Here is a 144,179-nt window from a genome sequence, read left to right as displayed (position 1 = left end):
TGTACATGTTCCAAAGGAGAAATGAACCAAGTTGGATAGTAAATCTAAAAACTGTATCTTTATTGGGTATAAGGATGGTTTAGAGGGTTATAAGCTTTGGAACCCAACAACAAGGAAGGTTGTGTATAGCCGAGATGTGGTGTTCAGAGAGGTGAAAGATGTTATTAAACATGAAGTCCAATGAAAGGAACCTGAGAAGATAGAGTTTGAGCTAAGGGAGGAAGCATCAGACTCTACAGTACAGGAGGAATCAGAAGATGAAGAGCCACAAACTCCGGTTGTAAGAAGATCAGTTCGAGAAAAAAGGCAACCAAAAAGGTATAGTCCATCTGCTTTCTGTTCAAATTTTGCTTTATCTATTACTGGTGATGATTCTAGAACTGTGAAGGAAGCAGTAGATTCAGAGGATGGAAAACTCTAGAAAGAGGCCATGGTTAATGAAATGGAATCTTTGCACAAAAAAGAGGCTTGGGATTTGGTGGAGTTGCCGACTGGAAGGAAAACCATTGGTTGCAAATGGGTGTTCAAGAAGAAGACAAATGCAGAAGGAAAGGTGGATAAATACAAAGCTCAGTTGGTATCAAAAGGTTATTCCCAGGTGCCAGGAATTGATTTTGGTGATATTTTTTCTCTTGTTGCCAAGGTAACTTCTATTAGATTACTTTTATCTGTTGTTGCTGCTTTTGATTTTGAGGTAGAACAGATGGATATGAAGACAACATTTCTTCATAGGGATCTGGAAGAGGAGATCTACATGAAGCAACCTGAAGGCTTTGCGGTGAAGGGTAAGAAAGAACTGGTATGCAAGTTAAAGAAATCTCTGTATGGGTTAAAACAATCACCAAAGATGTGGTATTAGAGCTTTGATACATTTATATGGGGACTTGGCTTCACCAGAAGAAAAGCAGATCACTGTGTGTATTTTAAATTAATTGGTGACTGTGTTATTTATTTGGTCTTGTATGTGGATGATATGTTGCTGGCTGGAAATGACAAAGAAATTATCCAGGATTTGAAAACCCAATTGTCCTCCAAATTCGACATGAAAGATCATGGTGCTGCAAACTATATTTTGGGTATGGAAATTAAATAGATCAAGAAAAAAGGAAGCTTTGGTTAAACCAGAGGAAGTAGGTCGAGAAAATACTGCAGAGGTTTAATATGCAGGATAGTAAATTGGTGAAGGTTCCTATTCCTATAGGTGTAAAGATATCTATTGAACAGTGTCCCAAGTCACAAGAAGAGGAAGAGGATATGTCCCGTGTTCCATATGCAAGTGCAGTTAGTAGCCTGATGTATGCAATGGTCTATACTAGACTAGACATTGCACAAGCAGTGGGAGTATTGAGCAGGTTTATGTCAAAACCAAGGAAGGAGCACTAGACAGTAGTGAAACGGGTTTTCAGGTATTTGCGTGGCACTAGCAATTATGGTTTGTGCTACCAAGGAAGACCAGGATTGGATAGAGTATTGGGTATCTGTGGCTTTTGTTGATGCAGACTGGACTGGAGATTTGGATTAGAGAAGATCTACAAGTGGGTATGTGTTTAACCTATTTGGAGGTGCAGTCAGTTGGATGAGTAAGAAACAATCTATAGTGCCACTATCAACTACAGAGGCAGAATACATGGCAGCTACTCATGCAAGCAAGGAAGAAGTTTGGTTGCAGAGATTGTGTTCAAGTATGGGGTTAGTACAAGGAGCTATAAGGATAGACTGTGATAGCGAAAGTGCAATTCTCTTGGCAAAGAACCCTGCTTATGATTCAAAGACAAAGCACATTGATGTTCAATATCACTTTGTGAGGGATATGATAGAAGACAAAAAGGTGTTGCTGGTAAAGGTGGACACTTTGAAGAATATTGCAGATGCATTGACAAAATCTATGAGCTCTGAGAAGTTCTCTTGGTGTAGAGAAACAATGGGCATTTCAGGGTTGGAAAAGTGACTAAACTCTCTTGTGGCCCCCTGTGGAAAGAAAACAACAAGTGGGAAAATGTTGTGTTGTGTTATATTCTTTCCATGACTAGCCTATGTATTGAACTGGGGGGTTAGAGGGTGGGCAGAGCCCGCCCCTTCATTGTGCCGATTGCGCAGTGGGGGGGTCATAGGGGGGTGGCAATGCCCCCTTGTCTTGTGGGTTTGAGGGGGGTGGGTAGCCCCCCTCTACAGGGTCCGAGGCAAGACCTTGGAATTTTTTTTTTTTGGACCCTATATTAGGTTGGGTGAACCTACCTATGGTTTTTCTTCCATGGTTTTGGACACGATGGTTTTCGGTCCATGGTATTGGATGCTTCGACATGTATAAATATGTATTGTAACATTGAAAGGAACATAATGAAAAATCAAGTTGGTAGTCCCGGTTTTGTGATCCAGGGGGAAATCTTTGTGTATTTGTGTTTTATGTGTTATGCTCTTGCATTGTTTATTTTATGTGTCTTAGAATTCGTATGCAGGTAATTTCTGTACAGGGTTAAAACCTACAAGGCAGTGGTCCTTGTCGTGACCTTGACCTTTTCATTTGATACACCCCACTTCTATATGCATCTTCAGTTGGGGCACATTTTCTGGCTTCGAACTTTGCATTTCTAAGCATAGGCTTTGTAGTTGCACATGGATTTGATGAACTCCCAACCCCGGATCCTGTATTGAAGTTTCATGCAACCTCATTGTTGTCTCTAATGCTTCAGCTTTAGTTGAGATCTTTTGCTGTGATAGCGCTATCCTCAGATGTGGTGTCAAAGACAACAAAAAACATGCGCAATGTTGTGCATCCATCAGTGTCATGTCAGCCTCGCAGATTGTACTCTTCAATCTCTAATCCAGATCCCATGGGGTTTCACCAGGTAGCATCGCGATCTCCTTGAACCTGATGATTGACTGTGTTTCTGATTTTGGCTGGCTAAATTCTTTGTTCAATGCATCTTGGATTGCCACTATTCCCACATTCGGGTGATCATTCGAGTACTTTATATACCACGTCAACACGTGGTCCTGCAGTGCGCTAACCATAGTAGCCTTTTTGATGTTATCATCCATTACGCCTTGGGATTCACATACAACCTTTAGCATGAACCAAAACTGATCTGGTTCCTCATTTCCTATGCCTCTAAATACCATCAACTTGATCGCACTTGCCATTCCAACCCTCGGTGGTGGTGGAGGTGGGGTAGGTGAAGATGGGTTTGATGTAGGTGAAGTAGGTGATGGCATGGACGGCGGTGGTATCAGTGGAATGCATTGCTTTATCAATCGGACTGCACTTCTCGGAGAGAACCTTGCGAGATCCTCCTCGCTTTCTTGCGAAAGTGAAATCAGAGGACTGTTTTCTAATCCTTTTGTCCCTTTGTAGACTCTTCCACTCCTTGTTACCCTAAACATCAATGGATGCGCATAACTCATTTTTCACGTAACAACGTTTTAATCCAAGTATTCAGCAATTTTATGTACTTACCCTGCGGTCCTTGGAGAAAGAACCTTTTTGCTTCGCCGTAACTCAAAGTTGTGTCTATTACGAATTCGATGATAAATCCTCCTATTATTCAATCCAACCAATGATCTGCTACCTGTGCGATTTTATGTTCAGATGTTTCCAGCCTACATGCTAACTCTAGCATCCAAACAATGGGTTGATCTAGTCTGCACCTTCCCTGATTATCAGCTAGCCTCGCGATCCACTTGTACAATTCTATCGAGAAGGATGCGAAGAAGATCTCATGGATTTCTATGTATATGTAGTGATCCAACCACCTTTCCTCAAATATCCATGGATTTATGCTTTCCTGTACCATGAACTCGTGAAGCTTCTGATCCAACCAATCTTCAAGTTCTTTCTTCATAGGGTTCTAGTGTTCTAACATTAGACATCCCTTAGGTAGATCTCGGTCCTCAAAATAGAACCATTTGTTGGCTTGTTGGTGCCTGACCCAGGTTTAGAAGTGTTTTAGCCAAACAAATCCCACACTACCGGACCTTTAGACAACAATCCGTGGAGCACGAATTGAAGTCTCACCCAAGGTAGTATGGGAGGGTGTTGGAACCAGGTTTCCATACCCTAGGGATGTGTTGATGCGACCTGGAAGGATCGTGAACTATTTCGTGCACTTGTGCTACTCTGCACAGTTACCTATCCTTTGCGTAGATCTGCTCCAATTACTTCCCAAATATTATTATTTATATGAATTTATTACAGATCTGATCTTCTTCTTACAGTCTTTAAGCAAACATTTAACAATAAAACCCAGTGCGTGCATTCATAATTCTTAAAGACAGTGCATAAATTTAGAACATAAGAAACAAATAGATTCGTGATAAAGCACACAATGATTAAGAAATTCTTATCTTTATTTATCTTCTGTCAGTACAACCAGATCCGCCCTATGCACTTAGCTACAGGTGTCCACACACATAGCTGCGGACTCTACCAGGCCTCTACACACATAGCTGCAGAGCCTCTATCTATCTACTAACACCCTGGACTCAGAATTATAGACGTAGAGAGAATTTTGCCTTCATAAACCCATAACATTCAAAATCAAAACCAAAAAAAAACTTACTTCTAACTATAGAGCCTTGCTCTATTTATACATTTCCATGGTCCACGGACCATGGGTAGGCTAACTCACTTTGTATTTTCTTACATTATTTTCGAGCTGACAACTCTTTGACATGACTCATTACAATTCATGCTCCACGCACCTCACGGATCCTTTACCATACATTTATGCAAAATTGTAGGCTTTGAGCCCCAAAAACCATTATGTGGGGCCTCTGCTACCCAACAATGTTGAAATTGAAGTTTCCAAGACTTGCTATAGATTGGTATATAATTAAAAAATACTAACAAATTTTTCCATGGAAGGGTTTGAGAGTGGAATTCACCAAACCTTGAAATGTGGAGGCTACATTAGTAAGGCCAAAAGGCATGGCCAAAAATTCATAATGGCAATCATGAATTCTAAGTGTTGTTTTTAGAATGTCTTTTATAGTTATTCTAATTCGATAATATTCTAAATGAAGGTCCAACTTGGTGAAGTAAATTGCTCCACGTATTTCATCCAACAAATCGTCAATGAGAGGAATGGGAAACTTATTTTTAATTGTGACATTTTTTATCTCTCTACAATTCGGAAATATACGCCATGATTCATCCTTATTATGCACCGATACTACTAGAGAAGAGAAAGACTTTTTGATAGGTTGAATTATACATGGCTCTATGATCTAGGTGGATCTTCAAAAAGTACTAGTGGCATGGTAAAAGTTTCAAAACTCAGAGTGGAAGAATTTGGATAAACTTAGCATCGGATTGAAGTGTTCGTCATCTTGATTCCAACGATGTGAATGACACTCAAATATGAGTTCATTTGAAGGAGACAGAGCAAGTCAAAATTTTATATTTGACTTTTCCAGGTGACAAGAGGAGATGACATGGAAGAAAATATCAGAGGTTTCGCATATAGCAGAAGAAAGAGGTCGTAGCTTAAGGAAAATTGGCTATTATTGCGATTCGATCAAATCGCAATCACATTTTGCAAGGGTTAAGGAATCGACCCCAAGAGAAAGCCAAGCTATGATGCGAACACAATAAAAAAATCATTTCATGATTTGCAATATCCAAATTTCATTTTGCAAAGGGGAAGTAGTTGAATGTTGTATTAAACTTGGGTTTCCATCAATTGCGATTTGTGATATGGACACTCGGACTCGATATATTATATATTGTGGTTAGTAAGTTCGTCGGGTCCACAATTATCGTAGGGAAACTGTAGTATGGTATTTGAGTCTACTTGTCGATTGGAAACACCGATAAGGGAAACACTGATAGTAAAGGGACATTGGGTTAAACGCATAGTTAAAGAGTTTTTCCATATTTGAAAGAGTTGTTGTCATGTAGTATTCACAACTGAGATTCTCTGTATTATTAAATCAAACCCACCTGCTAACTTTGTTGTTTCTTTGGAACTTCCCAGGTATTGAAGGATTTTACCACTAGCATATATAAATAACTCTATGTGTTGGAGAAATGAAGAGAGACTCGATGATGGTCAAAACATTGCATGCAGCAGTAACCTAACCTGGCAGTAGGCCAGAACCTCACCATGAGTAGCAGAGAGGTTCCGAGAGGGTGCAAAAAGCCAGATTATCCGAATTAGGTGATCAGATATGCCTTTTCGCATGATTTTTCGCTAAGATTTTGGTAGCACTGTCTATTTCTGAAGCTAGCCTCTCCATTCTTTGTCCATATCCCAGCTTGGAGGTATAATGATTGTAAATTAATGTTGATTGTACTTTATCTCTTTTTTTATGCCACTTAATGAGTGAAGGCCTCCCCACTATTGAGCAGGACCTGGAGATGTAGTCCAAATTGGACGAACTCCATAATCAAATCTTTATGTCATGATTTCTTTCTTATCACGTTATTTTTGCATTTTTTTATGTGTTGTTAAGTTCCATGGTTTATAAGCTCAATTTCATGTGATTTTGATGCATCGATAAGTAAAATATCTTGGATCAAGTTTGGTATCAGAGTTTTTCTTTTTTGATCCAAATTGCATGAGTATATGCTAACTTGGAACAAGCTGCAAAAAGGAGAATGAACACTTAAGTCCTTTGATCTTGAAGCAGGACGTGCACAACAATGAAGAAACATGGTAAATGAAGAAGCTCGTTGGGAAGAGGAACAAAATTTCTGCAAGGTATTCTACAATATGGTAGAGAAAGTGGACAAGCTGTTTTTAAAGTATGAGAAGGCACTTGGGCATGAGAAGAAAGATGTCGATGACAATAGATTAGTACATCATGGAGATGTTGGAGAAGACCCCCTTTCCTCTCCATCTTCTAGTGACAGTTCCGCTTCTTCTTCTCATCATTATCGTAGACGTCATAGACATAGCTCTTAAGAAACCTTCTCTTAAACTAGATGTCAACTGTAATTTGCCTATGTATGTTGGAGAATGTAATGCATAAAATCTTAACAATTGGATTATGTAGATTGAGTTCTACTACAAGATTCAATAGATCAAAGAAGATGAGGCAAAGATACAGTTGACATCCCTTTGACTGAGTGGCACTGCTCTCATTTGGTGGGAGAGAAGATTGCAAGGTAGCAAAAATGTGGGTAACATTCTCTCCCCATGGTGAAATTTTGTCTCTGCATTGAAGAATCAGTTTTACCCTCTGGGATATAAACAAAAATCATTAATGGAATGACAACACCTAAGGCAAAGCAAGGGTTAAAATGTGCAAAAATTCACCAAAAAATTTAGGAAACAAGCATTGAATTTGAGCATTTCATTAGATTCACTAGAGATTGTAACTAAGTATATCAATTCCTTACATAGTTACATAAGAGATTCATTACTATTGTTCGAGCCTTGTACTATTGATGAGGCCAGTGTGAATTCCATGCTTCTTAAGAGCATGGGGACATATGAAGAAAATGACCACCCAAAAGGAGTCAAAACTGCCAAGAGAAAAGAGGCAATGCCCTCTTGTACACATTGTGAGAAAGAGGGACAAGACAAAGAAATTGCTAGAAATTGCACCCTGAGGTGAGGCCTAAGAAGAATGACAGAGAGGAGAGGTAGAAGACAACTACCACCATGCGAAAAGATCATGAGTATGAATCAAAGGAAGATGAGATGGTCACAGCTGTGGGATTTTCATGAGGTAGAACAATTGACCTAGGGTCAAATTTCGGTGATGAAAGGAAGATCACAGCTCCTGGGATCATAGCAGATGGACCCATCTATTTGGGTTCCAATTTGAGCAATGAAACGAAAGTCTTAATAGATATTGTATGAAAGATGAAAAGGACACTCAATGTGGCATGGCTCCAGTAACTTGAGGAGACGAACCAAAGAATTCAAGTAGAGAATGTTGAGTTAAGGAGACTCCTACAGGAAGAAGAAAAGGAGAAACAAACGTTGTGTCGTAGCAGCTAAAACTACCCTCCAAAATATTGGAATGCATCCAATTTCAGAGCCTCCTTTGAGAGCTTTACTTGATGACTACATGCACTCGGGTTCACTCCATGAGCTCGTGTGATTCTTGCCACCCACCTTGCTTGATCATTCCATCGAAAGCTTTTGCATGTTGATGTTAATGTCATGCTTGTGACCATGTTCTATTCATACTCAAGGTCTTCTTTTCATGTGTACATGTTGTGTGCAATTTGTAAACATCCATCATGCTTACACACAAAGTCACATACAATGTCGTGAAAGAGTCATCACGGTTGATCAATAATCAATCACAAGTGTCGCACTTGTCGCTTACATCGTAGCTCAGTCATGTAAAGCATGTGTGTATAGATGGTTTGAGTCGTCTCGTCATCTAGTGATGTAAGTGTGTGTTTGCAAGATCACATATGCATCTTTCACTAGTTCACACACTTAGTCACTTTGCTGAAGTATTAATGACTAGATTCCCCTCTGACAAGCAGACCATCACCCTGCCATCGACTCGATCGATTGTCACCCAGAACAATGGAGAAGCACCAAGCAAGCCATTTCAGGCCATGCTGACCGTAAGTAAATCAATCAACCTTCATGCTGGTCAAATAGATAGTTTGACCTGATATCCACCCCGGGACTGACTCCCCTAAAAAATTGTGCAGAGACTACAGACCTTGCCCGCTCCGCAGACTGAGAAAATTACACAGACAGGCCAGATAGACACTTATTTCTCATTCCTGTCTCCCTTAGAAATTTGGGTAGTTTTTCCAGCCAACCCTCTAATCAGTCGACTTACTTCTCACTCAGAAAACTATATAGTTTTCATGAGCAAGCCCTCTGATGCCCAGCAGTCTACTCAGCTCAGAAACCATGTAGAGGTGATCAATAGGGTAACCTCCTAGCATCAACACATTTTTTCCTGCTAGCAGCTCTTGGCAACTGACTTCCAATTCCCTCTAGGAATTGCATAGTTTTTTCTACCAAGATCTAGTAGCTAACTACCAGTTCCCTCTAGGAATTGTGGAGTTTTTGTTGCCCATCTCCCCGCAGCTGACTGCTAGTTCCCCTCAGGAATTGCATTGTTTTTGCTACTAGTGTCCCAACAGCCAACTACCAATTCCCTCCAAGAATTGCGTAGTTTTGGCTACTAAGCTCCCGCTGCCCACTCCTTCTAGAAATTATGCACATTTTTCCTGCGTAGTCTTCCTACAGCCCAGACTGTTCCTCTCAAAAACTGTGTAATTTTTCCTTTTGGTGATCCAGACCTAGCAAATAGTCACTGTCGGTCCAGATAGCCCATCTTCATCACCCAGTGACTGTTACGCAGTTTTCATCAGTAGTGCTCGAAGCCTCCATCCCAGCTCGCAATCTTGTCTCCTCTCTCGGTCACCTGCATTCGAAACAATCATGCATGATGGTAGACTAGGAGGTTTTTGTATTTGATGTCATCTTGTCATGAGTGATTGTAGATACAGGTAAACAAACAAACATGGCGCAGTGACTGATGGGATGAACAAAGAGAGTACATGCAGAAGGACATGTTCACCAACGAACGTACAAACGATGCATGCAAAGAGATGTGATTGCAAATGGATAGCCATGCAAAGATGTGTTTACGTACGGATAGATGCGATAACATGGAAGATGTATTCACATACATATGGACGAACAAACATGCACTTTTTCTCGAACAGATGAACATGTAAAGCTTACCAACATACAAGCAAGGAGCAATGTGTGAATGAAACATCAAGCGAACCAACAACCATCAAAGACTCCATGCACTTTGCCATGTGGGGGTGAAGTTGTGACACACCATGAGGACATCCATCACCCAGCAACATTGCAGCTCGACATGCACACCAACAATAGCACGAATGTACCATCACTATCATGTCAAGTCTTGTCATGAGTCATGCCGTCAACATCTCTATTGTGGGCCATACAGTCATCCAATGTAATGTAACGTGGAAGTCCAAGAGACCCACTTGTTGTATGAAGATTCATGTAAAGTTGAAAAGTCATGGAAGTCAAACAATCATGAGGGTAATCGAACAACCACAAGGGTCAGTTTCACCCTTGGATATAAATAACCCCTTATTTGTACATGCAAAGGACTTTTTCACCACAACTCGTCCCACATAGCCTTGAGAGTTTGTAATATTTTCTTTGAGGAGTAACTAGTGGCTCCAACGCCCTACCCACGGGGTTAGTGATGTATGGTGTAACGACATGTCTTGGAACTGTCACTTAATTTAGAATCCTACTAACAGGGAAGAACGTTTTCACACGTGTATTGTAACTGTTGTAAGACTAATCTTCAACACTTGTAATGCATGTTTCTTTAACCAGTGTTTAACACTTGAACTCATTCACTTGTTGTAATACATATATATTAATGAAAATGTGTTTTATGTGTTGTTAACATTGTCCTACCTGTGTTGGTTACCTCCCTGGACATTAGACAAACCTTTCACATAAAACTTGCTATAACAATCGTTGCACTTGTGTAGACTCATCCAGTGAGTGTTGTATGTGTTATATTCCCTTGTGTGTTGTGACTTCTGCATCTGTGTGGACTGTTCTTCTCGAAGTTTTGCACGACCTATTGTGTTGTGTGTTCCTAACAGAGTTGGGGGTTCCTCCCAATCAACTTGGGACTCACTCCCACCCTCTCCCTCTATAGTGAAAGAACCATTGACACAAGTAACACTAGCAATCACCAGGCATGCAAACCTCACTACTTGAGGACAAAGCAGACCATTGTCCTATTCTAACAAGCAAGAGTTGAGGTAAATGTTCAAGATAATGGAAACTAGGCCATCATATTGGATGGGACTCCCACACCAAACGATGTGAGGTATAGTTGGAACTTCATATTGGGGTGATCCTCTCAATTTTCGCGGGTCTAGCACCATCAACATTTTTAGCACTAGAAGGAGGGCAGCTAGTTGTATATGGCTGAACATCCTCTCATGCTCATTCATCAACCATCTGGTCAAGGTAGTAACTTGCACTCCATCTCACCTACACATGACTCTACAATGGGTTACTTCTGACCTCCCAGGACTGAACAAAAAATTCCATATCACCACCTTCACTCCATCTGTCCCATCACTCACCAATTCGCAAAGGCAGTTAGACTGATCCCAGGCATACAACATCTTCCATATGCATCAAGGAAGCCAAAATCCACTATTGTGTGGGTTGTTGTATCATAAGTGGAAGAAGTAGTTCTTTCCACACTTGAAGGTTTGACAGAAGCTATTAAAGATGAGAGGAACCTCTGGTCTTCAGACAAGGGGAACGAGACACCCTTGTGATCTTGGGATCAGACTCTGGTATAGAAGGCGAAGGGGAAGGAAGCAGAGGAGGCAGAGGTGGAGATGATTGAACAGACTCAGAGCTAGAACTATCAAACTCTGAAGGAGAGGAGGAGGACGAAGAAGAAGAAGCGATGGACCAGAATATGGAATGGGTGACTCAGGGACTGTTGGCTCTCTTGGGTGTTTCACACAAGATGCTGAAGTGAGTAGAGAGAATGAACATCAATTTCAACCATGATAGCACAGTGAAGGCAAAAGACCATTTGGACAAATTTTACTTATAGCTGCAGACCCTTAAGGTATAGCATGATGATGTAGCTTGTAGATTTTTTCCATGTACCTTGGACGGTCACGCAACTGCATGGTATCACAACCTTCCACCAAACTCCATATAGAACTGGGGTACATTAAAATGCATGTTCCTTAAAAGTTTTTTGATGACAAGACCCCAGCTATGTTACTGAAAGAATTGGGAATCCTAAAGGTGGAGGGGCAAGAAAAGATAAAAGATTTCAATCAGAGGTTTACATGCATATAGAATAAATTTCTAGCGGACACCAAACCTCATGACTCCATCACTGTTTATTACTACACATCTGCACTGTCGTCCTGAATTACACAGTTCATCTAGCGAGATGAGAAACCAACACTCTTAGAAAACTACGAAGAGGCTATTTTTTTTGAGAAAGTCTTGCGTGTGCTTGGAGTCATCAAGGAACTAGCAAAGGACTCCAAAGACATGAGCAGAAAGTCCCAAGTGATGGTGAGTAAGAGTAGAGACAAGGAAGCAAATGATATTGAAACCCTCACTCACCTATTTAAGAAATTGGCAGCAGAAACAACATAAGTGTCCAAGCTCAAATAATGGAAAACTAACACATCTTGAAGCTACCATCCACCCAGAGAGAGACAAGGAAGCAGTTCATCAGGTAGCAACTGGCTCACTCCAAAAACTACGCAGAGCTCTGTGTTCCACCTCGAACAGTGCATAGATGTTGATTTATGTTCATTCCACGAAGAGCATTACCCTGAGAACTCTTGTTTGGATTGGAAGTGAGTCGCAAACTCCATATACAGTCATACATTTGATCGATAAAATAGTATGCAAGAGTAGTTGGAAGACACTGATAATGATGAAGGGATTGCACCTGATGAAGCATCAAGTTCTGGGCATGTGGTGAACGCATATCAGTGCTCGCAAGCAATGTCGAAGATGAACATCAAGAAGCAGTCCCAAAAGCAAAATGACCGTTACAATCTTAGGAGTAAAGGGGCTCCCCCAACACTTGGGGAAGTAGAAGAAAAGATAATTTTGTTGAGGAAGCATGATCCATTGGTTGCCCCAAAGTGGAAAACACAAAACATGTCCGTGAAGACAATGGTGGACAAGAGTAAGTCCATTAGCAACAAATTGCAGAACATTTTTCCGGATAACATGAACATCAATTCTACCCCAGAAACCTCAGTGAGTTTGCCACCTCTGGACTATAACATTGTAGATGACATGAAGAAAACTTGCACAAACATCAGTTTTTTTTAGTTAGCAAAGATCCAAAGTCAAGGAGACATCCTATTGCGCACACTGGGATAAAGAATGTAGCCTCTACCAACAAGGGAGCCAGCACACCTCTCAGATCACTTTCCACTATGCTAAACACACTCTGGATGGAGGAAGCGAACTCAATTTTTCTTCCATTCCTACTCTCATTCGAAGTGTTGAACTGTAATGTCCACAACTAGTTGGTTGATTCTGTTGCGGCAGCCAACATCATGACGCTCTCCCTTTGCTAAAAATATCAATGCACAATGGAGAGAGACATCCACGCGAATCATCCAACTTGATCGAAGATCGATACCAGCCATTGGTGAACTTCAAGACATGACCATTTGACTGTATAATGATGGTCAAGTCTACCAATGCATCAAACTTGTCGTTATGGACATACCGAAAGCATACGGTCTACTACTCAATAGTGATTGGTCCAGCAAGCTGAACAGATATTTTACTACAAACTGGTCACACATGTGGCTTCCATACAAGGGCAAATGCAACCAAATCCAGGTGTTATCCGAGAGCTATATCAAGCAAAATTTTACTCCCCTTAACAACGAGAATGAACCGTTGGCCTTCGTAGAATTAATGTTTGGCAACTACCTCCTAGAAACAACATTGGGGTGTTATCCTGCACGACCAACTCCAAGCCCACAAGACACGTAGTTGGGACTCCTTCCTTCCCCAATGGATGGTAATGAAGCATGTATAGTACATTGTATAAGTAGTATTAGTAGTAATAGAAATAGTAGTAGAAATGGTACTATCACGTCAAACGGTCCATGTACAGACAAGTTATGGACCATGTACTTTGACGGATCAAAGACACAGGATGACTTAGGAGTTGGGTGTGTCTTGATCGACCCATACAATAGAAAAAATCTGGTTTCAAGTTGCTTGGAGTTTGAGTGCATGAGCAACACTACTGAGTATGAAGCACATGTGTTGGGCTTGTAGAAAGCCATCAACCTCGACGTGGTCATGCTCATAGTGGTAGCTGATTCAGAGATAATGTTACAGTAGGTACGTAACACCATTCAGTGTTTTTCATCACATCTCAAAAGTTACTAATAAGAGGTAAGGTGAGAAATCTCCAACTTCCAAGCATTTAACATCACTGTTGTACCACGTATGCGTAATGCAACTGCCAATTAGGGATAATTTTAAGGATGGAAGATTATCTTGAAGCTTAAAAATAGTGGTGAATCTCACTAGGCCCTAATATGCAAACTATAAAATGTTTATTATATATTTGTAAAATTATTCAGATTTATAATGAGTTTATACATTTCTCTATATAATCTTGGAGATTTTTAAGGTAAAGTAATTTTGTATTGTAAAATTTGGGCACATTATTTTTAGAAAAAAATTGAAATTGACAAAATCTTTTTTTGGAAAAATCATGGAAAATTACCTCACCTACGAATATTAGCCCCTAAAATTTTCCATGCTGTGAATTCTTTGGCAAACGCAGCTTCAAGAATTTCACCGATTAGGGATAGATTTACTATTGAAATTTTGTACAAACCATCTATCTATGAAAGCATAACTAATTTACGTGTGTTTAATGATGATCAAAAGATACTGCATTTCATGGCCAATGATGACATCTCCAAAGATGCAGTGATAGATGATGACGAGCATGATGGCTCTTTGCAAGAAGAAGTTGGTAACAGGAAAGGCCACCTTATCATAGAAGGTGTGGCAACATTGGAAAATATTTATGACTTGCAAGAATGTTGGGTCCCTATAATACTAGTGATTACCCCATTACTATTGTAATTATACCCCTTATTTATATTGTTGTGCCCCCATTACCCCCATATTGTTATTAATGTTCCCATAGAATCCCTCTATTGTTATTTTTGTGGCTTTATATTATTATTGTTAGGTCGGCTGGATTATATTGTGACTCCATAGACTCCTATATATAGAAAGGAGGTTTTGTCATTTGTATCATCCAAGAATTGTTCATTTATGTAATGTAAAGGAGGTTGCCCCCTCGAAGAGGCTGAATTCTAAGGCGTGGATCTCTCTTTTCTATCTTTTTGTGAGCTGGTTTCATAACATTTGGTATCAGAGCTTTGGATTCTAGGGTTTCACTGCTCCAAACAGGTCATCGTGGCATTTTCGCTATAACTTTTTTTCTGTGACGTTTCAGAAGTTGCAAAAAAAACCCATTTGAGAATAAATTGCACTGAACCTTGGGTCCGAATTTCAGAGCTTTTTGCGTGATATTTTCGGAGATATGATCTCAGGAAGTTGGTATGTTTGTAGACTCCTGAATTACACTCAAAACAGGTGACCTGGGGAAAATCGTCATAACTTTCTTTCTGAGCATCCTGAAATAGTGACACGTGGTACTTCATACAAGTTCGCTCTACTAAACTAGTCTATAATCAGGTCACTGCAGGAGATTGGGCATAACTCTTTCTTGGAGAATCCAATTTGGTTCAGACTAGTGGCATTGGAAAGTGGACATAGAAGGCTACTACAGGTCACAATTTCAGAACTGGATGATTCGAAATTACAGAGATACATCAGATTCAATATCAGGCTTCTACAAAGTAAAAAAAAGGTGTGTAGTTTTTATTTTTTATTTTTGCATAAGCTTGGTTTGAAGGAATTCAAAGGGCATAGTAAAGCATTATTATCGGTAACTGATGCCCCGAGGAAAGAAAATGCAAACACCTAGTAAGGAACCTGAAAGCTCTAGCATGACTCATGAAGAAGAGGAAGAAATGCAACATGATATATCAAAATTACAAGACCAAGTGCAACAACTGTCCCTTGCACAAAAGGGAACAAAATCTAAGATGGATGGTTTAAAGAAAGATGTAGAAGCTAAGATGGATGGTTTAAAGAAAGGTGTAGAAGCTAAGATGGACTGTTTAAAGAAAGGCGTAGAAGCTAAGATGATTGACGTGGAAGCTAAGATGGATGATTTGAAGATAGATTTGAAGACAAACATGGACGAATTGAAGATAAATATGAATAAGTTGCTACAAGAAATCGTCCCTAAGGGTGAAAGGGTACTAAAGGAAACTCATGATGAGAACAAAAGAAATGTTAATCATGATTCCATAGACGCTAATGTTGGATTGAAGAATCACCATATTCCAAAAATCGATATGAGGAAGTTTGATGGCAAGGATCTCGCCACATGGATATTACAGATGGAGCAGTTCTTCGATCTCAATAATGTGCAAAACACACAAAAGGTACGTATGGCAACTTTATATTTGGAACCAAATCAATTTGTATGGTATCAATGGCTTTGCTCTCGTAAACAATTTATCACTTGGGCAATTTTTACGGAAGAATTGATAGCACATTATGAGGATACAAAAAGCAACACTTTTTTTAGCCAATTGATAAGTCTCAAACAAAAGGGTTCAATAATGGATCACATTGAGGAGTTCCAAAAATTGAACATAAGGGTAAAAGATATTCCAGAGCAGCATAGGATTGATGTGTTCATAGGGTCTTTAAAGGATAATATCCAACATGATGTTCGACTTTGGGAACCTGATTCATTAGAGAAGGCATTCAGGTTAGCAAGAAAAATGGAAAGCAAAATTATGGCAACCAGGAAGCATACCACTCACAACTATAAAGACGGAAGTGCAGTTGCCCCTAGTCTTCCACAACCTATAAGGTTGACACCACAACAATTGGAAGAAAAAAGAGCAAAAGGGCTTTGTTATAGTTGTGATAGCAAATACACTAAAGGTCATAAGTGTGCTGAGAAGAAATTATTCTACATAGATTGTGAAGAGGAAGAAGAAAAGGAGCAAGAAAGGTCAAAAGAATAGGATATGTTCCAGGAACAAAGCCTAGATGAAGAACAAATAAATCCGACCATATCTTGTAATGCATTGGCGGGAATTACCACTCCTCAAACCATCAAGATAGAAGGACAAATCAAGAAGAAAAAGGTGATAGTGTTGATTGATTCAGGAAGCACCCACAATTTTATTCATTGTAGGGTAGCAAAAGAATTGAATTGCTTCCTATATCCAGCACCAGAGTGTCAAGTGATGATTGCAAATGGAGGAACAATAAATTGCTCTAGAAAGTGCCATAATATCAAGCTATCCATGGGAGAATATGTATTGACTAGCCCAATGCTTTTCATTCCAATGGGAGGTGCTGATGTTGTACTAGGAGTCCAATGGCTACAATCCTTGGGTACAATAGCTTTTAATTTTCAAGAACTTTTCATCAAATTTTCTGTGGAAGGAAAGGAAGTTGAATTAAGGGGTATTGCAGGGAAACCAGGAAAGATAATCAGCTCTAATGGTATGGCAAAGCTTCTAAAAAAGGAGAAAAGGGGTGTAATTGCACAATTATGTTCGCTAGATGTTTCCACATTAGAATCATCTATTTCTCCAGATCTCCAAAAAGTCCTGGACAATCATTCCAAGGTATTTGAGACTCCCAAAGGTCTCCCACCTATGCGTGATCATGATCATGCTATTCATCTGATTCCAGGAAGTGTTCCTCCAAACATCAGGCCGTACAGATATCCCTATGTCCAAAAAAGTGAAATTGAACGTATGGTTGCAGAAATGCTAGAGGCTGGTATAATTCAACCGAGTCAAAGTTCTTTCTCTGCTCTAGTAGTATTGGTGCACAAGAAGGATGGATCATGGCGCATGTGTCCGGATTATAGGGAGCTCAACAAGCTCACTATTAAAGATAAGTTCTCCATTCCTGTCATTGATGAATTACTGGATGAATTGCATGGATCAATTTACTTCACCAAGTTGGATCTTCGTTCAGGATATCATCAAATCAGAATGAAGATTGAAGACATTCCGAAAACGGCATTTAGAACTCATGAGGGTCATTATGAATTTTTGGTCATGCCTTTTGGCCTTACCAATGCACCTTCAACATTTCAAGGTTTGATGAATTCAATTTTCAAACCATTCCTTAGAAAATTTGTGTTAGTATTTTTTGATGATATACTTATCTACAGCAAGTCTTGGAAGGATCATGTTGAACATGTTGACAGGGTGCTACAACTATTGGAAGAGAAACAATTATATGCCAAAAGATCCAAATGTTTCTTTGGAGTCCAGGAGGTGGAATATTTGGGTCATATTGTATCTCATGAAGGAGTTAAGGTAGACCCTAGCAAAATTAAAGCCATTAAGGAATGGAAAATCCCCACATCCATAAAGCATTTGCGCGGATTTCTTGGGTTGACAGGGTATTATCGCAAGTTTGTTAAGAATTATGGGAGAATAGCAGCACCTCTAACAACATTATTGAAGAAAGATGCATTTTCATGGACTCCGGAAGCAACAAAGGCCTTTGAACATCTTAAAGAGGCAATGTGCCAAGCACCAGTCTTAGCTACACCGGACTTCACAAAAACCTTTATTGTGGAATGTGATGCTTCAGGAAATGGAATTGGTGCTGTTCTAATGCAAGATGAAAGACCCATTGCTTTTGAAAGTCGTCCAATCAAGGGAAAGTTTTTAAGAAAAGCTATTTATGAGAAGGAAATGTTGGCAATACTCCATGCACTTAAGAAATGGCGACCCTACCTAATGGGAAGACACTTCAAGGTAAAAACGGATCATGATAGCCTTAAATACTTTTTAGAACAAAGATTATCCTCTGAAGAGCAACAAAAGTGGGTCACAAAGATGTTGGGTTATGACTTTGAAATCATCTACAAAAAAGGGAAGCAAAATGTGGTGGCAGATGCACTCTCAAGGAAGGATGAGGATGTGGAAGCATTTTTGTGCGCTATTTCTATCATCCAACCAGATTGGATAAATGAAGCAAGGGAGGAATGGAAGAATGACGAAGAAGTGTGGGCACTTATTCGAAAGCTACAACAAGATTCCAGTACGTCTGATACATTTAGCTGGAAAAATGATTCGTTATGGTACAAAGATCGCTTATACCTCTGTAAGAATTCCCAGCTAAAACAAAAGATTCTTATGGAATTGCACACTTCTCCCTTAGGAGGGCACTCAGGATTTTTAAAAACTTACCACAGGGTTAAGAAGGAATTTTTTTGAGATGGCCTTAAATCAGATATTCAAAAGTTTGTGGCAGAATGTTTGGTTTGCCAACAAAATAAAGTTGAAACAATTAAGACACCGGGTCTATTACAACCTTTATCCATTCCAAGCCAACGTTGGGAGGAGGTATCAATGGATTTTATCACAGGTTTACCCAAGTCTGAGGGAAAGAGTGTCATCATGGTGGTAGTTGATAGACTTACCAAGTATGCACACTTTTGTGCATTATCACATCCATTTAAAGCCAGTACAGTTTCTACTGCATTTATGGAAACAATTCAAAAGCTACATGGAAACCCAAAGATTATTGTAAGTGACAGAGATCCCATTTTCACTGGAAATTTTTGGACAGAATTATTTTCTTGTCTTGGTACTCAGTTAGCTCATAGCTCATCTTATCATCCTCAATCTGATGGGCAAACTGTGATAGTAAACAAATGTTTGGAAGGATATCTTCGTTGCTTTGTATCTGATAAACAGACACAATGGGTCAAATGGTTGCCTCTGGCTGAATGGTGGTATAACACTTCCTTTCATACAGCAACAAAAATGACCCCATTTATGGCACTTTATGGGTATCAACCACCATCCATCACATCATATTTAAGAGAAAATTCTAAGGTTCAGGCAGTGGAAAATCACATCGAACATCAACAACAAGTCCTCCAACTCCTAAAGGATAACCTCGTGTTGGCACAGAATAGAATGAAACAACAGGCAGATCAACATCGCAGTGAAAGAAGTTTTGATGTAGGTGATTGGGTATTCCTACGGCTACAACCATATAAGCAAATGTCCCTCAAGCAAGCTAAGAAGGATAATAAATTATCACCAAAGTATTATGGTCCGTACAAGGTGTTGCAAAAGATTGGTACTATGGCATACAAATTGGAGCTTCCTGCAGCTTCTCGATTGCACCCAGTTTTCCATGTTTCATGCTTAAAGAAGGTTATAGGCGACAAGCTCCCAGTTCAAACAATATTGCCAGAACTTGATGAGGAAGGAAAAATTATATTGGAACCGGAAGCAGTTATAGAAACAAGAACTCGACAGCTACGAAATCGATCAATTTCAGAGTACCTTATCAAGTGGAAGAACTTATCCGCTGAAGATTCCACATGGGAGGATGAGAATTTTATGCAGAAGTATCCAGAACTACTCAAGCGTTGAGGACAACACTTTTTTGAAGGAGAGGGGCATGTTGGGTCCCTATAATACTAGTGATTACCCCATTACTATTGTAGTTATACCCCTTATTTATATTGTTGTGCCCCCATTACCCCCATATTGTTATTAATGTGCCCATAGAATCCCTCTATTGTTATTTTTGTGGCTTTATATTATTATTGTTAGGTCGGCTGTATTATATTGTGACTCCATAGACTCCTATATATAAAAAGGAGGTTTTGTCATTTGTATCATCCAAGAATTGTTCATTTATGTAATGTAAAGGAGGTTGCCCCCTCGAAGAGGCTGAATTCTAAGGCGTGGATCTCTCTTTTCTATCTTTTTGTGAGCTGGTTTCATAACAAAGAACATTTTCAAGGGCTGAGGAACAACAAGACCCAAAGTTCCACCATGATGCATGAACTGATCAACTTGGGAACAAATTAATATCCGAAATTTGTCAATCTCAGTACGTGTTGCACAAAGTAAGAGTGTCAAGCCTTTGACCGCTTGTTCAAATAGTACTAAGATGTGTTCGCATGGACGTATGATGATATGAAAACTTATGACACGTGGATCATCGAACACATCATTATGATCAAAGAAGGGGTCAATCCATATCAGTAAAAGCTGAGAAAAGTACATTCGTCACTTGAACCCCTCATACAGAATAAGCTCACTAAGCTGTTGGATGCACAAATCAAATACAAAGTTCATTATTCGACGTGGGTTTCAAACTTTTTTCCTGTATGCAAGAAATACGGGGAAATCCACTTGTGTGTTGATTTGTGGAACGTGAACCACTCCTCGGAGAAAGACAACTACCCCGTACTATCTATGGACCACATTCTAAAAACAATATCTAGGGCACAGATATTTTCCCTTCTCGACGGATTTTCAAGATTCAATTAGGTTTTGGTAGAAGAACCTCACAGGCTTAACACTACTTTCCGTAACAAGTGGGGTATGTTCTCTTAGAGATGAATGCCGTTTGGGATTGTAAATGCAGGCATAACCTTTCAGTGCGCCATGAACATCTCTTTTCGTAGGATCATCAGACAAAGCGTAGTGGTATACCTTGATGATGTGACCATGTTCTCAAGAAGATGCTATGACCACATACATCATCTGAAGAAAATTTTTGAGCAATGCCAGAGATACGGGATTTCCTTGAATCAAAAAAAGAGTGTATTCACAGTGTCTAAGGGTAACCTTCTTGGACACATTGTTTCCAAAAGCTGGATCAAGGTGGATTCGCATTGGGTTCAGACTATTACATAGATCCCTCGCCTAGCTAACAAGAAAGTTATTCAATCCTTCTTGGGCAAGATAAACTTCCTCCAGAAGTTCATCTCTGATTATGCACAAATAGTGAAGCCCATGCAAGACATGATCAAGAAAGATGCATTCTAAAACTTGGGCAAGAAGGAAAACTATACATTTACCTAAATCAAGAAGGCTATTGCAAAAACACCTACACTCTGCAACCCAGTTTTTAAGAAGGATTTCCTATTATACACCTTCGACTCTGATAATTCATTCGTTGCAGTACTCAGTCAGAAGGATGAGATGAATGATGAATGCCTAATCTCCTTCATGAGCGCAGGCATGCATGGACCAGAACTCAACTACCCTGCCATTGACAAGCAAGCATATGCAGTTTACAAGGTGGTGAAACACTTCAGGCCCTACTTGCCGAGGAACCACTGCATAGTCTTTGTCCCTCACCCAACAGTCCGCACATTGCTTGTACAACAAGAACTAGGTGAATGCTGTGTGAACTGGATGACAGGCTTACAAGAGTATGATCTTGAAATCAAGTCATTTCACATGATCAAAGGAAATGGGCTCTACAGACTTGCAGCTGAGCAAGTACACAAATCAGAGAGTGAAGAAGAGCTCGTCAGCTCGGAAAAGGAAATTGGGATGTATGATATAAGGATAGCAACACCCACTGAAGAAAAAACCTCTTGGTATGCATATGTGTGCCAGTACCTTGAGAATGGAGCTGTACCCTCTCACTTTTCCATTAGACAAAATATGGAATTTTGCCTCAAAGCCTTAGCATATCAGTCAGTGCAGGGAGTGCTTTCTAGGAAACACAGTAATGGAGTTTTTCTTAGGTGCCTAGAGGCACATAAGTTAGAGAAGGTACTACAATATATGCATGACAGACCCGCTGGGGGTCACTTTGTGAGAAACACCACTACACACAAAGGTATGTGATCCGGTTTCTACTGGCCCGCATTATTCAAGGATTCACATGCTTATGCCCGCAAGTGCCCGATCTATCAACAATGCATCGACAGAGTACAAAGGTAAATAGGCCCACTGCACTCTGTTGCAGTGACTGAAGCATTCCAACAATGGGGCCCAGACATCATTGGGGAGATTTTCGCACATTTGTGAAAACAACACCACTACATCCTAACAACAACTGACTATTTCACGCAGTGGATAGAAGCAATTCTATTCAGACAAGTGAACGACCAGGAGGTCATCAGCGTCCTCCAGCAGAACCTCATCTCACGCTTTGGCATCTGGTATCACTTGTTTTTGATAATGTAATGTACTTTTCGTCTTTGAAACTTTATGATTTTGTATTACAGAATAGTATTGTGCTGAAACACTCTTTTAACTATTACCCACAAGGAAACAATCTCACAGAATCCACAAATAAAAACCTCATCCGCATAATAAAAAATACCAGTTTCTTTGAGCAGCGCAAATAGTGTACATCCCTGACAAATGCATTATGGGCTAACCATGTAACACCCAAGTGCTCTCTGAATACCTCATTGTACTTCCTGGTCTATGGTAAAGAAGCCATCCTTCCACCCAATATCTACTTGCCTGCACTTCAGCTTTCCGAAGAACCGCAAGGTAGTCCTTGCCAGCTAGTTCAACGTAGGATGGATGCTCTACATAAGCTTTAGGAGAAAGGATGAAAGAAAAATAAAAATTCACACTCTACCAGAACCATATAAAAAGATGGTTCAATAATAAGTCTCTAGGGAAAGCTAACTTCAGTGTTGGTGACTTAGTTCTGAAATGGGATAAGTCCCATGAAGGCAAAGGCGAACATATGAAGTTCCAGTCCCTGTGGATTGGTCCGTACACAATCCAAGAGAAGCTTGACCCACACATGTACCATGTGCAATAACTTGACAGGAGGGTTGACAACCTTCTTGTCAACGGTTGAGATCTCAAGAATTATTTCTAGTAAGTTGGGCCGCGTGCCATGCCATGTACATAGTCTACTTTCTCTTTATTATTTTCATTTTGTTTTCCTTACTTACTATCTTTGTTTTTATTTGGTTTTCTTACAGGCTATTAGGGGAAGGACCTCAGTATTAATGGCTAGGGAATCCTAAACCCCATCAAAGTGGAGGAATTGCCTCATCATGCAGGACTTAGGTATGTCAGGAAGAAAGTTGGGGAATGATCGAAAATAGCCAGTGACACACCAATGACAGATGATGAGGGCACCTCATCACATTCTAGTGACAGCAAGGGATCCATGAACACTTATCAAAGGCACATTAGAGGACTTTCCAAGATGACCTGGAAAGATTGGAGGAGAAATAATCATTGTAGTCATTATAACGTGGGACATCAGGGAGCCACGTGTCATATGCTCCATGCTGAGAAGGCATCATTAAAGAAGCCAACAAGTGAAAATTCTCAACAAACGAATCCACCACATTCATGATAGTCTTACTTATTAAGTAAAAAATGGTTTTTTTAGATATAATAGCTTGTTATGGCCACAGTTTGTAAATCATGCATTGCAAGTAAATGTAAAAGTGATGATGTGTTTTCCATTTCTTCAAAATTCAACGATGATTTTTGTGGCCTTCCCTTATGAGTAGTTGAGGTATTGGTTTTTAATATGTAATCCTTTACCAAAGAGTGTGTTATATAAACTATTGGTAAGTGAGGGGTTGTTTGAGTCATGTATGCTTTGTATATGATTGTAAAGGATATACCAACTTTGCATGCAGGTGGTTGAAAGTGTGGTTTGGCGAGGACATAGGCAGTGTGTTGGATGTGTTAATACTTTTGGTGGAGTACATTCATGTGGGCTTCAAAGGAATGCATCTGAGTAAAGCTCAGTGGATGGAGAAGGAAAAATTGAGGGAGCAATTTCCTCACTTACCAATTGACTAAAAAGGATTTTGGCTGTCTAAAAGCTCTTAGTGTGGAGGATTGATCCAGGTGGATCTTCAAAATGTACCAGTGGCATATCAAAAGGCTCAAAACTCAGAGTGGTAGAATTTGGATAAAATTAGCATCAGATCAAAGTGTTCCTCATCCTAATTCCAATGGTACAAAGGACACTCAAATCCAAGTTCATATGAAGAAGATAGAGGAAGTAAACTTTTATGTTTGACCTGTCTAGGTGGGAGGATGAGATGACGTGGCATATACTCTCAGTGAATGGGGAAGCACTAAGTGGTAGGCTACCATTCGTCCCGCATATTGCAAATTGAAGAAGAAAGAGGGCACCACTTAAGGAAAATCGGCCATTATTCCGATGCGATCAAATCGCAATTGCATTTCACATGGGTTAAATAATCGGCCCCCGGAACAAGCCAAAATGCAATGTGATGACAATCGCAAAATCATGTTGTGATATGTGATATTGCAATTATATTTCGCAAGGGGAAGCAGTCGCATGTGGTATCAAACTTGGGTTTTCGTCGATTGTGATTTGCGATATGGACCCCTGGACTTGATATATTATATATTGTGGTTAATAAGTTCATCGGTTCCACGGTCATCGCAGGGTGATTGTTGTATAGGATTTATGTCTACCCACCGATTAGAAACGTCGATAGGGGAAACACCAATAGTAAAGGGCCACGGGTTAAATGCGTAGTTAAAGAGTTTTTCCATATTTGAAAGAGTTATTGCCATGTATTATTTAGGGCCAAAATTATTTGTATTATTAAATCAAACCTACCTGCTAACTTTGTCATTTCTTTGGAACTTCCAAGGTATTGAAGGATTTTACCACCAGCATATATAAAGGACTATCTGTGTCGGAGAAAGGTAGAGACTGGCCGATAGTCAAAACATCGCGTGCAACAGTAACCCAACTTGGCAGCAGGCCGAAACCTCACCATGAGTAGTAGGGAGGTTTCGAGAGGGTTCAAAAAGGCAGATGATTTGAATTAGGTGATCAGATATGCATTTTTGCGTGATTTTTCGCCAAGTTTTCCATGGTAATATCTGCTTTTGAAGTTAGGCTCTCCATTCGTTGTCCATCTTCCAGCTTGGAGGTATAATGATTGTAAATGATTTTTTCTTGTACTTTATCTCTTTTTTATGCCACTTAATGAATGAAGGCCTCCCCACCATTGAGCAAGGCCTGGAGATGTAGTCCAAATTGGATGAACTCCATAATCAAATCTTTGTGTCATGGTTTCTTTCTTATCATGTTATTTTTGCATTGTTTTTTGTTCTCTTAAGTTCCATCGTTTATAAGCTTTGTTTCATGTGATTCTGATGCATCTATAAGTAAAATATCTTGCATCACTCTAGAATTTCTACAATCATACATTCTATTTCATTTTTCTGGGCATAGCAATATCTGTATGCCTTTATGTTTTGAGGATCACCACCTGGAATCAAGTGAATAACATGATCACTATCATGAATGAGTGTGAGACATTTTGGAGTCTCAAATACCTTGGAATTATTGTCAAGGAATCTTTGGAGATATGGAGAAATAGATGAATTAGATGTTTGAACATATATAACAAGTTTAATTGTACAATTATCATTTTTTGTTCCTTCTTCAAAAGATTTTTCATGCCATTAGATCTGATTACATTCATAGTTTTCCTATGAAACCTCTTAATTCAAATTCCTTTCATTCCCAAAATAACTAAAGAAAAGTTCTTCAAAATTAAAAGCTATCATCCCCAAAGCTTGTAACCATTTGATTCAAAATACAACATCAGCACCACTGATTGGAATGGCATGCATATGACTATTCAATACATATTCTTCCATGCTTGGATTGATATTATGACAATTCCCTAATAAATTATAATTCCTACATTTGCAACCATCACTTGACACTCTAGAGCTCGATATAGAAAGTGATTCAAATCCTTCGCTATCTTATAATGAATAAAATTATGGGTAAGACCTAAATAAATCAACACTATTACCTTTTGCTTCTTGATATACTTTTCTATCTTGAGAGTTTGAGGAGTGGTAATTCTCTCCAATGCATTACAAGATATGATCAAATTCATTTATTCTTTTCCAACCCCTAGATTTTGTTCCTAGTGTATATCTTCTTCTTTTAATGTTTCTTGTTCCTTTTCTTCTTCCTCTTCACAATCTATGTAAAATAATTTCTTCTCAACACACTTATGACATTTAGGGTATTTTCTATCACAATTGTAACGAATCCCTTTTGCTCCTTTTCCCTTTAGATGTTGGGGTTTCAACCTTGTAGGCTATGGGAGGATAGGAGCGACAACACTTCCATATTTATAGTGGTGAGTGGTAGACCCCTTTGTTGCCATAATTTTTCTTTCAACTTTTCTTTCGACCTTGAATGCATTCTCTATTTATTTAAGCGAACCTTATGTTGGATTTTATCCTTTAAGGTCCCTTAGAAGAAATCAATTCGATTCTCTTCTAGAATACCAATTACCTTGATATTCACTCTTTAGAATTCCTTTGTGGGCTCCCCACCTAAGCCCTTTTGTTTGATATTTATGAATTGGCTAAAGAAGGTATTTTTTATTGTATCTTCATAATGTGCTATCAAATCCTCCATAAAAATTATCCAATTGAAAATTTATTTATGAGAAGAAAGCCATCAATACCACACCAACTAATTCGGTTCTAAATGTAAGGATGCAATGTGAACCTTTTGTGTGTGTTGCGCATCATGTAGATCAAATAATTTCTCCATCTATAGTATTTGTGTTACTAGATCCTTGTCATGAAACTTACTCATATTGATATTTAGAATATGGTTGGTATTCAACCAAAATTTGGATTTTGTAAAATCATGATTCATATTCATTTTTCTTTCATCATGATTTTTTTGGAGTACCTTCTCACCATTAGGAAACCTTTCTTGTAGAAAGTTTGTCAAACCTTCCATATCATCTTTTAAACATTTTATCTCACCTTTTAAACAACCCATGTCCCCTTTTATGACTACTTTTAAACCTTCCAGGTCTCCTTTTAAGCCAACCATCTCAACAATCATCATTATTTCCAGTTCACTTTTGGTGGTTCTTTGTGGGAGTGAAATTTGTTTCACTTCATCCCATAATTTTGATATATCATGTTTCCTTTCTCCCTCTTCTTCATGCATCATATTAGATACTTTTAGGGCTTAAAGTGTGTATAATTATTTTTTTATTTGGGAGGAATTTTAGAACCAATTAATGATATGTATACTTCACTATTCCCTTTGAGATACTTCAAACTTATTTTTCAAATAAAAGTTATGCAAATTTAAAAATACACACCTTTTAGAACTTGATTTTGAGCTTGTTGATAAGACTGATTTGGAAACTATTGTAATTATGTGATTGTGGTCTCCCAAGGTCTAAAATTGTGTCCTATGGTATCCCTATCTGTCTTCTTTCTGCTAAAATATGTAAGTAGGTATGATCTTCATGAATATGAAATGTACTATTGATTCTTGTATATTGTAAAAAGAAATAAAAATTGTCACTATTATTTTTGTAGCATGGGTTTCATGATTAAGGTCAATTTATTTATATGGAAATCACCCATTGAGTGATTTGAGGGTTTTTCATAGTGTCAAGGAGTATATTAAGACATTATTATATATGTAAGATCCCATTGGGCATCTTGTATTATGTCAAGAGAAATTATTTGAGTCATAAATTGTGTCAAATTCACCCTCCAAGACAAGTTGGATTACATAAGAGAACTTGGCCTACAAGCAGTGATAAGTCAGCCTCATGAATAGCTATTCGATGACCATGAAGAGGCCTATATATAAAGATATCAACCTCATCTGTAGAAGGAATCTAATCAACTCATGGAAAATAATAAAGAGACTAAGAACAAGAGTGAACGAGGACAATACAAGTAAGAGGAAATCGAATTTTAAGAACTATTTTTGGGCTAAATATTAACACATGTGCGAAAATAATTAGGGCATCATCTTCTTGCAAGAAAGACTAAATTCAACCATCACAGGGAGCTGAAGTTTTGGAGTAAAAACATCCAAAAAAGAAGCTGAGTTATGAAGTTATGAAAAGGAGACATAATTTACCATCTTCCACTCACATGTGCAAGATAGGGTTTTTGTAGTAGAAGATGAAGTTTTATTTAAAGAGTTACAGGTTTGAAATTGCATTCAAAGAAGCATTTGTAGTAGTTGTGAGGCAAGATTTACTTGAGTTGACTTTGGGAAAAACAAGTTCATCAAGAAGAGTTTTGAATTGGCCTTGGAGGGGTCTTTTTCAAGGGTCATATGTCTTATAATTCATCATCTAAATATTCTATAAGAAGAGAAGAATCCTTGTGGGTTTTCCTCTCAAGAGGAGAGGTTTTGACCCTGGCTAGCATCCTACATTTTGAGTCCTTTTGTCTTTTTGATCTTCATAGTTTGGTAATTTTTCTATGATAAGAACATAATAATAATCAAGTGAAAGAATAAGTTATTAACACATACATCAATTTAAGTAAAATAACATCATAATAAGTTATCAAATTAAGAGAAATCACCTAATCTAGCTGCCCTAGATTTCTTAATGTGTTATCAAAGAAAAGGTAACAACAACGATAAGAAGAGCCAACTTGAATATCATACATTTGAAGAAGAATACATAAGGTATGAGCAGAAGGAGATCATCAATGATAACTAGGAAGTATCAAGGAATACTATCCATCACAGGAGTAATATCATCTACACATCAAATTGAAGGAAGCAACTCTTGGAAGAAGAAGAAGACCTCAAATACTCTACATCCATTCAAAGAAGGATTATACACTTGAAGAATTCTTGGGAAGCTCACACATTCTACAATCATCTAACAAGGAAGTGATAAAGAGAATTTTATCATAAAAATAAAAATGATCTCCCTCTTAGAAGATCACATCTCAAACATCCTTGACAAATATCATCAAGCAATCATCAATTATCAAAGGACTAGTGGAAGTCAGCATTATCAAGAAGGCATCAAGTTGAAGATGTCATCATCAAAATAAGAATATTCCATTGAAAATTAAGTATTATATATATTTTATGTCTCAATCCACAATGACTTCTTTCTATAAGGAGAACAACAAACTGGTTGGGTCATCAAATTATCTTGCATGGAAGAAGAGAATTATTTTGATCCTCATAGAAAATGAGTTAGTTAACATGTCATGGGATCAATTAATAAACCATATCAATAGAAATATCAAGCCCTATAAAGTTGCATGAAATGATAAATAAGGTCTCAAAGGATCCTCATAGATTCAATAAATGATTCTCTTAGCCCTTATGTAGAACAATTTGAAGACAATGAAATAGATCCATCAAAAGCTGGTAAAATTGTTCTTTGTAAGCATTGTGGTAGAAATCATATCATCATGAACCAAAATATGCAAGATGACAGTATCAAAATATGAAGGGGTAGCCTCATAACTTATGAGGGTATCTTAAATAAGAAATCAACTACAAGAGCTAGGAGAAATAATGTATGATCAAGAGATCAACACCGTTTTTCTTAATGCACTCCTTGATGAATGGGGAAACTTTGTATTAAGAATTTATGGGAAGAAGGAAACTAGTCCATTCAGTAATTTGTGTTCATTATGAAATATTAAATAAACAATATTAAAGGTGAAGAACAATGTTGGGTCAAGTGAAAAAAATCAATCATTTTCAACTATGGTAAATAAAAGAGGGAAGTCTCAAAAGGAATTTCAAAAGAAGATAGACATGTAAAAGATTCAATTATATGGATGTAATGGATATGAGAAATTCAAGAGAAATTATCCTAAACTCAAGGGGGAAACAAGAGTAGAATGAAAGGAATGAAGCCCATGTCACCAAAGAAGTAGAAGAGCCTTAAAATAATAAGTCAAATAAGGAGGAAGTAAAACACCTCTATTATGACTGAATTAACATCATCATAGAGGCATGGAAGAATAGCTGAAGTAGAATTGCATATGGCTGAAGTAGTCATATCGCATGATATAAAGGATGTAAATCATGGCATGATCATTATAATCATAGAATGATAACCAAGGTAGAAATCTACATGCTTGGGAAAATTCATCCAGAAAAATAGAAGATAAAGTGATCATCATACATCATCATTAGAAAAGAAGAATTTGTAGAATAAGGATCATTAAGATCCTCCACTAGAATCTTTGTTAAAAGGTTCAAATCTACTTAGAAGAATCAAGTGTCTTGCAGATATTCTACATCCCACCTTGTGTGGGATCCAAAATTTGGAAGGATCATGGTATGATGACAAATATGTGATACATGTGAAGTTGATTGAAGTAATTTCATCTTCAAGAAAGGAAAGGGAGTTGTTAGAAGGAAGTCTAGACAGCCACATGAATGGAAAGGTATATATATATTTGATAGATAGATAAATTCATGTCAACATATGGTTGAATACTCTATCACATGAGCATGATAAAGAAAAATCTTCCTTTATAAATACATATGAAGGCATGTAAACAAAATGGCTTGAACTCTTCTACATATTGACAAGATGAAATCAACATAATATGACCTCGTGAAGAAAATGAGGAGAATGACAACTATGGTTCCTATGATGAAGGAACTATGTATGAAAGATACTACGGAAGTAACATGTGAAAAATGATGAAAGAAGAGTTTGTGAAAGATGTATCCATAGACATTTTACTTAAGATATGTAATCAACATCTGATAACTAGAAGGATTAGCTATGACATCTCCATGGATAAGGTATGAAGACCCTGATATGTATGCCAAAAAAAGGAGAACCTTGGTAATGAATGTATTGGATATGGATACATACATGTGTAGGATGTTGATGCTACAAGAAGTTAATGTCATGATGAAAGAAAATCATAAACAAGTAACCTTGATTTAATGTTTATTTTTATTTTATAAAAAGCATTTCGTTGGGTTGAAATATGGATACCATAAGAGGGTTGTAGAAGTCACCTACACCTAGTAATGATGAGATTGGATGGAAGATCCTAAAAGAAGCATGACTTCGAAGAGATATTTGTATGAACAATAACTAGATGTGGACTGGAAGATCACTTCTCGATGAAAAGAAGGATGACATGACTATTAGTTCGACGCCATGTTTCATTGAAGGGAAGTGATGCTAAAGATGGTCAATGTCATACCAAGAAGTTCTATAAGAAGAAGGCTCCCTGATGAAGAATTTTAAGTTCATGACATGATGAAAAAAGGAGGCCTACAATAGCTAATAGTACCGCGATCTCCACTGAAGAGTAGATAACTAATGTTGAAGACTAGTCCCTAATTAAGAGGGAGATTGGGAGAGTTCGTAAGGAACTTGGGTATATTCCTTTTATAGGAATGCATATATCCTACCTAGTTGAGAGGGACAAATATACACATCATTATTTTCTTCATTTTATGAAGAAATAATGGAGGATTGGGTAAACATATAGTTTCCAAGACTCTTTGAAGGTGAGGTAGGGCATCCAATAGGTAAGAGTAGCCAAAGAGGAAATTCTTTTAGGATGTGTTAATCCAAGATAGAAATGGTCCTAGAAGAACATGACTTGTGGACATCGAGATGGGGTATGTTCATTTAGATATTAAGGTGTCTATAAATCATTTGTCTCCTAAGCATTGTGCTTTGATCTTGTGGAGAGATATAGTTGTTAGTCAAGGACTTTATATGTGACAATGTTGGTTCATATGATACGATGCATAGATATAAGCTGACAAGATAAGGTTTGAATTTCTTACCAATCCAACTCTTCTTCTGAGAATTCTTTAGCATGAGAATGTCCAAGTATCATGTATGTATTACGAATACCTCCCCAGTTAAGAGGGAGTGTTGAAATAGGTAACTACCTTCGGTCTTCATAAATATGAAATGTACTCTTGATTCTTGTATACTGAAAAAAGAAATAAAAATTATCATTATTATTTTTCTTGCATGGGTTTCATGCTCAAGACCAATTTATTTGTGGGTCAAGCACCCATGGAGTGCTTTTAGGGCTTGCATAAAGTCAAGGAATCTATTGAGTCATTATTATATATGTAAGACTCCTTTGGGAATCTTGTATAATGTCAAGAGAGATTATTTGACTCATAAATTGTGTCAAAGTCACACTCCAAGATAAGTCTACCTCAATTAGAGAATTTTTCCTACAAGAAATGATAATTTAGCATCATGAACATGTATTTAGCCACCATGAAGGAGCCTATATATAAATAGATCAAACTCATTTGTAGATACATCCACTTAGCTCATGGAAAGAAAGAAAGAGACTAAGAACAAGAGTGAAGAAGGAGGAAAATACAAGGAAGAAGAGACCAAATTTTAAGGACTATTTTTGGGCTAAACATTCCCACATGTGTGAAAAGAATTAGGGTGCCATCTTGCTATAGGAAAGAACAAATTGAACCCTTCACAAGGAGGTAAAGTTTGGGAGTAAAATCATCAAGAAAAGAAGTCGAGTTACAAAGGAAGAAGAAGCACTTTCAGCGAGTTGAAAAGGAGACCTAATTTACCATCTTCCTCTCAGACATGCTAGCTAGGGTTTCTGTAGTAGAAGCTGAAGTTGTAGTCAAAGTGTTTTAGGTGAGAAAATTATAGTAAAAGAAGTAGTTGCAACAATTATGAAGCAAGATGGACTTGTGTTGACTTTGGGAAATGAAAGTTCATTAATAAGAGGTTTGACATGGCCTTGTAGGAGTCTTTGTCAATGGTCACAGTTCTTGGAATTTGTCATCTAAGCATTCCGTAAGGAGAAAATAATTCTTGTGGGCTTTCCTCTCAACAAGAGAGGTTTTGGTCCTATTTAACAGCCTACATTTTGTGGCCCTTTTTCTTTTTGATATTCATAGTTTGCTAGATGTTTGGTGATAAGAACATAATAATAATCAAGTGAAAGAAGAAGCTAATAACAAGTACATAAAGTTAAGTAAAATAAAATCACAAGAAATTATCAAAGTAAGAGAAATCACCTAATCTAGTTTCCCTATATTTATCAACACTTTCAAACACCTCTAGCTACACCGAGATGGGATTCTTCAAAATAAAGTTATGCTAATTCTCCCACAATGACCTGATTATGGACTAATTTAGTAAACTAAAATTGTAAAGGATGTCCCACGTATATATTTGATATTCAGAACTAAATGTCATACCTAAGAAGCTATAGCACATGCACTTTCACTCACTTTTTGCAAAATTCAAATCGAATGTTTGAAGAGAAAGTTATGAGGAATTTCCCCGTAATTCCTATTTGAGACTAAATTATAGAGCATGTAGAAGCCCTAACTTCCTTGGACCATATATCCAAAAATATAGTGAACCAAGGACTAAAATTGTAAGAAGATATTCAACAAGACGTTGCCTTCATGTGGTATCAATTTTATGGTTTGAAACTTCACAAAAAAAAATTATAGCGGAAATTCCATGATGACCTATTTGAAGTAGCAAAACCTGAGGATCAAGAGCTTTGATACCAAGGGTTAAGTATCCATATAAAAAATATCATAAAAACATAAGAAAATATACAACTAGATAATAAGCCACTTTGAAGGGGAAACCTACTGTTATATCACATAAATGAACAATTAATGGGTGCCTCAAATGGCAAGGCTTCTTTTCTCTATATAGGAGTCTAAAGGGTCAAAATATAATTAGCTCATATATAACAATAATAATGTAAGGGAACAATGATAAAAATAGTGGGTTTCTATGGGGCACAACAATAATAATATGGTTACTACACAAGTAGTATAGGGATATAAAATATTGAGTTTACATCAAGACCTTTTAATATATCCCCTTGATTATGTGGAATTATATAGGATAAAACTAACTTTATTTTGTTATCTTGGCCTTGGATATGATATTATATATAGAATTTTATATTTAGCTATGTTTCAACTTGTTCATGGAGTTATACCTATCTTTCTTAGGGATGAGAGTGAAAGATGTGGAGCTAAATATTTGAAGAATTTTTTGTAAGGTTCATAAGTCATCCACCACTCTCCATACATCTACCTCGACATCAACCTAGAAATTTTGGAAGAAATCAATAGTAAACCCATAAGTACAAGGTGACTTTCTCATATCCATTTCTAAAACTATTATGTTGACTTCCTCTAGGATAACTATTGTAACACCCTCCTCCCATATCCGCCCAATTAACCATGCCAACCAAGGTAAACATGAGATGAGAGGCTACTATGACCATATTCAACCTCCTACGTGACCTTAAGGTAGTGGAATCAATATTGGAGCATCACACACCATCGTCCAAGATCATTAACAAAACCTTCAGGAGACAAGTCGACCACTCAGACAACCTATCCATGGGTCCCGTTGTTGTTATGGATATCTTAGTCCATAGTCGCTCTCATGCTGTGGGCAAGGGAGCGACCAACAACCTAAAGTTTCTCTCACAGGCTTGCTTGCTAGTGACCAGAGACAAAACTTGCCAGTTCTATGCCAGCGACCCCAGGACTTAAGCCAATTTTTCAGGCCCAAAGCCAAGGCCACTACCTAGAATGGAGTGATAGCTTGAAATCATTAAAAATACAGGGAAACAATGATGCAAAAGAAATAAGCTGAATAGGACCATAATTACACCCCTAATAGCCATGACAAGTATTTCGTCAAAGATATCATAAACGTGTAACCTACAGGTGTAAACAATAGAATTAAGTGTAGGGATCTCATACTTATATGAGAATCACTTTGAACCACTTTTACCTTATTTCATTTGCTTCATTATCATCTATTAGGCCATAGATACACTATCCATTCATTTACAAGTAAAACATGTTGAAAGCCATACATAGTTGTTGTCATAAAATATACATATAACCAGCATAATAGGAATAGAAATACCATAAATATATCAACCATCAAGATCCACATATAAATCAATACATTTACGCATGAAAATCAAGGGAATGAATTTCTCATTAATGAATGCAATAAACTAACTAGAGATGGGACTATCACGTTCCACCCAACCATAGAATGGCTAAGCCAAATCTCTCTTCATCCATTCACCCCCATGCCATATTATAAGAATGAATGTGGGAATCAAACCAAAAGAACCAACCAAGGCATGTCGAGGCTAAACCACCTCACCCTCATCAATACAAACTAGGATTTATCGTAATCAATCTCGAATCACTAGGCCAATGCAATGAACACATCATAATAGGCTTCACCGTGATCTCCACCCAATCACTAGGCCAAACATGCATGGATGCCACTAGATTTCTCCACCTACAACATGAGGAATTTTTCCTATCTCCTAGTCTCATAGGCTTTACCGCAATCCATACCTAGATCACTAGGTGCTAGACCGAGACCCACTCTCCAGTCTTTAACTCATATCCCAAACCCAGGAGTACAATGCCCAATGGAGAGAAAACCACCTCTTAGATTTACTGTATGTCCTACCATTCACTGACAAGGGTGCTTAGGCCATCTGAGGCAACACAAAAATTTGGCTTTACCGCAACCCAAAGTTCATCTCAGGGGTTACTAAGGCATGTGTTCTATCAATTCGGAGGTCCACCTCACTCATCTTCGAATCCATCTGGAAATCCAGCTCAACTAAAACATGAAAATCCCATCACACCATGGCTATCCAGAAATAACAAGACTAGGCAGTAAAACACTATCACACCTAGCAAAACCCATGCCAGGATGGAAAATACTCACATCCAATACCATGCATGACAAATATAGTAAGGAAAATATGCATGAAAGTCGATACTTGCAATGAAGCCTGTTGTAGTTGCTTGATCATGCCTTTCCCTGCTTGATCTTTTATTTCTCTTGCCTTCTTTGCTTCTCTTGCTCCAATACCAAAATTCTCTAAGCTAAGTTTCAAAGAGTATGAGAGAGAGTGTGTATAATGAGAGAGCTCCAAAACTCAACTGAAAAAAGGTTAATACCAATTAATCCTCGGAATCATTTTTATGAATGAGGCCCCTATTTCCTTCATTTTTAATTATTTTCCTTCAATTTCCTGCTCACATGTAACCTGTGACCTTTCACCTCCCTTTTCTCCTAATTTCCATTATTTTTATAAATAATTATGCTAAAAAGGTCATTTTCCTTTCCAAAGCCTTAGACCTTTCATTTTCCAATTTCCTTTTCCATAAACAACCAAATTAACACCCCTTACGATGTCCTACCCAACATTCAGCTTGGAATAAGTGTCCCATAAACTATGGTTATTGTTTTTAAATTTTAGCACATGGAATTTTCAGTAGGGTTGTTACAGAAGCCTCCCCCTTGGGGGACACCGTCCTTGGTGTTCAATCAGACTTATAACTCAGAAACCTACTAGAAGAAGACATACTTCTTATAGATCTTTATAACACAACTCGTTGCAGTATTTACAATGAAATACTTTCTCAAAGAAAAACATCATGAAAACATGCTAACATACCGCATAGTGGAGCTTTATAACACAACTCATTATGGTATTTACAATGATCATCCTACTCAGTGCCAACCCATATGACATCATAACATCATGATAACATAATCACATGATAGAATAGTAACATGATAACATAATCATAATGACATAACACCCATACCGCAGAGTGGAGCTTTATAAAATAGCCCATGGTGGTATTTACATCCATATACATATGTACATATAGAAACATCTCCAAAAATATATACCAAAAACATATACCACATCATATATGTCAAAACATATACTAGACACCATATCTAAGCTTATACCAAAACACCATATCAAAGCATATACCAAAACACCATATCAAAACATATATCAAAACACCATATCAAGTCATATACCAAACCACCATATCGAAGTTTCTTTGGCTTAACTGACAAACAAGGAAGGATACATAGCTTGCATATAATCTTGCATCTCCTATGTAGCTTCATTGGGCCCAAAGTGCTTCCATTCTACTTTAAATTGTTTGATTTCTCAATTCCAGAGCATGAACACCTTTTTCTACAATATACAGTGAGGCTCCAACTATAATTCTCCATCTGGTTCCACCTGCAATATAGAAGAGTCAATCTCATGATAAACATCTTTAACATACTTCTTTATAAAAGATATATGGAAAACATCACAGACATCCACTATCGGAGGCAGTGCAAGTCGATAGGTTACTAGCTAAATCCTTTCTATGATACTAAAGGGTACACCAAATGATGATGCTAGCTTGGCACATGATCCAATCCGCAAGGATATCTTATTCAGTATGATGCACAAGTACAATTGTTCCCCAACCTGGGACTCCTTGAACAACATGTTTTTATCTACATAACTGTTCTGCCTATCCTGTTTTTCCTTTATATTCTTCTTGATCGCCTTCATTTCTTGTTCCATGTTCACCAACATATCGTGTACAATCAATACCCTGCTAGCCATATCACTCCAACTGGTGGGAGTGTTACAACTCCACCCTCAAAAGGACTCATCCTTAATGACTCCTAATAATCGTTGTTTTATGAAAATTTTGCCAAAGGGACATACTCTTCCGACTTCGTCTTTTGATGCATCACATACATACTCAACATGTGCTCTAATATCCTATTGTCCCTCTCTATATTTCCGTATGTCATCGGATGATAAGTTGTGCTAAAGGCCAACTCTATGCCCAACCCCATATATAACTCCTTCTAATACTTGGAAGTGAGATTTGCATCTCTTTCTAACACAATCTTCTTTGGAAAACCATGCAACCTATCCACATCTTTGATGAATACCTGTGCTACATTGATAGTTGAGAACGTTGACTTCATTGGAATGAAATGTGCAACCTTTGGAGAATTTATGAGTTTTTTTAGTGATTGTAAGTTGTTCCAGTCTGACAGCTTTTAATGCCGAGGCTGAGTCAATTAATACCCATAACTCTGGTTTGATTGAATTAGCTAAATTCGTATGTAGATTAAAAGTTTTTGGGATAAAGTACTGAGTTCATACTTGGTTTTCCTGATTTCGCTTTAAATAAGAGCAATGCTAGCTTTGATGAATATTTGATTATTATGCTGGCTTCTCAGAGAATGATTAATTTTGGCAAAGGTAGGAATAATTGATGAATCTCTGCATCTCTTCAAGAATGTGAGATCAGTCTTCTTTTTCATTAAGAGCAATCTGTGTCGTTCAAATCTACGAACTTCTTTCGTTATATCCCTTCTGTATTGGGTGATTATTTTGTCTTTGAGGTTTCTGCTAGTTTCATCATTATGTATATAATCTTCCGGATACATCGCATTAGGTTTCTTTTCTGATCGATGTTTTGAACCAGCAACGGTGGTTCATCTTGAGGATGTGAAATATTATTGAAAGACTGTTCTCATTTTTCCAAATAAATAGAGATGAGATTCTTAGCCGAGAGATATTAGAATTTTTTTTTTTTTTTAATTTATTCTATTATGTTTTTAATTATAATTTTTAATTTGTTTTGTTAAATTTTGCTAATTTAATTATATTTTGTGATGTTTAGGGATTTTAATTTCATTATCTGATTATTATTATCTTAATTAGGGTTACAGTTATCTTAATTTTATTAGGGGTGTATTAATTATGTTTGTATTAATTTTTAATAAATTCTATAATTATTTCAATTATATTTATTTTAATTAATTTTAATTATTTGTTTATTTTAATTATTTTCATTGTATTTATTTCAATTGTTTATTAATTTTAATTGTTATATTAGTTTTAATTAATTATTGATTTTTATTTTGTAATTAAATTTGTTTCAATATTCATTTTTAATTAATTAAAAGTCAATTATTTGTTAAGGTTTATTGCTTCTTTTTGCAGGTTGTGGAGCTATTTTCATTGTTTTTATTTTAATTAGTTATTGATTTTAATTGTTATAATTATTATAATGATTTTGATTAATTGAATATTAATTGTTATAATCATATTTATTACAATTTATTTAATATTTATTTATTTTTGATTTATCATTTTTGTTTAATGAATTATTACTATTGTTTTATTAGGGTTTTATGTTTTATTGTACTTGCTTTTATTTGGATTGTTTTAATTTTAATTATATTCGTTTATAATTAAATGTCTTAATTATTTGTTGAGGTTTATTGCCTATTTTCCTAGGTTGTAGAGTAATTATAGTTAAGATATCAATCAATGTTTATTTCTTATGATTTTTGTTAAATTTTATTTAATTAAGGAGGTGTGTTATTTAATTATAATGGATCTTTTATGAATGTTTTAGGTTAATTGGAGGATTATAGTTAGGTGTAGATTTAGATGATAGGGTTGGAATCCAGTTTTCGCTTATGGTCCATCCGTCGTCTCTATTGAGGTTATTAGGGTGTTTGCTAATTTCTATGGCTTCTCTGAATTTCCTTAAGAAGTAGTTATCACTTCTGGCTAAGATACGTGTATCTTCTATACAGATTTGGTGCTTAGTTTTATCAGAATGTTCAGCTAGAGCTGGGGATTTGAAATAGTTATAGAATTGATTAAAAATTAATACAAACATAATTAATATGACCTTAATAAAAATAAGATAACCATAACGCTAATTAAGATAATAATAATCAGATAATGAAATTAAAATCCCTAAAGATCACAAAATATAATTAAATTAGCAAAATGTAACAAAACAAATTAAAAATTATAATTAAAAACATAATAGAATAAATAAAAAAATTAAATTCTAATATCTGTTGGCTAAGCATCTCATCTCTATTTATTTGGAAAAATGAGAACAATCTTTCAATAATATTTCACATCCTGAAGATGAACCACCGCTACTGGTTCGGAACGTCGAACAGAAAAGAAATCTAATGCGATGTATCTGAAAGATTATATACATAATGTGCAACATTTGTTAACATGTCCACAATGACCATAATGGAATCATGTTATTTCACTGTCTTCGGCAAGCTTGTGATGAAATCCATGGAAATGACCTCCCATTTCCAATCCGGAATCATGATTAGCTATAGAATTCCACCTGGATGTTTACAATTTGCTTTAACTTGTTAACAGTCTAAACACCTAGCCACAAAATTTGCTACATCCTTCTTTAGATTCAAACAATAATAATATCTCTTCATGCAGTCAATGTCTTCTAATAACATGGGTGACCTAAGTAAGGTTTCACATGAAATCCCTCAAGATCACCTTCTTGATCTCACTATTATCCGACACATATATCCTATCTTTGAACCTAACCAATCCATCGACCATAAGACAATAATCCATACCCTATGCACCCGCACCTGTACCTGTACCCTTTTGTAACCTATGCACAATATCCATATACCTCACATCCTGCTGTCCTACTTGTAGTATCCTATCTTGTGAGTCTGTGCCATAGGAGCTCATAGCTGCCAAGTGATGTACGTGTACCTACCTACTAAGAGCATCTGCCACCCTATTCTCTTGACCTTTGATGTACCTGATCTTGAAATCAAACTCAACAATCATGGCCAACTATCTAGCTTACCTGGCATTCAGATTCAATTGGTCAAAGAAATACCTCAACCCAATATGATCACTCATAATTACGAACCTCCTTCCAAGAAGATAATGTCTTGACATTTTAAATGAATGTATGATCACTTCTAACTCAAGATCAGTGTCGCATAGTTCTTCTCGTGCTCGTTTAGTTTCTTTGACTCATAGCGTACCACTTGTCCATCCTGCATAAGGAATCCACCAAGTCCTCTCTTGCTAGCATTTGTGCATACTACAAACTCTTTGTCTAGATGTGAAATTTGTAGCACTGGTACATGTTTCAACACGACTTAAGCTTCTCAAAGCTAGCGTCACACTCCTTTGTCTACTCAAACTTCTTACCTTTTATTTTCAATGATGTGATGGGATAAGAAATCAGCGAGAAGTTCCTGGTGAAACTTTTATAATATCCTACCAGCCCATGAAAGATCTCACCCCATCCACACTCTTAGGAGCTACCCACTCCATGATGGCCATTATATTTTCTTGATCTACTGCACTGCCTTCCTTACAGACAACATGTCCCAAGTAGTGTACCTTAGTCTGAAAGAAGCTACACTTTTTGAGCTTAGGATACAACTGATGCTCCCTCAATAACCTCAACATTGTTGCTAAATGCTCAACATTCTCTTCCTCATTTTTAGAATATACCATTATATCATCAATGAACACAATCATAGACTTATATAAATATGGATGCAACACAGTATTCATCAAACACGTGAATTTAGCTGGAGCATTATTGAAGCCAAATGGAACAACAACTAACTCATAATGCCCATACCTAGTCCTAAACCAATCTTGTAAATGTCCTCTTCTTTTATGTGTACTCGATGGTATCCAGATCTCAAGTCAATCTTCAAGAACACTGATGGTCCCTTCAGCTAACCGAACAAGTCATCAATCTTCAGCAAAGGGTACCTGTTCTTGATAGTCAATTTTTTCAACTTTGTGTAGTCAATGCAAAATTTGAGAGTTCCATCTTTTTTCTTCACAAGCAGGACTGGTGCACCCCAAGGTGATACACTTGGCCTAATGTATCCCTTGTCCAACATTTCCTTTAACTGAAACTTTAACTCAACCAACTCAGATTTTCTCATGTTGTAAGGTGCTTTTGATGTTGGAGCTTCCATAGAAGATTTTGCCTCCCTATGAGGTAGAAACTCTGTAATGTCCTTAGGAAATACATCCTTGAACTTCTCCAAAATTGGCTACCTTCTCAACACATCTGCATCCTCAACCTCATTACCCTTATCACTAGAAATGTGTACTGAAAATAGATTCCACCCTTTCATGTGGCTATGCTTTGCTTGCATAGTTGTCACCATCCTAACTGATGTGGCTTTCTTCTTACCTTGTAATAATCTTGGTTCCCCAGTGTCATCAACACACTCGATAGATTTGTCATAGCAGTCTACCTTGGTTCTATGAAGATATAACTAGTCCATGCATAACAACATACCATATGAATTCAATGCTAATACATTCAGATGTGTTGTGGTAGGCATACCATTCAAATCAAATGCATAATATCTTACCCAATGATGAACTTGTTTCTTCGTACCTCTAGAAAATTTTACTAACCAAGACTCTACATGAAATTCCTTACTCAAACCACACTTATCCACCAAGTCAAGACTAACATAGATATAATTATATCTAGGGTCAATCAAAATAGAAATAACTTGATCACAAAGCTTACTGTCCATCTCAATGATATATGCCTAGTGTTTTGCCTGCGTGTTGTCCACTACAGCATAGATGCGTGGCACAATCTGACAAACATCCCCAATGGTTTGTGCCTTGTGTGCACTATATATATGAGCCCTACCACCCTGATTCTATGGAAAATCACTCTTAAGGTGCTACTTACTGAATGTCCAACACTCCAACTAACCAGTGCCCTCACTTTTATGCTGTTGCTACTGATGTGACCCATGTCCCTGTCTAACTCCATTATATCTCTTTTGTGGTGCCACATTCCCTTTCTCATCTGCATGCGAGACCCTTTTCCTCTTAGGGTGTCCTTTAACTTTACCTTTGTCCCTTCCTTTACATCCATGCTGAGATTCATTCTTACATTGTTATGAAACCAGCTCACAAAAAGATAGAAAAGATAGATCAACGCCTTAGAAATAAGCCTCTTCGAGGGGGCAACCTCCTTTACATTACACAAATGAACAATTATTCGATGATACAAATGACAAGACCTCCTTTCTATATATAGGAGTCTAAGGGGTCATAATATAATCAGAGCCGACATAACAATAATAATGTAAGGGCACAATAATAATAATAATAGTGGGCTTCTATGGGGAACAATAATAACAATATGGGGACTACATGGGCACAAAAATATAATAAGGGGGTTGTACTAATAACAATAAGGTGTTACACTAGTAGTATAGGGACCTAACATGCCCCTCTCCTTCAAAAAGTGTTGTCCTCAACACTTGAGTAGTTATCGATGCTTCTGTATAAATTCTTGTCCTCCCATGTGGAATCTTCAGTGGGTAAGTTATTCCACTTGATGAGATACTCTAAAATTGATCTATTTTGTAGCTGCCGATTTCTTGGTTCTGTGACTGCTTCAGGTTCCAATATGATTTTTCCTTCCTTGTCAAGTTCTCGCAATAACATTTGAACTGGGATCTTCTGCAACTTTTGAATGAGTTCCCACTCCTTTGGGCATATGTATATCTGTAAGGCCTGATGTTTGGAGGAACACTTCTTGAAATCAAATGAATATCATGATCATGATCACTAATAGGTGGGAGGCCTTTGGGAGTCTCAAATACCTTCAAATGATTGTCTATGACTTTTTGGAGATCTGGAGAAATAGATGATTTTTATGTGGGAACCTCTAGCAAACCTAATTGTGCAATTATGCCTCTTTGTTCTTTCTTTATAAGCTTTTTCATTTCATTAGAGATGATTATCTTTCCTAGTTTCCCTGTGATACCCCTTAATTCAACATCATTTCCTTCCGAATAAAATTTCATGAAATGTCCTTGAAAATATAAAGCTATTGTACCCAAGGATTGTAGCCATTGGACTCCTAGTACAACATCAACACCACCCATTGGAATGGAAAGCATTGGGCTATTCAAGACATATTCTCCCATGGATAGCTTGATATTATGGCACTTTCTAGAGCAATTTATGGTTCCTCCATTTGTAACCATTACTTGATACTCTGGTGTTGGATATAGGAAGCAATTCAATTCCTTGGATATCTTATAATGGATAGAATTATGGGTACTACCCGAATCAATCAACACTATTACCTCTTTCTTCTTGATATGTCCTTCTATCTTGATAGTTTGAGGGGTGGTAATTCTGGCCAATGCATTAGAAGATATTTTTGGATTCATTTCTTGATACTCGATGTAATCTTTCGCTTCTTGAACCTTTTTCTTCTTGATATGTCCTTATATCTTGAGAGTTTGAGGAATGGTAATTTATGCCAATGCATTACAAGATATGGTCAGATTCATTTCTTGATGCTTGATGTGATCTTTCACTTCTTGAATCTTTTTCCTCTTGATATGTCCTTCTATATTAAGAGTTTGAGGAGTGGCAATTTCTTCCAATGCATTGCAAGATATGGTCGGATTCATTTCTTGATGCTCAATGTGATCTTTCACTTCTTGAACATTTTTCTTCTTGATATGTCCTTCCATCTTGATCATTTTAGGAGGGTTGATTCCGGTCAATGCATTACAAGATATGGTCGGATTCATTTCTTCTTTCTCGATGTGATCTTCCACTTCTTGAACCTTTTTCTTCTTTATATGTCCCTCTATCTTGAGAGTTTGAGGAGTGGTAATTCTTGCCAATGCTTTACAAGATATGGTCGGATTCATTTCTTCTTTCTCTAGGGTTGGTTCCTGGTGTATATCCTCTTCTTTTGATGTTTCTTGATCCTTTTATTCATCCTCTTCACAATCAATGTAAAATAATTTCTTCTCAGCACACTTATGACCTTTAACGTATTTATTATCACAATTATAACAAAGCCCTTTTGCTCTTTTTTCTTCCAATTGTTGTGGTGTCACCCTTGTAGGTTGTGGAAAGCTAGGAGAAACAACACTTCCATCTTTAGATTTGTGATGGGTAGACTTCCTTGTTTCCATAATTTGCTTTCCACTTTCCTTGCCAACCTAAATGCCTTCTCCAATGAATCAGGTTCCCAAAGATGAACCTCATGTTGAAAGTTATCCTTTAAATTCCCTATGGAGACATTAATCATCTGTTTCTCTGGAATATCATTTTCCCTATGCTCTTCCATTGAACACTTTTGTTTGAGATTTATCAATTGGCTAAAGAAGGTGTCTCTCTTTGTATCCTCATAATGTGTTATCATTTCCTCCATGAAAATTGACCACATAACAAGTGGTTTACGATAACGGAGCCCTTTATACATAAAAATTGATCTAGTTCTAGATATGAATATGCAGTACATATCTTTTGTAATAGTTGCACCTCATGTAGATCAAAATATTGCTCCCTCTGTAATATCCAATTTATCGGATCATTGCCATCAAACTTCCTCATATCGCCTTTTCCTAATTTTAGGAGCTCGATCTTCAAATGACTACATGTCTGTAATTTCAAATCTCCAAGTGCTGAAACTGCGTCCTGAAGTAGCCCTCTAAGTGCTCTTTCTAACCCTACAAGTCTGATCAATATTGGATTCAGAAAGGAAGAGTTATGTCAAATATCCCACGATGACCTGATTATAGACTGGTTCAGTATATCTCACTTGGACAAAGTACCACGTGTCACTCTTTAAACCTTAGGACCTGAAACATATACACAAAAAACTAAAGTCCATCCTCTCTCTGTAACTTCTGACGAAATTTAAATTTGTTTCCCAGAGAGAAAGTTATGATGATTTCCGAAGGTCACCTGTTTAGAATGTAATTTGGGAGTCTGCAAAAACCATAACTGCCTGAGATCATATATCCGAATATATAATAAGACAAGATCTGAAATTTGGACCCGAGCTTCAGCGCGATGTTTTCTCAGATGGGTTTTCATTTTAGTGTTTGAAACGTCAACGAGCAATAGCTATAGTGAAAATTGCACGATGACCTGTTTTAGATGAAAATTTGGAGCTTGCACAAACTCTAACTTCCTCAGATCATATATCCAAAAATGTAGTGAGACAAGATCTGAAATTTGGATGCAAGGTTCAGAATGATTTCATCTCAAATGGGTTTTTGTTTTTGCTTCTAAAATGTCACAGAAACAAAGTTATAGCGAAAAGTCCACAATGACCTTTTTGGAGTAGCAAAACCCTAGAATCCAAAGCTATCATACCAAATGTTATGAAACCAGCTCACAAAATGTTAGAAAAGATAGATCAACGCCTTATAAATAAGCCTCTTCAAGAGGGAAACCTCCTTTACATTACATAAATGAACAATTCTTGGATGATACAAATGACAAAACCTCCTTTCTATATATAGGAGTCTAAGGGGTCATAATATAATCAGAGCCAAGATAACAATAATAATGTAAGGGAACAATAATAACAATAGTGGGCTTCTATGGAGCACAATAGTAACAATATGGGGACTACATGGGCACAACAATTTAATAAGGGGGTTGTACTAATAAAAATAATGGGTTACACTAATAGTATAGGGACCTAACCTACGCTTTGATTTTTGATATAAATGCTTTAGTTTCTCAATAACTTCCTCAAGTGATCGAGGCTCATCATACTCAATCCGATCTCTAAATACTAATGGAAAACCACTAACAAACCATTGAAATTTAGCCTTCTTATTTGTAAGATATGATGCATACCTCAATAGCTCTAGAAACTTGGTCATGTACTCTTCATCTCTCATTGATCCCATATTTAGCTCATAGAACTCTTTAGCCTTACTGTCGTAGTACATTTCTAACAAGCACTTCTTCCTGAAAAGCCTCTTGAACTCTCGTCAACCCAAGTCATCCATCCTGATGTCTTACACCCACTTAACATCTTCCCACCAAATGTTTGCTTTACCTTTCAAGATGAAGATCACTACCTTGGCCTCTATGTTATCTATGTAATTATGCGACTCAAAGAATTTGTTCTTCCCAAGCATCAAAGCATCTGCATCTTCCAACTTCTTCATATCTCCATCAAAAGTAGGTGGATCCACTTTCTTAAAATCATTTTGTAAGTATCCCCTATCATTCCTCATGTAAGGATGACAACGATGATGATCACGATGTCTATCAGTACCAGAACTAGAATAGTACCTATACTCATCGCCCATCCTATTCAGAGTGTCGACCAACCTTCTATGTCTCACTGTGTTAGATATATATGACCTGTGTCTACTAGGAGACCTACTTTCATATGCCCCATTAGTTCTATCCTCATGTCCATGGTTAATCCGAAGTGTTCCCTATCACTGCAAGTATGACAAGCTCTGAAGAAGTATAGCATTAACAACTTCTTTCTTCTCTTGTGCCTGTATGATATGATCATTATCCACCTTACAACTCCTTATCTCTTCCTTCAAACTTCTCAATGTCATCTCCAAATCCGAAGAGTTCCCAATGCCATGCTTCTCTTCAGATTCATAGGGAGAGTTTTTTTAGTCAACCATCTTTCTAGCCATTTCATCTCTTTCTTCTTGCAATGCGTAATATGACAGATAAACCAAATCACATTAAATCAACATACCTTAGTATATCGCAGGGAGGATACCTTGTCCGCAAGATCACCAAATCAACGTGATACATGTATAACATGGACATAATAGCATATATATATATATCTATATATATATATATATATATATATATATATATATATATATATATATATATATATATATATATATATATATATATATATATATATATATATATATATATATATATATATATATATATATATATAGATATATATGACAGGTAAGTTCATCAACACATAAAAATAATTCTAGCTAGGGTCCAATCATCAATGCAAGGCCATATCAACAATGCATGCTATGACCTCATGCATGACAACAACCATTGCTCCATTATACACATTGCCACATGTAACAAAAAACATGCATAATAAATTCCTAATCAACTACACATACACATAAATTCATGTAGTTGAACATTACCAATTAATTCTTGTAGTCAGCCTACAAGACCGATACATGTAATCAAATATTTAAGATTGTGACATAACATACAAGGATGTAAGTAGGAGACATAAATTCAACATGTAAGTGACATGTAACCATATGCAACCAATCACATACTCATGACAAATGCATTCCAGAATATCAATATCAAATTCTCCATATCAACCATAATCAATCATCGAGGCAATGCAAAAAGCACATGAAATGCAAGTGTAAGAGACACACATGCAACTGACATGCATGCATGACCAACACACACCGTCCATCAATCTAAGACTTGAACCATGCTCTAATACCGCTCTATAACATACTCCTCCCACATCTGCCCAAGTAACTATGCCAACTGGGGTAAACATGAGATGAGAGACTACTATGATAATATTCATCCTCTTGTGTTACTTAAGGAAGTGGAATCAATGGAACATTAGACACAGTCATCCAACATCATCAAAGAAACCTTTAGGAGACAAGTCAGCCACTCAGATAGCCTGTCCCTAGGTCTCATTGTTGTTATGGATATGTTAGGCCATAGTCTCTCTCATGCTATGGGCAAGGGAGCAACCAACAAGCTAAATTTTCTCTCACAGGCTTGGCTGCCATCGAGCATAGACCAAAATTACTAGTTCTATGCCAGCAACCTCGGGATTTAAGTCAGTTTTTCAGGCCCATAGCACAGACCACTTCTCACAATTGATTGATAGTTTGAAATCATAAAAAATATAGCGAAAGGATGATACAAAAGCAATAAGCTAAACAGGACCATCATTAGACCCCTATTAGCCATACCAAGCATTTCGTCAAACATTTCATCAACATGTAACCTACAGGTGTAAACAACAAAATTAAGTGTAGGGATATCATACTTATCTCAAAATTGTTATGAACCATTGTTCCCTCATGTCATTTGCTACATTATCATCTATTAGACCATAGATAGACTATCCACTCATTTACAAGTAAAAACATGTTGAGAGCCATACATAACTACTGTGATAAAATATACATATAACCATCATAATAGGAACAAAAATAAAATAAACATATCAGCCATCAATATCCACATATACATAAATACGTTTATAGATGAAAATCAAGGGAATAAATTTCTCATTAATGAATGAAATAAACCAACCGGAGATGGGACTACCACGTTCCACCCAACCATAGAAAGGCTAAGCCAAATCTCTCTTCAACCATTCACCCCCGTGCCATACTCCAAGCATCAATGTGGGACTCAAACCAAAAGAACCAACTACGGCATGCCAAGGCTAAACCACCTCACCCTCATTAATAGAAACTAGGATTAACTACAATCCATCATGAATCATTAGGCAAACACAATGAACACATAATAATAGGATTTATCATGATCTCCACCCGATCACTAGGCGAAACAAGCAAGGATTCCACTGGATTTCTCCACCTACACCATGAGGAATTTTTCTAGTTTCCTAGTGTCTCAGGGTTTACTGGAATCCAAACATGGATCACTATGCCGTAAAACGAGAGCCACTCTCCTAGCTTTACCACATATCCTAATCCTAGGATTACTAGTCCCAATAGAGAAAAAAGCACCTCTTGGACTTACCATATGTCCTTCCATTCATCAACAAGGATTCAGAGGCCATCCGAGGCAACAAAAAGTCTAGCTTTACCACAACCCACAATATGGCTCGAGGGTTACTAGGCCATGTGTTCTATCATTGTGGAGATCCACCACACTCAACTTCGAATCCATACATAAATCTATCTCAACAAAAACATGAGAACCCCATCACACCATGCCTATTTAGGAATGGAAAGGCTAGGTTCCAGGACACTATCACACCTCACAAAATTCATGCCATGATAGAAAATAACCACATGCAATACCATGCATGCAAAATCTAGCAGGAAAATACACGTGAAAGTCGATACCTGCAATAAAGCTTGTTTTATTTGCTTTATCCTACATTTCCCGCTTGATATTTTATTTCTCTTGCCTTCTTTTCCTTTCTAACTCCAATGCCGAAATTTCTCCAAGGAACACTAAGTTTCCAAGTGTATGAGAGAGAGAGAGAGAAAGAAGGAGCTCCAAAACTGAACTGAAAAAGGGTTACCAACTGATCCTCATAAGCCTTTTCATGAATGAGGCCTTTGTTTTCTTCATTTTCCATTATTTTCCTTCAATTTCCTTCTCGCATGTAACCCGTGACCTTTGACCTCCATATTCTCCTATATTTTATTATTTTCATAAATAATTGTGCCAAAAATGCCATTTTTCCTTTTAAAGCCTTAGCCTTAGCTTTTTCCATTTTCCTTTGCCATAAACAACCAAATGAACACCCCCTAGGATGTCCTCCCCAACATTTAGCTTGGAATAAGTGACCCATCAACTGTGGTTGTTGTTTTTTTCATTACATGGAATTTTCACGAGGGCTGTTACAACTATTATCAAGAGGCTTGCATTTTGTTTTAGAGTTACTAGATAAAAATTTTGTTTAATATGAAATTTATGGCCTATTTGATATGAATTGTTTTCTTTGAGAGGAGCTAGAGGTAATAATATTTGACTTTCTTTTTAACATCCATATTTTAATTTGTTTCTTTATTTTGGTGCACTACAAGGAAACAATTTTGTTTGGTGTCTCCAATAGATCATTGATTCATGGAAAAATTTTGGGTTTCTTCCTTCTTCCTTAAACCATATGATTCTATATTTTTTCCTCGACACTATTTCTCCTTGTTTCATCCTTATTTAGATATATTCCTTCAATTTTTTCTCTTTTTATACAAACTCAACTCTACTATCTTCATTTTTTATGGTAATTTAAATCCCTTCCACTTTCATTTTTATATCTTACTTGTCATTATAAAGATGTCAAAATACAATTTTGTCATATATCTTTAATATGGATTCAAAATGTTAAAGATTTTGCCAAAGTTGATACATGGAATATCCCTTCAGAGAATCTACCCCTTCACCAATTATTTTATTTTTTCATTTGAATTGAGGTTATCAAGCTATAACTTTTGAAATATGAATGGTTTTGATTTGGAAGGCCCCATATTGTCACAAATCAACCCTATCAGTGAGTGACCTTCTCCCATTCTTAGTAGGATTTTCACTAGTTCAATTGTAACCCTCATTTTCATAAGGGGTTTTAATATGAGGAATCGATCAAACCTTACTCCTATCTAATTTTTATCCCCTCTTCCACTCTCCTAGGTGTGACAACCATTGTTGGTTGCCATATCTACCAACATTAGCTTGGAATGGTGTTTCTAAAAATTGCATTGTCCTCATTTCATTTCCTTAGCTTTCAAATCGTGTTTTTGAAAAGAGAATCCTCTTAACCTCATTACCTTGTGACTCAATGTTTTTTCACTTCATGTGATTATCACAATTAAGTGCTCTCTAATAATCCAATGATTATAACATATTATTGCACCTATGTTCTATCTAATCCTATAAAATTTAGCTTTGATACGAATAATATTGTGTCCATAAGCATTAGTAATTATACCTCCCATTATCAATTACCTATCCCTAAATGTTCCAATTAAGGCTCAACTTTCTGTTAAGATGTTTTGTAAAACTATCATGATTTGATTCCACATAATGGAAACACTTTCCATGAAAAAATATCATAATCATTTTCGATATCCTAAGATAATTTTTTACATTATTTTCTTGTAGCATTTTTCTTCTTGAACCATAAAGATAATGTATTTTCCCTTCTCGGTCTTCTCTTAATCAACCTTTACTTACCTTTACGTTGACCCTCATGATGTTTTATAATGTGATGTTCCCAATTAAACTTTAGGTAGAGTGATAATGTGCTTGTCAGAGGGAATTAAGACTTGTCAAAGTACTAGTAGTTGGGAACCCTCTAAGACTTTTTGTTCCTTAGGACTTTCACCTCTTTCTCTTCCTTCTCTTGCTAACCTTTTTTGTGGTTTAAGGTTTCTCATTTTCATTCCCACACCCAATCAAACCACTAAATTCAATGATGAGGAGTGAATATTAGCTTATCCTTTTAAGATCTCTTTAGAAGGCATACATATGTTCTTTTGATACAATTGTTATTCATTGTTCTCCATATAATTAAAAGAGTGTAGGTATATCCATCTCTTTGTTGGTTATAATTGATTTTCCTCTAAATTAGACTTATATTCTTCCTCACACCCTTTTAAAGACCTATGTCACCTTCTAAATTTCCCTCTATTGGTTCCAAGTTTGACTCATTTTTTCTGAGTTTTGTCTCACTTTAGTTAGTTATGGAAGAATTTATTTCATTGGTTGTTGATGTTGCCACTCACTTTCTCTCTTAAATCTTATTCTTTGACTACAGACTTGAAACTACTAGTGACATTGAGATTATTGTTGGCTTCTTGAGTAGATTGAGGTTAGTTCTGGCATTTATATGGTGGCACCTAAATAGATGGGCCTTCTCACTAGATTTCATATAACACAAATGCATGTGGTTGTAGTCTAGTGTTTGTAATCATAGAAAATGTTGGAAGCATAAATTTCTAGAGAGGAACCAAAAAATATGTAAATATAATTTTTTCATAAGCAATGTATCTACCTATTCTAGTGATTTAGAAACATCGAAGAGTATTTCCTATTCCCACCAAAGTTCCTTTATCCTAGAATTCTTGGAGGAGAAGTTATAAATAAATACACATTAATATACCTTCCTTTTCGAGGTTAAATATCTTAGTCTAGAACATTTGATGTAATATAGTTGAATTGAAGTAAGGAACTCGATGAAAACCCTTTCTCTATGTTCAACACTCTAAAAAATGGCATTAAATAAACCCTCGGACCTTCCTTTTGTATCTAACTACCCTTTGGGTTTCTATATTGAGATAACCAACAGAAATTAATTCTTTACTCAAAGCTAAATTCCCATGAACTTCCCTATGACTATGTGATCTCATATATTATATGTACCCCTAAACCTTCCTTCATGTAATTTAAGTAAGGCTTTTTCAATCTGCTCAAATCTACAATATAATGTTTGTTTTTTATTGTTTTTCACCTATATTTTGTAAACCATCCCTTTCAAAAGAACCCTTAATCAAGTGCTTGTAAGTTTTAATTGACTCATGAGGTCTGTCTGTACCATTTCCTCTACCTTTACTTCTTGAGTTTCAACTATATTGCCAATTCCTTCCTCCACCACATATTTCTTACCTAGTGAAACAATCCCTCTTAAGATAGAGCATGGATTCACTTGTACTAATGGAAATGGATATTTTTAAATTAGAGGATTGAGAGAGACAATTAAAGAATAGGATCACTTTATACACCCACAAAACTTGAACAAGGTGAAAGTGCTCATTTCATTGATCAATTAGCACTTTCGTTTGATTTATGAATATTACAACCCTTTGCATCTTCTAAAAAGAGGCCTTTCTCATGAGTCTTTGTTATCCATTCTTCTTCGTTCTAGGTTTCCCTCTCCTTATCTTTAGGTACTGCCAGTCCAACAATTCTAGGTGTCATTCAACTAGACTATGTTTTACTACAGTGCTAAGTGTCATTCACCTTGACTACATTTTATGCTCTTTTCTCCTAGATTGTTTTCTTTATAGTTTGTACATATCGTTTAAGGATTTTGGATTTGTCTCTTTCCAAATCCCATAGATATTTGCAATGTTTGTTATTATTCCTTAATGAAGGGCCTGATGGAGGAGAGAAATGTCTTAACATTAGCCCCACTCACGTTGTTGGCATGATTTTGTCGAATCTAAGCAAATTGCAAAGACAAATGTGAAAATGTAGGTTTCTGATAGTTGCTTTCTGATACCGGTTTATTTAACAGTTTTGAATCCATTGCTAAATCACATTCTCTTTGCTCAATACATAAGATCATATGCACTGCATTGGTTTACTACATTTACAATAATGTTGTGTTTATTAATGTTACACATGATCTCTACAATTAAAAGGCCAAAATGGAAACTCCAATTCATGCTTTGTCTGGGACATGAATTTTTTTTATGTTTCACTTCAGCCAAACATGACATTGTGTACTTTCTCCAGTCAATTATTTTTTTATAAAACAGATATTGTAATGTATATTTTAATATTATTTTGGCGTTGGAGTATGTTGTAAAATTATTTTTTCTTAGTAATGGATTTATTAGGTGGTATGTAACAAAACATATTTCCACTTAAGAATTTGAGGGATATAGAAGAGTTAAAATATGTTCCCTTATAAATCACCAATATCTAATATGGTCTTTCTTCTAATGAGCCTAGATCCATCTTAACTCCAAATATACCAAGCACCGAGAGGGATCAAATATATTTTCATTGTAAAAGAGGTTTTCATATCAAGGGATTTGATTCCTCTTGGAACTTGGTATATTCAGAACTAAGATGGATCTGAAACATAGAACAACATAGTAAAAAGTAAATTACAGAGCATAAAGCATTCGAAAATAATACATAACTCTCACACACCAACTCAACAATCATCCACAAATCTCTCACCTGTCATTCCGCTAATTTCTCCATAAATATCTCACTAAAAATAACAACTTTAATTATTTCATATTTGACAAATGATCCATTATTCCATTATTTCCCCTCCATAATGATCATTTGGAAATATTCCAAGATCATATCTGAATTTGCAGAACTTTTCCTTCGACAGTGTTTTGGTGAATATATCAGTGACCTATTCATCTGTTCCGCAGTACTTGATCTTAATCACTCCTTCCTGAACTAGATCCTAAACAAAATGGTATTGAATATCAATATTCTTGGTCTTCTTATGGAAAACTTGAGTCTTGGTTATCTGAATAGAACTTTTATTATCAAACATCAACTGAGTGGGTTGCTCTTGTTGTTCATGTAGATCCTCTAGAATTCTTCTTAACCGAATTGCTTCACATGTTGATGTCGTTGTCACTTTATGCTCTGCTTCTGTTGTCAAGAGAGAAACTATCGGCTTCTTATTAGTACTCCAAGTAACTTTCACTGAACCCATATTCAATGAATACCCTGAAGCTGATTTCTTATCATCCATACATCCAGCCCATTTTGAATCTGCATAACCAATCAACTTGAAATATTTTGTAGAGTGTATACCAAACCATAACCAATTGTTCCACGCAGATATCTTAAATTCATCTTTGCTTCTTTCCAATCTATTTCCTTGGGTTCTTCCATAAATCTTGATACCATACTGACTGCAAAATAAATATTTGGTTGAGTTGTAGTTAAGTAGATCAAACTTCCAACCAATTGATGATACAAAGTAAGATCAACTAAATTGGAGTCATCATGTCCATATAACTTCAACCCAACTTCCAAAGGAGTTGTTGCTGTCTTGCAACTCAATATTTTGAACTTCTTCAAAATGTCCCAAGTATACTTGGCTTGTGACATGAAAATACCATCTTCCTTTTGCCAAAATTCAATACCCAAGAAATAATGCAACTCACCATGATCCATCATCTCAAACTCAACAATCATATGTGACTTAAACCTTTGAAATAGCTTTGTACTATTCCTTGTATAGATAAAATCATCAACATATAATACAACTATAAGAATATCATGTCATGATTGAAAGATATAAATATTGGGCTCATATAAAGTTATAACTAAGCCATGGTCCTTAAAATACTTATCAATTCTTGAATACCATGCCCTTAGCACTTACTAAAGACCATAAAAGGCCTTCTTCAACTTATAAACATAATCTTCCTTTCCTGGAACTTCAAGACCTTCAGGCTGCTCCACATAAATTTATTCATCCACATAACCATTTAGAAAAGTTGATTTAACATCCATTTGAAAAATTGGTCACTTGCAATGTGCAGCTAATGCAAGAAACATCCTCATTGTATCTAACTTTTCCACTGGGGAAAATGTCTCAGTATAATGAATTCCTTCTTTTTGTGCATAGCCCTTTGCAACTAAATGAGTCGTATACTTATCAATTATGCCATCTCATTTATACTTGGTTTTATAACCCACTTAGTGCTAACTACATCTTTTCCCTTTGGTAATTTGACCAAGTCACATGTACCATTTTTCACCAAGGTAATCATTTATGCTTCCATAGCTTCATTCCATTTTTTCTTTCTTGATGCTTCTACATAATCCTATTGTTCATCCATTTTCATTACCTATCCATAAGTGCAAAATTCATTAGAGAACTTTGAGATCTAGTAACCCTTCTTTCAAAATTTTTATCCAACATATTGCTATCTGAATGACTCCTTTCAAGCCAATTAGGATTCTTCTTAACTTCATCTTCTTTTACTAACTTGGAATTTGATTCATCACCAATGTTCACTGCATCTTTCTTCAATTCAAATTGTACCTGTTCTGGATGATGGATTCCCTTCTCATCAAACACAACATCTCTGCTTATTATCACCTTCTTTGCCTCGGGATCAAACAACATGCAACTTCTTGTTTTAGTACTATATCCAATAAAGATAGACTTCACTCTCTTATCATCTAATTTCTTTCCCTTTTCCTTAGGAACATGTGCATATGCAGTACAACCAAAAACTTTCATATGTGCAACACTTGGTTTGTATCCTGACCATGCTTCTTCTGGAGAAAAATTCAACACTTCCTTTGTAGGACATCAGTTAAGAGTGTATACTACTATGTGTACTGTAGTGACCATCTAAAAATTAGGAAGAACACTTCTTCAAATCTCCTTAATTAGCCTTCTTTCTGGAACATCTTCACGTAATGATCTCATTTGATTAACAAGATCTTGCATTTTTGTGATGTAATCATGAATGGATTCATTACTTTGCATATGGGCATTTTCAAATTTCCTGCTTAATGTTTTCATTTTAGCTACAACAATACCTTTATATGTGTTCTTTAAGATATCCCATGCTTCTTTAGATGATATTGCACCACCGATTCTTGGAAATATAGATTCTTCAAGAGCGCTGCCTATAAGTGAAAGTGCTTCATTGTCTTTCTTAAGAAGTTCCCTAAGAGATTTATTTTCAACATCACTTAATGCTTTGAATTCATTGGGAGAAGGCATAGTGTATCCATTCGTTACAAGTTCCCATAAATACTTAGTGATGAATATATGTTGCATGTGTTTTCTCCAATAAAAATAGTTTGTGCCAACAAGTTTAGGCAATATAATACCACTTGTCACCATGAGAAGAGTAAGAGAGAGTGATAGAGAGAAAATGCACAAAGGATCACAATGCATCCCACTTCAACCTAGAACAAGAACCAATTATCCAAAAATTTCAGACTCAACTACTATCTCAAAATATCAATTTTATTAATTGAAAAATACAAAAAAAATAAATAAATATTATATATATATATATATATAATAAATTATGTCATGTTTATGAATCCCCTCACTCACTCATAAATAAATAAATAAATAAATTATATATATGTATATAGTGAATAAATTATGTCATGCACACTTTAAGAAAGATTTACGCGCAACATAAAAACAAAACTTTGACACTTCAAGAAAGGCCACTCATCTTTTGTTTATATTTTACGTTAACTCTTTTAAAGTTCATAAAAAATCATGAAAAATAAAAAAATCATGTGGCTAATTTCACTTCACGTTGACCTTTCTCCTCATAAAAATTTCATGCATACAGGTGGGCTTCATAATGTCCCAAATCCTCGGCCACTTCACGTAGCATGCAAATTTTAACTACTCAGCCACTCCACGCAGCGTTCATGCACACAGTGCTAGCTTCTTCACACATGCACGCAGGTCCCTTAGCAGCGAGCTCTATCAACTCTTCCAACATCGCTTCACGTCCAACGTTACTTAACACAAGTTATTCCCACATGCATCAGACACGTGGGTTCTATTTTTTCATGTAGCTTCTTCACACACAACGATTCTTCAATGTAGTGGCATGCATCATTGAACAGTGTCAGCCATCTGCATTCATACGGTCTACAACAATTCTCCAACGTTCACACTATCAAAACGAAAATTCTTGATAGAAGCAATACCAATGAAAAGAAATGACAGTAATTTTTTTTACAGTATTGATAGTTTTTGCTTCTGTGTTCCAAATGCTTCTTTTAGATAACACATTAGCCCTCTCAAATTTTACAACTTTCCGATCTTTGGCTGTGAGCAGTGGCTCCGATACTAAATGAAAGATAGAACAATACACTAAAAAATAAATTACAGAACATAAAACGTTCAATAATAATGCACAGTTCTTTCCTACTAATTTAACAATCATTCACAAATCTCTCACTGGTCATTTCACTAATTTTTTCATAAATTTTTCACTGAAAACAACAATTTTAATTATCTAATATTTGACAAATAATCTATTATTTCATCATGATATAGGTTGGTATTATATAAATTTCACATCTCTATATATAAAAGTATTCTCATTTTTATAAGTTATATTAAAACACTGATTTAATCTTTGAGGAATGTCCATGAAATATTATTAGTAATAGCGATCGGAGAGAGTTTAGATATATCTTAAAGGTATAAAGTTATATATCTATATCTATCTATCTATCTATATATATATATATATATATATATATATATATTGAAATTAGTTATGACTTTTGGGAATGTGATATTGATAAGCCATGGTACTAGCCGATAGATTTGTAACAAAGCCTATTTACAATTTAATAATACCCATGGTAAAGTGGGGTGAATATCTATGGCTAAGAATCTTGTTATATTGTAACTTTAATATAAATTTATTGTAATAATTAAGTTTTTATGTGTTTATTAATTAACTTTAAATTACAAAATAATTATTTGATTTGTTGGTTGACCATTACTAGTTTAACATTGACCAATGCAACTTATAATATTTAACTTTGAAAAATAAACATTTATTTTTCAATATTATTAGAAAAACTATTTTTCAAACATTTGATTGAATCCTAACTTGAAGGTATTATTGTAAGCATTGCAAAATACAATGCCATATGTATAACTGCATATTTTATGCAATAATATATGGATATAATTCCAAAATTTGTGAATTATTTTAAGATATTTGTGAAGTGATTTTTAGTCCGAAAAAAATCTTTGAATATATCTCATATTCACTTAAATAACATATTTCTCATCAGTTACTTCCCACCATAATTAAAACACCTATTTAAATAAAATTGGTTAGAATTAATACATAAATAAATATAATTCAACATATTCATCCAAAATTCAAAAATGTTGATATACATATACACCGACACATATTCTCTATATTGGTTTGTAGAGCGCCTCTCTTGGTGCAATGACAATTTCTTCAATCAATCTCAAGCTTAAAAATAGTTATCTCCATTAACCTTATTTATGTTGGGTTTTCTCACTTTCATATAAAAATAATAATTAATATTATTAGATATAAATAAAATACATACATCTTAATAATAAATTATTGATCCAAAATTCAAAAATATTGATATACATATATACTTACTTACATTAGGTCTACATATCTCTTCTATATTGGTTTTAGAATTTGCAATAACAATTTTTATCAATCAATCTTATACTTAAAAATAATTATCTCTATTAATCAACTTTAAGTTTTCTCACTTTTATATAAAAATAATAATTAATACTATTAGATATAGACAAAGTACATAGATCTTAATAATATATTTAGTTAAAAAAAAACACGTCTTTTTTAAGATAACGTTTTCCAAATTTTATTTTTATAAATAGATTTTCATTAATATATATACTTAAACATGCATGATTTAATTTGTTGAAACAAACCTATGATCACTAGCAACACTAGCAGGATCAAGTAACCATTTAAAAAAACTATAACTAATTTAATGACCCGCCTACACCTACAGTCTGAATATATATAAGTAACTTGTCATCTTTATATTGAAAGTAAATACATCTTATACACTTAGTTAAAAAGAACCACATATTGTTAAGTGCAGACTTATTTCATTTAAAAAATACGTTATATATATATATATATATATATATATCACAGGTCATCTTTATATCAAAAATAGATTATAACAATCAATTTAACATTGAAATGTTTTATCCATCGGAAATATTTTAATTTTAATTATTTTCTTTAATTATATATATATAAAAGTTAGAGATCAATGGTAATAGCAAACTTAATATTGTAATATTTTAACCGTATTTTTTAATTATTTCTTATGTATAGATAGATAAATAGATATTTGTTATAAAATTATTTTATTAAAAAGATATGATAAAATATTCTATTTATATTTGATATTTTAATGAGTGTTTCAGGGGTTTTATGGAGACTAAATATATTTATGCACTTAGGAATACATTTTAAACAATGAAAAATAACAATCTCACTAAAAATTGCATTATCAAATTATGATGAAAATAATCAAAACATTGAATAGTTAGTATATGTGTTTTTTTTATTGTGTAGTCCATTTGTTCAACAATTTGACATTTTTCCAACTATATTTTCTTATCAAATTTTCCAAAAATTTGATAGATTGTTGTTGGACTCATAAGTTTGAGTCATGTCATATGAACCATTTGAATACCCTATGGGTTTTTCAACGTGTTGAATCCATATATGCATTTAAAAAGACATTTTAAATAATGAGAAATCTTGATCTTGCCAAAAATTGTATCACTAGATTTGAATGAAAAAAGCTAAAATGTTGAATAGTTTGTTTTTTTTCTATAATGCATTCTAACTCTTTAATGTTTTAGTAATTTTTCAAGTATACTTTCTAGCTGATTTTTGCAAAAATCTGGTAGGAATTTATTAGAATTGTAAGTTTGAGTTATGTAATGTGCACAATCTAAGCACCATAGGAATTTTTAGGGTCCTAAATCCATTTATGCATTTAAAAATGCAATTTAAGAAATGAAAATTCACAAATTGGCAAAAATTTATATCACTAGATTTTGGTGCAAAATGATGAAACATTGAATAGTTAGACTATGTCTCTTTTTTATTGCAATGTCTAACTCTCAAACATTTTTCCATTTTAGAGGTATATTTTATGGTTAATTGTGCCTAAAGTTAGGTATAGATTTGTTGGAATTATAAGTTTAATCTGTATATTTTGCAAATTCGCAAGGATATGGTCTAATGGTTAGGTGGGTTGGTTTGGTCCCTGATTAGGTGCGAAGGTTTGGTCCCCACAAGTCTCATGGTCCAATCTTGGGTAGGACTATGTATGCTTGAGAGTTGCTCTAGGTGTGATTTCTTCAGGTTAAAAAAAGAAAAAAACTATCTATTCCGCACAATCTAAGCACCCCATGCTTTTTTTTAGGGCATTGTCTCCATTTATGGATTAAGAAAATAACTTTGAATAAGGAAAAATCGTAGTCAAAGAAAAAACTATGTTGATGTATTTTGGTGAAAAATGCCACGTTGAATAGTTAAATTGTGAATTTATTTATAACACGGTATAACATTTTGACATTTTGACTCTCTTCTAAGTATATTTTTAAGTAGATTTTCTCTAAAGTATAATAGGATTTGTTGGAATTGTAAGTTTGAGTTGTGTAATATGCACAATGTAAGAGGCACATGGAAATTTTCAAGGTAGAATTCATTTATTCATTAAAAGAAAAAAAAACAATAAAAAAAATATATACCCTGAATTATATCACCATAATGTATCTTAAGATTCTAGTGAAAAAGTCAAAACATGAATAGTTAGAATGTGTCTTTCTTTATAGAATTGTCTAACTCTTTGAAATTTTGGTCATTTTCTAAGTATACTTTCCAATCATTTTTCCCAATATCTTGTAGGGATTTGTTGGAAGAATAATTGTGAGCTATGTAATTTGCACAATTTGAGTTCCCTAGGGGTTTTTGAGGGAGTTCAATCCATATATACATTCAAAAAACAATTATATCACATAACATTCTATCAAGTAATTCCAACTAGAAAATCTAAATCGTTGAATAGTTAGACTGCACATTTTTCTAAAGCATGGTCTAAATCTTCAGTCTTTTCGGCCTTTTGTAGTTATAAATTTTCTGACAACATTTCCCATGATCCACCTAGGATTTGTTGGAATCATAATTTTGAGTTTTATAATTTGCATAATGTGAGAGGTCTAAGGTTTTTTCATGGGGTTGAATCCATTTATGCATTTATTAACACATTTTAGATAATGAAAAAACCCCAATGTTGCCAAGAATTGTATTGTCAGATTCTAATAAAATTTCCAAAATGTTGAATAGTTATATCGTACCTTCTTTATAGCATAATTTATATTTTTTATATTTTGACGCTTTTATAGGAATATTTTCTAGTAAATGTTTCTTGAAATTCGGTAGGGACATTTTATAATCATAAGCTTGAGCTATGCACTCTACATAATCCAAATGCGCTAGAGGTTTTTTATGCTTTAAATTGATTTATTCATTTAAAATAATATTGTAAATGACCAAAAATCACAATATCACTAAAAATTGTGTCACCATAATTTCAACAAGAAAAGTCCAAAATGTTAAATAGTTACACTACACCACTTTTTATAGCATAATCTAACTCTTTAACATTTTTGGCTCTTTTCCAAGTACATTTTCTAGTCAAATTTGCCCAAAATTTAGTAGGTACCTTTTTGAATCATAAGCTTGAGCTATGAAATTTGCATAATACGAGTTCACCGAAGCTATCTAAGGTACTATATTCATTTATACATTGAAAAGGGAATTTTAAACAACAAAAAACCCACAATCTCTTTTAAAATTGTACAATTCAATTCCATTGACAAAAAAATGTTGAATAGTTAGGCAATACGTTATTTATTAACTCCAAAAGTACACACTCTCTAAAATTTGGTGAGTTCTCTTGATAAAATATCTCAGAATATATATTAATTGTAATTATTATATCATTAAGAAAAGAATAAATGGAGAGTGGAAATTTTATTATGGAAGTGAAAATAATTGTAAATTAGTAGAAATCGAATACATTAATAGAAAAAAATTATCTTTTAGATTCCCATTACTCATGTTAATTTTCATGGTTGTAAGGTTTGATGATGAAATATCTCTCGAATGTGATGGAGAAAAAAAAATGCAATAGGATTTAAGTATATCCAATCCCATTCTCCTCATAGAATTAAGTCCTCCATCTACTAAGAGCATGGCTATGAATATGTACCTAATGTATGAGAACAAGTTAAACAAGATTGATTATGTGAGGCTTCCTAACATTCTTTCCAAATCTACCCAAAACAACCTTTGGCCCAAGAGAGGGTGGCATAAGGATGTCTAGATTGAATTTAAGAAATAGAACATATTTCTTAATAAGGGTAATATTAAAAATAAAATTACGTCAAAATTTAAGGTGAAATTTTGAAGTAATAAGTAGTTAGAAAGAAAAATAAAAATTAACTTCGTATAAATAGATGATCAACAATGTAGAAATAAAAAATCCTCTCTCTAATGTGACTTGAGTAAAACAAAATAAACATTGCCAGAATAAAAACAAAAATTCTCATGATCTAGTGGAATTGGGCATTGGTCTTTCACCTTCATTACAGTAAAAGGGTTGAAGATAAAGAACACTTAGAGCAATATTGAATATTTTACATAATGTGGACATTGAAATATTTAATTTATGTCATGTATTGAAGTAATTGCATGAACCCTTCATATGGGGAAGTAGAAAGCACTCTCTCTCTCTCTCTCTCTCTCTCTCTCTCTCTCTCTCTCTCTATATATATATATATATATATATAGATATATATAACTTTTAATTACATTCTCTCTCTCTCTCTCTCTCTCTATATATATATATATATATATCTATATCTATATATATATATATATATATATATATATATATAACTATTTCACATAAGGTGGATATTTACAAAATTTAATTATATTCAATGATGAAGTATTTTTTTGTTTTTAATATATAATTTTCAAAGGAAACTTATCAAATTTGTGTTGATTATAAAAGGTATGCATCCCTCATACTAGGTTGTGAAAGAGTGAAATAAGACTTATATATTGATGTTGAATATTTTACCTTAGATATTGAAATATTTTATTTATGGTTCGCACACACAGTTCATGTTGAATAATTTACATAATGTGGATGTTCAAGTATTTTAATTATGGAAAGTTTTGAGGGAGTTGCATCTCTCCTCATTGTTGGAAATATAAAAAATCTATTCATACAATAAAATGATTTTTTTATACATAGAGTGGCAAATTTTATTTAAAAGTTTGTGGAAAATGCAGGAAGACGAGTTACATAAGAAGATGGTCCCTATATAAGAAAAGTGTTACAATAGCTTCAATTCTTGGATTACATTCCTTAAATACCCAAAACTATATCGATTCTTATAAAATAATAGTTTTAAATGTTGTGTAGGGTTATTTTATGTGGTTTTAGGTGCAGGGATTAGCTAATTTTAATTACTAATTTTTTTAATGTTACATTGAGGAGATTTACATTGGTGTAAAAATTTATATTTGACTACATTTTTATGGTTTGAATTATGTAATTGGAATAGCATAACTATGTAGAAAAATATGAGTTTCCTTAGTTAATTGTCACTACTTGTTTTATAGTAATTTGTTTGTTGTGAATTAGAGGATATTGGAAGAGTGATAAAAATAAGTGAATTTTGTGTTTTTGAATTACAATGTAAATTTGAAAATTAAAATAAGAAGTGGAAATCATTGCAAGTGCATTGAGAATATAATGGAATGGTGGAAAATCAACTTTAGATTAAATGTATAATTTAGAAGAGTATTATGTATTACATACACTATATCAAATACATAGAGATTTTTTCTATATATAAAAATGGAGAAGGCTCATTGTTAGCTAAAAATATCTATGATAATTCGTTGGGCAAGAACCCCTACATTATCTTACAACTCACAATAGTTATCTCTTTGGAAAATGTTGTGTTTGAAAATACGAACACTAACATGCCCCCTTAAAAGAAAAAGGAAGTAAATAAAAAGAAATATTGGGTCCTGAAAACAAGGTTTGATAAGGTATCCAAGTACAAACTTGCATTGACAGAGAAAAGGATAAAACCCATAGGAAATAATAGCTTAAAAAAAATTGAAAGATGGTAGTGTTCAAATAAACATGGAAGTTGTTGTCACCTATTGCAAAATTTGTCTTCAGCTCTCAAAAGAATGCAAAAGAGTATAGAAGTTTGCAGACATCTTTCAAGCCACATAAGGAATTAGAGCCAAAATTAGACCCTCTCCATTGGAAATTTCTCTGAACAAGATTTCCAATGATATGTGGAAGTCCAAAAATGGACTCTTGGATCAAAAGTTACGGTCTTCTTAAGTTTCAAGGATTGAAGCCTTGTGAAGGCATATTAGAATATCTAAGATCACACATTAGCAGTCGATAGATATTGGCGATCACATATCAGACGCTAAAGACATTGCAGTCAGGCATATTGACGATCGCACATCCGTGACCGCATATTGGTGATCCCACATCAGAGCATCATGGCATATCAGTGCATCACATATCAGAGGTTTGATATAGTGGAGATTGTAATATCAGAGGTCCAGAGTATAGGAAATAACATATTGTAGATCGATGGTCACATAATTGGGCAACCAATTCATCATAATAGCGAGCATCTGAGCTCAGAGGAGATCAGGGCATTGCAGTATCGCAACATCGAAACTTCTAAACAGATGACAACCTTTTAAAAGTTGTGGAATTAAAATGTGTGGATTGTGTTTAAAACTATTGGGGAGAACCGATAAAGGTTTACACAGGTTTTCATCACAAAACAAAAGGTGGATGGGCCCTTTCCTTTCTCCTCTAGTGAGACATGTGGTAGTATATAATTGGTTACGATAATGGTACAGTGGCATCTGATGTGGCAGTATGGAAGGACATATGGGAGGCAATTTTTGCATTTTGAAGGGGCTTATGCGCACATATCTGGGTGACGCGTGTCACCACTCGAGAGGTACCAAGTGGTATTGATGATGTCCTATCAAGGGTCACATATGGGAGAAGTGGGAATGTCGCAACTCCAAATTTATTTCTTCGACTGGAAAGTGTTGATAAGGGAGCTTAGATATTAGAGCTGGTACACGGCCACAAAGCATTTAAAGGACTAGGGGCACAAAGCACTTTACAAAGGAAGAATGGCCCCCGTAGGATTCTAAATTCCCTAGTACCTTAAGGCTAAGTGACAGGTCATGGTACCCAGTCTTATGGGATACACTTCTCAAGGGGATAAACAAAAGGGGCCAAGGAACATAAGAACTTGCTATTTTTGTAATGTATTTAAGAATAAAAGTCCCTATGAGTAGAGTTTCAATAGTATAATGTAGTGAAGTAAGAGATAGCTAGATAGGCAGTTGTAATATTAAATGAAAGCATAAAGGAGTTAGTAATTGAAAAAGGGAAAATCATGTGGAAGACTCTAAAACAAGAAACTAAGGACAATTGTGGCAGCAAAAAGGAATTTTACTACTTGACGAGCATGGCTTCAGTGAGTAAATGGAGATATGGGACTCAAGAAGCAGTAATGGCTCCACATGGATCTCCATTTAGTTAGGCATTTTAGGCGAAAGTGATAAGTGAATTGGCTGAGTAGCAAGATAGGCACATCATGGCAGAGATGTGGCCTGATCAAAGGTCATCAAAGTAATGGAAGTGAGATATTTTCTTCGTCCATCGTTCAGTTTTCCTTTTGTCTTTTTTTCTATAGTTTCTTGCATTTTAAAGAAGGAATCAAATCCTTTATAATGATTTGGGTAGCAGGCCTTCACACACTGAGATAGCTAGTCAATCAGACAACTAGTTTTTGGCTAAGATATTTTGTAAATATTGATTCAAATCTCCCCCTCTCCTTATAAATAGAGGGAAGAAACTATTAAAATAAGTTCCTGAATTTTTCACCCAAGAGGCTCGAATTCTATGGTTCCACATTAGTTCTATTTTCCTGTTCATGAGGGACTTAAGCTATAGATTGCTGAATGTAAATGGAATCATGATTTGGACTGCATCTTGAAGGTTAATGAAACTATTTTATTGATTTATATTAGAGCAATGCACAGTATGTTTTCCCCCTTTGTTTATCACTTCATGTATGTCTTTCCTCCTCTGAAATAGTGTAATGAGATGTTGGTATCACTATCGTTCATGGTTGTATATTTACTGCTCAGTAGTAGCGATACCTGTGTTAACTACAGATTTATATATGTACCTGTAATGTGAAAAAATTTACTTAATGTTATTTCGTGACAAATGTGTTCATGATGGATAGATATTGGGACCTTAATTAGCTCTCCACTCTTTCAACATTTTCATCTCCTCACCCTTCCATATCTCTGCTAGATATTGTTACCTAGGATTTTATGCTATGTCCAACCCTCTACATCAATTTCCCTCCTTCTCCCTCCTTTCCTTCCTTCCTTCCCTTCTATGTTAGCCACCAGAACCAAGACATTCCTCTTTGAGATTAGCCATATTTAACCCCTGAGTATTTAGATCTATGTATTTTCTTGATTTTACCTTAATGAAGTACTATTGAACCAAGCCCTCAATTATTTTTTCCAATTATGTGAGATATGAAGTGCAACATAAAGCCCTTAGAAAATCTTCAGAATCATTACTCTCTTAAGATGCCCTGGGAATTGGTCTCATATCAACCTAGAGTCTTTCTCTAGGGGGCTTATATCTCTCCTAAATCACTTGTGCGATAGGTGATAAAAAAATCTACAACTTCTTTCTGGCGCCCTTTCTAGGGAACGAATTTGAAATACTTTCCCAGGGTACGCCAATTTTTACATTACCTTTGTCAGGTGAGAAAGGGAAGTATGGGTTGAATATCTCTCACCTTGGGGACTCCACTGTTAGAATTTTATTCTAAACACTCTCGCGACTCCACTGTCTCTATCTCTATTTTGTCATTTTGGATTTCAAGCAACCTGATTCTCTCTTTGATGCTAAAGCAACTTAAAATTTTCCATACCTTTGAACTTGAGATCACTAACCTAAAGGGATTTCCAAAATGTCTGTTCCTGCATTCTTGGCCAATAGATTTTCCCCACTATATTTTTCTTATATTACTATTTATCCTGATAATGTCCCTCCATTTCATGAGTGGAATACCTATTTGCATATATTCAGTGGAAACACATATAGAAGGCCTGACGAGCACCTAAAGGATTTTCATGAATGCATGGAACAACATGGTATTGTTTTTGAAGATGAAAAAATAAAATTGTTCATGTATTCTTTAAAAGAAGATTTTAGAGTCTGGTACAAAATAATACCTCGTGGCAGGATATATTCTTTAAAGAGATTTCACATAACATTTAATCATTATTGCAAAATATTATATGCACCAGATGCTCTATTTGAATATTGTTGTGCACATTTTAATGTTGAAATATTTTTGAGTTCAATGATCCTACTGAAGATGTTTGTGGGGCTCAATTCCAAGAAAACATATACTAGCATCAAGAAGCATCACCCAACGATCAAGAAAGGAAATGAGGAGACATTATCAAACTACAAATAGACCCTGAGAGATCTCATTATGCCGAATTTGAAAATTTCCTTTCTTTTGATTCGTATAAATATGATGGGATGTTGAGCAATGTAGGGCTGCAACAGTCCGAGTCATGGGAATATGCACGAGAAGAGGAGGCTCACTAGGAGGGCAACAAATAGGATCCAGTTCACGGTTCATATCCTTCATATGGATAGAAAGTTAAAGAAGCTAGAATTGAAGTTGATATAGATTCTCTATTCTATGATTCAGACGATCCAAAGGAGTATGAGATGGTTGCATACTTTCAAAGGGATCTATTTACAAACAAGTGGGGAGAAGATTACCAACAACAACTCCTTCAAGAGGAGCCCAAAGTTGAAGAGATTAGAAATGTCAGTGGCTACCTTTTGCAGAAACTTTTCTTCCTAGAAACTATTCAAGAAAGAGAGACAACTATAAATATTTATCATCAGTTCAAAGATCCTCTAGCGTACTACATGGCATATTTCTTTGGCCTGCAATAGTATACATCAATTCCAAAGTATGTGTCAAATTTTTTGTCTGAATCTCTTATGGGGTGCATGCATAGATTTGCCACTGATTTTCAAAAACACATCCCAATTAGAAGGTTCATGGAGGATATTAAAAGATATGAGCATCAACTATCAAGTTTGGGGTGCATATAAAAAATTTTGTCCAAAAATTTCATGTGGCATATGCCTGTTTTAATTGTTGAATTTGTAGAGAATGATGGCATAAGCTCTAGTACTCTGAGGATGGGTTTTTATCATTGGAAGGCTTACATCACTTGGGTGAATTGATCCCTCTACATAAGTAGGAGTTGTAGATAAATAAGCTCACTAGTTCAGCATTTAATTTCCAGTTGTTAGATTTTATATTTCTGCATTTCAATTTTATGAGGAAAGGACTCCCAAAAAATAAAGTCCCATGGAGATTTTCTGGTTGTATAGGTTCATTATATTTTTGACTCCATTCCCAATGGTGAAGGCTACTAGTATCCAAGTTCTCAGTACCTTGCCAACAAGGCATTGTCCCCAGTTGGAGCCAATGTTCTCACCTACTGCAAAATTTGTTTTCAGCTATCAAATGAGTGCAAAAGAGAGGAGAATTTTGTAGTCATATTCCAAGCCATAGAAGGAATCAATGCCCAAATTGGACCCTCTCCATTGGAGAGTTCTATGAACGAGCTTTCCAATGATATGTGGAAGTCTGAAAATGGACTCCTGGATCAAAAGTTATGGTCCTCTAAAGTTTCAAGGATTGAAGGCTTATGAAGGCATATTAGAATATCAGAGAATGCACATCGGAGGTATAGAGATATCCAAGATCTCATATTGGAGGCCAGAAACACCGTAGTCAGGGATATCGATCATTTCATATCTGTGATGGCACATTAGATCATCATGGCATGTCATCACATCACATATCAGAGGTCTGATATAACGAAGATCGCAATATCAAAGGTGTTAGAGTCGGTTTGTTCAGCCCTCCATTAGAGATCAAAACCTCTTTTATTGCATTTCATCTTAGGTGTCTCATTCAGTCCTATCATCTTGCATTCCATTAGGAGCATCAATCTTCTGACGGAAGGGTCTTGTCTCCATACTTCCCTCATGTCATGTACCTATTGGTTCGTGTCTGATCATCAAAGTTCATCAAAGTCCATTTTACAGTCATTAGGGATGATCTTTGGTCAACCAAAAGTCATTTTAGTCATTAGATCTAGGGTTTCGTAAATGTTGTCTTCAAAGTGTCCTATAATGCCAGCAGGCACATGAGGATGTTCTCAATAAGTTTTCATTCCAAAATTTTCATTATTAATAATGCTTGAAAATGATTCTTCTTCAAAACTTTGTTTTGAAGAAGAAATCGTCAAATTGATGGTTTATAATAAATATGTAATTTTTAAAGTTTTTCAGTCATGAAGTATTTCAGGTGCAGCCTTGGTCATCCTTTGCTGAAATCCAATGCCAACCATCCCTGCAAAAAATTGACAAAATTTTCATCATTCAAGTCAAAAAAGTCAAAATGGAAACAAAAAAACAGAGTTTGTATTAAAGGTGAAAAGTGCCAAATTCAAAACATAAGAAAGTTGGTTGTTGCAAAACAAAAATCAAATCCATGACTATACAGGATATTTTCACCATTCAAATGTCATTTGCACATAAGAAGTTGTCAAAGACCCAAAGGAAAATCGTGGAGGAGCAAAAATTTATGTTTGAGGCAGGGACTGTGTATTGGAGTGTTGTGCAGCGCATTGGGAGGTAGTCGCGGCACATTGGCAGGTCACAGCGCATACAGCCACACATCACCATGTTAATTATAATGTGCACGACACACATACGGGTCACGGCGCAATAGGTTATGCATGCACCGCACAGGGCCGACAAGCCAATTTTCGTCATTGCCTTCAATCAAATTCTAAATTCCTGGACCCCTCTTCTCCAAGTAAGTCAAATCATCTTACAATCTTCCATTGATCGATGTTGGGTGTGGTTTGAAAGGTTGGTTTTTATAATTTGAATGCCAAACATAAACCCTCTCATTTTGGTCAAAACTGCTCCTTAGGGTTTTTGAAATGGTGTTTTAAAGTCATTTCTATGCTAAATACTCACTGTAATACTATCATTTCCCTCCTGTGATTCCTTTCCCCTTACTGTCACATCATCGTATAGTTCCTCCACTATTTCCCTATATCCCAAAAACACTCATATCACTTGTTCTTATTTTTCCTTATCCCTAAACCCTATCATTCCCTATCACTCTCCCTCTTTCATTTCACTTTTAAAATCCCCAAATCCCAATTTCCAAACACAGTCAAGTGACTATCCTCACCTTCACTTGATTGAACCATATTTTTCCCATAGTCCACTATACCCACTGTCCCTATTTATCACAGTCCCTTCCTACTTGGCACATATTTGGCATTGAAATAAAAGGTACCAAATTCTCCTTTTCAACGAGCTGCTAAACATACACCTTGCATGGATATTATGGAGATAGACACTGAGTCATCATATGAACAAGATAGTGATTTTACCACAGAACTTCATGCACCGAGGAGGCGTCGTAAGGGTGGTAGACATGTCAGCGAATAGCCCACCTCATTGACTAAACTGCAGGCCTGCCCACTTGCCATGGCTTGTTTCCAACAACAGTCATGCTTTCAGTATTGTGAAATGATTGCTCAGATTCAACATCATTACAAGTTGGCTCGGTTGTTTATTTTACATTTGCATAATTGTCAGGTAACTCTTGCTGGTGTAAATTTCACCTTGACACCAGAGACCATTTCTCAAGCAGTTGGAATACCAAATGTAGGCGAGGAGTGGAACAAAGACAGCAGGTAGAAAAAGTACATTATGAACCATACATCAGGCCCAACTATGTGAAACAGCTCAGCAGGGTGTTCCCATTCCAGTTTTTGAAAGAATCCTATGCGTCGTTGATGATACTCATTATTAGATACTTCAGTTGTGAGGACCGCTTCTCACGCCTCTATGCATACCATATCAGATTATTGATGCATTTCACGAGAGTGAAGATGACGAATATTCCATATTTCATGTGTTGAAACATCGTGAGGATGACTACTCTGGTGTAGAAGAAGACTCCTGAACAATAGTACAATAGCATTTACCATTATGCACTCATCAAGATCATTGTTGTACATCAGCTTGGTTTGCAAGGTATCACATAGGAAGACTTCATTTCCCATGAGTTCTTCACAACTTCAACAGCTCATCAGAAGGTTGTCCATGATGCCAGTGAACCTTCACACTAGCACGAAGGTCGGGAGGCAGAGACTACTAGTGTGCCGACATATGTCACCTATCAGAGAGGCATGAGAGGATTGTTTGTAGCAGCCCGACAAGTACTATCTCCACCTAGGGTGGAAGTGGTCTTGTTTCCATCATCAGCAGCATAGGTACAGGTACAGGACAAAGGAAAGAAGCCTATGTAGGATGAGGGCCCTTCAGCAGGCCTAGACATTGATTTCATACTCATTGATCATGATGTGAGCTCTCCTAGCTCAAAGCTGAGGGAGATTATTCAAGAGCAGAAGGCCGAGATAGATGCATTGACCAAAAAGTTGCAGAGAGCTCAATGGGTCATAAACTATTTGGAGCAGCGAAATAAACAACTAGAGGATCATCATACAGTCATGGAATTACAAAACATTCGGCAAAACCGCCAAGCTGCCCAAAGGAGGAGGATAGAGTTAACTTCATTGGAGCAGGAGATAGAGGCTAATCGAGAGATTTGGCTTCAGAGGGTCAATATTCATCTTGAGAAGCTGTTGGCGAAGGCAAACAAAGACAAGGACATGCTCAGGTACATGAAAAATCATTATTGGGCATGAACTCATGTTTGCAAAGCAAGGATCAAAATCCTGAAGGCAAGACTAAGGAAGGCACTAAAACAATGCAAAAGGCATGATAGGCTCCAAATCTTGGCCGAAGCTTCTTTGGCTGAGCATGATACTTGATGATGGACCTTCATTCTAAATTTCATCAAATTTGGAAAAAAATTTCTCAATTTTGAATTTTTGGGTTTCAAAACAAATTTTCCTGCCCAACGCGTAGCGCCACTTGGCATGCGCTTATAATCGGGAAATCCTCTGGAGGAAAACTTTGTATTTCTGGATTTTTTTATGGAAAGTTATGCATGCTCAGGAATTACCTAAGGATTTCATCAGGTTCTTGGTTGCCTAAAGGGTCAAAAACACACAAAAAATGACCTCTTTGCCACTTTTTGCACCCACAAGAAGCAGTGTTAAGAGATTGGACCTTTGGAGGGGCAAATGGACACCAAATCTAGAAATTCCACTTGGGTTGGAAAGTAGATGGGTATTTATCTCCAACGAGCTATCCTGAGCTCAATTTGGACTACGAGAAGACCCTCAAAATCAGCCTCGAATTTGTGCTACCCAACAGGTTTCAGGCGCGACACATAGGGGAATTTGGCCTATTTTTCGCTCAGCAGCTCAGAATTTCGCCCAGTTTTGACTAGTTTCACTTTTTCGTGTAACTTTTGGCTTATCTTGATGTAAATTCATGACTTTGATGTAATTTTGGCACATTGTTACTCATCCATGTAGATCCATTCACTAAAAGGTGAAAATATAGAGAATGAATCAGTTTGCTTTTATTTAGAGGCAAGTTGTTTCATTGCCTATTTTTCAGTTCCTTGTTTAGATATGGTTGAAACAGCTCCTAGAATGATGAGCTCGACCCCTAGAGGCATGGGAAGGAGTTAAGCTTGTCTATATCATGTAATTTCTCAGTCATTTTCAAGGTTGGATACTTTGGATTGCTTGGCACTCCATTGTACATTTGATTTCTGCATTTTTGGCAAAGGAAAGACTAGGTTTTGCAGCACTTTTTGGGATCCCTGTGGCTCTGTGTTTTGATGGTGTTTTTCTCTATGTAATTTGTAAGTTCCCTAATATTTGTGTGTACTATTTCCTTTCTATTTTGCTTATGAAATTAAACAAATGAGTGAGCAAAGGTAGAATTAATTAGAATATTGTGCTCTACCTTTCAGTTTTGTTTAATTTTCAATGTTTTCTTCAGTTTGAAGAGGATTCTTGATGCCCTCTTTCCCTCTTCAGCTTCTCAGCGGTCTGCAACTCTCCACCTTTGCAAATCAAAGCATCAAAATGATTTCCTTTCTTGCCCTAATCAGAACTCTGCAAAATTGGCCTTCATCCCCGAACCCAAACTTGCCTTTCCCTTGCTTCCAACAAAACTCTCAAAATATCAAATCAAATCCTTGCACTTCATACCTAGCCTAAAAGTAGAAGATATTTCAGTCATCTCAAGCCCCATAGATCATCATTTTCTAGGATTGACCTGGAGAGAGCCCTCTCCTGTCCTCGTAGGGCTAGCTACGAGGCTGAGTGTGGTTTGATGTTGGTCCTGGATCAGACCTTTCCAACCTGAGGTAATTCTAGGCACTAACAGGAGGTCCGAATTATCAATAATAGCATATCGAAGATTTGCGATCACAACATCGAGGATCCAATGCATCAAAATAGGCAGCATCAGAGCTCGGAGGAGATCAACACATCGCAATATCATAACATTGGAACTTTTGAACAGGTACAACCTTTTAAAAGTTGAGAAATGCAAATGTGTTGATTACATTTAAAACTACCAAGTGGCATAAATAAAGGTTTACAAATAATTTCATCCCAAAACCAAAGGTGCATGGGTTTTTTCTCTCTCCTCTATTAGGAAACATGGTGACATATAATTGGGTCCAATAAAGATCCAGTGGCATTTGACGTGGCAGTACGGAAGGAAACGTGGAAGGAAGTTTTAGTGTTTTGAGGGGGCCTATGGGGGTATATATGGGTGAATCATGTCACCACTCAGGAGGTGCCAAGTGGTAGTGCTGACATCATATCGAAGGTTGCATATTGAATAAGTGGGAATGTCGCAGCTCCAATGCTATTTCCTTGAATGGAAAGTGCTAATAAGGGAGCTTCGATATTAGCACTGGCACATGGTTGCAAAGAGTTTAAATGACCAGGGGTGAAAAGCACTTTACAAATAAAGAATGGCCCCAGGAAGGAGTCTAAATGACCTAGCACCTTAAGGCTAAGTGACAGGTCATGATGCCTGGTCTTATGGGATACACTTTTCAAGGGGCTAAACAAAAGGGGCCAAGGAACATCATAACTCATTGTTTTCGTAATGTCTATAATAATGAAATTCTCGATAAGTATAGTTATGATAGTATAATGTAGAGAAGAGACGGATGGGCCAGTAGCTACAATATTAAATGAAATCACAAAGTAGTTGGCAATTGAAAAAGGGAAAATGTTGTGGAAGACTATGAAACAAGAAACTAAGAACAATTGTGGGAGTAGAAAGGAATTGGACTGCTTCGTGCGCATGTCTTCAGTGAGTAAATGGAGATATGGGACTCAAGAAGTAGTAATGGCTTAGAATATATCTCCACTCAGTTAGAAAGTTAAGGTGAAAGAAACAAGTGAACTGACTAAGCAGTAAGAGAGCTACACCATGGCAGAGACGTGGCTTGACCAGAGGACATCACACCAATGGAAGGGAGATATTTTCTTCATCCATCTTTTAGTTTTTTTTTTTTCTTTTATTATGTAATTTCTTGCATTTTAAAGAAGCAATCAACTCCTATGTAATGATTTTGGCAACAGGCCTTCGCATGCCAGGATAGCTAGTCGATCAAACAATTAGGAAGATATTTTATTAACTATTGATTCAAAGCTCCCCCTATCCTTATAAATAGAGGGAAGAAACACTTAAAAAAGGTTCCCAAATTCTACACCCAAGAGACTACAATTCTTTGGTTCCACATTGGTTTAATTTGCATGTTCATGAGGGGCTTGAGCTATATATTTTTGAATGTAATTGGACTGGTGATTTGGACTACATCTTGAAGGTTAATGAAATTGTTTTGTTGATTCCTGTTGAAGCAATGCACAATATTTTCCCCCCTTTGTTTATCACTTCATGTATGTCTTTCCTCCTCTGAAATAGTGTAGTGAAGTTGTTGGTATCACTCTCATTCATGGTTCTATATTTGTTGCTAAGTAGTAACGATATCACTGTTAACTATAGATTTACTTATGTACTTGTAATGTCAACAAATTTACTTAATGTTATTTTCTAACAAATGTACTCATGATGCATAGAGCTTGGGACCTTAATTAGCACTCCATTCTTCCTACGTTTTCATCTCCTCACCCTTCCATATCTCTGTTGGATATTTTTGCCTAAGATTATGTGCTATCTCCATCCCTCTACATCGATTTCCCTCCTTTAGTTCCTCCTATTCACCTATACTATATAAAAGATGTTGAAATTCCTAATGTTATGTGTCATCCACCATAACCAAGAAATTCCTCTTTCAGATTAGCCATATTTACCCCCTAAGTATTTAGATATATGTATTTTCTTGAGTTTACCTTGAAGAAGGACTATTGAATCAAGCCTTGAATTATGTTTTCCAATTACGTGACATAGGGAGTGCAGTAGAAAGCCCTTAAACAAACTTCAAATTCACTACTCTCTTAAGATTCCCTAGGCATTGGTCTCATATACATCCAAAAGTTGTCTCTGGGAGGCTTCTATATCTCCTAAAGCACTTGTGTGACAAGTGATAGAAAAAGATACAATAAAAGCTAAAATTATAGATGCCACAACGATCAAATAAATGGAAATAATATAAGCTAGGTACAATTAGGAGGTACCAAAAATTTTAAGATGAAAGCCAATAAATCTTAATGAAGGTGGTTGAGCTTTGAAGCCAAATATTTTGTAGAGGAACAAAAGAGGAAACCAATAACAACCACCTCATCAATTCTCTTGAAAGTAGGCATTGGTAATGAACTAGAAAAAATGATTTAAACATAAGTAACCACTGTCACCCATCAAAAAAATAATGAGGCATATAAGCATTAAATGTTGGAATAATTGCTAATGTGTTGTCCTTGATGGAAACCTGATTGATAAAGATGTACTTGATTTCAACATTATGATAATATTATCTCATGAAAATTGGTACAACTACTACATAGGACATGGATAGAGGAATGATAGTTCAGTGACAGTTGGATGGAAAATGTAAAAGTTCAAGAAATTATAAAAAGTTCCTATGAAGAAGGGTCACGTAAATGTGCAGGTCCTGTGAGTAAAAGTCATGTAAAAATTCTGAACCATGGAGTTCTTGATACTAGGGGTCATTACCATTGTATTAGCCCATAGTAATTGAAGTGACAATGATTATTTGATCCCGTCAATGAATACTAATGAGATTACGAAGGGATTTACCTAGGCTATTAGCTAAGGCTAAAAATATATAAGGAGATGGAGATTAGGGTGTTATTCATGCAAGTAATAGATTATTAATGAATGATCTGATCTGGAACAAGTGTGCACAAGGGAGCATGAAGGAGGCTCAGATCTAATAGGTCTGAAATGAATACTCATTGTTTGATCTAGTTATGGCTACAATGTTAGATCTATCATGATGGTATTATCTGCATGTAATGATGTATGACTGTAACAGTTTGTATGGTGAGATTTGGGTTTGACATATGTTGTATGTAGCGATGCCATGACTCAATATTTTAATATATATACGATGATTTTCTTCTCATTAACCACGTACATAGACATATGAGGTTCAATATTGTCGTGTATAATTTCTATGGTAATTTATTCAGTATGTTAAAATATATATGCATGTCTTATCCATGGTAACTATGAACATACGTTGATCTCTCTTTCGATAGTCACGTATATGAAATAGGTTTTGAAGTGATGATAAATGATGACGTTAAATGCAGTCTATTCTATTTTCTATTTTATGTCGATGAGTTATTGATCATGTTGATCTTTGTCTGATAGTGTTGATTGGGTTGGTTGTTCATGATTCAAATATTGGTTAGTAACTATGGTACAATGATCTATGATTCATTCCATGGTCTATGATTTATTCAGTGATTTGTGTATGGTTTAGTGGTTGATTCAATGGTATAGTGATTCAGCGCTAAAGAATCTGAGATATATACATAGGTTATATGCAGAGGAAGTGCATATATACAAGGGTTTTATTGTGAACAACAACATATCCAATTTGAAGATTAATCTGGTCAGGGTTCCCAGTGATGCTAGCTAAGGAAAGTTGATGTGTTATGTAAACTTTTTATAATCACTAATTTGGATAGTTTATATCTGTTATTAATTGGTTTGATTTGGTTGCAATATTTTGTTGAGATTAATTTATTTTTTTGTTGATGTTATAGTGATTTAGTTGGTTCAGTGATTGGATGATTTTATTCAATATTTGGTTTCATAGTTGTTACTTGGTTTGGGATTAATGTTGGACGTGGGTCTATATTGAAAATATGATGAAATGTGGCTTGCAGGTTTTGATGTTTTGAGTCAAGTGGATCGAGTATGAAATATTATAAAATGTGGTCCATGAAGAGATGTTAAGTGCTGGAGCCTTCAGCGAGGGAGTCAGAGCTTCCTTCTAGTAGTAGCTGGTAGATTTTTTCAAGGGGTAAGTTCTCCATTCCATTAGGAGGTGATTAATGAGATCAGGGGGTTGTAGATCCATTTCAGTGGGTGCTGGAGAACAAGCGAAGGTTGTATCCTCCTACGTATGGGTCCCTATGTGATGGTAAGATTTTGTGTCAGTAAAATTTTGTAAGAATATTTTATTTATATTATAAGAAAGAAGAGAGAGACAATGGTTTTCTCCCACATTGGGTTTCCACCTAAAAATCCTAGTGTTCTTATGTGTTGTTGTGTTTCTTATGTGTGATCATTTATTTTTCCCTTACTGCTCATGGTAACTATTTAATTAATGCATAATGAAGTAATGAAGTATTGGTTAAAGATAAACATCTTATGAAACATATAAAGAATTTCTTATCTGGATATACGCAATTTGCATTTACGATAGTCACATACCTAAACGGGTTTCATGAATGACAACAACGTACATAAATTAGAGTATGAAATGAAAATTTAAAGTGAGTTTAAAATAATAATTCAACAACAACTCTCCCCCGCCAATTATTTTTCCTAATAATTGGTATCAGAGCAGGTCACTCTAGTTAAAGATTAACTGCTTAAAGTGGTTTAGGGATGATGGGAAAGAAGAAAAATACAAAGGAAGATAAAAGAAAGAAGTCAATTCATGAGATAATTGACAGTGATGCATCCAATGTTGTGGAAATATCTGCATTTATTGGTCAAAAAATTTTGCAACAAAAGAACAAGGCAAGTTAGAAACAATGGACAATAAAGGTATGCCTATGCTAAGTAATGATAATTATCAAGAATGGAAAGAAAATATCAAGTCTAACCTATTTGACCTTAGTTTTGGTGTTTGGAATTTAGTATGAAATGGTTACAGTAAAAGTCGCCCATCTGGTGAATAAGTGCAAAAGAATAATAAGGAATTAAGTGACAACATTAATAGCATACCTTATTCAACATTAAAAAGGGTTATACATTATGCAACTACAAAGGAAGTATGTGATGATGTATAGGAAATCCATGAAGGAAACACAAAGGAAGATTGTTCATTAGGACAACCAACAAGTAATATTGTTTCTAAAGAAAATAACAACATATCAAAAGATGAGTATGTTATGACAGATGGAGTTACTGATTTTAAAGAAGATAGGTTAGAGGAACTTCTTAATCTTATAAGAAAACTTGGTTTTTCCTTGTAAAGGATTAACAATCCTAAGAATAAGCTACATGCATATGATAACAGGGATCATGTTATATTAATAAATTTTGTAGTAGAATGTAAAAGAAATTATGAAGGAAGTCTTGAAGTTGAGGTAATCTCTCTAAGAGTAGATATTTAAAAGTCAAACAAGTGAAATGAAGAGCTACTTCAAATATTTTAAAAACAAGGGAATGGGTTGAAGGAATATATTATCAAATTAAAGGATTAACTGGAAGGAGGAGGAAAGTTTGAAGAAGGAATGAGAAAGCAGTATTTGGAAAAGGAAGAAAAATGTCAAAGATTGGAGGTTGCGGTAAACATTCTAAAAGGTAAATTAGAAGAAAAGGATAAACATCTGGTTCAAGATAGTACTAAGATTTTGGATAACATTCTTAGTATTCAAAGGTCTCCCTCCATTAAATCTAGCCTTTTTTTTCATGAAACTATAAAAGGGGAATCTAGTTCACATCCTTGTGCAAGGAAATTTAAGGATAACAATACAAAATTTGAAATTATTGATAAAGCAATAAGAAGTAAATCAGATCAACATCCAAGGAAAATGAATTTTAAAAGGAATACATTTTCTCCAAATAATAGAAAAATTAATTGATTCTCTCCTCTAATAAATGATGTTGAATGTTTTATATGTCATAACTATGGACACATTGTAGTAAACTCTACAAGCATATTGTTTTGATATCAAGCAAAGGACCACTTCACAATAATATCATTTGCCCCCAAGAACTCAGGTTTATTTAAGGGATATTACTTTACTTGCAACATATTTGGTCACAAAGTTATTGATTGCAATAAATGGAATATGAAACAAAGACATTACATTCCATTTTTCTGGTCATGTAAGATGTTATACCAGTGAAAAGTTTGTACATGTAGCAAAATAATGCACGAACAAGTAAATAGATCACCAAAGACTCCATGAAAAGAAACCAGGCGAGAATAGCATTACAAAAAGACCTGAGAAAGATGAATCCACCAACATTTCTCATAATAAGAAAAAAGAAGAAGAATATATAAGATGTGGCCTTTCTATTTGTTCATTTGAAGATGAATATGAATGGTACCTAGATATAAGATTCTCTCATCACATGACTTAAGCTAAGGACAATTTTGAGTCTCTAAATAATATAAAGATGGTAAGGTTATTCTTGGAAATCATGCTCCAGCAAACGTTTTTGGAAATGGTAGAATCAAACTTGATAAGTAAGAAAAAGCACTTGATGCAATATTAGTTTGAGAGATAAAGAAAAATATTCTATGTGTATATCAAATTACTTACAAAGGATGTATAGTTGTATTTACGTCAACTAAATGAAAAATTATCGACGAAGAAACTGGAAAAGTTATAGCAAGAGCATATAGAAATCCAAACAAATTATATGTGCTAGCAAAGAATAACTCAAGCAGAAATAAGAAGTATAGTTCCTCTTCTTCAAATTCAAATTAAAATAAGATGCTCCCCACTACAGTCTATTTTGTTTAAACAATGACCGGAGAAGTGAATGAGAGGTACATAACCTCATCAAGAGCATGTGATGATTATTAGGTCCATAAGATGAATGGTGTATGATCTCAGGGGGAGTTATGCATGTATATCTTGATGATAATTCCCTATGTTGTTTTGATATTCATTTGGTGATGCTCATTCTACTGAAGTTGCATTGATGAAGAGAATGTGAATAGGAAACATGTAAGACATGTTCAAAGGGATCTATTTTTATGAAAAAACAATAGTTTACTTTTTGTACGTGGATATTATGAAGGACATATGCATTTATATTTTTTTTTGGTCTAGACAGTCGCACATATTCTAAGTGATGAAAAAAGTGGCGCAGACTCAGGGGGTGATTTTGATATGCTTCCATCAGTTTGTTATTAACATTATGGTTCTGATGTTGATTTATTATAGATTGTTGGTGATTCCCTTATGCTACTTAAGAGTTGGATCATGATGAGCTGTTGTTATAAATCCTATATTGTTACTGTTGAAATGGATCCTTTGATGCGTTTATTGCTTGTTGATATGCATATAATCTGAACAAAATTGATGGTATATTGGTGGAACAAGTTTAGAGGGAGCATCTTATATTCTTAAAATGGGTCATTGCTGGCACTATGATTGCTTGAGTGCTTCTTCTTGCGTGATGGGTTTATGATGACTATATATCATTGTTGATGTATAGTTGTTGCTATTGTTACTACTGAATATACATATGCTAATATTATTATGTCATTAGTGGTGATGAAGTCATGGATGATACCTATATGGTGTGTGATTTGCACTTATTGATGTTGTCAATAATGTGGTAATCCTACTTGATATACTCTATGAAGAGGATGTATATGCTATGATCATTGTTGAAATTTGTTGATGATGATATGTTTATGATTCACTCACTGTTTGTTGACATTGATGAGAATATTTATATGTTGCTATCATTATTTTATCAACAATGCATGGGTTACATGTGGTGAAGTTATGAATGATGCACATATGCTACCTGATTTGAATTTTGGTCAAGCTGTTGATGATGTCTTATTTTTTATATTATATTTATAAGGAAGATATATATTCTATGCTAACTATTGATGATGGATTATGATGTTGGAGATTATCTTTGTTTTTTACTGATACACAGAGGTAATACGATGTTGTATATGATACCCATGGTGTTGTGGTTCAAAATATTGATATTGTTAATTGTTGATTATGGCTCTTCCTATATTTGGAGAGATAACACTGACCTTGATGACATGAGGTCAAGGAGATGAGTCGATGATAGATATTTATTGAACTATATTATATTATATTTTCTTGGTAATGCTTGGAACCATTACATAATTGATGATTGATGCTACATTTCCTTATCTTACATAGCTTCATGATGATGAGGATGTTCATCTTGTTGTTTATGTTGTTGTTTTCACATGTTTTACAGATTCCTATACAGTGAATGATGGTTGTTGATAACTATTATGGTATTGTTGTCTCTTGGAGGAGGTTCCTATTTTTGGATTAAGATGTCATGTATATCTCTTGATGTAAAGGTCACTGAAATACCCATATTGTAAATCATTGTAAAATTCATTCATGAATGGGCTATTGGGACCAAGTCATGATATGTAGGTAATCCCATTATTTTGGGACGTTGATGTAAAATTTGGATCAAATATGTAAACCCAATATGTTGAGCATCTAATGTAATCATGAGTCATTGGTGATAGGAAAGGTCAATTTTTTGTTGTTTCATAAAGTATTGTACTCTATTGATGATCTTCAAAAGGTTCAACATATGCTTACGGGGAGCATGGTCAATATGTAGCTTATCAGCAGATCAAACTTACAACAATCAGCACTACAAGGGAAGCACTTCATTCAACCTAGATCAACCCTTTTCCCTTGACGTCAAAGGGGGAGAGAAGGTTGGTGTTTGGAGAAGAATGGTTGGAGGGAAGGTTGGTGTGTTTGAGAGAAGACTTGGTGTTTGCAGGTATATTTGCAGGTGTGTCCAAACACCAAAGTGGTTATCATTAAGTCCAAAGGGGGTGATTGTTGGCATTATTGCTAATGTGTTGTCCTTGATGGAAACCTGAATGATAAAGATGTACTTTATTTAAACATTGTTATAATATGATATCATGCAGATTGGTACAAATACTATAGAGGACATGGATAAATGAATGAAAATTCAGTGACAATTGGATGACAAAAGTAAAACATTAAAGAAATTATACATGGTTCCTATGAAGAAGGGTCGTGTACATACACAAGTTCTGTGACTAAAAGTCACATACAGAATTCAAACCATGGAATTCTTGATATCAGGGGTCATTACCATGGTATTAGCCCATAGTAATTGGAGCAGCAACAATTATTTGATCTCATCAGAGAATTCTAGTGACATTACCAAGGGGTTTACCTAAGGTATTAGCTAAGGATAAAACTATATAAGGAGATGGAGATCAAGGTGTTATGTCTGCAAATAATGGATTGTTAATGAATGATTTTACCTAGAACAGGTGTGCACAAAGGATCATGAAGGAGGCTCAAATCTAATAGACCTGAAATGAATACTCATTGCTTGATCTGTTTATTATAACAATGTTAGATCTACGATGATGATATGATATGCATGTAATGACATATGACTGTAGCAATTTGTATGTCAAGGTTTGGGTTTTACAGATGTTGTATGCAATGAAGCTATGACTTAGTATTTTAGGATATATACAATGGTTTGTTTCTAGTTAATTGCATACCTATGCAGTTGAGTTTCGCTATTTCCGTGTATAATTTTTTTGATAATTTATTCAGTATGTTGAAATATATATGCGGGTCTTATTGATTGTAAGTGTGTATATACACGGATATGTCTTATGGTAGTCACGTATATGAGTTAGGGTGTTGATACATGATGACATTCAATGAGTTTTAATATGTTTTTTGTTGTCTATAGATAAGTTATTGATCATCAAGATCACTGTCTGACAGTGTTGATTGTGTTGGTTATTCATGATTGCAATATTGGTTAGAAATGATGCTACAATCATCTATGATTGGTTCAGTGTTTTGTGTATGTTTAAATGGTTGATTCAATGGTACAGTGATTTAGTGTTAAGTAATTTGAGATATGTACCCAGGTTGTATGTAGAGGAAATGCGTATATATATAGGAGTTTTTTTTAATAGTAGCATATAAAATTTGTCAAAAATTAATCTGGTCATGGTTCTTAGTGCTGCTAGTTGATGACAGTTGACGTGTTCTGTGTACTTGTTATAATGATGTATGACCATAACAGTTTGTATGCTAAGATTGGGTTTGACATATGTTGTATGTAGTGATGCTATGACTCGATATTTTAAGATATATACACTAGTTTGCTTCTGGTTAACCACATACATAGACATATGAGGATCAATATTGCCATGTATAATTTATTGAGTATGTTGAAATATAAACATGGGTCTTATGCATGGTAATCATACACATACATTGATTTGTCTTGTTGTAGTCATGTATATGAACTAGGTTTCGCAGTGATGATAAATAATGATGTTTATTGAGGTCTGTTCTATTTGCTACTATCTGTGGATGAATTATTGATCATGTTGACATTTGTATGACAATTTCGATTGGGTTGGTTGTTCATGATTGGAATATTGGTTAGTAATGATGCTACTGTAATCTGTGATTGGTTCAGTGATCTATGATTTATTTAGTGATTTGTGTATGGTTTAGTGGTTGATTCCATGGTACATTGTTTAAGTGTTAAAGAATCTGATATATGTACGTAGGTTGTATGTAAATGAGTTTTCAAAGGAAATCATTTTCTCCCAATAATAGAAACATTAATTATTCTCTCCTCTAATAAATTATGTTTAATGTTTTACATGTCATAACTATGGACAAATTGCAACAAACTCTAGAAACGGATTGTTTTGATATCAAGAAAATATCCACTTCACAAGAAGATCATCTTCCCCCAAGTACTCAGGTTCATTTAAGGGATATCAATTTACTTGTAACATATTTGGTCACAAAGTTATTGATTGCAATAAAATGAATATGAAATAGAGACATTACTTTCCATTTTTTGGTCATCTAAGATGTTATACCTGTAAAAAGTTTGGACATGTAGAAAAATAATGCACGAACAAGTAAATGGATCACCAAATACCTCATGACAAGCAACTATGTCAGAATAGAGTTACCAAAATACGTGAGAAAGATGGATCCACTAACACTTTTCAAATTTATCAGAAATAAGAAGAACATATAAGATGTGGCTTTTCTATTTGGTCATTTGAAGATGAAGATGAACTGTACATAGATATAAGATTCTTTGATCTCATGAATGGAGATAAGGAAAAGTTTGAGTCTCTAAAAAACAAATGATGGTGAGCCTATTCTTGGAAATAGTGCTCCAACAAAATTTTTGGGAAATTGTAGAATCAAATTTGATAACTATGCAAAAGTAGTTGATGCAATATTAGTTTGAGGGCTAAAGAAAAATAGTCTAAGTGTAGATCAAATTACTAACAAGGGATGTATAGTTGTACTTACATAAAAAATTATAGACAAAGAAATTGGAAAAGATATAGCAATAGGATATAGAAATGTAGACATGTTATATGTGCTAGGAAAGAAGAACTCAATAAAAAATAAGAGGAATAGTTCCTCTTCTTCAAATTCAAAGTAAAAGAAGATGCTACCCACTATAGTCTATTTTGTTTAAACAATGATTGCAGAAGTGAATCATAGCTGCATAACCTCATGAAGAGTAGTTGATGACTATGAGGTCCACAAGATCACTGGTGTATGATCATAAAGGGAGTTATGGATGTATATCTTGATGATAATTCCCTATGTTGTTTTGATATTAATTTGGTGGTGCTTATTCTACTAAAATTGCATTGATGAAGAGAATTTGAATAGGAAACAAACAAGACATGTTCAAAGGGAGCTATTTTTATGAAAATCAATAGTTTACTTTTTGCACACAGATCTTATGAAGGACAATCGCGTGTATAAATTGTTTTTGGTCTAGACAGTCCCACATATTTGTAGTGATGAAGAGCAAAGTGGCACAGACTCATGGGGAGGTTTTGATATGCTTCCATCAATTAGTTATTAGTATTCTGGATTTGATGTTGATTTATTACAGAGTGTTGGTGATTCCCTTATGATTCTTAAGAGTTGGATCATGATGAGTTATTGTTGCAAATCCTATATTTTTGTTGTTGAAATGGATTCTTTGATGTGTTTGTTGCTTGCTGATATGGATATAATGTGATCAGAATTGATGGTATAGAGGTGACATAGGTTTAGAGAGAGCATCTTATATGCTTAAAAAGGGTCATTGATGGCATTATGATTGCTTGAGTGCTTCTTATTTCATGATGGGTTTATGATGCGTATATATCATTGTTGATGTATATTTGTTGTTGTTTTATACTTAATATACATATGCTACTATTATTATGTCATTAATGATGATGAATTCATGCATGATACCTATATGCTGTGTGATTTGCTCTTAGTGAAGTTGTCAATAATGTGTTAATCCTACTTGATACACTTGATGAAGAGGATATGTATGTTATGATCATTGTTGACATTGGTTGATGATGATGATTTTATGATTCACTCACTATTTGTTGACATTAATGAGAAAATTTATTTGTTTTCTTTTTAGAAATGAAATTCAAAACTTTCAAACAAGTTCTTTCAAAGCTTTGCAAAGAGAAAACGAGATCTATTCCTCACCAAAGGCAGATTTCACAAGTCAGTCAGACTCATTAAGAAGACCAAAAAAACCAGGGTAATCTGAGATTTTTTAGGCTTCTAATCTCTAAGTTACTACAAAGACCAAATTAAAATCAAACTAGGCACACAAAACTTCTAGAAAATCACCTAAAACCAAAATGCCAATGGAATTCACTCACAAGAACTTTCTGACAAGACACATGTAGATCTGGGCAGAGGCTAAAAAATGTAAACAAATCCTAAGTTTAACTGGATGAAAAGATTTTAGGTTTTTCATAAAGCTGACAGGGTCCGCAGGCTTCCGGTATAACCGGATGTGGTACCGCTCTATGCAGTAAAGTAACAGTGCGGGGATGTCTGCACTGTGTTACAAACAAAACGTGTGGTCCTCTTTCAAAAATGTGAAAAAAAAAAAAAAAATTAGAATCTAAAACCTACCCAACCAACACACATCAAGCAAAAAACCAGAAACAAGAAATAGTTTCTCAAGTCAAAGTAAAAGTAAAGGCAAAAAACCAAAATTCAAGCTCCCCAACGGAGTTGCCAATTTGTCGGCTGGATAAATCGTTCTTGCGGACAAGGCCAATTTCCCTAGTATCAATAGATATCTAGCGACAAGGAGAACAAGCAAATCCACCTTTCTCTAAATATTGTGATTTATAAATAAAAACCAAGAGTTGTTTTAGACCCTACCTTAAGTCCAACGCTAGTTTATGGCAGCCACGCTTTGACTGTCCAAATGAGTTTCCTTTTGAGAAACTGCAAACACAAACAAGCACACATCAAATAACACCTGCATAGCTAATATAATAAATCATATTCATCATGGTGATCAAGGAATCCATGAAATAAACCATAAACACAGCTTATTGAGAAAAACAAACTTGATTGTATTAACTTTGAAAAATAAGAAGAAATTTACAACCTTTGGTGCCTTGATGTTGTACAAGCTCCTCCCAGGGTCCAGATAAGAATCTCCTCTACTTTGAAAAGCCTCACACTCTTCCTAATAATATCAAAAGGTATGTAATCTCTCCTCTCAAGCTCCATTAGGAAGTCTAAATTCCATCAGCATTTACCCTAAAAAATATTCATCTTTCAGCCTCCTTAGTAACTAGCTCAATGCCTCATTTTATAGTGGAAAGGAAGGAGGTTACAGGTCCACCTATGAAGGGATAGAGTCCTCCTTCAAAGGGATAGGCTCCTCACATCAAGGGTTAGCTCCTTTAGGTATGGGATGCGTGAAGCTCAAAGGAGCGAACTTTCCACCTCAAGATTTCCTCTAGAAGCTTCCAGAAATAACACAAAGTGAGTTTTTGAGAATGTACTTGCACCTTTTTTACTTTTACAGGGGTCCACACCCTTTGCATAGAAACAGAGTAGTCAAGTACGCAGGGGACATGACCAGTGGGTGCGGGACCACAGGTAATGCTAAGAGAAAGTGTGGAACCAAAGTTTTAGAGATTTTTAAGGGCTTTCTCTTATTTTTCAAGGCTTGACATGAAGAACTGAGGTTTAAGACTTGCAAAGGAGGAAAGTATGAGTGGTGATAGACTCACACTAATTGCAGAATGTCATGGTGACAATATTTTGTGCAACAAATCTTATCCTAGTATAATGAACATTAACCACATGTATAATAGGAATGGCAATCGCAGTTATAATTGAACGGTAATTAAGTGAACAGCAATTGCAGTTGTAAGTGAACTGTAGTTAAATGAACAGCAGAATCTGAATTAGACAGTGGAATATTATATCAAAATTAACAACATGACATTTTAAGTTATAAATAATAATCTTGCTATCAACACAATCCAATCATAATTTTGATATAACAGGGTGATTCAGCAAAATGATCAGAAATAGAAGGTTACTGAATATTTTTTTTTTAAAGAAATGGAAAGGAAATCAAACCATCACACGAAACTGTAAAATAATGATACAAAAAGCAAGTGGATCCATCAGGGCTGGGCCCTTAGCTACTAGTGAAGCACCGCTAGATTACTTCAGGAGATGTGAAGGAACTGCAACTGTTTTTATATGTTAATCATTGCATAAACATTACAGTAGTTTTGTTCTCTGCTTCAACAACAAGAGTCAACAATTACGGTTACAATTTATCAATAGTAATTCTCCGATTCCTCCTATCCTATCATATCTATCTCTAATCTATCTAATTCTCTCTCTAACCATCCATCATGAATCCTCTTCCCCTTCTCTGATCTTTGTTCTCATTTAAATGCATAGAGAGCAGAGAGAAGTTACAAAACATATGATTACAATATGATTTCCATTACAAAATTGGATTGCTCACAACAAATTGATAAACAAGATCCTATCTGAAATATCTCTTCATCAATTATTCAACAAGAACAGGTCGAATTTCACATTGCAGCTGAGATATTTTGGAAAACGGCCACAACTGTGAATCTGAGAAAAATGTCTTCAGATAACCTTCTGTTTCTCTTACTACGGACTGAATTTGGGAAAATGACTCATCACAAAACTAATTTGTTCCATTCTGGACAAAACCAATGTTTCGGATTTTCTAGATTCTGTTGACACCTAATCCTTGTGATTGGGTGAATTTATGTAAATAAATAAATTAGAAATATGAACAGTCATTGGGAGATGAACTGAACAGTCTCTCCCTCATGTATATAACAAACACCTACCTGATGGAATAACACAGTCGAATCATTTTTTCCTTATGGAGTTACTGCCTGGCCTGACATGGTATCAGAGCCAACTCCTTTTTTAGCTTTTATGCTCTTTGTAACTCCTTATTATGCTCCTCTGCTCCTCTGCTCTTCATTCAAAAATGCTACATGTTCATAAATATGGTAGCCTGCTCCACAGTGTCACCTGAATGCTACTGCCTGACATTGCCGGCGCCCTCTTCTCTAACCATTTTTTTCATATTCATTGTAAGCTGCGCTACTCATCCTCTGAAATACATTATGGACATTTTCAGAGGCGTCAGAGGATTTGATAATCATAGGCGTTGGAGGTAGGTAGAAGTGAGCGAGAATTGAAATGAGGTGAGGTTAAGATTTCCCTCTGCTGTATCTATGAATCTTATTGTTATGCTCTATAGTGTTCTCCACCCCTGTCGAATTTTCCTTAAAGAGAAAGACACAACAATAGTAGTTATTTGTGAGATTGAGAAGGTACAAAAAAAAAATATGATGATGAATTAAATTGCTGGATGATCAATGGCTTCGATCTGACGGGGTGCTACCTCGTGGGTTTCCACGGAGCTCCTCCAATAGTTCTTATTGTTTAACGCTGCCAACATTTACGTTGTAGTCTTTGATGTGGTATTCGCCACCCATACATACAGTTACGCTACCCATGTTTTACATTTACGTTGTGGTAAAACACATTTGCCACTAGTCTGACTTGCTGGTTCCGTTGCTGGGACTTGCCACAGGTCTCTCACAAGGTTGCCATGCTATTTTGAACACTGTATATGTTGGCTCCAGAAAAGCTTGAACGATTGGCTCCAGAAAAGCGTATACGTTGGCTCCAGAAATGCTGTCAGATACATATGTTTTGTTAAATGTTGCTTTACATAAACATTGTTATAATATATACCTGGTTTTCATATCCATTTCATATATACACTGCTGACAATATAAATGTTGTTGCTCTTGCTTTGAAGAATGCTCTATGCCCCATATAAATGCTGCTGCTCCCCTCGATCAACTCGAAGAAGGCCCGACATTTTGGGTTCTAACACCAGCATGAGAAGGAGGGCTCTCTCTATTGACTAACTAGATTGCGCCTTTTCTGATGGCCTGAGCTAGAATACGGTGAAAAAAAAAGGTCTTTTCATCTGATCAATCTGTTATCCAAACTTTAAATGAAGACATGGATCATTCTTTCATTGGAAAAAAAAGCAAAAGGCTTTTAGTTTAGTTAATATATTGGTCAAACTGCAAAATAAGCCATGACTCATTCCTACATCACAGTTTTGAATGGATGAAGTTGTATGAAATGATGGCATTAGGGCTTATGTTGTTTGTTGATGACATGACATATATTGCATGATTGCAGTTGATTCTATTTTTTGGAAAGTCATAGCAAATTATTGTTAGTGTTTTGCTACGAATACTGTAATTATTTTTGGGCTCAGTTCAAATTTTTATAATGGAGAAGTTTATTGAAAAAGTGAAGGGTTTGGAAAAGAAGACAACTCTTATTGCACACAGAGAGGATAATCTTGCTCTAGATTCTTCCAGAGCAAGAGGTAGAAAATATTTCAGAGGCAGGGGGGGCAGAGACTCTCAAGGAGAAAAGGCAGATTTGCACTGCATACGCTGCAAAAGAAATGGATCACATGATGCCTCTACATGCAAGCTACCATGGGACAAAATTGAACAGAAAGGTAAAACTGATGATACAGACAAAGGTAAAGCACCTGAATCCGCTCACTATGTTGTGGCACAATGTAACATTGGAGTAAATGAAGATTTATTTAATGCTTCACTTGCTTCTTGGAAAAATGATTGGTTGCTTGATTCAGGAGCAACCTACCACATGACTCATAGAAAGGATTTTTTTGAAGATTTCACTGACAATATTGATGGAGCAGTATACTTTGCAGATCAATCAAAAATCAAGCCATCAGGGCTTGGCACAATCAAGATTAAACTGCCCGGTCTTCCAGACATTCTTCTGGATCATGTTCTATATCTCCCACAGTTCAAGAGAAACTTGTTGTCCATGGTCCACATCCGCCAGCAAGTCACTCCATTCATATGTTTGATGGCAAGCTTGAGGTAAGAAAAGAATCTGACCACTCACTTGTCATGAGGGGAATAGAAGAAGAAAGGCTTCTCAAACTGCAAGGAACCTCTGCTCATGCACAACATTTCTCATACAATTCTCATCATGAAGAAGCTACGCTTCCATCAAGTTTATTATGGCATGGTAGATTTGGACATTTTAACTATGACAGTCTCTGCTTGTTGAAGGAAAATGGTGTTGCTGGTTTGCCTACAATTGCTAGAAAACTCAAGCAATGTGATGCTTGTATTCTAGGAAAGCATAGCAAATAGTCTTTTCATGATTCACATTCAAGAGCACATAGAAAACTTGAACTCATTCATTCAGATTTATGTGGTCCCATGCTTGTTCCTTCTACAAATGGAAATAAATATATCATGACATTTATTGATGACTACACCAGAATGTGTTGGGTTTATTTATTGAAGAACAAATCTGATGCATTTCAAACATTCAAGAATTTTCATAAATGGATTGAAAATGATGCACAATCTCATATTGGGTTTATTCACACTGATAATGGAAAAGAATACACATCAAATGAATTTTAAAACTATCTTCACCAACATGGGATCAAACATCAAACAACTGTGCCTTATAATCCCCAACAAAATGGTGTAGCTAAAAGAATGAATAGGACAATCCTAAATATGGTACGATCCATGCTCTTTTTCAAGAATGTAAAGATAATGTTTTGGGCTGATGCTATTCTATGTGTTGCATATATAAAGAATAGATGTCCATCTAATGCTATAAGAAACAAGACTCCATATGAAATGTGGTATGGACATGTTCCTTCGGTAAAGCATCTCAGGGTCCTTGGTTCCACCTGTTATGCCTTGATACCAAAGGTACATAGAAACAAACTTGGTGCTAGAAGTCGTAAGTGTATCTTTCTGGGATATTCAAACACCTCTAAAGCATACCATCTCTATGATGAAGTAAATAAATTTTTTTTATATCTAGAGATGTAATTTTTCTTGAATCATCCAAAACTGACAATGTTGTTGAGCGGGAACTTGATTGCTTGGATAGATTCGCAAAATCAAAATCATTTTAAGAATTTAATAATCAGATTCCGCATCTTGAAGGGGGATTCCTATTCTAGATCAACCTGTGGAATCTTCTTCTAAAGAACACTCTCCCCCACATGAAAATCCAACAATGGATGATGATTTAAGTGATGTAATTGATAGAATTGGGAGACTCAATCTTGATTCAGTCCCAACTCAATCAACGGAGCAGCCTGGACCATCTGAGAAAGGTCCCCCAAAGTGGCTGACAAAGACACTTGAAAGTGTTCATCCTGATGAAGTTGGAAAGACAGGAACCAGAAATGCAAACTCACAAAATGGAGGTGATGTAGATGACTCTAATTCACCTGTTGATATGGATGTTTCTTATGATTTTGAATTGAACTTGTCTACAAATTTTGAACCAACTTCAAAGAATTTGCTTCTCATGATGAATGGGAAAAAGCGATGCAAAAGGAGTATGATGCCCTCATAAAGAACGACACTTGGAAGCTGGTTGATCCTCCATTAGGAACCAAACCAATTGGCTGCAAGTGGGTCTACAAGAACAAGTATAAAGTTGATGGCTCACTTGAAAAGCACAAAGCTAGGCTTGTGGCAAAAGGTTTTTCACAGAAGGAAGGGGTTGATTATGAGGATACTTTTGCCCCCACAACAAAATGGGCTACCATTCGGACACTCTTTGGACTAGCAGCTCAGAACGGTTGGGATGTCCATCAAATGGATGTAAAAACTTCTTTCTTGAATGGAGATCTTAAAGAGAATGTTTTTATGTCCCAAACTGAACGATTTTCTATGAAATGACATGAACATAAAGTATGCAAACTTGTGAAGTCCTTGTATGGCCTCAAACAAGCACTGTGAGCCTGGTATGAAAAACTAACTGAGCATCTTCTGAAACTCAATTTCAAACATTTTGATCTTGATGATGCAACTTTATTTGCTAAGAAATTTGGCAAAACAGTTGTATATCTTGTGGTATATGTGGATGATCTTTTGATGATAGGGAACAATGAAAGCTACATTGCATCCATAAAGAAGGAATTGGGGAAAAGTTTTGAAATGACTGATTTGGGCTATGTTCATTACTATCTTGGCATTGAAGTAACCCAACATCCAAAGTCCATGTTTATTTCTCAAAAGAAATACATTGGAGATCTGTTGAACAGGTTTGGCATGACAAATTGCAACCCTCTTACTACTCCAATGGAACAAAACTTAAAGCTCACATCTATTAAAGGAAAAGAATTTGAGGATGCAACAAAGTATAAACAGCTTGTAGGAAGTCTCAACTACCGAACTACTACCAGACCAGGCATTTCGTTTATTGTTGGAATCCTCTCCAGGTTTATGGAAAAGCCTTGTGAGGGACATTGGTCTACTGCAAAAAAGAGTTCTAAGGTACTTGAAGGGAACTCAAGACCTTGGAATCAAATATACAAAGGTGGGCGACTTCAGCTTGATTGGATACTCTGATTCAAACTTCGATGGAGACAAAGAAACGGGGGTATCAACTTCAGGATATCATATGAGTCTTGGATCAGGAGCTCTCTCCTAGAGATCATGCAAACAATCAGTTCCAACAGATTCCACAACAGAAGCAAAATACGTGGCAGCAGCTAAAGCAACAAAAGAAATTGTGTGGCTCAGGAAAATTCTTGAAGATTTGCAGGTAAAATAAGTACAATCAACTACACTCATGATTGACAATACCTCTACAATAAAGTTGGCCAAGAACCCAAAGTTCCATGATTGAACAAAGCACATCAATACTAAATATCATCTGATTCGACATCATGTTGAGGCCAAAACAATCCATCTTCGTCATTGTTCCATAAATGAGAAAATTGCAGACATCTTCACCAAAGCACTTGAAAGGGAAAAGATTGAACGATTCAGAATGATGCTTGGACTCACCAACATCCCTTCAGATTAAGGGGGGGGAATGTTGACACCTAATCCTTGTGATTGGGTGAATTTATGTAAATAAATAAATTAGAAATAAGAACAGTCATCGGGAGATGAACTGAACAGTCTCTCCCTCATGTATATAACAAACACCTACCTGATGGAATAACACAGTTAAATCATTTTTGCCTTATGGAGTTACTGCCTGGCTTGACAGATTCTTCTCCATTTACCCAAAACGTCCAATGAAAAATTGTTACTTCTTATTCCAGTGAATTTCTGAGTTGGAATATTTAATGATCAACTTGAGATCAAATCTTCAATATGGAAAATATCTTCGAGGCTAGAATGGTGAAAAAATTTATTAATAAACGATCATTGGTAAAAACATGCATAATAATCAATTTATTAAAAATAAATGAGAAAAAATAATATTTATCCATAAGAGCATAAATAATTATAAGATGTAATTATATGATAAATCATGATAAATAACATAATAAAGAAGAGTAGAAATGGATGAAACAGGTGTTAAAAAGTGATAATTATAATAATGACATATTAATGGCTCAACATACCTCCAAACTGAATATATTGCATGTCTTCATGCAACCCAAAACTGAATATATTGCATGTCCTCATGCAACCCAAAGACTCTATGACCAAGAAATACAAAATTGTTCATCCCATCTCATGAAATGGATATAACTAATGAATTTTTCCTCAATTAATGAATATTAAATTTTAGCAATCTTGATGAAGGCGTAACAATTTTTACATTCATGTTCAAGTTATGTGTATATGAAGTTGCAACAAAATATGATATAAGTAGTAGTAACTTCATTAACCATTTTCTCAAAAACTACAAACCAGATTTTGCTGAAATGTTGCAAGTAGATTTACAATATATTAATGCTTCTATGATCCAAAAATCATATCGTTTCGATGCATGGATCATGAAATATAAACAAAATGATTATAGGTGATAGTGCATGATTTCCGAAATTATATGAACTAATTTAACTTGAAATTATCTGGGTTTGTGTATTTTAATGAAACGTCTGTGTTTTCTAGAAATCACAAAAATTGAGTTCATAGTTTTTAAAAATATATGGAAATCAATTTCTGCACTGTATAAAAATGAAATTGTGTGTCTTAAATGAGAAAGAAAATAGAAAACATCCATCATGCGTAGCAATTCCTCCCCCAAACTGAAGAATTAGCATTCCCTCATGCAATGCTAGAAAACAAATTGAGGTGGTTGCTACCATCTGTTGAATTCCATGCTTGGTGTAAAACAACATGGAATAAGGGAGATGTTGAGAATGAATAAGAATATCAATGGATGATAAAGAATATTAATGACATGGTCATAAGAAAGAAATTAATGAAAGCAACACTCCCCCAAACTGAAAGATGATATGTCTCTAAAAAATGGGAGGTGATTAAGATGTAGAATGAATGATGATAAATAATGCTCAATGGATTTTCATGAAATTCTCCCAAATTCGTAATAAATCAGAAAATTATGTTATTCTACCTCAAGTTTTACATCCAAAAAAGAAAAATGTGGAATGACATATACGGACTGGCATTTGTTGAAGCTAATGTCAGTAGAGTTGATGTTGAAAGTGATGCAAAAGGTGGAATCCAGGTAAGCACATCCTATCTAAACAATTGTTCGTTCATGAGTTGCCAGAGCCTCTTTTGTTAGTTGTAATAGTGTGGTCATGCTGTGAATAGAGTTCCCCCCCCCACATACTTGTTATTCTCCTGTAAACAAATCACTATTTTGCATACAATGTTCTTGAATCCATAGTGAGAGTTTTGAATAGCAACAGATAAGATGCATGCAAAAATTTCAATCAGAAAAACTTTTGTATACATGCAATACTAATATTTTGTCAAATCAACAAGTTATGGCAAAGTGCAGTAATCATATCGCATGATATCCCATAATGCATACATTCCCCCCTCCAATTGGAAAAGGGATTTCATGACCATCAAACCTATTAAAGGTGTTATGATCACGACAAGGTAAGGGAATGAACAATACAACAGTAAATAAAGCAGAGTACACATATTAATAATCAGAAAACGAGAGTTATGGTTATAATGAGAGCAGAGTGTGTAAAGATAGTTATGAATAAGAGATAGGATGCTTTGGATTGATGATAAGTTATGTGAAAAAGAAAAAGGATAGAAATCTGCCAAAAAGATGCCTTGCTGACGGTATTGTAGTTGAAAATGATGCAATTGATCTAAAAACATTTTCTCATGTGTAAAGGTTCAAAACATGGAAAAAAATTAAGGAAATAACTTCTCCGATAAAAAGAGAAAATAAGAAAAGGGTATTATAGTAATAATTGGCGATAAGATATAACTTCAATACCATAAGCAGAGCCTCTGCTACCAGCAGGTGTCGATAGTCTTGACAGGGTTGCTTTTTAACCTGTATGAGCTAGGATCCTCAATTTATAAATGGAGAGTTTCAGTGTTGTTCTACAGAAGAGATCAGTGTGCTGGCATGGTAACCAGATAAGCACATTGTCATTCACTGGGATGTAGAAAAAGTGATCAGGTCAGCTTGTGATGAGGCCTTATGTTCCAGGGATAATTTGGCTATCCAATGAATCATAACCCTGGTGTGGTGGCCATAACGGGAATGTCACTTTGTTACAGCCTTATGAACATGGTAGGCTTGCTTGTAATGAGACCCCCTATCCGCCATATGCGAACAGAATTTTGTTGTTATTACACATTTTTATGATAAAAAGAGGGAGGCTCAGTACTCTTTAAGAGCAGGGATGGTGGAAGAAGTTGAACATGTTAATAGAAAAAGATATACCCATAATCTCATTTATTACAGACAGAGAAGATTATAATCAGGAAGGGTGGAACCAGCATGGTATTAAGATGATTAATCAGTATCATGTACAGCAGAAAACAAAAGTAGTATATAAATAATTGCGTCCCTTTTGAAAATAATATATCATCAAGGAGCTATCCTGTTAAAGATCATAATGTGAATGATATTAACTCGCTTCAATAGAATCCATAATTCTTGTCCTCATAAAATTAGTGCACTTCATGCTATGATGGGGAATCAATAAAATGTGGTTGACATGAACTAGGAATCATCTCACAAGAGGAAGGCAGGGTTGTTCTCGAAAATACTTCCAAAGTGTTGCTCCCTTGAAGGAACAAAAAAAACACTCAAAAAAGTGTTATTCTGTGTAGAGAATAGCAAAGGAAATGCATGCCAACAGCAAAAATATACACACAAAAAAATGTTGTTCCCTGTAGGGAACAGGGAAAAAATACACCCAAAAAAAGTGTTGTTCCTTAAAAGGAACAACAAAAAAATGCATGCGACAAAGCGTTGTTCCTTAAAAAGAAAAAGAAAAAGTACACCAAAAAAAGTGTTGTTCCTTTGAAAGGAACAACAGAAATGTGAAAATTCTGTTCCTTTGAAAGGAACAACAGAAATGTGAAAGTGTTGTTCCTTTGAAAGGAACAGAAAAAATGCACAAATGTTGTTCCTTTGAAAGGAACAACAAAAATGCGAAAATGGGAACAACAAAAATGTGGAAGTGTTGTTCCTTCGGAGAGGAAAAACAAAAATGTGAAAGCATTGTTCCTTCAAAAAGGAACAGCAAAAATGCGGAAATGTTGTTCCTTCGGAAAGGAACAACAAAAATGCAAAAGTGTTGCTCCTTTAAAAAAGAACAGCAAAAATGTGAAAGTGTTGTTCCTTCAGAAAGGAACAAAAAAAATGCGAAAGTGTTGTTCCTTCATAAAAGAACAACAAAAATGCGGAAGTGTTGTTCCTTCGGAAAGGAACAACAAAAATGTGAAAGTGTTGTTCCTTCGGAAAGGAACAACAAAAATGCATAATCATAAAATGCAGGGACATAAAAAATGAATTATTTGTTCACTGCATTGATGCTGAGGACGGGTTACAATTTGAAGGAAGCAACGCTTAAAACAAAAAAATATAAGAAAAATAAAAAAAGAAACAACATTTTATTTAAAAACAGTATGTAAATAAATAAATTAAGTTACAACAGCTATGATGTTATTTCTTAAGGAAAGGAAAAAAATGATCTCTTTGAAAAATGTTTTGGTAGCAGTGACATGACATGAATTTCAAATGGAAATCAATTCTTTATTTCTTCTGTTATGAATCCGTTGGGTAATGAATTGGATGAAATTCCCTTCTTTCATTAAAATTTCTTTCAAGAATCGTTCGTCCATAAATTGACCTTCTTTATTCTCCTAGGACCTGCAAAAAACGAGTGTCTACCTACAATAAAACATTAAATCGTAGAGAAAGAGAGGTGATCAGGCTCTCCTAGTCCAAGAATTATGAAAAAATAACAAGTATTTACTTTTTAAAACAAATCGATGGAGAAAATAATAAAGTAAAATTTATTTGTCACTTACGGGAGAGCAGTGGTCGACCATACTAACCAGTGTTGTTTTAATCACAACTTCTTTATTTTTTTTGTCCAAATTGAGTGATTCCAAAGCCAGATAAGAGATAATTCAAAGGGATATCTCCAATAGAAATATGTTTTAAAAATTCAATGATATGATATGTTAATTTTACTTAGAACAACCTGCATATCAGAATCATTTTCGATTACCTCACTTAGAACAATAGTGGATATTTTAAGCATATATTTTTCGTTTGGTGACGGATTTGAATGATTCAAATTGAAAATGAAACTAGATTCATTTATTTATCTCCAATAGAAACAGGTTTTCAAGACAAGAAGAATTGATAGGTCAAATACTCTAAGGAACAGCCGGAAAGACAGAGTTTTAAGAGTGCTGATTTACGATAGACAGTCAATATTTTGGTCATAACTTCCTCATACGATATCGAAAATGAGTGATTAAAATTTTATTGTAAACTAGATTCATAGGAACATACACAATAGAAACAGGTTTTCAAAATATGGTCATTTAGGCCTCCAAAAACTGACTAACCCAACTCTATTCCTGAGATGCCCACTAGACACCCTGTCAATGTTTTGGTTCTAACTTTTTCGTTTCAAGTCAAAATTGATTAATTCAAATTTCATTGGAAATTAAAGATCAAGGGCTACCTAGGATAAAATTATGTTTTAAAAATATAGTTATTTAGGCCTCCAAAAACTGACTGTCCCATTTGTGTTCTCGAGCTGCCTACTAGACACCTTGTCAATGTTTTGGTTCTAACCTTTTCGTTTTAAGTCCAAATTTAGTAATTCAAATTGGGTTGGAAAGTAGACATCAAGGGATAATTAGGATAAAAATAGGTTTTAAAAATATTCCCTTTTGACCCCTCAAAACATGACTGTCGCGGCTGTGTTTTCAGAAATTTTATCAACCCCACAAGCCAAAAGATATGATATTTAAGAAAATTTTCAAATCGGTGATAAAAATGAATATGAGTGTTTGTAGAACTGTTATCTACATTATAATTCATCTACATACACAAATGAATTAAAAAATTTATCACCGATTTTGATTTCCACAGCGTGTTGCACCAAAAACAACTATTTTTACATTAAAAACAAAATGGAACCACTTTCGAAATAAAGCTTCAAATATGTACATACCCAAATTTGAAAAATGCATATTAATGAATATTAGGGTATGAGAAGCCAACTTCCCTTGAAAATATGGTGTCAAAAATTGTTGAAGTATGGAATGATTCTGTAAACAAGTGATGGAGTGAAACCAATCTTCAATATATCCTTTACTTTGTTGATTTCTCATATCTATCATATCATGAAGTTTTTGAACTTTTAAAATGGTTTTTTGATGCAAACTAGAAGAAACCTCATTTTTTTTCCATAACTTTTACAATCTTTGAATTTGAAACATTTTGAATCTCAATATGAGTTTTCTCCAATGGTGTATGTGAGATAGAATGGGTGGGAAGGGTGGGTAAACTTTGCAGTTCAACACTGTAAGCATGTTGTACTGGTTTATTATGGTGAGGGGTTGGAATGAGTTGAGCAGGAAATTGTGTATGGAATGGAGCATTTTGATGATGTAGTTTATTGGGTTGAGTGGATGATTTTGATAGGAAAACAAGATGTTGTCGAAGAGCTAGTGGAGAATATGTAGGATGTGTTTGTGCTACAAGATGAGGGAGAGTAGTCATACAATCATAAGATGAACCATGCCAAATTTGTAGACAAGATTGGTGGTGGTTATATTGAGATTGACATGGCTACCATAACACATTAGTATTCCATAATGGATTGTGCAAGTAAGACAATGGAGAAGAAGTGTGTTGAACCATACCTATAGGCCATGATTTCAATGGTTTTGACCTTGTTGCTGCCTCCTCATCTCTTTGAAATGATACTTCCATCCTAGATAAGGAAGAACAACTATCTATGGGATACTCCTTTCAGTAATGAGGGCAAAACACTTCATCAAATTCTTGATTTTTTTGAACCTACAAAACATCCAATTTTAAACTTAGAGAGCTAATAAAATTGACTTTAAAATTTTCAAATAAAACATTGATTTCAACTCTTATGTCTCTCGTTCTTGTAGCATATTTGGAAGAGAAAGAACAAACATCTCTAGAATTCTTACCAGCCTTGGAGATTCCCCTTTAGTACCTTATGTACAATTCACAAACATTATCATATGACAACTGAAAAACATCACCTTTTCCTATCAGATTTAAGAGTTCTAAAAATTCATCTTTGATTCCTTTGAGTAGGAGTGTTTTTAAGATCTCTTTTTTCAAATTCTTATGCTTTGATTTTTGAAGGTTGTAATGAAGTCGCTCTACATAGTCCTCCAAGCTTTTATCTTCCCCTTGTATCATATCGAAAATATATTTATTGGATTTCCAGTCGTCTTGGTGCTTCTTCAAGAATATGTTCTTCATGTCCTCCCATGTTTGGATGCAGTTTCCACATAGTCTCATGAACCATCGGAGAGCTGCTCCTTTTAGAGGAAGAGGAAACACTTTCAGCCTTTGATCATTAGTACAATAATCATATCTTCTACAAAGTATTTCAAACTCAAATAGGAATGTATCTGGATCTTCATTTGTGAAGCCATGAAAATTTGGTAGAGAAGATGGGGGAATTATGTGCATTTGTGTGACTCCTCCTAGATCTTTGATAGGGAATTCAAAAGTAGAAATCTGAGTGATTTCTTACCATAATATAAGATGTTCTTCGAGTGTTTATTTTAGGCTCCTCCTTCAAATATTCCTGTCAATTGGTTAGTGAAATGCGTGGTGCTTACATCACCACTTAAGTGAAATCATGAGATTTGTTTTTCAAAATTTATATTTTTTTCTTAGTCATTCACATAGAAATTCAAACATTTATTTCTACCCTAAGATCTTTAACAATTCTGCTGGAAAATGGGTGGGGGAGCAGGGATTTTACATGCTCCGTACGCAGGTTCTTACCTTCTGTTTTTAATACCTAATTCTCTCCTAACAGGCACTCATTAGATGCACACTACTCCTTAGAAATGGCTACACTCTCCCTAGCAATGACAACAAAATGTTGAGTGATAAAAGGTGTCTTTTTAACTCCTAATTATCTTCACATTAATTGTCAACCCAAGGATGATTTTTTATTTCAAGAGTGTACTCAGTCTGAGGCAGTCACTTGCTCAAGAGTAATGTTTTGCAGTATAGTGCTTAAAATGCAAAAGTAAATGAATACTGGAAACAAAATCTAATCGGAACAGCAAGAAACTGAAATATTCTATACCTAAGTCATTTACTCAAACAATCATTAGTCGAGGACTCAGTAATGATAACTCTCTCCCCTGTAAACTGATGCAAATGAAAATCAATCATAGGCAAGATCTCCAATCTGAGAACTTAGACAACGGTAGTCAGTGTCCTTTACAGTTGTTGATCTTTCAATCCACACTAAAGCAAATAACTGGAAATGGAAATTCAATTGGAAATGCTCACTAAAACACACTTGCTGCAATATCAGTTAAAAGGTGAAATCAAATCCTTGCATGAAAGAGATAACAACAAAGCCTATTTGAACAACAACACTAAATTAATGGAAATGAACAACAAAGCTAAATTAATGGAAATGAACAACAATCTAAAATATAACGGAACAATAAAGCTAATTAAGTGGAAACACACAGTGACTATAAATTAAACTGAATCAGCAATCTTATCCTAGGAGAATGAACATTAACCACAAGTATAATAGGAATGGCAATCACAGTTATAATTGAATGATAATTAAGTGAACAGCAACTACAATTGTAAATGAACAGCAGAATCTAAATTAGACAGCGCAATATTATATCAGAATTAACAACATGACATTTTAAGTTATAAATAATAATCTTGCTATCAATGCAATCCAATCACGATTTTGATATAACAGGGTGATTCAGCGAAATGTTCAGAAACAGAAGACTATTGAATAAAACAAATTTAAATAAATGAAAAGGAAATCAAACCATCACATGAAACTGTAAAATAATGATATAAGAAGCAAGTGGATCCACCAGGGTTGGGTCCTTAGCCGCTAGTGAAGCAGTGCTAGATTACTTAAGGAGATGTGAAGGAACTACAACTATTCTGATATGTTAATCATTGCATAAACATTACAGTAGTTTCGTTATCTGCTTCAACAAAGAGAGTAAACAATAACAGTTACAATTTCTCAATAGTAATTCTCCCATTCCTCGTATCCTATCCTATCTATCTCTAATCTATCTAATTCTCTCTCTAATCATCCATCATGAATCCTCTTCCCCTTCTCTAAATATTTGTTCTCATTTAAATACACAGAGACAAGAGATAAGTTATAACAGATATGATTACAATATGATTTCTATTACAAAATTGGATTTCTCACAACAAATTGATAAAAAAGATCCTATCTGGAATATCTCTTCATCAATCATTCAACAGGAACAGGTTGAATTTGGCATTACAGCTGAGATATTTTGGAAAATTGCCACAATAGCGAATCTGAGAAAAATGTCTTCAGAGAACCTTCCGTTTCTCTTACTACGGACCGAATTTGGGAAGATGAATCATCACAAAATTAATTTGGTCAGTTTTGGAAAAATTCCATGCTTCATATTTTCCAGATTCTTCTCCATTTTCCCAAAACGTCCAATGCAAAATTGTCACTTCTTATTCTAGGAAATTTCTGAGTTGGAATATTTAATGATGAGTTGGAGATCAGATCTTCAATCTGGAAAATATCTTCGAGGCTAGAATGGTGAAAAAATTTATTAATAAATGATCATTGGTAGAAACATGCATAATAATTAATTTATTAAAAATATAGGAGAAGAAATAATATTTACCCATAAGAGCATAAATATTTATAAGATAGAATTATATGATAAATCATGATAAATAACATGATAAATAAGAGTAGAAATGGATGAAACAGGTGTTAAAAGGAGATAATAATAATGACATATTAATGGCCCAACAAACCGAAACTTCCATGATTGAACGAAGCACACCAATACAAAATATCATCTAATTCGACATCATGTTGAGGCCAAAACAGCCCATCTTCACCATTGTTCCACTAATGAGCATATTGTAAACATCTTCAACAAAGATCGAAAGAGAAAAGCTTTAAAGATTTAGAATGATTCTTGGACTCACCAACATCCCTTCAGGTTAAGGGGGGCAATGTTGACAACTAATCATAGGGATTCGATGAACAATTGTAAATAGTGTAAATAATTAATAAGAGAAAATGAAGAGTCATCAGGAGATGAAGCTCAACAGTCACTCACTCATGTATATAACTATGAAAACCCAAATGAATAAACATAATATCATTTGAGGAGTTACCTCCCAGCTTGACAACCTCCAACTCTCCCATATTCTGTTGTTTCCCTAGACTATTTTTTTTTTTTTTCTCCATCTCTTTGCTGGTTAGTTGAAGTTGTTCCCTAAGATTGCTTTCCTTTTTGTTCTCAGTTGAAGGGATATTTCCAACCCATTCTTGAATAAATGTAATTGTTATAATAATAGAATTGTATCTGACATGAGTCCCCATTTATAAGGGCACAAAATTCTATATTCTGTTGATTTCTTGAATGCGTTCTTGTAAGTGTGAAAGAAAAACATGGAGTCTAGACGTATTTCTTAGAAGGCACTTGGATCCATCGATATGATGTATCCATTTATAAAGCTACTAAAATAGGCATTGATCACATCTACTCACTAAATTTTCAATCATTCCAAGCATGCATATTTGATCGAAATATAATTTACTGAAGGTTGGAAAAAAATATATCAAATCTAGCATGGGTCCTCTCATTTCTTTTATGTTGATATGATCAAAGCATTCCATCCATTCGCTGCTGCTAGATATTACAATATCCAAATGACATTTGATAGTCTATTCAATATTTCCAGTTTGCAGTTGTCCCAAACCTCTGTTTTTGATGCACGCAATGTGCTCATTTGGCCTTCAAATCTCCTTGACATCCAATATCAGGGTTTCATTCCAGCTTCTACGATGTAGACATGGGTATAGACTATAGAATGAACTGGACCATCTCACAGTGACTATTAGTAATATGGTAATCCAGTAATATCTAGGAGAAGTGCCATGTCCTTTACTGACTTATGTGAGTGGGGGGCAGGGCAAGATGCTACTTGATGGATTAAGCCCTGATTCTGTCCTTGTTATGATGCACATAGTCATTCGCCCTTGCAACTTGTTGGAAAATGTAACTAGGTTTGGTTTCCATTTAATTAGACCTTGGGCCATTTTTTTGTTGTACTTAGACACTTAAAATATTTTAACACCATGACGTGGAAGCTAAGAATTAATGGAAATTTTTTTGATTATTTAAAAACCTTGTAACTTTCACATATCTTTATATGTACATCTACTGATGGAAAGGTAGGCCAAAGTGCCCAATGAAAGAAGGGATGGAAGCCTATCCTTAGCATCGTTAAGACATAGGGCCACGTCACTCCATAACATATTTCAAAGTCAACCTGGTTGAACAAGCCATTGGGATCAGTTTGTTGGGTCTAGTAATTGTTTGTAGAATATATTTTGAATTTCTCAGAGCAAGGACCTTTGCTATTATTTTATAAGAAACATTTTATTACATGGTGGGACTTTAGTTTGTAATCAGTTCCAGGTCACTAGCCTTGAATATGAATTTGATCATATTATTGATTGAGATTTAACCTTTTGATTGATTCCTTGTATATCTGTAGAATATATCGTCCAATGGAGACCCGGGTAGTCTAGAAAAGCTCACATGGGAAGACATTTAACTTGCTAAATTTTTGTTCGCTATGTATGAGCATGATATGGACAACTTGTCCAAGTTAACATTTGGTCACAAATTCTTATCTGGGATTCCGTTAGCTTTTGCAGGACCACGCCCACACAATATTGCATGGTCACCTTGCTTTCCTCACTCATTTCTTGAGACTAGAATGGCATCTTATAAGGGCTGCTAAGTCATCTTTGATATTAACCTGCTGAAAATTTCCTTTAATCACTGGTCAAATGTCCTAATCACTGGGAAATTTTTAAAGGGATTACTCTAAGGTGATGCTTGTAAAAAGTATTACATGGTCTTGCATATTCCCCCTTGGAATGAGTTTATTCAATAACATATTCCCTTGTTTCACCATGATATAGTCTCAAGGGATTCTCATCACATCATCAATATGTTGATCTGAATTACTAACCATTTTTTCGTAAAAATGATCAAGGTAAGTAGTCTATCATAGGTGGTTTCTCATAAGACGTTATTAATATCCTTGATTTTCATTACATTTCATAGGTTTAGAGAGAATATTCCATTCAAATGCTATAAATTTTGTGGGAATTATTTTTCTCTCATATCCCTTTGTGTCTTTCTTGCTACTACTGCATGCTACAAATATGATGCTCCTCGGATAATGGTCCTCAAGATCTCTCGTATATGGATTTCGCCTTCAACTAGCACTTCTTGTTTATCATTGAGTTTCTATATCCTCTTAGAAGTACTAGAGGTAGAATTTGGTGGTGTCTTATGCATGCTTTATCTAGTCAACGGTAGCCCCTTCAGCTTGATATGTCTTTAAGAACAATGAGTTGCCTCCAACTCTCTCATCTTCTGTTGTATCCCAAGACTGAAAAGATGTTGAGCTCCATCTCTTTGGTGGTTAGTTGAAGTTATTCCCCAAGCTTTATTTCCTTTTTTTTCTTAGTTGAAGGGATCATTCCAACCCATTCTTGTAGAAATTTAGTTGTTATAATAAAAAACTTGTATCTGACATGAGTCCCCATTTATAAGGGAACCAAATTCTATATATTTTTGATTGCTTGAATGGGTTCTTGCAATTTTTAAAGAGAAACATAGAGTCTACAGGTAGTTTTTAGAAGCCACTTGGATCCATCAGTATGATGTATCCATTTATAACTCTAATATAATAGCCATTGATCACATTTATTCACTAAATTTTCAATTAGTCCGAGGAAGCAGATTTGATGGAAAGGTAATTTAATACAGGTCGGCATAAAATCTATCCAATATAACATGGGTCCTCTCATTTCCTTTATTTTGATATGATTAAAGCATTCCATCCATTTGTTGTTGCTAGATTTTACAATCTCTAAATGACATTTGATAGCCTAGTCAATATTGTTAGTTTGCAGTTGTCACAAACCTCTGTTTTTGATGCACCTTGTGGTCATTTGGCCTTGAACTCTCCTTGAAATCTAATATTAGAGTTGTATTCTAGCTTCTGTGATGTAGACGTGGGTATAGAATCAAGAATGAACTTGACCATCTCATAGTGACTATTAGTAATATGGTAATCCAGTAACATCTAGTAGCAGTCCCATCATCTTTACTAAATTAGGTGAGGGGGGAAAGATGCTACTTCATGGATTGAGCCATAATTGAGTGCCTCTTATGATGCCACATAGTCATTCTACTTTGAAAATTGTTGGAAAATGTAACTAGGTTCGATCATCATTTAATTAGACCTTCGGCCATTCTTTTATTTTTATAATTAGATACTTAAAGTATTTTCACACAATGACATAGAAGCCAAGAACTAATGGAAACTGTCTGATGATTTAAAAAACTTATAACTTGCCCATTTCTTTATATGTACATCTACTGATGGAAAGACAGGCCAAAGTGCTCGATGAAAGAACGGATTGAAGCCTAGCCTTAACATAGCTAGGGTATAGGCCCACTTCACTCCTTAAGATTTTTCAAAGTCAATATGATTGAAAAAGGCACTGGGCTCAGTTTGTCGGTTCTAGTAATTGTTTCTAGAATATATTTTAGAACAAATATAATTACAACAATTAACAATTAATAATTAATAATTAATTAAAATAATAATTAAAATAATTAAAATTAATAAATAATTAAAATTAAAATTAATTAAAATAAATAACAATTAAAATTAAGATTAATAATTAAAAGAATTATAATTAAAACAAGAAATAATTATAATTAAAATAAGGAATAATTAAAATTAAATTAAAATAATTAAAATAGAAATAATTAATTAAAATAATTATATAATTAGAAAATTAAAACAAATATAATTAATACAACCATAAACCTAAAAGTAAAAAAGAATAATTAAATTAATTATATCTGTTGGCTAAGCATCTGTATATATATAATTGAAAAATAAGACCAGTCTTTCAATAATTTTCACATCTTGAAGATGAACCATCATTGCTGGTTCGAAACGTCGATGAAAAAGAATCCTTATGCGATGGATCTGGAAGATAATCTAAACAATGATGAAACTCGCAGAAACCTCAAAGACAAGATATTTTTAATTTCTTAGAGCAAGGGCCTTTGAAATTATTTTATAAGACAAATTTTATTGCATGATGGGCATTCAGTTTGTGATTAGCTCCACGTCACTAGCCTTGAATATGAATTTAATCATACTATTGTTTGAGATTTAACCTTCTGATTGTTTCCTTGTATATCTACAGAAGATCTAGTCCAATAGAGTCCCAAGTAATCTTCAAAATCTCACATAGGAAGACATCTAACTTGTTGAATTGTTTTTTTCTATATATGAATGTGATATGGGCAACTTGTCCAGGTTAATAGTTGGTCATAAAGTCTCATATGGGAATTAGTGAACCTTTGCAAGACTGCATCCACACAAGATTGCATGGGCACCTTACTTTCCTCACTCATTTCCTGAGACTAGAATGCCATCTTATAAGGACGACAAATTCATCTTTGATATCAACCTACTAAAAAATTCCTCTAATCACTGGTCAAGTTTCTTCATCACTGGGATCTTTTTAAAGCGATTCTTCTAATTCCATTATTGTAAAAAGTATTCCATGGTATTGCCTCTTTCCCCCTTGGAATGATTTTATTCAATAACATATTCATTTGTTTCACCATGATATAGTCGCGAGGGCTTCTCATCACATCATCAATATATGATCTCAATTACTGGCCAAAGTTTTCATAAAAATAATCAAGTTAAGTAGTCTATCACATATGGTTTCTCATTAGACATTATTAATAGCCTTTATTTGTGTCTCATTTCATAGGTTTAGATTGAAGATTCCACCCAAATGCTGTAACTTTTGTGGAAATGATTTTTCTCTCATATCCATTTCCCGCTATCTTGATACTAATGCATGCTACAGACATGATGCTACTCGGATAATGGTCTTGAATATCTCGTATATGGGTTTCATATTCACCTAGCACCTCTTGTTTATAATTGATTTTGGATATCCTCTTAGAAGTACTGAGGGTAGAATTTCGTGGTGTCTTACACATACTTTATCTAGTCAATTATAGCCCCTTCAACTTGATATTTCTTTACAAACACTGAGTTGCCTCCAACTCTCTCATCTTTTGTTGTTTCCCTAGACTGAAAATATTTTTTTCTCCATCTCTTTGCTGGTTAACTGAAGTTGTTCCCTAAGCTTGATTTCCTTTTTGTTCTTATTTGAAGGGATGATTCCAACCCATTCTTGTAGAGATGTAGTTGTTATAATAATAGACTTGTATCTGACACGAGTCCCCATTTATAAGGGCACCAAATTCTATATTTTTCTGATTTCTTAAATGGGTTCCTGCAAGTGTGAAAGAGAAACGTTGAGTCTACAAGTACTTTTTAGAAGGAACTTGGATCCATCGATGTGGTGTATCCATTTATAAAGCCAGTATAAGAGGAATTGATCACATCTATTCATTGAATTTTCAATCAGTCGAAGCAAGTATATTTGATGGAAAGGTAATTTATTGTAGGTTGGCATAAAATCTATCTAATCTGGCATGGGTCCTCTCAATGATTTTATGTTGATATGATCAAAGAGTTCCATCCATCTGTTGTTGCTACATGTTACAGTCTCCAAATGGCATTTGATAGTCTCTTCAATATTGTCAATTTAGAGTTGTCCCAAACCTCTGTTTTTGATGCACCCAATGTGGTCATTTGGCCTTTAAATCTCTTTGACATCCAATATCAAAGTTGAATTCTAGCTTCTCTAATGTAGATGTGGGTATAGACTCTAGAATGAACTAGACCATCTCACAGTGACTATTAGTAATATGGTAATCCAGTAACATCTAGTAGCAGTTCCATCCTCTTTACTAAATTATGTGCGGGGGGGGATGCTACTTGATGGATTGAGCCCTAATTGTGTCCCTCTTATGATGCCAAATAGTCATTCTCCATTGCAACTTGGTGGAAAATGTAACTAGGTTTGGTCTTCATTTAAGTAGACCTTGGGCCATTTTTTTATTTGTAATTAGATACTTCAAAGCTTGACACCATGACATGGAAGCTGAGAACTAATGGAAAATTGTCTGATGATTTAAACAAATCATAACTTTCCCATATCTTTATATGTACATCTATTGATGGAAAGATAGGCCAAAGTACCCAATGAAAGAAGTGACTGAAGCCTAGCATTAGCATGGCTAGGACATAGGGCCACTTCACTCCATAATATTTTTCAAAGTCAGTCTGGTTGAACAAAGCATTGGGCTTAGTTTGTCGGGTCGAGTAATTTTTTTGTAGAATATATTTTGAATTTATCGGAATAAGGCTATTTGCAATTATTTTATAAGACACATTTTAATGCATGATGAGATTTTGTTTGTAATAAGCTCTAGGTCACTGGCCTTGAATATGAATTTGATCATACTGTTGTTTGAGATTTAACCTTTTGATTGTTTCCTTGTATTTCTGTAGAAGATCTAGTTTACTAGAGTCCTAGGTAGTTTTGAAAAGCTCACATACGAAGTCATCTAACCTCTTGAATTGTTATTTTATATATATGAACATGATATGGACAAATTGTCCAAGTTAACAACTGGTCACAAAGTCTTTTTTGGGATTAAGTCATCTCTTAGAGGACTGCATCCGCACAAGATTGCATGGTCACCTTACTTTCCTCACTCATTTCTTGACACTAGAACACCATTATGTACAGGATTTATGTTTTCTTTAAAATTATATTTATGGAAAGATTGCAACTTTCATGATCCAAATTGCGTTCAATATTACCAACGAGTAACATTGAAGGGTATTTTCTATCATGTACCCACTATAAAAAAACGTTCATGATGTACAATGAGGCTCAAGAAGCTTTTTAATAGTGCTTCTTGTATTGTATCTTATTTCTTGACAAAAGCCAATAAAAGTACATGCAACCATATTTCTTCCAAATAATTCTTATGGAAAGCATGCCTCTTAGATTACACCAAAAAGATGATAACATCAATGTTCTTGTTGGATAGCTACATGGCATAATGCATCTTAACTGACATCATCTCCCAAAATTAATAAGTAGTACCATTATTTCTGCATTAGCAGTGATCTCTGGAGAGTATATATATTTCCTAGACATCTTCATTCTAACTGAAAATTGTTTAGCTAATTTGGTTTTTAAAGAAAGTATTTCTCTAGAGTAGAAGTTGCCTTGCATGATTGTATTCCCTAGCTGGCTAACATCATGCATGACAGTCAAGAAATTCATTGAATAAATCCTGTGCAATAAAAATTCCCAATGAGAAGGGTTTTATGTGTCTAGAATATCCATCCTAACAATGCTTTTGCCACTCTAAACAAATGTAATATAGAAGTTATTTGTTAGTCCTGATTTATGATGTCTAGTTTTGACTGTTATTCTTTGGTTAATTATCATTGATTCATTCATCCTAAAGCTCCCTCTACATAAATGGCATTCTTTCTTTTAGCATTTCTAATATAATGATACCTTTTATTTCATCCACCCTTTCTGTCCTACATACACCACTTTTTTTAATGGCTCTATACAATAGGACAATAGCTTATTCGTAATCCAGATTCCATCTACAATCTCTTTGAATAAGTCCATGCACTTCCATCCATATTTAGATTAAATTATGGAATAACTTATTTATCCTTCAAGAGTATAAGCAGTGAGTCATCTAGAAAGTGGGCTTTAAATAATTAACCTACTTCTGGCTCAGGAAGAGGAATTCACTTGAGTAGACCTTAGGCCATTTTTTTTGTAATTGGATACTTAAAAGCTTTTAACACCATAAGATGGAAGCCTGAAACTAATGGAAAATTGTCTGATGATTTAAACAACTTGTAACTTTCCCATATCTTCATGTGTACATCTATTGATGGAAAGACAGGCCAAAGTGCCCAATGAAAGAAAGGACTGAAGCCTAGTCTTAGCATGGCTAGGACATAGGGCCACTTCACTCCATAATCTTTTTCAAAGTCAATCTAGTTGAACAAGGCACTGGGCTCAGTTTGTCGGGTCTAGTAATTATTTGTAGAATATATTTTGAATTTCTTAGAGCAAGGGATTTTGAAATTATTTTATAAGACATATTTTATTGCATGATGGGCCTTCATTTTGTAGTCAGATCCAAGTCACTAGCCTTGAATATGAATTTGATCTTGTCGTTGTCTAATATTTAACCTTAAGATTATTTCCTTGTATATCTCGGGAAGATCTGATCCAATAGAGTCCCATGTAGTCTTGCAAAGCTCACATGAGAAGCCATCTAACTTGTTGAATTGTTGTTTTCTATATATGAACATGATATGGAAAACTTTTCCAAGTTAATAGCTTGTCACAAAGTCTTGTCCGGGATTCAGTAAAATTATGCAAGACTACATCAACACAACATTTCATGGTCACCTTACTTTACTCACTCATTTCTTGAGAGTAGAAAGCCATCTTATAACGGCTACAAATTCATATTTGATATCAACCTGCTAAAAAATTCCTTTAATCACTGGTCAGGTGTCTTGAGAATTGGGACATTTTTAAAGGGATTCTTCTAAGGCCATGCCTACAAAAGGTCTTCCATGGTCTTTCCTCTTGTTCCCTTGGAATGAGTTTGTTCAATACTATATTCACTTGTTTCATTGTGATATAGTCCCGAGGGCTTATCATCTTATCATGAACAGATTTCTCTCAATTACTACATAGATCAGGGTAAGTAGTCTATCACAGGTGGTTTCTCATCAAACATTATTAATAGCCTTGATTTATGTCTCATTTCATAGATTTAGATTGAAGATTTCACTCAAATGCTGCAACTTTTGTGGGAAATGTTTTTCTTTCATCTCCCATTGCCTCTTTCTTGCTGCTAATGCATGCTACAGACATTATGCTCCTCGGGTAATGGTCGTGAAGATCTCTCATATATGGGTTTCATGTTCAGCTAGCATCTCTTGTTTATCATTGAGTTTGGGTATCCTTTTAGAAGTACTGAAGGTAGAAGTTGGTGGTGTCTTATGGATACTTTATCTAGTCAACGATAGCCCCTTCAAATTGATATTTCATTAAAAACATTGAGTTGCCTCCAAATATCTAATCTTCTATTGTTTCCATATACTGAAAATATTTTTTGCTCCATCTCTTTGCTGGTTAATTGAAGTTGTTCCCTAATCTTGCTTTTCTGTTTATTCTTAGTTGAAGGGATCATTCCAACCCATTCTTGTAGAAATGTAGTTGTTGTAATAAAAAACTTGTATCTGACATGAGTCCAAATTTATAACAGCACCAAATTTTGTATTCTACTGATTGCTTCAATGGGTTCCTGCAAGTGTGAAAGAGAAACATAGAGTCTACAGGTATTTTTTAGAAGGCACTTGGATCCATCGATATGAGGTATCCATTTATAAATCTAGTATAATAGGAATTGATCACATCTATTAGCTAAATTTTCAATTAGTCCAAGGAAGCATATTTGATGGAAAGGTAATTTACTGCAGGTTGGCATAAAATTTATCCAATCTAGCATGAGTCCTCTCATTTCTTTTATGTTGATATGATCAAAGTGTTCCATCCATGTACTGCTGCTAGATGTTAATGTCTCCAAATGACATCTGAGAGTCTATTCAATATTGTTAGTTTGCAGTCATCCCAAACCTTTGTTTTTGATGCACCTAATGTGGTCATTTGGCCTTCAAATCTCCTTGACATCCAATATCAGAGTTTCATTCTAGCTTCTCTGATGTAGATGTGGGTCTAGAATCTAGAATGAACTGGACCATCTCACATTGACTATTAGTAATATGGCAATCCAATAACATCTAGTGGGAGTGCCATGCTCTTTACTAAATTATGTGTGGGGGGGGGGGGGGGGGGGGGGGGTGGGGGTGGGGGCAAGATGCTACTTGATGGATTGAGCCCTGATTGTGTCCATATTATGATGCACATAGTCATTCTCCCTTGAAACTTGTTGGAAAATGTAACTAAGTCTAATCTTCATTTAATTAGATCTTGGGCCATTTATTTTTTGTAATTAGATACTTAAAAGATTTTGACACCATGACATGGTAGCCAAGGACTAATGGAAAATTGTCTGGTGATTTGAAAAACCTGTAACTTTCCCATATTTTTATGTGTCCATCTACTAATGGAAAGACAGGTGAAAGTTCCCAATGAAACAAGGGACTGAAGCCTAGCCTTAGCATGGCTAGGGTATAGGGCCACTTCACTCCATAATCTTTTTCAAATTCAATCTAGTTGAACAAGGCATTGGACTCAGTTTGTTGGGTCTAGTAATTATTTATAGAATATATTTTGAAATTCTTAGAGCAAGGGCCTTTGCAATTATTTTATAAGACATTTTATTGCACGATGGGCCTTCATTTTATAATTATCTCTAGGTCATTGGCCTAAATTTGATCATACAATTGTTTGATATTTTACCTTTTGATTGTTTCCTTGTATATCTGTAGATGATCTAGTCCAGTAGAGTCCTACGCAGGCTTGCAAATCTCACATGGGAAGCCATCTAACTTGTTGAATTGTTGTTTGCTATATATGAGCGTGATATGGACAACTTGTCCAAGTTAATAGTTGGTCACAAAGTCCTATCTAGGATTCAGTCAAATTTTGTAGGACCACATCCACACAAGATTGCATGGTCACCTTACTTTCCTCACTCATTTCTTGAGACTAGAACACCATTACGTATAGGATTTATGGTTTCTTTAAAATTATATTTATGGAAAGATTGGGTCTATCATGATCCTTGCTGCTTTGAATATTACCAATGAGTAACATTGAAGGGCATTTTCTATCATGTACCCACTAGAAAAATTGTTCATGATAAACAATGAGACTTAAGAAGATTTTTAATATTACTTCTTTTATTGTATCTTATTTCTTGACAAAAGTCAAGAAAAGTACATGCAACCATCTTTCTTCCGAATAATTTTTATGGAAAACATGCCTCTTATATTACACCAAAAATATGATAACATAAACATTCTTGATGGATATATCTACATGGCATAATGCATCTTAATTGAAATACTCTCCTCAAATTAATTAGTACCAATATTTCTACATTAACATTGATCTCTAAAGGGTATATATATTTCCTAGGCACCCTCATTCTAACTGAAAATTGTTAAGCTAATTTGGTTTTAACAACAAGCATTTCTCTAGAGTAGAAGTTGTCTTGCATGATTATATACCCTAGATAAACACATTCACTGAATAACTCTTGTGCAATAAAAAGGCACAATAAGAAGATTTTGTGTGTCTAGAAAATCCATCCTAACAATGCTTTGACCACCCTTAAAAAATGAAATATAGAAGTTATTCGTTAGTCCCGATTTATGATGTCTAGTTTTGACCGCTATTCTTTGGTTAATTATCATTGATTCATTCATCCTAAAACTCCCTCTACATAAATGACATTCTTTCTCTTAGCATTTCTTATATAATGATACATTTTATTTCATCCACCCTTTTTGTCTTGCATACACCACTTTCTTATTATGGCTCTATAGAGTGGGACAATAACTTCTTCGTAATCCATCTGCAATCCCTTTAAATAATTCCATGCACTTCCATCCATATTTAGATTAAATTCTGGAATAGCTTCTTTATCCTTCAAGAGTGTAAGCAGTGAGTCATATGGAAAGTGGCCTTTAAATAATTAACACACTTCTGGCTCAGGAAATGGAATTCACTTGATTAGACCTTGAGCCATTTTTATTTTTGTAATTAGATACTTAAAAGCTTTTAACACCATAACATGGAAGTTAAGAACTACTGGAAAATGTTCTAATGATTTAAACAACTTGCAACTTTCTCGTATCTTCATGTGTACATCTACTGATGAAAAGACAGGCCAAAGTGCCCAATGAAAGAAGGTATTGAAGCCTATCCTTAGCATGGGTAGGACATAGGGCCACATTACTCCATAGTCTTTTCCAAAGTCAATCTGGTTGAATAAGGCATTGGCCACAATTTTTTGGGTAAAGTAAGTGTTTGTAGAATATATTTTGAATTTCTCAGAGCAAGGGCCTTTGAAATTATTTTATAAGACACATTTTATTGCATGATGCCACTTTAGTTTGTAATCAACTCGAGGTAACCAACTTTGAATATGAATTTGATCATGTTGTTGTTTTTGATTTAACCTTTAGATTATTTCCTTGTATATTTGCAGAAGACCTGGTCCACCAGAGTCCCAAGGAGTCTTGCAAAGCTCATAGGCGAAGCCATATAACTTGTTGAATTGTTGTTAGCTATATATGAACGTGATATAGACAAGTTGTCCAAGTTAACATCTAGTCACAAAGTCTTGTCCTGGATTCAGTCAGATTTTGCAGGACCACATCCACACAAGATTGCATGGTCACCTTACTTTCCTCACTCATTTATTGAGACTAAACGACATCTTATATGTGCTACAAATTCATTTTTGATATCAACCTGCTAAAAAAATCCTTTAATCATTGGTCAGGTGTCTTGAGCAATGGGACCATTTTAAATGGATTCTTCTAAGGCCATGCCTATAAAAATTCTTCCATGGTCTTTCCTCTTCCCCCCTTGGAATGATTTTATTAAATAGCATATTTGCTTGTTTCACCATGATATAGTCCTGAGGGCTTCTCATCACATCATCAATAGATTTCTCCCAATTACTGGCCAAAGTTTTCGTAAAACTAATCAAGGTAAGTAGTCTATCACAGGTGGTTTCTCATCAGACATTATTAATAGCCTTGATTTTTGTCTCATTTCATAGGTTTAGAGTGAATATTCCACTCAAATGCTACAACTTTTGTGGGAATGATTTTTCTCTCATCTCCCATTGCCTCTTTCTTGCTACTACTGCATGCTACATACATGATGCTCCTCGGATAATGGTCTTGAAGGTCTCTTGTATATGGGTTTCATCTTTAGCTAGCACCTCCTGTTTAACATTTAGTTTTGATATCCTCTTATAAGTACTAAAGGTAGAATTTGGTGGTGTTTTAAGCATACTTTATCTAGTCAATGATAGCCCCTTCATCTACATATTTCTTTAAAAACACTGAGTTGCCTCCAACTCTCTCATCTTTTGTTGTTTTCCTAGATTGAAAAGATTTTTTTCTCCATCTCTTTGCTAGTTAGTTGAAGTTATTCCCTAAGCTTGCTTTCCTTTTTGTTCTAATTTGAAGAGATCATTCTAACCTATTCTTGTAGAAATCTAGTTGTTATAATAATAGACTTGTATATGTCACAAGTCCCCATTTATAACGGCACCAAATTATGTATTCTTTTGATTGCTTGAATTGGTTCCTACAACTGTGAAAGAGAAATGTAGCGCCTACATGTAGATTTTAGAGGAACTTAGATCCATTGATATGATGTATCCATTTATAAGGCCAATATAATAGGCATTGATCACATCTATTCACAAAATTTTCAATCAGTCCAAGCATGAAATTTGATAGAAAGTTAATTTATTGCAAGTCAAGATAAAATCTATCCAATCTAGCATGGGTCCTCTCATTTATTTTATGTTGATATGATCAAATCGTTCCCTACATATGTTGCTGCTAGATGTTACAATCTCCAAATGACATATGATAGTCTATTCAATATTGTCATTTTGCAACTATCCCAAACCTCTATTTTTTATGCACCCAACGTGGTCATTTGGCCCTCAACTCTCCTTAACATCCAATATCAAAGTTGCATTCTAGCCTCTGTGATGTAGATTGGGGTATAGTCTCTATAATGAATAGGACCATATGACAGAGACTATTATTAATATGGTAATCCAATAACATCTAGTAGTAATGTCATCTCTTTATAGAATTAGATTGGGGGGGGGGGCAAGATGTTATAACCTAATGGATTGAGCCCTGATTGTGTCCCTAAGAAACCTAAAGGATTGAATGTAAATTCTATTTTGAGGATAGAAGAAAGCTTCATTGATATAGAAAAGAATTGGGAAGTTGAGTTCCCTAGGTAGTATTTTTCTTTGAAAAAGAACACTAATTGTAGTGGATTGTCAATATTTGTAGTTTTTATCAAGCTTCAACAAAATGATTACCTTTTTTTGATTGATTATTAATTGATGGATTTGTTATTTATACTTGTTTCTCTTTCTTGAAGTTTTTTTTATAACAATTTTGAACTAATTGAGGATCAAACATTCGTGGTCTTGTTGTAATATGTTAAATCCTTGTTTATATTGAATCAAGTATTTGCTGTAAAATATCAATCGATGTGTCATATCTTGCAAATTACAAGTATGGTAAATATGGGAAAATTATTGGTGCTTTGCATGTAAATTTGCAAAACAGATCAAAACTACTCTTATTTTAGCTTTTCATTATAATGATCAATAATGTTTTGAGGATAATGGTTGTCTGTTTAAATCAATATAGAGATCTTGGATCAAGGGACTGAATTATCTAGCCTCCAAAATACGCTAGGATGGCCATAGTTGTTCTCTCAAATTGGAAGTTTAGCATTCGAATTCATATGGATTTTCCATTCAAGAATCATATAGCAACTGGAATTTTAAAGTTACGTTCCAAAATGATCCTATTTGGTGGATTACTACTAGTGATTGCTACATATTTTCGATGCCTATTTGGTATATTACTAGTGGTGATTGCTACGTATTTTTGATGTTTGAAATTTGCTCCAAATCACAACTAATATATTGTACCACATGTTAGGAACATAATGGGAAGGGAATTGTCTTTGAAATTTATCCACTTATACTGTATTGATCCATAAATATAAGAAAAACATTAATAATTTGATATAGATTGGTTGGCTTATTTATATGTGATAACGAACCCAAATAATCGTTCTTATTTGAAGAAACGCTTGTTAGACTTGGGCATTCCTGACATCATCGACCTCTAACCCTGGACTTATTCACTTAGCCTTCTACATTATCCATTTATATAGATGTATATGAGGCTATCCTATTATTGTATCCTTTTTACTTCATTTCATTTTATTTTAGACTTAGGTGTGACATTTTCTAGGAGTTGTGTTTGCACTCCCAAATTGTGTAAGTAATATGTAACTTGAGATTTTTAGCATGTAACTTAGTTGGCATGATTGTGTCTAAGCTTTCCCTGAAGGTTGAATACTAAGTTTACTAAGGTGTTATTTTCTATGGTGATGTTTTATTTTTTTTGTTTATATAGGTCATCTGGCCACATAGCAGCCACTATTGCTCAACTGAAGAAAACTTGTTCGATTTTCCTTCTTTTATTGGGGGCAATTGCATTGGCATTTCTAAAGTTGAGGTATATGTTGTATAAATCATTTATATTCTACTTTAGTTTACATTCTAGTGTTCATCTTCTTTCATGTCTTATACGTTGTATTATATCTTCTTCTTTTCTCAGAAAATGAACTCAGTATTAATAGTAGGAAATAAGAATTAATGAAAGAGGAGAACAATAAAACTAGAGAAAAAAATGAAAAATGAGAGAGAGAAGAGTACTTGTATAACCATAGAGCCAATATCCCACATAAGTCACACACATAGAGACTAATGTTCAAGTTTGCTGAGTTGGTGTATTCACTTGCAATGCCTTGGCAACATAATGATAACATTTTGAAATGATGAAACATGATTTCATGTGTAAATTATAGTCCAACCAATATTAATTTGGAAACTTAGATTGTAATACTTGACATTTTATATAATACAATTTATGTGGTTGAAATTATGTATAGTTGCACTTGATATTATTTAGTATTGTAATTAACATATGTAACTTTGTGTTTTCATATTAGATGGATATACATATTGTATGACATTTTTTTTTTAATTTAGTCGCAAAATCATATTAATTAATTTATGTTGATTGATAATGAACACATAAAATCAATATAAAATTACTAAATTAGTATTTTACATTGATTAATGATGAACACAAATAAAATGAATGTATGACTAAATTAGTTGTTTATAATGATTGTTAATGAAAGTAAATTAAATGAATATAAACTACTAAATTAGTCATTTATATAATGAATATGAAACTACCAAAAAAATATAAATGACTACTGCAAATGATAAATTTGTGATTATAAATGATGACTAAATTTTGCATATATATGACTATTAATAGCTAATTTACAGTATTTAATAACACAACAAAAATTTAATCATATTTATTTGGTCATTAATTGGTTTCAAATGATGACTAAAGTTTTCATATATATGACTATTAGTAGCTAATTTATAGTATCTTATAACACAACCAATATTTTGGTCATATTTCTCTTCTCATTAATTTGTTTTCTCGAGTGATCATATAGTAATATATTTTGTTGTATATTTGGTCATTAATTGTGGCAATTAATGACTAAATTAACAACCAAATTTATGGCTAAATATACCACTAGACAATAAAATTGAGAAAACCAATTAATGACTAAGATAAAAATGACTTCAAGTTGGTCGCGTTATAAGATACTGTAAATTAGCTACTATTGGCCACTGACTAAAAAATGGTCATTTATATGCAAATTTTAGTTAATTTTTTAGTAGCTAATTAGCCATTTTCTTCTAGTGTATAACTGGACACTAGTTGTTATACTTGTCAAATACATGTCCATTAATATAGCACATACCCACATAATGTCAGACAAATTGAAGGTTAAAAATACTTCTTGTATGAAAAGCACTCATTCATTTGGAATTGCAGTTTCCAAAAATAGCCAAAGGAATTTTCACCAAATTCCTTTCTTTTACCCTTTCCATGCTGCAATTGAGTCTTACTATGCACTGTCACATCACCCAACTATTAGTTATATAAACACATCAACTTATTACCTTGCCAAGCTAATACCAAGCATGTTTCCCTACAATTGCTCACACATGTCAGTCTCACAGTCCAAAGATCAAGACATCATGTGTATTAATTTGAAATCAACCTTTACCAAGTCTAACATCCATGTCATACTCAACAATCGTCTCACATTCATCAGTCATAATACATAATGCTACAACTATCCCCTACTTACACTTAATTACATATCAGTTGTCTCAACACATATGTGTTATTATGACCATGTTAAAACAATATCATTTCGTGATGCAACCTTATAGACACATTCTCATATCATGCGATTAATAAAACATTCAACAACAAATAGATGACATAATAGACACCAACACTCAAACACTGAATAGATGACATAATCAAATATTCAAGAACCATATACAATGTAAGAAAACTCATATCTTAATGTATCTCAGGGGAGGCTATCTTGTCTACACAATCAATCTAGTTAGCATGATATAAATTCACAACACATCATCTCAAACACAAATAAGATCATGATATCCATAACATTAACTAGCTAACATTTTCACATCAGAAACTTATAAAGATTTATCGTTCATGCATAATAATTGCATATGTACAATCAATCTAGATTAATACAACACAATGTCACAATTATGTAACTCATACCTAAGTTTCATAACCCTAACCACCTACATAGGCTAATCTAATTTAGCAGGGTACATATAACATCAATTTATTACTATAATAGCCCTAATAATTAACTTTAAAAACATATAAAAACAAAAAGTAACATATAACACGCTCATCAATCAACATATAACATAATCATTAACCTAACTACCATACAACAATAACAAGAATTCATATAACAACAAGTTATTATCATTCATGACTATTCAAAACATGTGCTTATGACCACACAAATTCACTAGCATCTACCTTTCATGTAATCATAACAACAATAAATGGCAAACATGTATATAACCCTAATGCATATAACAATCCTTTACCTACATACCTATATAACAACATGCTCTTGCCTTGAGGTCCAATGCTGCAACTTCACTTTCATGGTATACATTTCCTGCTCTGTCTCAACCAACACATTAGCATCACAACATATAATATCATCATGATGACCTAATTGCGTACAATGACTTCATAATTCATGTCTAACCTACCATACATGTGTAACTATAACCATGACAATGCATGCATAACAAACTATAGACACTAACATGCATAACAAATGCATGTACAACATGTTGATGGTGTTGGACCCACCAAAATTCATGGGATCACCATGGTATGAAGACCCAACTAGACCTCACACTATTTGGTGTGGGAGTCCCATCCAATATGATGGCCTGGTTGCAATTGTCTTAAGGATTTGCCTCAACTCTTGATAGTCATCACAGGAAAGTGGTTCACCTTGTGTTCGAGAAGTGAGGTTTGCATGCCCGGTGAGTTTAAGTGTACTTATGTCAATGGTTATTTCACTGTGAGGGAAAGAGAGTGAAGGTGAGTTCCAAGTTGAAATGGATCAGTCCCAACTTGGCTAGGGGCGCACATCACAAAAGGACATACACAACTTCCAGTGGAGCAGTCCACTTGGATAAGACAGTCACAACATACAAGGTAAGAAAACACGTACATCACTCATAGATCAGTCTTAGATGAGTTCAATGGTTGTTAAAGAAAGGTTCATGTGAAAGGTCTATCCGATGTCCAGCAAAATAGTCAACACGAACAGGACAAAATTAACAACATAGACCACACATTTCCATTAATAGATTATGCATTACAACAAATGAATCAGTTCAGATGTAGAACACAGGTTAAAGCAACATGCATCACAAGTGTTAAAGATTAGTCTTAAAACAAGTACAAAACATGTGTGAAAATGTGTTAGGCTATTGACATGCTTCTGAATTAAGCGAAAGTTCCAAGACACATCGTTACACCATACATCACTAACCCCATCAGTGGGGCATTGGAGCCACTACTTACTGCTCAAAGAAAAGATTACAGATTCTCTTGGCTATGTGGGAGGAGCTGAAGTGAAAAGTCCTTTCATGTACAAATGAGAGGGGTATTTATAGCCAAGGGTGAAACTAACCCTTGTGGCTATTCGACTACCGTCATGACCGTTCGACTTCCATGACTTTTCGACTTACATGACTCTAGTTCAACAAGTGGGTCTCTTGGACTTCCACATTACATCACATTGATTGACAACAAGCCCATAGTGGAGATGTGGGCAACACGACTCATGACTTGACTCGACATGACTTGATGAGACAATGCTGGTACATTCATGCTACTACTGGAGTGCATGTCAAGCTACAGTGCTGCTAAGTGATGGATGTCTTCATGGTGTACCATGGCTTCACCTTCGCATGGCGAAGTGCATGGAGTCTTCGATGGTCCTTGGTTCACTTAATGAAGCTATAGTATGTTTTTCATTGGCTTCGTGGTGGAAGGCTTGACAGGCTCATTTGTTCACGAAGGTGCACACTCGTCGCGTTCATCCACTTCGTATGCTTTGTTTGTTTGTCTTCTTCACATGCTTCATTCATTCATCCATTGGTGAACCTGTCTATCTACATGTGCTCCATTCGTTCATACCATCTGTCATATTGACATGTTTGTGGGTGTACCTATACCTACAGTTACTCATGAAGAGATGACATCAAATCCAAAACCTCCTATTCTACGATGACACATGATCATTCATATGCGGGTGACCAGGAGAGGTAGTAGGGCTGTGATGAAGGATGAAGGATTAGGCCCACTACTAATGAAAACTGCGCAAGAGTCACTAAGGGATGGAGACAAATGATTTGAGTCGACAGTGACTATTTGCAAGGTTTGGGTTGGCTGGGAGGAAAAATTGTGAAAATTTTAGGACAGATAGTCTGGGTTGCAGGAGGGCAGGGCAGGCATGCTCTACACACTTTCCGGAGTGAATAGCGAGTAGCGGCTGGACAACCAAATTTTCTTAACTTTCCAGAGGAAAGGGATGGGTTGCATGATGGGTCAGCAAGCAGGGATTGCACAATTTTTCTGGGTAATTGCCTGAGATACTAGCAGCTAGACATGCGCAATTCCTAGAGGGAATTGCTAGTTGATTTCCAGGGTCACTAGCAGCCAGACTTGCACAATTCCTAAAGGGAACTGCTAGTTGGTTGTTGGGATAACTGGCAGCCAAATTTGCACAATTCCTAGAGGGAACTGCCAGTTGGCTACTAGGGTCAGTGGTAGCCAAATCTATGCAATTCCTAGAGGGAACTTCCAGTTGGCTACTAGGGTCATTGGAAGCCATATCTGCAAAAATTCCCAGAGGGAACTGCCAATTGGATGCTCAGTCATTGGTAGTAGAAACTACACAATTCTTGGAGAGAACATGCAGTCTGCTACTCGGAGTTGTTGGCTGGGAAAATTGCATTAAGGCCAGGAGGTTGACCTGCTGATCATATTTGCTAGATTTCTGAGTTGAGCTAACTAATGGGAAGCGAAAGGCCTGCTCATGAGCACTGTGAAATTTCTTAGATGAATAGTCTATCGACTGTCCGCGTGGCCAACATGAGTGCTAATTGAATTGCCTGTGGGCAACATAGCTTGAAAGAACTAGCTTCATGCTTCTGTGTTGTTCTGGTTGACAGTTGATCAAGTTGAAAGCAAGGTGATGGTTCAATTGTTAGCGAGGATTATAGTCATCAAACTTCATCAAAAATGACTAAGTGTGTGAACAGTCAAAACATGCATATGTGATCATACAGACACACACTCACATGACTTGATGACGAAATGACGAAACTGTCTGGACACACATGTTCAACATGACTGACCAACGGTGCAAGCGACAAATGCGACACTCACGATTGATCATTCATGATTGAGATGATGCTTGCACAATAGTGAATATGACTCCATGTGTGAGTGCGACATATGCCTTCATGGCGAACACAAAAGACAAATACAAAGCAGAGACTTTGAGCATAGCCAAAACATGGTCGCAAGCATGACTTAGACATCAACATGCAGAGACTTGAGTGGAATAAACAAGAAAGGAAAATGTAAAGACTCACATGAGCTCATAGAGTGAACTCGAGTGTGTGCAATCATCAAGTGAAACTCTCCAAGCGAGGCTCCGAAATTAGTGCAGGCCAAAATTTTGGAGGGTGGTTGTGGCCACTACAACACTTGGCGACACACTGCTTGAACTCCAGCTTCTCTGTTTTGGTTCATTGCTAGCACAGGGCCTTGGTATTTCAGGAAGTACTGAATCATTGTGCAGGTTACTTCAGTTTCCCCACTTACCCCATGGACATACATGGTTCACCCTTTGCTAACTCAGTCAACTACAATCAAAAGTTCAACTTAGATCTTAGTGTTCTGAATAAAGCAAGGGTAGTTTAGTTCGAGAGTTGAAGATTTTTAGATTATAAGTTTTCATCTCTGGTGTTCCTCCACTACCAGCAGGCCTGGATAGTACCCTGGCGGAGTCACGCAGGAACACACACATTGCTTCACTGCTAGCGAGCTTAGTTAGTACTCTGGTGGAGTTACATGCTTCACCTCTTTACGTAGGAAACCTTTCTCTTCTTCTGCCTTTGTAATTTTTAAGAGAACTGTGCATAGGAACTTATTTATTTTTGAGGCAGAAGAGGGATCCCAACTTATTGAGAGAAGAAGAGGTTTTTCCTTCGGAGAAGCATGTAAGACCTCTAACATAGGTTTGCTCATTTAGATTTTTCCCCTTCTCTGTTTCTACTAATTCGATTAGCTTCAACACACAGAGCAAAAGGCTGAGTATAGGCATTGGGCTTCCTAATGTGGACACAGGTTCATGGTTGGACCAAATATTCCCTTACAAATGGTTTGTATTCTCTGTTAGGACTTCATCAACCGAAGGTTGTAATGAAGCACATAGAAAATAAACAGAAGACTAGCCAAGTGCTACAGTGTCACAAGACTCTTCAAATTTTCAGCCACATACTCTATTCAAGAGCCAGAAGTTAGTAGTTGGCAGCACTTATTCCCAAAAAAAAAAAAATAGTAATATATCAAACAAACGAAATGCATGTGAACAAAAATAGTAGTCAAAATAGAAAAAATCAAAAGCAAAGACAATAAGAAAAACAAACCAAATTAAATAACAAGTAGCAAGAAAACTATGTACAAGGTATGGGTGCAACCAGACCTACTGAACTAACATTTGAGGACTTGGCCATTTGACAGGAAGATTATCAATCCTCCCATCGAGTGATTTCAAATGATAGTTGTGTGAAACAAGTTTCTCATGGACCAGTGCCAGTCCACCAAGCTCCGCTACTGGAACCTGGTGGCATTCCGAAAAACCTTCAAGTGAATACAACACTACAGACTTAGGTATTGTGTGCAACATGGGCTCAAACAATGGCATTGGGTAATTGTTTTTACCTTGGGAAGAGTTCAAGTTTCTGAAGTCAATGCATGAGCAGATCTTCCCAGATTTCTTATGTGGAGGATTTAAATCAGAAAAAAAAGTGTGATGACAAACTTTGCAAGTAATTCAAACACTTAAAATGTTAATCAATCTATTCGGTGAAAGGAGTACAAATAGCATGTATGTGTTACCCATTCTTTGTTGTCATGGTTTGTCTCCTCCTTTACCTAGAATCTCATATTGGATTCCTTGCATGTAGGTCATCATCTACTAGTGCAAACCCATCCCAATACTATTCGATCAAGTGGTCAACGATCTGTTGCTACTATAGTGTGTAGCTTGTACTGAGATTGGCCATCTTCGGATCATGGTAGGTTCCCAGGTTGCTTTGTTCATTCATAGTGTTGGTCCTTTTTGTGTTCAACATGAGTGCTTCTTACTCAACATCGTTGTTTGTGCCTTCAAACTTCAGAAAGCTCGAAATCATGGATTGCCCATTATTTTGGATGATTAAGATACACTCGATCCTTGAGCCATCATGTGTTCTTGACTTGTCAAGACTCATATACCACAACTCACTTGTATATGCACTATTTGGCGTGTTGGTACTGTTGCTACTGTGTACTTAGGTCATCATCTACTCATGCAAACCCATCCTGATACTGTTCGATAAAGTGATCAACAATCTGTTGTTGCTGTAGTGTGTATCTTGTATCAAGATTGGCCATCTTCGAATCATGGTAGGTTCCTAGGTTGCTTTGTTTGTTCATAGTGTTGGTCCTTTTTCTGTTAAGCATGAGTGCTTCATACTCAGCATAATTGTTTGTGCCTTCAAACTTCAGAAAGTACGAAATCATTCACTGTCCATTGTTTTGGATGATTGAGATACACTCGGTCCCTGAGCCATCATGTGTTCCTGACTTGTCAAGACTCATAGCCCACAACTCATTTGTACATGGACCATTTGGCGTGCTGGTACTGCTGCTACTACTGCTACTATTGGAGAAATAAATTGTAAAAGTTTCATTACCCTCAGTTGGGCAAGGAAGGAGTCCCAACTTTGTGTCTAATGAGGTTGGAGCTAGCCATGCAGGATAACACTCTAATGTCTTTTCCAAGAGGCAGTCGCCAAGCATGAGTTATGCAAAGGCCAATGGTTTGTTCTTGCCATTAAGGGAAGTGACATTATTCTTCATGTACCTCTTAGACTCCACCCAAATTTGGTTGCATTTGCCCTTGTATGGAAGCCACATGTGAGACCAGTCTATAGTAAAACATCCATCTAGGTTGTTCGACCAATCTTTGCTGAGTAGTAGACTGTATGCTTCTGGGATGTCTACAACCACTATATTGATGCATTGGTGGACTCGACCATCGTGAGATAGTCAGATCATCATGTCTCATATTTCACCAATGGCTGGCATCGATGTTTGATCAAGTTGGATGATTCGCGCAGTTGTTTCACTCCATCATGCATTGATATTTTTTGCAACGGAGAGCAGAATGACATTGGATGCCACGCCAAAATCAACTAGACAGTTGTGAACATTCTAGTTGAAAATTTGAAAAGATAGTAGGAATGGGTGGCAACTTAAGTGTGCTTATTCCATATGGAGTGTATTGAGCATAGTGAAAAGTGATTCGAGAGGTGTTCTTGCTCCCTTGTTGATAGAGGTTGCGTTGTCTGTTGCTATCTGCCCCAATGCATGCAGCAGGATATCCCGCTAGCTTTGTATCTTAGTAGAATCGAACAAACTGATGTTTTCTCGAGTTCTCTTCATGTAATCAACAATGTTGCAGTCCAGAGGTGGTATAATTACTGAAGTGCCCGAGGTAGAATAGATGTTCATCTTGTCTGGTGAATTTTTTGTAGTTTGCATCTCACGGAAGAACTCTTGTCTGGTGAAGTGTCTTGTGTTTTCTGCTTTGGGGTGGTTAGTGGATCAGCCTTCCTTATCAACAATCTAATATTCTCTTACATTTCCCCAAGTGTAGGGTGAGCCCCTTTACTCCTAAGATTGTAATGGTCATTTTGTCTTGGGGGATGCTCCTCGGTGTTTGTCTTCAGCACTTCTTGTGAGCACTAATATGCATTCACCGCATGCCCAAAAATTGATGCTTCAATAGGTGTAATACCTTCTTCATAATATTTGTGATCTAGCTACTTCTACATACCACTCTCTGCAACGAGTGTATGACTGTAAAATGATTCTTGTACTCGCTTCCAGTCTGAATAGAAGTTCTTGGGGTGACGTTCTTCATGGAACAAACATAACTTGGGATCTATGCATTGATCGACATTGCACATAGAAATCTGTGCATTTTCTTCAGTGGACCAGTTGCTTCTTCATGAGTTTCTTCCATGTCTCTCTAGGAAGATAGCTCCTTGCAAATGTGTTGACTTTCCATTGTTTAAGCTCGGACACTTCATTTGTTAAGTTCTTCACGAGGCGAGTGAGGGTTTCAATATCATTTTCTTCCTTTTCTCTACCCTTGCTTGCCATCAGTTGGGACTTCCTACTCACATATTTGGATTCCTTTGTTGGTTCATCATCCTTGATGAGTCCAATTGCATGCAGGTATTTTTTGATAATAATAGCCTCTTCGCAGTTTTCCAAGAGTGTTGGTTTCGCAGCTCGCTTGATGAACTGCAGAATGTTGGCCAGTAGTGCAAATGTGTAGTAACCAACAATAATGGAGTCATGAGGTTTGGTGTTCGCTGCAATTTTTTTCAATATGCATGTACACCTCTGGTTGAAATCTTTTACCTTTTCTTTCCCCTCCATCTTTATGCTACCCAATTCTTTCAGTAACACAGCTAGGGTTTTGTCATTAGCAAAATTTTTAAGGAACATGCATTTGAATGCACCCTAGTTCTTTATGGAGTCTGGTGGAAGGATGTGATACCACGTACCTGCGTGACCGTCGAAGGTACATGGGAACAATATACAAGCTACATCGTGATGTTGTACCTCAAGTGTCTATAGTTGTAGGTAGAAGTTGTCAAAATGATAATTTGTCTTCACCGTGGTGTCAGGGTTGAACTTGATGTTCATTCTCCCCATTCCCTTCTGCATCTTGTGCAGAATAGCTAGGAGAGCCAATTGTCCTTGACTCATCCATTAAGATTTGGGTTAGCCATCTCTTCTTCTTCTTCGATCTCTTCCTCTCTTTCGGAGTCTTATGGTTTTGGCTCTGAGTCTGTTGGTTCATCTCCACCTCCACCTCCTGTACTGTAGTATGATCCCAAGATCACAAGAGTGTCTTGTTTGCCTTGACAGAATACTGGAGGTTCCTCTCTGTATTTAATAGCTTCTACCAAACCTTCAAGTGTGGCAAGGACTGCTTCATCCATCGATGACACAAAAACTCCACTGGGAATGGATTTTGACTTCTTTAATGCATATGGAAGGTGTTGTATGCCTAAGATCAGTCTGACTACTTTCACAAACTGGTGAGTGATAGGATGGACGGAGCGAAGGTGTTGATATGGAATCTCGTGTTCAATTATGGGAGGTGAGGAGTAACCAACTAAATAGTCGTGCGTAGGTGAGAGGGGGTGTAAATTACTTCCTTGACCAGATGGTTGATAAGTGAGTGTGAGGGGAATTTCAGCCATGTACAACTGGTTTCCCTCCTTCTAGCTCTAAAAACATTGAGGGTGCTAGACCCGCAAACATTCAGGGGATCACCCCGATATGAAGTCCCAACTAGACCTCACATCATTGGTGTGGGAGTCCCATCCAATATGATGCCCCGAATGCCATTGTCTTAAGGATTTGCCTCAACTCTTGCTTTTCAGCATAGGAGAGTGGTTCGCTTTGTCTTCGAGAAGTGAGGTTTGCGTGCTTGGTGAGTGTAAGTGTACTTGATTGAATGGTTCTTTCACAGTGAGGAGAAGAGAGTGAAGGTAAGTTCTAGGTTGAAATAGATCAGTCCCAAATGAGTTAGGAACACACACAACATAAAAGGACATACACAGCTTCCGGTGGAGCACTCCACTTAGATGCAACAGTCACAACATACAAGGTAAAGATAACACATACAACACTCACAGATCAGTCCGATACAAATGCAATGTTTGTTACATCAAGGTTCATGTGAAAGGTCTATCTAATGTCCGACAGAATAGTCAACATGTATGGGACAACATTAACAACATATACAATACATTTCCATTAATAGATTATGCATTATAGCAAATGAATCAGTTTAGATGTAGAAAACAGGTTAAAGAAACATGAATTACAAGTGTTAAAGATCAGTCTTACAACAAGTACAATAAATGTGTGAAAACGTGCTAGCCCATTAACAGGATTTTGAATTAAGAAAATGTTCAAAGACACATTGTTACACCATACATCACTAATCCCATTGGCAGAGCGTCAAAGCCACTACTTACTCCTCATAGAAAAGATTACAAACTCTCCTGGCTATCTGGGAGGAGCTGAGGTGAAAAGTCCTTTGATGTACAAATTAGGGGGGTATTTATAGCCAAGGGTGAAACAAACCCTTGTGGTTGTTCGACTACCATCATGACCATTCGACTTCCTTGACTTTTTTCCTTACATGACTCTATGTTCAACAAGTTGGTCTCTTGGACTTCCACGTTACATCACATTGATTGACAACAAACCCATAGTGGAGATGTGGGCAAAACGACTCATGACTTGTCTCGACATGACTTGACAAGACAATGCTGGTACATTCATGCTACTACTGGAGTGCATGTTGAGCTACAATGATGCTAAGTGATGGATATCTTCATGGTGTATCATAGCTTCACCTTCGCATGGTGAAGTGCGCGGAGTATTCGATGGTCCTTGGTTCACTTGATGAAGCTCTAGTATGTTGTTCATTGCTTTCATGCTGGAAGGCTTGATAGGTTTACTTGTTCACGAAGGTGCATGTTCATCGCATTCATTTTCTTCCCATGCTTCGTTCGTTCGTCTACTTCACATGCTTCATTCGTTCATCCGTTGGCGAACCTATCCATCTGCATGTGCTCCCTTCGTTCTTCCCATTCATTGTCTTAACATGTTTATGGGTGTACCTTTACCTGCATTCACTCATGACGAGATGACATCAAATCCAAAACCTCCTATTCTACCATGAAACATGATCATTTGGACATGGGTAACTAGGAGAGGTAGTAGGGTTGTGATGCAGGATGATGGCTCTAGGAAACTGTTTATGAAAACTATGCAAGAGTCACTGAGGGATGGCGATAGACAATCTGAGTTGACAGTGACTGTCTGGAAGGTCTGGCTCGGCATGGAGGCAAAACTACGCAAATTTTAGGAGGGAAATTCCAGGTTACAGGAGGGTAGGGAAAGCATGTTTTGTGCATTTTGTAGAATGAATAGTCAGCAGGGGTTGGAGAGCCAAATTTGCACAATTTTCCAGAGGGATGGGCTAGGCTACATGACGGGTCAGCAGATAGGGATTGCGCAATTTTTTGGCGGAACTGCCCGAGAGACTAGTAGCTAGACTTGTGCAATTTCCAGAGGGAACTGCCAGTTGGTTGCGTTGGTCATGTTGTACTATGAAACAACCCCCCTATTTATGAATAAAAATAACTAAGGATAGAGATATAAATGGGGACCCTTTTTAAATTTTTTAGGCTTAGGGTAATAATACCTAACTCTAAGAAAATACCTAGAAAAGCCTTGAAAAATGACTTAAGGATGAAATACTCATCACAAATTGAAAATCCTACTTTTCCATGTGACTATCATAAAACACCTTTAAAGAATTGCGATGAGCGATCAAATCTCTCAATGCGATATCCCGATCAACAACACCTTGTCAATTCGCAAATCGCACTTTGCACTTCGCAAATTTCACAAGTAATTCAGCTATGCCTTTAAGATGTCTGTTAGTGATTTTCGAAATGCGATATTGCAATATTCATAATCACATTTCTATTTATAGATCTAGTAACACTATATTGCATCCATTTAAAGATTGCGACGTGTGATTAAGAGCAGTAAAGCATGTGAAATAATTACGTTTAAATATTAAAATGAATGAATTGAGAGGCTAATAAATATTTAGGGGCCCAACGAAAGATAATGATTTTTCAAGTTATGGGTATTTAACATTGAGTATCTCATTAAACCTTTCTCACGATCCAAAGTCATTTCAGATAAGCTTTAAGTCTTAATTACCCGGTACCGTTTGTGCTAATATATCTTGTCTATTTCATTCAAGCTATAAAATACATGTCAGTAAGAAAGGTGATGCAGAAACAGAGCAAGAAGAGAATTTCTAAATCCGAGTTTATAGAGATGGCTCCTATTTTCTCTGATACAGTCTGCGACATTGCCAGAGGCACAACATCTTGGTAGGTCATATATAATAGGCTCGAGGATGAGCATCCTAAAACCACTATCACAAGTGCAATAGCTGACTCCACAAAGCCTTTGGGACTTCAGTTCAAGGATGCTTCCTGTTCTTTCCTTCATAGGATAGGAGCAAGAGCTAAAATCTTCCCATACACAGATATGATCAGGTGGGTGATCAGAAACCTCATCATTGAAGATAGGCAATTCAAGAATTCAAGAATGGATCTCATAGGGTCGTTCAAAGTAGAGGAATTGAAGAAAATGTACCACATACCTGACCCTAAGGATATCTATGACAAGACATTTGTCGCCAACTTTGCAAAGAAGCACTCGGACCCCTTCAAGAAGATTCAGTGTTGGAGAGTATTGGATAGAAAATTCAAATATGATAAATTGGGTATGTATGCTATAGCCTATTTGGCAAACCCCTACAACTATGCAACAACTATGTTAAGAAGATTATATGGGTTACCCAATAATACTAAGTTTTCTATAGAATGGATCTCTCTGATTGATGCTCGTGTTAATTCCCACATGATGAATTGGGCCTCCATCCTATCTGATAACCTAGCTACCATCATTATCGAATAGTGATAGAGAAGAGCCTCCTCTCCAGACAACCTTCCTTCATTCTATTTTAGTGCCTACATTATGGATGCCATCTGTTTTTGTACAACATTTCTGACCATGGGTTGGAAATGGACCTTACAGGACCCCTACCTGTTGTGGGGAAAAATGCCTATGCAGGACGATCCTATCCACCTAAGGTGTGACAGTGCCTTAGCAACAAATAGAGACAGCTATTCTAGTATTCTTCCTTTATGGATTAAGAATGAAGAGAGATAGATGGACTAACCGGTGTCTTCCGTTTGTCCCTCGATCCAGTTTCTCTTCTCTTTGGGTGTTCACAGCTACTTGCCCTCTCGCTCGCCCAGCTTCAACAGGTCTCTGCAAGATCACAAGAGAAGAACACTACACAAAGACATAGATTCATAAACATAACTAGTTCAGGATTAAAAGTAAACTAAACATACAAATGCAATCATACATCAAAGATACATCAGTATATAGGAGAAAACCAAGATAGCTTTATTGATGAATAACAAGGTTCAGGAAGAGATACAACCCAGAGGGCTCCAATCCAGCATCTCCTTCCCAGCAAAATGGAATTCCTATCTTCACCTCCCTTCAAAGCATTAAGCACCCAATGATTCCAGTCTCAAACCAACAACAATTCTTTGCAATAACAAGATTTCAGCCTCTAGGTCTCGTGGAGGAGAGATCCATATATAGATGTTTTGGAGAGAGGATGAGTCAGCTTGAGATCTGACTAGTGTCCTCTCCCTCTGTCAGTTCTTGATTCCACTTGGAGGTTCTTGCTTCCACTTGGAGATTTGGAACCTCTTACTCATCACCAGTCGAATTCCCTGAGGCAAGTGTCATTTTGGAAGCTTCCTGGGTTTTGACACCTTGAGAAATGAGCTTGCCACATGTCCACTCTCGCTCAGCGCAGGTAGCCAGTGTTGGCTTTGACATTCAGCGCAGGTGGCCAGTGGAGCCATTGACATTCAGCACAGACAGCAAATGGAGCCATTGACATGATCCTGAATTGACTTGTTTTTGAGCAGTTTCTGGTGGAGAACTTCTGTGAATTGCTATGGTTTGTTAGCCTTGTTCCTCTAGGGGTAGGAACAACATGTTTAGGGACTTTGGATCCCTTAGATTATGGACATTTCATGCTCAATGCTATAAGGCACAAAAATGTCTATAACAGTTGCCCCCTAAAGTATGAGGTCGTTTATCGGGTGAAATGCTTTATCCAAGAGGGTCCGAAGTTCATCCAATGCTGGGAGGAGACCTGTAATAAGATACAATACAATACATTATTTTTCATACTGCTTTCATGATCTAGCTGAGGCGGGCATTCCCATGCTCAGTTTTATAAATTCATTTTCTGTACATAGAACAGACAATCGTCTGATGGTAGACTGATAATTTTGATGAAATTATCATCCTTTGAGTAGGATGATCATCTGCTGCAATGATGTACATGTCAAATGTCTTTATCTTTCTTGAATATATATCGCAGCCCGGATGGATGAAACTAGATCTAGGGTCTTCAAACTCGTTCGATCTTCACTCTAAGTACAAGTCGATCCATGTGAGAATTGTTCTGAAGTCGAACATGGAAAGACATCGCTTGATTACCGGTCAATGAGGTAAACCGTCAACAAGCGCGAGAGGAATCACCGATAATGATAATGACCCTCAAGGTACTGCAGTACAATTCACGTGGTGTGAATAAAGGATTTGGCGTCGAACACCATGCAAAATCTTCTGGTCGAAGGTCATTGATGTATACCTGTCGCCAGAAGTGAGAAACTTGCCATTGAGGCATGCAAGCTTCAAAGTACTGAAGGGGTTGTTCCTAGATCAACTTCTTGGATAATGATCTGATGTCAACAAGAAGCGATCCGTCAAAGGAGGGCCTTAATGTATCCCGCATCAGTGACACGGAACGGAGCTAATGATTTTGATGGAGGTGAAAACGATCTGTGACATATGATTCAGGGTGGCGGTCATGAACGGATGAAGGATAATGTATGGCAGTGGATGGGACACGGTTGACTCTTTCTGAACGACTTCTCTTGAACATATGGCGACACTAATGCGATGGATCGGTAGCATTACCCCAATTATGGATGGTATGGCGAGACCATGGTGATGTGACCGGTGAATGAAACAACCCAACCCGATTGTGGTACGGAGGAAAAGTGTCATGTTCAAGAGCGACTTGCTACCATCAAAGTGTTCTTGAGTTTCTCCCAATTTTTCCCCAGTCATTGTTGACCAGTACCTCTTTATTTTTGTCAAGCTTGAGGAGGATAACATATGCTTGTTCTATAACCTGCCCTTCATGCAAGCCCATCGCTATGTTTTAACGAGCCTAGCGATAGTGAAACTCGTTCTCGTCTAAAGACAAGTTTGTCGCTATTTAGTGATTTTAACGAGTCTAACGACAAAGATAACTCGGTCCTTTTCATTTTTAGAGAGTCTGAAAAGGTACATAAAGTTAACTCAGAAATTCCTTTTTCGTCATCTAATCCCTTTAGTCCGAAAAAGTATAAAACAATACAAAAGGGATGAGTTTTCGATAGTTTTAACGAGCCGAACAAAACAAGCGCTCGATCTTTTTGTGCAATAATCCCTCATGTCCAAAAATATTAAAATCTGGAGGAGGGATAGCACTTTCGGTCGCTTTAGCGAGCTGGAAGGCCAAAACTCGGCAATCTTTTCATATTTTACGAGTCAGTTGAAAAGAGCTTAAAGAAGACTCGTCTTTTGAGGAACGAGTGATAAACAGGGTTAGCAGCTGATTCCAGGTACAGGTTGGAATTTTCCAATCACGGCAGTGTCACAAGGATGGCTAGGTGAAATCACTCTTCGCAGCTGTCCCTCAAAATGGGTAAACAATCATATGGAGGTGAACGATTGGCCAAATGAAAAGTGGTGATGGTGCAAACACGACCAAGGCTTTAATGGCTGATAAAGTTACATTCACAATGGTTATTTACCGGAATAGGTTCATTTTTTAACGAGCTTGAACGCGGAAAAACACTGCTCAAACTTATGTTTATTTTTTAACGAGCATGAACTATGCGCTAAAACTGCTCAGATCTTGTGTTTATTTTTTAACGAGCATGAACTGTGTGCTAAAACTGCTCGTATCTTGCGTTTATTTTTTAACGAGCATGAACTGTGTGCTAAAACTGCTCGTTTATACAGTCATATGATAAGAGTGTCTCATTGAAGATGCTATTTTTTAGGGAGCTTAGATCTTACGTAAGCTTTGCTCCGGATCCTTTCGTTATGCAAGTTCGGAAATGACTAAGCCTACGAGTTTAAAGGGTTAGACCTACAGGTTTAAAGGGAGGACCTAAAAATTTAAAAAATAAATAGCCGCCCCTTACTTGCACTCCAAAAGGTTTGCATGCCCCCAGGCATAAAATAGAGTTTCAAGGTTACCCCTCAATTTGCAGGAAAAACATTTGTTTAACCGGGAGAGGCCTACCTCTTTCAGGTTACCCAAAGATTGTTTCATTTGCACAGCAAACAAGACACTTCTTCAGCGATGTCTGCCGAAATAGACAACGGTGAGAGACTCCGTTTGTCAACTCACATAACTTTGACAAAAGAATCTTATTCTAGAATAACCCTCTTCCAGCATGGGCGGGGTAGAGACTAGTCATATTCTCCCACGGAAACCTACCCTATACCCAAAGTCTTCCTGCCGAAGCAGACCAGGACGCATGCCCCCTGGGTTCCAGTCATATCCTCCCGGATTACTCGCGCTCATCAGGAGGATGGACCGTGGGTTGAGACACTTCTTGCGTGAAGAGACCATTTAGGGATGGTACATGACTATTTGCGATGCGTGATCCGGGAAATGAAAGTTGGTCCACAAGCTTGACCACTCTTCCTTCATGCGGAAAACACATTACTCTAAAGAGTGAGGAGACGATGGCTCCCATGCAATATATATAGTCTCGTCCAAGGAGTAGGTTATAATCCAAGGGTCCTTGAACGACCATCACGTTCATTTGAACGGTCTTCCCTTTCAATGTGATAGGCACATTGGGGAGGATCCCTAAAGGTCGACTGGTTCCTTTATCGAAGCCCGATAGATTTCTCATTTCAGGCAAAAGCGCTGGCGAACCAAGCGCTTTCCAAGCAATAGAGGAAAGGATACTCACAGATGCCCCCTCATCAATGACTGTGCCAGCCATTACCATTCTGTATATTTGGACGATAATTCTGAATGGTATACTTGCTGGCAACCGGGGTCTGCCTAGTTGGTTCCAGTCGAACGAGACAACTAGGTTGCTTGGTGGTGGGACTGAATAGACGGCCGGATATCGCTCTGACGAACTTCCTTCCTGCGATAAAGGAATGGGGGAATTTCCCCCTTGTTCATCAGAGTCAGTGCTGATGAAGAGAATTTGGACGGTGTCGTCTTTATTCTCCTCTGTGATGGTATCATTCGAAGATAGAGCCTCTGAAGGCAAAACCGGGTCAACTGCCGTTTCAACCTTTAGACTTTCGTCAGGTATGGATTCAGACGGTTCATCTTCAATGATAGGTGCTTCGGCTGACCACCTGAGCGGGCCAGCCGGGTTCTCAACTAGCGAAGGACTTGGCAGGAGTCTTTGATATCCAGGAGGAAGTTGCGCTCGTAAAATCGGGCGATCTTCCAAAACTCTTTTTGCCTCGTCTAAGAAGGGACAACGGTGGATGGCATGATCGCCTTCACACAGTCTGCAGGGAAATTTAGCTTTCCCTCTCTGTCCTGGGGCTTCACTCCCGCTAGTTGACGGTGAGCAGTCAACATGGCTATCAGAGGTCGACGCTACCGAATTGTGCAAACGGGGAGACCAGTCCCTTAGTATCCGAGGGATGCAGGGACAATCTCTGTGGAAGTGGTCTCCCTTGCATATGACACATGGCGATTTAGGCCTAGTGAGTGTTGTGTGTGGATTTTTGTCAGACGACGCTTGTTTGCCCCCAGTCGCCTTTGGCTCCTTCTTCTTCTTCTCTTTCTTCTTCTTCTCCTTCTTCTCCTTAGGAACTCAGTTTTTTGTTCTACCAGTTCCATTAAGCGAAGAGGAAGGAGGAGAGGAAGATGAAGTGGAAGGCTGGTGGGCCACTCTTGTCTGATCTAACTGTTGACTCGACTGTTTAGGAATAGTGGTGTCCTGAACGACATTGGTTGAAAAGAGCCAAATCGGCAGGCCAATTGTCAATCCTGGAAGTGACAAAGTGGCCATGTGGGGCGCACCAACATCTCCCCAAGAGGAGAAGGGACTAGGATTTCCACCAAGGGGAATTCCTTGGTTGGTGTGCTCCATCTTTTCAACCTAAAGATCAACGCTGGAATAAAGGGTGATTGTTCCGTTTAAAATAAATTGTTAACGAAGCTTTAGACACAACTTGCTTTTTCACTTTTAAAGAGTCGAGAAAAAGCTAAAGATGACTCTAGTTTCCTTCGATGTTTTAACGAGCCCGAAGTGACAAATGCTCGGATGGACTTTTTCTGTTATAGAGTCTGAAAAAGGCCAAAAGGAACTGCTCTGGAGTTCTAGGCAGAGGGTGTGCCAAACTTTTCGCAAAACTGCAGAATACTTTTTAAGGTACGGGCGGTCGATCTTCCTGAATGCTGTGTTCAGTGCATTGCGATCAGTAGGGCGGACGACACGGCTTCCTAAGGATAAAGGTTATATTCCTATAGGGGTCTCCCAATATATACGCGACGGTACGTGGGAGCACAATCCGTACTGGCGCTATCGTTCCTCAGGAGGAATCACCCACCTTCCATGAGATCGACAGTCACCAGGCTTAACGACGCCGGAACACGTCTCTAGCCTAGACCTCTATGTTGTGCGTTATGTTGCAAAGCGTTGTTAAGTTCATTCAGTTTATTTTAAGTTGATCTTTTTAGAAGTTTTCCTTTCTGGATCACCACGAGATGTATGGTACAATTCCTAAATGCAGTCTAAGATGATAAGCAAGCTTTATATCTTTTCAACTTTGAAAATCCTAGCTACTAAGGGAAAAGAAAGACACCATCTTTTCTCAAAGAGCAATCAGCACACTCTAATGCACTTTCCCTAAATCAAGCATGCAAACTTATCAAAATGCAAATGCACAATGCAGGTGTTTGTTTTCTGCTTTCTTAGTATTGATGCCTACAAAGAAAGCTTTTTGTACAAATTTGAGTTTGCTTTTAAATGACAAATACAAATAAGTTTACTTTTTCGAAATCAGAAAGGGTAGAAGAGATTACAACACTTTACGACTTTTGAAATGCACACTTGTTTTGACACTTAAAAGAGACAAACTCAAACCAATAAGCAAAAGCAAATGTATAATCAACTGTAAACATCCAATGAACTCTCTCCTAAGATCACAATCAACAGATCTGAATCAAGGGCTACAGGATGATTATTTCACTCATGCAAAGGAAAACTGTAAATGACACCACAAACACATAAAAACACTCACAGTCTTTTTGTACAAAAGGAGGTGGAATTTAAGCAGAGAAAAGGAGTTATCTGACTGGTACCTATGCTGGTTACAGGCTGCAAAAATCAGAGATCAAAACAGGGCAACAGAGAGCACAGAACCCCAGCTGCACAAGGCCAAACTGGTTCAGCGCAACCTCAACACTGTGGTTTTGACATTCAGCGCATTTAGCCTTCACGAGACCTGCGTTGAAATGCAGAATGCCTTCACAGGGTTCACGTTGAACGAGAAACGAGAGTTTCTCACTGGGTTCTGGGTCACAGATTGCTAATTAATCAACGGTTTCAGGCCAAATAAAAGCAACAAGCAAGGTACAACCAAAGGGATGCTTTGAGGGGGTACTAAGATCTATCACAAAGCATCATCAAATCATTTGTGAGTCCATTGTTCAGATCATAGACAAATCCAGTGATTGGATCAAGGCAGCAACTATCTACTTTGCAATTGAGAATAGCAGAAGCAGTTCGATTGTTGCTGTTGAGTCTATGAAACAAACAATGATAGAGACACAAATAAAATGACTAAAACAAATCTCCCCAGCGGAGTCGCCAATTTGTTGTGGGGAAAAATGCCTATGCAGGACGATCCTATCCACCTAAGGTGTGACAGTGCCTTAGGAACAAACAGAGACAGCTATTCTAGTATTCTTCCTTTATGGATTAAGAATGAAGAGAGATAGATGGACTAATCGGTGTCTTCCATTTGTCCCTCGATCCAGTTTCTCTTCTCTTTGGGTGTTCACAGCTACTTGCCCTCTCGCTCGCCCAGCTTCAACAGGTCTCTACAAGATCACAAGAGAAGAACACTACACAAAGACATAGATTCATAAACATAACTAGTTCAGGATTAGAAGTAAACTAAACATACTAATGCAATCATACATCAAAGATACATCAGTATATAGGAGAAAACCAAGATAGCTTTATTGATGAATAACAAGGTTCAGGAAGAGATACAACCCAGAGGGCTCCAATCCAGCATCTCCTTCCTAGCAAAATGGAATTCCTATCTTCACCTCCCTTCAAAGCATTAAGCACCCAATGATTCCAGTCTCAAACCAACAGCAATTATTTGCAATAACAAGATTCCAGCCTCTAGATCTCATGGAGGAGAGATCCATATATAGATGTTTTGGAGAGAGGATGAGTCAGCTTGAGATCTGACTAGTGTCCTCTCCCTCTGTCAGTTCTTGATTCCACTTGGAGGTTCTTGCTTCCACTTGGAGATTTGGAACCTCTTACTCATCACCAGTCGAATTCCCTGAGGCAAGTGTCATTTTGGAAGCTTCCTGGGTTTTGACACCTTGAGAAATGAGCTTGCCACATGTCCACTCTCGCTCAGCGCAGGTAGCCAGTGTTGGCTTTGACATTCAACGCAGGTAGCCAGTGGAGCCATTGACATTCAGCGCAGACAGCCAGTGGAGCCATTGACATGATCCTGAATTGACTTGTTTTTGAGTAGTTTCTGGTGGAGAACTTCTGTGAATTGCTGTGGTTTGTTAGCCTTGTTCCTCTAGGGGTAGGAACAACATGTTTAGGGACTTTGGATCCCTTAGATTATGGACATTTCATGCTCAATGCTGTAAGGCACAAAAATGTCTATAACACTACCCAATTCATCTCAGTCATAAGAAAATATGGGAATCACATTATATACCCCAGTTCTATAAAATATGTCATGTTCTTGTCTTTCCCCTGCATCAAATAATTTTCAATAAGAAAGCCCCAGGTTTTTCCAAGAAGCTGCAACAAACCTGCTAGTTGTCGGCAAATATTTTATTAAAGAATGGTTCACCTACATTAGGGTTTTTGGTAGCACATCCGACCCACATTTCCTTCCTTTATATGTTTCTAATAAATTATTGGCAAGAGAGATTGCCTACTAGACCATGGGAAAAGGCCTAACTAAAGTTTTGAAAGACAACAAGAAATTATTATGTCCTTTTCTTGCCAAGTGCGATTCTTTTGCTTTAGAAATTTTGTTCATGCTACTAAGGAGTCATCAAACATGGAAGCTGTCACGCTTCATACATTTCCAAAAAGGAAATTTGATCCAAACAAAGTGGCATATAACATCACTACTGCAGTAAAAGTCAAGCCACACAACCATGACAATAATGATTTTGAAGATTTATTATAGTCGATCCAATCCTTTGCACAAGCATTCGAATGGGCTAAAGCGAACCTATGTCTTGAAGGCTTTGATAAATTTTGGGAATTCAAAAATGAAAGGGTCAAAGTAACCACAATGCACTTATTGAAAATTGAAGATAAGCCCACACCTAGCGTGACTATTAATAGTGAAGGAACTAGTTCTCCCGTAGATTCTTAGATAAATACTTATAAAACACCAAATATAGGGAAGGCCCGAGACACAAATAATACAGCTGAGTCCAGTAGGAAGTTAGTTAAGAAACAAGTTATGAGCACCTCGACTATAAAAATCAGTTCAGAGGTCAAAGGCAGTAGTATGGAGTAGGAGTGGGATTAGTTTAATAAAAAACCGCAAGACACTCCCAAAACGACAAATACCCAAGAAAAAATGGAGTGTAAAACTCCTGTAGATGTTCAGGAGAATACATAGCCCAAGTCTTTGGATGAGGAGTCCAAATCCATGGATGAGAAGTCCAAGCCTATGGATGAGCAAGCAACAACATCCTAGCAGACTAAGATTATCCCTACTCTGCCCACATAAGAGATTGTCTTGAAGGTGACCGAAATTCTACCACTTGATGTATTCTATAGCCCGATCCATAAGGTTGTGGTTAGAAGACAAAGGAAAAGGAAAAGGGTAGAAACACCCAAGCTCCTGCCTTGAAACAAGCCAATGGACATAGTTTGGAGGGACATTCCTTTCAACCCAGCTGAGAACTTGACTATATTGTCATAGTTCACGAGAGAATATGCAATGGCCACCATGGAAAAAGCTACTAAAGTCTCTACTTTATTAAGGGAAAAGGAGGAGAGGATTGCACAACTCGAGCAACAACTCGAAGCAAAGAAGACAAGTGTGAACATGCAAGTAGCTGAGCAGCTTTCGCAATTGTAACAGAGCATGTAGGTCCTAAAAATAAGCCATGAAGCTGATATATTAGCTAAAAACATGCAACTCCAATAATTAAAGAAAGATATGGAAAGATATAAGGACATCCCTACTACTGAGGAGTTCATTAAAGAGGCATTTGAACTAAATTCCCTCCTGATGAAACATCAAGAACACTTCTGCCAAAAGATGTCACGTATTACTCCCTATCTGGCTACTAGTAATCAACTAACAAATAAGGCAGTAGACCAAAGAACCGAGTTCACTCATCTAAACACCAGAATATCAGAGTTCATCCAATGGTTAGAGACAAAGGATGAAAGGAAATCTAATCTGCCTAAGATAGAGGAGACACACAAAGAAATTCTCTTCACAGATTGGGATGCAAGAATCAAGCAAGCTTAGCTAGCGGTGGCAAGGGTAGCCAGCGTATCAAAGAATATAATCAAGGCATTGAACCATACTCTATTTGCCACCAGCCTGGTAAAGGAAGGAAATCTAAAAGAAATGCATGATTTAGGTGCTTTGCATAAAAGCTGGTAGACAAAGGTAGAGGCTCAAAAATAGGCAATCGCAAAATTGACCAAGACAGATTGGGATTCGCATTGGCAATACCTCGTGAAGCGACATAGCCAAATCATGACCCTTAACTTCTCAATTCATTCGAATCAGCGGATGTTTCCACCTCTCACCGATGTGATTTTCACAGGACAGCTCATGACACATTTCAGGCCACTTTCTCAATTCAAACCAATGACTGATATATGGAATTTGAAGGACAAGCTGGCAGAGAGTAAATCATCTTCTTATTTCTACTCATCAAGCAACTATTTATTTTTAGAGTTAGTTAACTAGTTAGGAGGAAGGTTGTTTGAAACCTCCTCAAAGTTTGTATAATCTATTTTTTCACATTAGTTAGAATAGTATTTATACCCTGCTCATGCATTTAGAGAAGGGTCTAGAATTTTATCAAAAAAATTTGCAAATAATGCACTATTTTAAGTTTGTGAATGCTTTGGTGAAATTATGGAACATGATCGTTAATTTTAGATATTTGACTACTTTCCTTTGTTGATGCACTATTGTGTTCTTGGTGT

This window comes from Pinus tabuliformis, chromosome 9 (assembly GCF_031772625.1).
Source record: "Pinus tabuliformis cultivar Carrire ecotype Pingquan chromosome 9, CPIR1, whole genome shotgun sequence".
Taxonomy (NCBI): domain Eukaryota; kingdom Viridiplantae; phylum Streptophyta; class Pinopsida; order Pinales; family Pinaceae; genus Pinus; species Pinus tabuliformis.
Note: the sequence above shows the minus strand (reverse complement) of the source record.